The 136,992-nt window shown below is 56.7% G+C and overlaps 7 protein-coding genes and 1 non-coding gene across 9 annotated transcripts in view; all 8 read left to right on the top strand.

Moving 5' to 3' along the window:
* Positions 1–1,197, top strand: part of LOC123947228 (pyridoxal phosphatase) — a 7,470-nt gene extending 6,273 nt beyond the window's left edge. The window contains exon 2 of the mRNA XM_046013312.1: positions 1–1,197. This exon is cut by the window's left edge and continues 1,230 nt beyond it. The gene's annotated coding sequence lies outside the window, so the exon portion shown is untranslated.
* Positions 1,198–8,357: 7,160 nt separating this feature from the next.
* LGALS1 (galectin 1) lies at positions 8,358–11,662 on the top strand. The gene is made up of 4 exons (XM_046010672.1): positions 8,358–8,467; positions 9,751–9,830; positions 11,031–11,202; positions 11,463–11,662. Exons 1-4 carry the CDS (start codon positions 8,459–8,461, stop codon positions 11,607–11,609), a joined length of 408 nt encoding a protein of 135 aa, XP_045866628.1. The 5' UTR covers positions 8,358–8,458; the 3' UTR covers positions 11,610–11,662.
* A 6,596-nt stretch (positions 11,663–18,258) lies between these two features.
* Positions 18,259–24,974, top strand: NOL12 (nucleolar protein 12). Its single transcript, XM_046014028.1, has 6 exons — positions 18,259–18,389; positions 19,700–19,805; positions 20,129–20,177; positions 20,582–20,724; positions 22,404–22,501; positions 22,917–24,974. The coding sequence occupies exons 1-6, from the start codon at positions 18,307–18,309 to the stop codon at positions 23,080–23,082; spliced, it is 645 nt and encodes a 214-aa protein (XP_045869984.1). The 5' UTR covers positions 18,259–18,306; the 3' UTR covers positions 23,083–24,974.
* Positions 21,599–21,729, top strand: LOC123947824. The gene has a single exon (XR_006819854.1). It is a non-coding gene; the product is annotated as a small nucleolar RNA SNORA21 (small nucleolar RNA).
* An 8,212-nt stretch (positions 24,975–33,186) lies between the features above and the next one.
* On the top strand, positions 33,187–85,371 carry LOC123946966 (TRIO and F-actin binding protein). Of its 2 annotated transcripts, XM_046012872.1 has the most exons (23): positions 33,187–33,300; positions 37,788–37,927; positions 39,445–39,640; positions 40,607–40,775; positions 44,485–45,279; positions 45,424–47,038; positions 51,931–52,045; positions 52,750–53,925; positions 56,513–56,590; positions 58,699–58,836; positions 67,947–68,003; positions 70,564–70,632; positions 70,753–70,842; positions 71,193–71,302; positions 72,775–73,300; positions 73,918–74,028; positions 79,014–79,161; positions 80,804–80,906; positions 81,465–81,624; positions 81,692–81,805; positions 82,838–82,924; positions 83,729–83,892; positions 84,628–85,371. In XM_046012872.1, the coding sequence occupies exons 1-22, from the start codon at positions 33,187–33,189 to the stop codon at positions 83,888–83,890; spliced, it is 6,273 nt and encodes a 2,090-aa protein (XP_045868828.1). In that variant the 3' UTR covers positions 83,891–83,892; positions 84,628–85,371. The 2 variants fall into 2 exon arrangements, with proteins under 2 accessions (XP_045868828.1, XP_045868829.1); XM_046012873.1 differs by lacking the exons at positions 33,187–33,300; positions 37,788–37,927; positions 39,445–39,640; ... (5 more) ...; positions 56,513–56,590; positions 58,699–58,836 and adding an exon at positions 62,804–62,954.
* A 29,007-nt stretch (positions 85,372–114,378) lies between these two features.
* Positions 114,379–116,630, top strand: LOC123947640 (histone H1.0). The gene has a single exon (XM_046014031.1). The coding sequence runs from the start codon at positions 114,730–114,732 to the stop codon at positions 115,312–115,314; it is 585 nt and encodes a 194-aa protein (XP_045869987.1). The 5' UTR covers positions 114,379–114,729; the 3' UTR covers positions 115,315–116,630.
* Positions 116,631–117,151: 521 nt separating this feature from the next.
* On the top strand, positions 117,152–123,149 carry GCAT (glycine C-acetyltransferase). The gene is made up of 9 exons (XM_046010552.1): positions 117,152–117,410; positions 118,902–119,032; positions 120,075–120,176; positions 120,620–120,766; positions 121,309–121,463; positions 121,594–121,676; positions 121,871–122,042; positions 122,449–122,570; positions 122,827–123,149. Exons 1-9 carry the CDS (start codon positions 117,215–117,217, stop codon positions 122,976–122,978), a joined length of 1,260 nt encoding a protein of 419 aa, XP_045866508.1. The 5' UTR covers positions 117,152–117,214; the 3' UTR covers positions 122,979–123,149.
* A 4,321-nt stretch (positions 123,150–127,470) lies between these two features.
* GALR3 (galanin receptor 3) lies at positions 127,471–129,177 on the top strand. The gene is made up of 2 exons (XM_046011777.1): positions 127,471–127,829; positions 128,424–129,177. The coding sequence occupies exons 1-2, from the start codon at positions 127,471–127,473 to the stop codon at positions 129,175–129,177; spliced, it is 1,113 nt and encodes a 370-aa protein (XP_045867733.1).
* Positions 129,178–136,992: the final 7,815 nt, after the last annotated feature.

The raw sequence follows: 136,992 nt of genomic DNA, 5'->3' as shown, positions 1-136,992 counted from the left end.
TCCCTCCCTTTGCCGTCCGTGTTTGCTGTGCCACCTGCCCCCCGTGCCCACCCCCCTATTTATTTATTTGTTTGTTTATTATCGTGTGCCAGTGATGGCGGGAGTGGAGGCTGGACCTTCCCGCCGCTTCCACGCCTGTAACCCGTCCTCCCGTACTTAATAAAGGGCGAGCGGAATGTCTGTGTGGGCTCCTGGGTGTGTGGGCAGCATGGCGGGAGGAGGACCCCCTGCCCACGCCCAGTCTGCACAGACCTGGCCCAGTGCTCCCTTCCCCTGTGGGAAACGACCCACCGCAGGCCCAGAGCATTTTCTGTGTGTGGTACTTACTGCCCTAACCCCATGGCGCTCTGGGCCTCATGGGGGCTTTAGATACCAATGTGTTTCAGGCCTTCAGAAGACAGCGAGCTTGTCTTACTCGGCTCATTTTACCACTTGGGGAAGGAGGATTAGAAATGGCGGCATTAGGGGGCTCCTGGGAGGCTCAGTCAGTTAAGGGGTCCATGATCTAGGCTCCGGTCTTGATCTCAGGGTCGTGAGTTCAAGCCCTGCTACTTAAATATGATGAGGATACTCTAGGAATGTGGGGTTAACTTACACAGTGGCACGCATCTAGAAAGCGGTGATCTCCTGAGGCAGGATTTGAACTGGAGTGGCCTGATCCATGGGAGGGCTGCTCCCACTCTGCCTAGACTGAAGGGGAATGATTCTGGAAATGTTTCCCTCACTTTTAAAGAAGTCTCTGGATGGAGGAAGGAAGCATTCTTCTGGGCTTTGGGTGTGAAAGCTGTTGCAGCCATTCTGTGATCATGAGGCCAACTCCACATACTTATCCCCTCACGCCTCCACTTCAGGTGGCAGAATAAGAAGATGGGAAGAGCTCGTTGGGGACCAAAACTTTTTTTATTCTTTTATAAGATTTTATTTTTAAGGAATCTCTACACCCGATATGGAGCTCCAACTCACAACCCCAAGGGCAAGAGTCACATGCTTTACCCACCGAGCCAGCCAGCGGCCCTTCCCCAACTTTTAATTCTGAAAACTTCAAACGGGTAGAAAAAGTGCAAGAACAGGGCGCCTGGGTGGCTCAGTGGTTTAGGCCGCTGCCTTCGGCTCAGGTCATGATCTCAGCGTCCTGGGATCGAGTCCCACATCGGGCTCTCTGCTCGGCAGGGAGCCTGCTTCCCTCTCTCTCTCTCTGACTGCCTCTCTGCCCACTTGTGATCTCTCTCTGTCAAATAAATAAATAAATAAAATCTTAAAAAAAAAAAAGTGCAAGAACAGCAGCACACCCATATGCCCTTTCCCCGGATTCCCAGTTAATATTTCAGGAAGCCGATGACACCAATCCACAAAAGGAAATAACTCCTTCCCACTCTACTCCCTGGTTTCAATAGTTTTCCTGGTTTTGCCATCCCCGCTATTGACTCGCCTCTTGGTGACCAAAGGCCTTAGAGGGAATTTCTATTAACTGCATACTTTTTTTTTCCTATGGAGGTAGCTTTGAGGCTAGGGACTGAAATGCAGATTCATTGAAATCAGCTTGGTCCCGCACCAGCGTCCCGCCCAGCACTCTCTTGATTTCATTTTAGCTACTATGGATAACCATGACCAGGGGATGATCTATGTGGCTCTTTTTCACATTTCCTCACATGTACACCAAGTGGGGAGTCAGAGCCATCTCTAAATTCCATTGTCAGCACCGATGCCACGCGGCTCTGCGGCCACCCGGGAATCAGAGGTTCCCTGCCCTGCCTTTCTCTTCCCAAACCACATGTTTCCATGAGCCTGGGCAGTTCTAGCAAATCCCACTCTTCTGACACCAACTAAAATGGAAAACTTTCTTCTACCCACAGAACCCTTCTGCCACCAAAGGTGTGGGTTTTCTGCCCCACGCAAGTCTGTAGTTTTAGGCAGACCCCAGCTACACGTCCTAGAATTCAATTCAACTCCGGCACTAAGTCAAGTTCATGCAGGCCCCCCAGCTTAAAGGTTCAATCCCACAAGACTCCCTGCCCACCCCCCTTCAGATGCCACCCCTAAGTCCCCAGGCATCACTTGTGCCTCTGACCAACTAGCTATAAATTGGAGATTCCCAAAGCCCCCCCAGATTCGGTCATTTGCTGTAACAGCTCAGGAAACTCAGGGAAACATTTGTGTTTACTGGTTTATTATGTGGCAAATGATATAGTAGGATACAGATGAAGAGCTGAATGCAGAGACGCATCGGGCAAGTTCCAGAAGGGTTCCAAGTGCAGGAATATCTGTCCCCATGGAGTTAGGGTATGTCGCCCTCCCAGCATGGACATGGGTCCACCAGCCCAGAAGCTCCAAACCCTATAGCTTAGGGATTTTTTTTAATGGAGCCTTCATCACATCGACATGATCACTCACAGCTCAATCTTCAGCCTCTGCTCATCATCAGAGCCACTGAATTAACAGCTGTGGAGGGGCGCCTGGGTGGCTCAGTGGGTTAAAGCCTCTGCCTTCAGCTCAGGTCATGATCCCAGGGTCATAGGATCGAGCCCCACATTGGGGCTCTCTGCTCAACAGGGAGCCTGCTTCCTCCTCTCTCTCTGCCTGCTTCTTTGCCTACTTGTGATCTCTGTCAAATAAACAGCCGTGGACCTCCTCCTTCCAGATTTGTTCATTTTAAAGCAATTTCCTTTGCATTTTCTGTGGCTCGCTGCCAAAAACTCTCCTGATATGCAGGCCCCGGGCACCTTATAGAAAACAGTAAAATGCACCCACTTCCCGGAAAATCCCACTTTAAATATATGTGGGCCTTTTTGGCTGTACAGTTTCAAAGTATTTTTCGGTGTTTATTTTTTTATTTTATTTATTTTTTAAAGTAGGCTCCACGCCCAACAAGGAGCCCAACACAGGGCTTGAACTCACAACCCTGAGATTGAGACCTGAGCTGAGCTCAAGAGCCACTCACTTAACCGACTGAGCCACCCAGGCACCCCTATATGTTTGTTTTAGACATTATGTGACTTGGGGGATCTAAGGTAGGCGTGTCCAACCTCTAGGAAGTCTTGGACACACTTTGGAAATAAGAAAATTCAACCCTGGAGAACCAGTCTCAAATGTCTCCACTTTTATGATGAGCAGGGTTTAAGTCTGAGCACCGTAAATGCTGATTGGCTTCAGCTTTGCAGTTTTAGCCTTTTGGAGCCAATGTTGTTGTTTTTTTTTTCTTCAGGTCTCAAATATTTTACAAGCTCTCAAAAAGCTCTCAGCTTCCCGTGAGTCTATAATTATGTCAAAAGAAAAACATGAAAAAAATTAAGCGACTCCTGCCAGAGCCCTAGTGGGCTGATGAATGGCAGGACCCCACCCAGACCTTGTATGAGAGAAGGGGTGGCTCCCCAAAGATGAGTGAGGGTCTGTAATCAGAAGGGAAACAGACAGCAGGTGGAAGGCAAAAGAATGCCCCTGTGTTTGGGGAGACGGCTGTCTGGGCAGGAGAACAGCACAGCAAAGGCTGGGAGGTAAAAACGGACACTCAAGGTAAGTGGGGGTTGGAAGAGCCCCTGAGGTTGGGGGCCATCTCCGGGCCCCCCATGCCAGTTCTTTCTATACTTCATGGAGCAAGTGGGAAAAAAAAAATTTTTTTTTTGAGGTCCAGATATCCCAGGACGACAGTGTTGTTCTTACCTTGGCTCAGCAGATGGAAAGCAGGTCAGCCCTGGCTCCCTGGATGACCCTGGCCAAGTGGCCAGCCTCTTAAGGGTGGTTTCTGCATCATTAAATGAGGGAGCGAGTCAGTTGCAGAATCTCCGGGGTTCCTTCCCGCTCTGACTTGTAGGGTTCTGGAGCTGGCTCTGATCACCCCCACCATCCCCGGCTGGGCCAGTCAGGTTGGCTGAGGGGTGTGGATGGTATTTCCGTGGGCCTGGCAGCCCTCCCAGCCACTGCCCGCTGGAGGAGGAGGCACAGCCTTCCTGTGGGCAGGGCAGGCAGGAGTGGGCAGGCTGGGAAGGGCCGTGCTGGCCTGGGTCCCCTGTCCAGGGGTACAGAGCTCACGTCTCAGCACAGCGGCCAAAGTCCAGCCTGTAGTTTGGAGGAATTCCAGAGAGTTCTCTGTCTCCGCTGCAGGGCAACGAGGGAGGAGGAGAGTCCCAGGACGGGGGTACTCTTGGCCTTGGGGGAGCACAAGAGAGGACAAATGCCGAGCCCCCCCCCCCACATCACCTCTGTAATCCAACCGTTAGTGAATGGTAGTGTTGCCACTTTCTGGTCCTGGAAATAGGTTCAAAGAGCTCAAGGACCTTGGCCACCGTCACAGCCAGGCAGCCCCCAAATTAGGACTTGCCTTCCCTTCTGATTCACTTCAGGTTCATTTCAGGGCCCAGAGCAGCTTCTCTCTGCAGTCCATTCCAGTCGACAGGCACAAGGCCCAGGGTGGCGGTGGCGGGGGGAGGCATAGATGGAAAGAGGTAATGTTTGAAAGCAAGGAGATAAGGTGCCCATTAATCCGCACAGGGCCTGGCAGATTAAGTGGGTGCCACCTCTAAGAGGCCCTGAGGACTGGGTGGGGGTGGGGTACACACGGGTCCCCTTGTCACCCAGGAAAACCATGGTCCCTGTTACAGGAGACACAGGAAGCTTGGGAGACTCGCTGCCCCAGAGTAGGCAGGAGGGGACTGTCGGGGTTGAGGTAGCAAGGTGTGAAAGGGAGACCTCCCAGCAGTGTGGACCCCAGGAAGGTAAGCTCAGCCTAGGAGAAGAGACAAGAGGGAAGCCAAACCCTTCTGAGACTGTGGGGAAAAAAAAAACATCACTGTTTAGTTCAACAGCCATGAATTTCACCCTGGACTAGCTCTGTGCCGGGGAGCAGGGTTTCACCTCCCCAAGTTTACAGACAGGGAGGCCACTTTGGGAACGGCGTGGCAAGGCTAGGACCCGAATCCAACTCTCGGGACTCCCCAAGGGGCCTTTTCAGAGGCCTATTCATGCCCCGGCACCCCTCGACTGGCCCGCAGCCAGCCGAAACTGCCCATCGTCCAGCAGCGCGCACCCTGACACTGGGCCCATCCTCCAGGTTGGGGGAAGCATGGGAGCAGCTCCCGAGGCCCTGAGAGCTCACGCCTGGACCTGGACCGGAGCAGCCTGCCAGCCCCACGTCACGGCAGCTGGGCTAGGACCGTGCCCACACCACCTCCGCTCCTCGGTCAGAACTCCCCAGATGCCCACATTCCCTGATTCAGGCAGAGAATGCCTGTGGCACTTGGAGGGGAAACACAGAGGAAAAGCAGCCAAGCAGCTCGGCTCCATGCACCCCTCCCTGCGTTGAGGTTGAGGGGAGGCCCCAGAGGAAAAAATGAAAGAGCTGGGCTTGGTTTCTGAGGCTTGGTCTTGGAGGAGGGATGAGAGCCTGCCTCAAGGCCCAGGGCGCTCCCCACCATCTCCTCCTGTGCCAGGGTGGGGATTAGTCATCTGTGGGAGGGTGGGGGGGTGGGGGTGGGGGGCAGGGGAGAGGACAGCGGAGGACCTGGCTTCCAGATGTGAGTCCCTCCTGGTCGACATCTTCCTCCCTCTTCAGTGCTGGCAGTTTCAGGAGGGAGACAGCAATGTGCAGAAAGTGGTCCTGGTGACGAGTCTCCTAGTAAGTGCCCCACCTTGCCCAGTGCTCCCCACACCCCTCTCTCCTAGTTCCTGGCTATGAGGCAAGCACCCCTCTAACCCACCCACCCTCAATTCTGTTGCTCCGGTGATCTTCCCCCCAGCCCATGTCTGCTCTCAGTACTCACCTGCCCTACAACCTTCCATGGCTGCCGCTTCCTGACGGCGCACGGGAGAAGAATGAGGCACAAACAAGTCAGGTACGAGAGAGGGGGGCGCCTGGGTAGCTCAGTGGGTTAAAGCCTCTGCCTTCAGCTCAGGTCATGATCCCGGGGTCCTGGGATCGAGCCCTGCATCGGGCTCTCTGCTTGGTGGGGAGCATGCTTCCCTTCTTCTCTTTCTGCCTGCCTCTGCTTACTTGTGATCTCTGTCTGTCAAATGAACAAATAAATAATCTAAAGAGAGAGAGAGGGAGCAGGGGGGAACAGGAGAAAAGACTGTCGCCCCGAACAACTCCTCAGTCCCGTATTTATTAGACATAGACAGTAATCCACAAAGGAGCCAAAGAAGGCTGTACATTAATCATCTGCCTTGTAGATAAACAAGAAGGAAGGCAAAATATACCTGGCCAGGCAGCGTAAAGTTTATATTTGAGCAACACATTCAGAGGGAGCATCTGATTAGCCGCAGGTGCTCTAACGGAAAAAGGAAGCCGGTGGCGTTCCGCCCTGAGCGGGTCGAGCATCCCCAGTCATTCAGCTTCAAGGATGGATACTGTCCTCTCCCCCAAAAGGCCTGTTGCCTGTCCATGGTTTTCTTAAGGCCATATCTAAACATGCTCGTAAGTAGTATAATTTCTCATGGGTCATCTTGGGGTCCGTTATCAAAGGAACGAGACTGAGACAAAGTGAAAGTTATGCAAAGCCTTATTCTATGCCAAGCATTAGAAGATAGACTGACCGGCCAGGGGAATGAGACTGAGACAAAGTGAAAGTTACGTAGAGCTTTATTCTATGCCAAGCATTAGAAGATAGACTGACTGGCCAGAGCCGCCTCCGAAGAGAGCGACCCCTTCCCAATCTCACAGGCTGGTTTTATAGGGCATAACCGCAGACCCAAGGTACGTGGCTTCTATAGTTAAGGCGTTTACTCCTGGAATCGATACCCAGAACCATACCAGAAACTCCTAGGGTGTTTATTCCCAGAATGAAGTCCATGGATATAAACAACAATATGGCTTCCTAGGCAATATGGAGTTGCTCTGGCTAAGCAGGCCCTAATAGTTAAACAGGTTTTAATATTAAATTGGCCCTAACAGGTCCTATTTTAAGTAATACATTATTCTGAGGGACAGTTACACATGGCTCCTCAGCACCCTCCATGAAAACAATGGCCCAGCCCCTGGAACGAGGCCCTTCCTGTTCCAGATGCTGTCAGCCTCCCATCTCGTGCCCCGACTTCCCCAGCATACCCAAAACTCCAGCCATGCCCAGATGCTCCCTGTTCCCCGGACATGCGCTTTCTCAAGTCTGAGCCTTTGCTCATGCTGGAATGCCAGCCGTCCTTCTTCACTCATCCTTCAAGACCCACCTCTGGGGCATCTGGGTGGCTCAGTTGGTTGAGTGTCGGACTTCAGCTCTGATCCATGATCCCAGGGTCCTGGGACAGAGCCCCGTGTGGGGTTCCCTGCTCAGCGGGGAGTCTGCTTCTGCCTCTCCCCCTGCCCCGCCCCCACTCAGTCCCCCTCACCCTATAAATAAATAAAAATTTAAAAAACAAACAAACAAACAAATAAAAACACAAAGGTCCCCAGTCTGGACAGTCTCCCTTGCACCACGGGGCTTGCTCATGACTTGCCTTAGAACCAGCATCATGCTACTCAGTCAGCCAGGTCCTGCCCCAGCGCTGGGCTACCTAAGAGTGGGGACCAGGTGTGGGGTTCCTCTTTGAATCCTTACAGACTAGCTCAGGGCAGGCACATAGTAGAGACCCAGTAAAATATCTGCTAAATGAACAGAGAAGGGAAAGGCCGGGCCTAGCCTTGGAGAGAGAGATGTGAAGAAGAGTGGAAGGGAAGGGGGCAAGAGCCAGAACCCCAAGCCCTCCTGGCCTGGCCCACCCCGGGCCCCCTCTCAGGCCTGACTGAGGCCTGACGCTGTCAGGCAGGAGCCCTTGGAGGCTCCGCAGCAGGCCCCTCAGGAGGGCTGAGGCATGAAGCCTGAGGCCTGGCACCCGGCCCAGGCTTTCTTTAGCGCTAAATGAGGAGCGCCAGCAGCAGCCACAATCCCAGCTTCCGGGGAGGCCCGGGTGGGGCCAGGACCTTGTGGTTCAAGGTCCTGGGCCCTCTGCAGAGGTCTGCAGTGCAGGCCACGCCCTGGTCCCTGCAGGGAGCAGCCAGATGAACCTCAGTTCTAATCCCCTGAGGGACTCTGGATCCCCTCAACCATCTTCTCTGGGTGGCCCCTGAGCTCGGTCTGCTGGCCCTAGGCCTCCTTCCCGCCAACTCTTGTGCCTAACTCATTCTCAAACTATTTTCCACTGGCTCCCCCCACCCCCAATCCCTGCCACAGCACAATTTTTTTGGTGGGGGTGGGGAGGGATGAAGGGGAATGGGAGGTGGAGTGGACCCTGGGGAGTGGTTAAGGAAGACGGGGGTTTGCCACTCTGATTGGTCACCTCTGCTCCAGAAAGGCTTCAAAATTCCATTGACCCCGCCTCCAGTGGGCTCCCTTCCCTGTCCTGCGTTATAATTGGCTGGGCTTCTAGGGGGCGGGACTTACCGGAGCCCGGTCCCGTTAAAAGGGTGGGAGCGGCCCAGGAGCCCATCTCTCCTTGAGTCTTGAGACAGCTGGTGCGGCAGGTATTCCTTGGGCGCATCCTCTGGTCCTCAGTCATGGCTTGTGTGAGTGTGGGGATCCCGCCCCAATGCACAGGGATGGCGTGGGGGCAGACAGCTGGGGGAGAGTGGGGGTAGATGAAGATCTGGGTTTTAGTCCCTGGGGTGTGGCTTGGAACAAGTGCCTTCTCTTTGCTGTGCCTCAGCAAAGAGACGCTGGCCGCGTCTGTAAAATGGGGGTGGGTGCCATGGCCCCTAAAGGCCCTCTCTGGCTTCAGAATTATCTGAGTTCCTCCGGGGTCTGACAGCACAGTTATTTCCGCCAAGGTTTGACATTCTGCAGCTCTCCGATACCGGGAGAGAGAAGGGTGTGGCAAACTGGTGGGGTGTTGACTTTGATGACACCCAGCCTGCTGTCCCTTCCCCCCTCCTTCACCCCAGAGAGGATCCTGTCCCTTCCCCCCCTGCAGCTGTCCCCAGTCACTGGGCCAGGGCAGAGTCATCCTCTGCTCTAGAGAGCTCTGAAAAGTCGCCAAGATTTGAGACCGGCTGCCCGAGAGGGCGCCTGCTTGGGTTAGTGGGTGGAGGGTGGTTCTGTGCAGGGTAGTCAGGTGGGGGCTGGGTAATTCCCATCCCCCTCCACACACACATTCCCCATGCCTGCAGATGGGGTGCGAAGGGGAAGAGAAGGAGGCTAGAAGCTTCTGCAGGCCCCGAGGAAAGGGGTTCAAGTTTCTGGCAGAAGGAACCGCTCACAGCGGTTATGCCTGTGCGATCAATCTTGCTATTGCTGAGCTGGCCAGGCTGCTGAGTCTGGCCGTTGGCCACTCACTCTTCCTTCTGCACAGGGGCCTGGCTGCGCCCCTTAGGGGTCTCCTCTCCAGCCCCTGCGCCTCTCTGTAGGGAGGGGCTTGAAGGGAATGGTGGGGGATCTCCCAGCCCCGGGATCCTCCTCTCCAGCAGAGGGACCGACCCAGGTGCCTTTCTTTGCCACCGAGTTGCAGTGTCACTCACTGAGTCCGATTCTCTCCATCCATCTATTAAATGAAGGGATGCAACATATCATCTCACCCCCCAAGCCTCTCTGAATCTAAAATCCCCAAGCTGAATGGCAAAAATTTCTACATCTTGCCTTCCACAACCTCGGTAGTGGTAACAGACAGGAAATGGATCCGGTTGGGAGCAGGGACTTATCCGGGACCACACGGAGAAAGAGAGTCTAGAACTTGCTCCAGATTCCCCAGGCTTTCCGCGGGCAGGGCCAGAGGATCCAGGGCGGGCACGCCCCCCGCCCCTCCCCCTCCCGCACTGTGTCCTCTAACCCCGCTGGGTGGGTCTCCTCGTTGCAGGGTCTGACCGCCAGCAACCTGAATCTCAAACCTGGGCAGTGCCTCAGAGTGCAGGGCGAGGTGGCCCCCGAAGCCAAGAGGTGAGGGGATGAAGGTTGGGGTGGCAGGGCGCAGGGGCCCGAGCTGCGGAGCCGGGCGGAGCCGGGCGGAGCGGGCCCCGCTCTGGGAGGGGCGTGGAGTCCCCCGTCAGACTGCCCAGGCCAGGCCACCGGCTGGGGGACTCACGGAGCCGGGAGACTCTGGTTCTGGCCCTGCCGCCTCCTGGCTGTGTGACAGAGGCCCCGCCCCTCCCTCCCGCGTCGAGGGGGTTAACGGCAGCCGAGTCCTCAGGGTGAGTCACTTCCTCCGCGCGGGGTCTGGATGCCCCCACTACAGTCCCCCCATCCCTCCCCGCTGGAGCCTCCTAAGCTAAACCAGCTGCGGCCTACCTTGCCTGCCCCGCCCCCACTGTGGGCGGGAGCCGAGGTCCCTGGGGGCCTGGGAGAGGGAATAGGGGCGCCTCTCCCCTGCTGGTCCTCGGAGGTCCTCTCCTCTCGGCCCCCGCCCTCTTCACTCACTCAGACTTTCACTCCTTCGGCCATTCTTCCAAGCTGTCTAGTCTCTCCGCAGCCATGTGACCTTGGACCAGTCCACCCACCGCACTGCGCTCCAGTCAGTTGTCAGTTCCCTGCTTGGGGAGGTGGTTGTGTGGATAAAGTGAGATGCTGGGTCCCTCGGTGACCATGACGCTGACCAGCTGATCTTAGAAAGAGCCGCACACGTCGTGTGCTTTATGCTTTTCATGCCTACCAAACCCTCCAAGAGACGTGCCGCTCTTCTCGCCACTTAGCAAATGCGTTTTGGATGATGATGATGATGATGATGGGTTTGCTCGCCCCGTGGATGTAGAGCGCCTACCGTGTGCCATCCTGCTGGGCACCAGGAGCACAGAGATACACAAGGCAGACAGGACACGTGTCCTCCCAGAGGTCACCTTGCGGAGGAGGTGCTGTCGGTCCGTGACCAGAGGGACACAAAGTCACATCTGTGAGAGTCTGGGCTTGGCCCTCAGCACAGCCAGACCCTTAGCGATCCCTCCTGGGCAGCCCCCATGAGGCAGATGAGGAGACTGAGGCCCAGAGAAGGGCGGGGACTTGCTCAAGGTCACACAGCCAGGAGGCGGCAGGGCCAGACCTAGAGCCTCCCACTCAGTGAGCCCTCCAGCTGGTGGCCTGGACTGGGCAGTCCGAGGGGGGACTGCAGTCGGCTGCGAAGGTCTCAGTGCCCCCTGCTCCCCGCAGCTTCGCCCTGAACCTGGGCAAAGATGGCGACAACCTGTGCCTGCACTTCAACCCCCGCTTCGAAGCGCACGGGGACGTCAACACCATCGTGTGTAACAGCAGAAGTGAAGGGTCCTGGGGCGAGGAGCTTCGAGAGTCTAACTTCCCCTTCCTGCGTGGGAGCCCCATGGAGGTGGGCTGGGGCCTGGGGCCGGGGGCAAGGGGTGGCTGGTAGAGCGAGCCTTAGCAGCTGGAGACCTAGGTCCCACCCTGCCCTCCCTCCCATCCCCTGTCCCCTCTCTCCCCTCCCCTGCTGTGATCAGGCCAGTGAGCACCAGCCCCTCTCCCAGGGAGCCTGTGTCCTGGGACCTGCAGGCCAGCTGCGACTGCAGAGCCCAGGCTCCTGCTTCAGGGCCCCTGCCACTCCATTCCCTGCCCTTCTCCGTCCTCCAGGTGTGCGTCTCCTTCGACAATGCCGACCTGACCATCAAGCTGCCGGATGGATACTCCTTCAAGTTCCCCAACCGCCTCAACCTGGAGGCCATCGAGTACCTGGCGGCCGATGGGGACATGAAGATTAAGTGTCTGGCCTTTGACTAAGGGTAGCCAGGACGTGGCCCCTAATAAAGGCAGCTGCCTCTGCTCCATCTGGACCAGCCTCTTGTGTGTGTGTTGTGGGGGGGAGGGGCGGGGGTGGGAGGGGAGGTTGCCACCAACTCCCCCAGGCTCCCCCTTCCTTCCCTTCCATTTGCTTCGTCAGTGCACACTGCCTGAGTGCCAGGGCTACACAGGGAACTCAGTGCATGGGAGGGAGCTGGGGACTGATGAAAGAAACCCAGTCATAGCCCTCCCGAAGGCTCCCAACCCAGGGAGCCCCAGCACACAGTAGGTACCTCTTCTGAGTACGAAATCAGGGGGAAAGAGGCAAGGAGGGACTGATAGGTGCCATGGCAGCTGGCTGCACAGAGGGAGGTGGAGGGAAGAATCATGAGCTCCTCAGTGGCTTTCAGGAGCTAGAAAGAGACAGGGTTCAGAGCTTGCATGGCCTGATGCGTGTTAACTGACCTCTCTGAACCTTGGTTTATGTACCTATACAAGGCAGGGGTGAGAGCACGTAGCCTATCAGAGGGCTGTCGAGAAGATTACAGGAGACCTGAGAAGCAATTCAAGTTCAATGCCCGGCACAGGGCAGATGCCCGATGGACGATGGACGTTGGCTTCCTGTCCCTGCTGCATTAGCACACGAGATGTTATCGATGTGGTTTTGGAATATAAGTGAGGTTGGGCGGGGTGGGGCACGGGGAGCTGGCTGCCAAGAAAGAATTCTAGAGATGTATTTGATGTGAAAAGCAAGGTCTGGTGAGCAGAAAGAGATGCCCTGGGGTCGTGAGGCACGGCCCATGATATCCTTTCAAGTTGGGAGGGAGTTAGGGATAGTGTAAGTCTCTAAGGAATTTTGGAAGTGAGGTTTCCAGGACCTTGAGGGGGCTAGCTCTTGTTGGCAAAAGGTCACTTATTACCATCGAATAAAGTCTTAGTCATGAGACCCTTCAGATGTATATCAGTGGGCCATATTCTTGGGGATGATTGTCAACATGTATCTTGTGGAAGGAAGTTAGAGATAAAGGAAGCTTCCAAAGGAATTTTTATATGTTAAAGTAGACTTACAGGATCCTGGGGGTGGGATGTGTGTCAGGGGTCAGGCTAGGATTGCCTTTTGCCTTTAGCAAAGTTTTAACATTGAAGCAGTTGAGTCCCTGGAGGAATGTCACTCCGCCTATTTCAAGGACTTGCCAATGGGCTGTAGTTAGTAAGGAATTTTTTTTTAAAGATTTTATTTATTTGACAGAGATCACAAGTAGACAGGCAGGCAGGGTGGGGGGGGGGGAAGCAGGCTCCCTGCTGAGCAGAGAGCCCGATGATGTGATGATGTGGGGCCCGATCCCAGGACCCTGAGACCATGACCTGAGCCAAAGGCAGAGGCTTTAACCCACTGAGGCACCCAGGCACCCCAGTAGTAAGGAAATTTAAAAATTTTTCTTCTGCCTTTGTTCCCCACATCAAAGAGGTCCTACAAAATAACGCTAAAGGGAACCTACAAGATATTGCTAAAGAGGCCTTGCCGTGGTCAGGTTAAGGTTGTTTACCCCTCTACAAAGGTTTTAACACTAAGATAATTAAGATTAAGTAGGGAGCGTCCTGGAGGAATGTCACAGGAGTCCGACCCAGGAGTGGGAGTGGGGGGGGAAGGTTGTAGATTGTCAGCTGGTGCGTCTTCAGCCAGCCTTCTGCTCCCTCACCATGATCAGCCCAGTTTGAAGGGAAGGAAAACTGCTCTGCAGGACGGTATGACTCCCTGGTCTGCACCGGCCCCGCTGAGCGCTGCGGGGTGGCCTAGGCCGCCCAGCTTTGTGGTTCCAGGCCACATGCCACCACGCTGGAGCCCAAGGGCGACCAGGTCTGGAAGCTGCTGGTTCTGGGACCATGGGCAGAACCCTCATCCCGACACTGGGAGAAGGGCTCAGGCAATGACGCTGGCTCAACTCCAGGCCCATTTTTCAGCCCCCCCCCCCGCCCCCCCTGCCCAGAAGTTTGTTCATTTGTTTATAATCGCTGCACCCAACCTGGGGCTTGAACTCATGACCCCAAGATCCAGAGTCACATGTTCTGTGGACTAAGCCAGCTGGGCACCCCTGTTGGCCAGGTTCTGTATAGGAGGAACTGGGGCGTGGGGTGTGGGGGGGACATGCCAACCCCCCCGCCCTGCAAAGAACTGGGTTGAGGCAGGCAGTCTCCGTGCTCCCAGAGGTCCCTTTCGTGCAGAGCAGAGGAGTTCAGGGAACCTCAGTCGGCCTGGGAGGAGGTCTCCAGGAGCCCCTCCTCTCTTGGTTTCCAAAGAGGACATGGCTTCCAAGACCCACCAGGTTCTACTCCCCCAGATGGCGTTGATTACTATTTTATTAAATATTTTTATTTATTTATTTGACAGAGAGAGAAACAAGAGAGGGAACACGAGCAGGGGCAGAGGGAGAGGGAGAAGCAGGCTCCCTGAGGAGCAAAGAGCGACACGGGGCTCGATCCCCGGACCCTGGGATCATGACCTGAGCCAAAGGCAGATGCTCAACAACCCATCCACCCAGGCGCCCCAGCGGGCAATGTTTAACCCAGCCCATCGTACTCACTTGTCCTAAGTGACGGGATCTGAGCTGAGGGCCAGACAACCCTGCAGACTGACCATCCCTGGCTCCTTTTGCTTCCTGCTCCCTGTTCTAGGGCCCCTACCTCCCTGGGAAGCAGTGCCTAGACCTGAGCCAATGTTCAGGATGACTTAGTATGAAAACCTCCCACAGGCTCCCCCCCAAACCCCAGGGCACTGTCACCTGAGTTGTGGTGGAGGGTGGGAGCCTGGTCAATTTCGGTCTCCAGGTGAGCCAGCTCTAGGTGGGACCTAGTGTGGGAACCCAGGGTGGTGCTCCTCTACCCCCCAGCCTTACTTTCCTCATCTGTAAAATGGGGGTCATTATTTGCACCTGGGCCCTTCTGGGTGGAGAATCCCCATCTCAGTGGGAAGCATATTTCTAGAGGAGAGCCCAGGAGGATGGAGTGTACATGCTGGGAGCTGCCAGGAGCCACGGGCAATCTCCAGGTTCTCCCAGGGCCGCCCAGAGAGAAACGGCTTTGGAAGTCTGGCTGTGACGGAGCGCCCTCTGCTGGACGTCGGAGAAAGTGTCTCTTGGACCGCCTTTCTCGGATCCTCTTGGTTCAGCGCCACAGATTCTGGATAGACCCGCTGAACTCCCACAATACCCCGGGACTGGGAGGGACTACAACCCAGCAGAGGAAAGTCCTGGGGCAGATAAGAAAGGAAACCACTGCATGTGGGCTCGGAGTCAAACAATCTTGTGTTCAAACCCCAGCTCCATCCCTGTGTGCCCCTGGATCAGTTACTAGATCTCTCTGAACCTCAGTTGCCTCATCATCACGTTGCAGGAATATTCTTATCTACCCCATGGGGCTGTTGCAAGGATTAGCTGAGATAAGGTGGAGAAATGCCTAGTTCCTGGCACACAGTAGTGATGTAGGAAAGACGGTAGAGTTTGAAGCCAACGGACAAGAAAGAATTCTTGAGACGTCTTTAGTGCAAAAAAAAAGGTGTGTTTTTTTTTTTTAAAGATTTTACTTATTTATTTGACAGACAGAGATCACAAGTAGACAGAAGGCAGGCAGAGAGAGAAGAGGAAGCAGGCTCCCCGCTGAGCAGAGAGCCCAAAGCAGGGTTCGATCCCAGGACCCTGGTATCATGACCTGAGCTGAAGACAGAGGTTTAACCCACTGAGCCACCCAGGTGCCCCCAAAAAGGTGGTTTTATTAAAGCATGGCAGAAAGAGCTGCACTGGGGTCATAAAAAGTGGCCCATTATATACTTTCTAGTTGGAAGGGGGTTAGGGAAAGCTTAAGTCTCTAAGCAACTTGGAAGCAAGGTTTCCAGGACCTTGAGGGAGCTAGCTATTATTAGGAAAAGGTCATTTTACTGTCTAGTAAAACCTTAGTCATGAGACCCTTCAGATGTATACTGGTGGGCCATATGCTTGGGGATGATTGCCAACACATATCTTGGGGGCTGAGAGATAAATTTCTAAAGGAATTTTTATGTGTTAAAGTAGACTTATAGGTGGGGGAGGGGGGTTGGGCTAAGATTTTGCCCTTAGCAAAGTATTAACATTGAGTCCCTAGGGAACTGTCACTCTGCCTGTTCCAAGGACTTGTCAATGGGCTGTACCTAGTCAGCAAATTTAGTAATTTTTTTCTTGTGCCTTTATTTCCCACACCAAGTAGGTGCTCAATAAACAAAAAAGTGATTCGAGGTGAAACCAATCCAAAGAATTATTATTAAGATTTATTAATTTATTTGAGAGAGATGCCCACGTGCCCAAGTGGGGTGAGGGGCAGAGAGCCAGGGACAGAAGCAGACTCCTGCCTGAGCAGGGACCTGACCAAGGGCTCAACTGGGGCGCCCTCTCATGACCCTGAGATCATGACCTGAGCCCAAACCAAGAGTCAGACACTTGACAGACTGAGCCACCCAGGAGCCCCCAAAGAGTGGTGGGTGTTTCAGACCACGAGCTGCAGTGTTTTTCTGGAGTCTGGAGTCTGGGTGTGGTCCCAGTCCCTTGGCTCCTCTCCTGGGGCAAGGGGATCTGAAATCCCCTGGGAAGTGTGAAGCAACGGTCCCTGCCTGAGGTGGACGCCTTCACGCTGCACTGGGCGGGGGCTTTTGCACAGGGGGCCTCCCGGAGCGCTCTGCAACCCCCACCCCCGGGGGGCAGACAGGCAGTGAGGGCTAGGTGGGCTACAAGGGCCAACCAACCGCCCAGAGCTCCCCGCTCTCCCTAGCCTGGAAGCTCAGCGAAGGCAGCAGCCAGGGAATGGCTCCCTACACCACTTACCTACCGGGCGACTTCCCTGCCTGAGGCTCCCTTTCCTCCCCTCTATAATGGGGTCGGAAGCAGCACCAAGAGGGCCAGCTGGCTGTCTTGGGGCAGCACGACACTCTTGATCTCGGGATGGTAAGTTCAAGCCCCTCGTTGGGTGTAGAGATAACTCAAAAAAAAGTCTAAAACTAAAGAAAGAGGGCCGCCTGGGGGGCTCAGTCGGTTAAGCGTCTGCCTTCCGCCCAGGTCATGATCTCAGGGTCCTAGGATGGAGCCCTCCATGGGACTCCCTGTTCAGCGGGGAGCCTGCTTCTCCCTCTCCCTCTGCCCCTCTCCCAGCTCCTGCTTGCACACTCCCTCTTTCTTTCTTGCTCACTCTTTCTCAAATAACTAAATAAATAAATAAATACCTTTAAATAAAATAAAAAGAGAGAGGAAGGAAGGGAAGGTACAAGCACCAACCTCACAGGGCCCTTGTGAGGATTCACTGGAATAATCCACAGGAGACCCTGAGAACATTCCTCAGCACAGGAGGAGACAGACCAGCCCTGTAACCCCTGATAAGTTGCCTCCATTCTCTGAGAGAACAGGTAGGTCCCTTCTCTGGGTGCTTAGCACACAGTAGGTGCTTAATACATGTATGCTTACTTATCTCTGGGCTCCAGTCACTTGTCCAAGAAGGGGGGGGGGCTGGGCTTTAAGAGTCTGATATTCCTCAGATATCCCTAATCTCAGCCCGTTCTGGGGTCACCTCCTCTGATGGCGCTCCGGCAGCCTCCTGGGCTCCCCGCGGGAGAGGTACCATCCCCAACGCTGTAATGATCGCCAGCCCTGCCAGACTGGCCAGTCCTTCAAGGCGAGGGCAGCCGTCCCTCTGCAGCGCCGCTGCAGGGATGAAAATTGAGAGTGGGGCGTTCAGGCATAGGATCCCAGTTACTAAGATTCCCCTTCAGGTGGTGTTTTACTGAATGCCTTCACACAACCGTGCTCATCTTCCGTAAAGGTTGTGTTATTATGACACCCCCATGCCATACCTGGGGAAACGGAGGCACAGAGTGGGGAGAATGACTTGTGTAGCAAACACAAGTGTGGATTGTGTTACTTACACGCAATGTTACACAGCTCACGTGTCCTCCTCATCGTGGTTCTCACAATGTGGTCTGTGGGCCAGCAGTACCAACATCCCCTGAGAACTTGTTAGCGTTGCAGATTACGGGGTTCACTGCAGACCCGCCGAATCAGAAACTCTAGGGTGGGGCCGAGCGGTCTGGGTTTCAGCAAGCCCTCCAGGGGATCCTGATAAACGCCAAAGTTTGAAAACCATTGCCTTGCACAACCCTACCAAAGTCACTATAATTATCCCTATTTTACAAATAGGGTAATTGTGGCCAAGCGAAGGCAATCGGTGTAGAACCACAGCTGTAATTGGGGGTACCAGGATTCTAATCCAGGCAGTGTGGCGCCAGAAATGGGTTCTTGGAGACCACTAACGATTTGACATCAGAATCAGAAGTACGATCAGCAATATTTGGCCACTTGCTAATAACTCCGTATTGAGCGGCTACTGCTTGCCCAGGCACCGTGCTAAACTCTGGAACGTCTCTTTCACCGTTGCTGGTCGAGGAGAGGTACTGGGGTTAGGAATCACCGGGGCGGGGGGGGGGGGGGTGGGGGGTGGTGTAGGTATCTGATTGTTACACTCAGAAGGCAAGCACCTGGAGGCGGGCTCCGCGGCCCCTTTAAAAGGCGGAGCCTGAGCAACGGAACTGAGGAGCGTAAGTGCGAGACGTGCCCGAGAGGCTAAGAACGAGACACCCGGAAGTGTCTGAGGGTGCTGGAACTGCGCCGCCGAAGGCCTCGCCGCTATGGGCCGCAACAAGAAGAAGAAGCGAGATGGCGACGACCGGCGGCCGCGGCTCGTTCTCAGCTTTGATGAAGAGAAGCGGCGGTGAGTGCCAGGGCTGGAGCGGATTTCCTTGGGGCCGCCGGCTGGGGCGGGCAGCTGATGCTCACGCAGAGGTCCCTTCCGGCCCCGCCCTCGCGGCGTGGCCCGGCTCCCCTCCGACATCCCCCTCCCCTGCGGAATGGAAGCGGCCGCGCTCGGCCCCCGCACCCGGGGGATGGAATCGCCCGCCCCGCCCTCCCTTCGCTCGCTCCGCGCCCGGGCTGGCGGGGCTCCTGCGGTGTGCGCAGCGAGAGGGCGGGTATGGGGACCCGGAGCTGAGGCTTCGACGTCCGGGGCCCAGCCCGGCGGCCCCCCACGCGGTAGACTCAGCTGTTGTTGATGAATGAGGAGGGAGTGAGATGAGTGTGGCTTAAGTTGATTTATGCCCTCATCAGAGTGTCCTGAGTTCCTTCGATGTGTGGGTGCCGGATCTCAGGACCCCGAGCTGCACCCCTAAGCCTCAGCGTCCGGTCCATCAGATGTTTCCCGCTCAGAGCGCCACTTTGCCATGTGGTAGTGGGTCAGCGAAAAGCCTAGTGTTGAAACTTTTTCCGGAAACTTTGGAAATGGGGCAGCCAGCACTAGAGAGATGAGAAGGAGCCCAGATCAGATAGGGGAGGAGAATGCGGGGAGAGGGGGCACCCACCGGCCCTACAGATGGGTCGGGGCAGGGCAGGTGTCCTGGGGAAATGGGGTGCCAGTCCAGTGGAAAGTTTGTGGACGTCTGGGTGAGGGTGTCCTTAAGAGCCTACTAGAAGTGGCTAATTCCTTGACTGGGTCAAGGAATCTGGCAACCTAGAAGCGGCCCCACCTGTCCTGCCCACGTGCCTGGCCCTGTTACCTGAGGCCGAGAGCTCTGGAGGAAGGTGGGTGGAAAAGGCAGCATCTCCCTCTTTCTCCTAACCTTACAGTCTCTATGACTTTCGGTAAATAGCCTAGCTTCTCTGTGCCTCAGTGTCCCCACCCGTAAAATGGGGATCGGTACCTACCGCATAGATTGTTGTGAGGAATACATGAGGTAACACATACACTTTTTAAAAATCTATTTGAGAGAGAGAGCGAGCACACAGAAGCGGCATGGGTGGGGGCGAGGACGAGCAGAAGGAGAGAGAGAAGCCGACTCCTCCTGATGCGGGACTCGATCCCAGGACCCTGGGACCTTGACCTGCCCAAAGGCAGACGCTTAACCAACCGAGGCCTCCAGGTGCCCCTGTGTACGTTTTTGTAGCGGTACGGTATTAGTGGTTTTTCTCTTCCTGGCATGAGCCTTTCCTTGTGTCTCCTCCTGACTCTTCCATGCCTCTCTCCTGCAGGGAGTACCTGACTGGCTTCCATAAGAGGAAGGTAGAGCGGAAGAAGGCAGCCATTGAGGAGATCAAGCATCGGCTCAAGGAGGAGCAAAAGAAGCTCCGGGAGGAGGTGCAAAGGGCGGAGAAGGGTGCGGGAAGGGGGGTAGGGAGGGAAAGAGAGTGTGTGTGTATAAAATGTGACTCTTAAGGGATTTACATCCTTGGATGGCCTTAATAGGGGCGTCTGCAGGAATGAGGGAAGGCATGGGGAGCAGTCTGTACAGGTAGAATCATGGTGGGCCCTGGTGGGGAAGGTTGAGGATGGAATCTTCTGGTGTTTCACCAGGAGTCAGTCATTCATGGTCTCACTCACCCTGGAGACGAACAGCGCTCCGGCCTGGGGTTGGCAGGAGAGGCCATACTCAACTGTGTTCCCTTCCCTTTTGGTTTCAGCGGCATCAGGAATACTTGAAGATGCTGGCAGAGAGAGAGGAGGCTCTGGGTAAGTCCTGTCTTGGCCCTGACCTTGGGTGTCAGGCCAAGAGGCCTAAGCTTATTTATCCTTTGGTGGGTGGAAGCGGAGAGATGTGGGGGCTGGTCAGAAGCTAACTTCCCTAGCTCTAGGGGTCTTGGTGGTGAGGCAAGGGCCAGGGGTGGTCTTCAGTGACCTCTAAAAGTGAGTGGATCAGACACAGGGAGGACCTGTGTCTGAGGTCTCCCCGGAGCATCACGGGGGGGAGTGGAATTGTTTACATTTATCTGCGGGCCGGACTCTGGAGCCGGTGACTTCTTGGACAGTCTCCCATAGAGGAGAGGGGCCACTGCACTCTAGGGCCGGGCAGGGGGTGAGAGTCTGGTTATGTGCGCTCTGAGGCTGAGACCCGGTTCTGTGCCCACCTTGCGCAGAGGAGGCAGATGAACTGGACAGGCTGGTGACAGCAAAGACGGAGTCGGTGCAGTATGACCACCCCAACCACACGGTCACCGTGACCACCATCAGCGACCTAGACCTCTCGGGCGCCCGGCTGCTGGGACTGCCTCCACCGGAGGTGGGTATAGCTTCCAGCCCTAGGGAAGACGGGTCCCAGGTGCAGACGGGCCTGTCGGGGGTGCTGAGTGCTGCCCCCTATTACGGGGATTCCAGTGCGAGGGGCTCTTTCCCTCCTGGGCCCTCTTTCCGGCCTGGACAAAATCCCCGACCTTGGGGCTTGTCGAAGCCGGTTCCGTGACGCAGCAGCTGTGGGCACGTGGGCAGGTGTCTTCGCCAGCAAGTTGGGAGGGGGTGTGGTGGGGGAGTCCTGGCTGATGGCACCTGTCCCATGGGATTGCTGAGAGTGTAAAAGTGGTTCATCCAAGGGAAGCGCCAGCGATAGTGGTGTGTGGTGGTCACTCCATGCGCGGGCACAGCAGTAACACGGCCCGGCCATGCGCACGAGCCCGGAGTTTGCAAGCTGTGAGTGGGGAGGTACTCGCAGATTGCAACCAACATTTAATTATTTGTTTAAAGATTTTATTTATTTATTTGACAGACAGAAATCACAAGTAGGCAGAGAGGCAGGCAGAGAGAGAGAGGGAGGAAGCAGGCTTCCCGCCGAGCAGAGAGCCGGATGCAGGGCTCCATCCCAGGACCCTGAGATCATGACCTGAGTCGAAGGCAGAGGCTTTAACCCACTGAGCCACCCAGGCGCCCCTGCAACCAACATTTAAAAAAGAAAAAAGGGTCCCCCTTTTATTTATTTATTTTTTGAGATTTTATTTATTTATTTGATAGGGAGAAACACAGCAGGCAGAGTGGGAGAGGGAGAAGCAGGCTTCCTGGCAAGCAGGGAGCCCAATGTGGGGCTCAATCCCCAGACCCTGGGATCACGACCTGAGCTGAAGGCAGACGCTTAACTGACTATGCCACCCAGGTGCCCCAGGATCCCCTTTTTAAAAGCACTCGGTGGGCCCTGACTCGGGAGCCACCGAGCCTTCCAGAAAGGGCACAGGAAAGCACTGCTTTCAGGTGAAGCAGCAGCGTGTTGTGTTGTTTTGCTTGAGTTGGTGTGACCCGGTGTTCCCCCTCGGTGGCGGGGACAAGCTGCTGGGGAGCTGCTGGGGCGCATGAGCGAGGGAGAGGCTTTGGAAGCGCGAGGGAAATGTTAACATGGTCAGCACCGCCTAATAAGCTCTCAAAACAGCGACAACAAAAACAAAATTAAAAGGTCTTAAAAGTTAAAAAGAAAAAAGGAAAGCAATAGAGCAGAATGTCACTAAAAGAATCAAAAAGCCTCCCAGTGAAGTACCATCTCTCGAAACGGTTGTTTCTCTCGGAGCAGCGTCCGTCTGGGTGGGACGGGCATTTCAGTCCCTGTCCATCCCCAGTCCACGGCAAGGCACGTCTCCTGTCACGGAGGAGCCTGGAACCAGTGCTTCTGGCGTCCCTACCGCGCTCCCGCTCCTTCTCTATCTCATGCTCATTCTTCTGAGTCCTCCCGGCCTCCGCCTGCAGCGGACGTGTGGACGCTCACAGCTGGAGGAAGAGGGGCACGAGGCTGGGAAACTCGGCTCCTCCTGCGTCATCTCTGCTGCAGGGCTGTGCGTGCCTTGTCCACCGTGGCCTTCTCCGAGCCCTGAGCCGGGCCTCCAGGCAGCAGGCCGGGCCCCTCCCCGGCAGAGCCGGGACAGCTGGTGTCAGGCCCCGCGATCTGCCGCTCTGTGTGACAGTCCTTGTTCTCTGCTTCTTTAGCAAGGGACTGGCCACAGGCCCGAGGAAGAGGTGTCCTCCACGGAAAAGCCGACCAGAGCCTTACCCCGGAAATCCAGAGATCCCCTCCTGTCCCAGCGGTGAGCCCTGGCCTGTCCTCCCCTAGGCTACTGCCCCTTCGTGACTGACAGTGGATGGGGCCGGAGGAACCACCTCTGGCTGGCCTGTGGCTGGTGGCATGGGGCAGCGACTCTGCTCTGCCTGTCTAGTGTCCCTCCTCCCTATTCCCCATCCCTGCTCCCCAACAGTGGCCATCCCTGGGTGCCCTTAGTGCCTGTGGTAAGGGCCCTTTTTATGAGCCAAGGAACTGGCAGGCCGTCTGGGATCAGAGCAGCTGCCTTTGGCATGGATTTGGTACTCCTGGCATTCAAGGCCCGTACTGACTTTCTCCGTGAGTCAGGCAGTCCGTGCTCCCCCAGCCCAACCTTCCACGCACGCCCCTGTCTCCACAGAGTAAATGCACCCCAGCCTCACCAGCCTTGCACCCTCCTACAGGATCTCCGCTCTCACCGCATCACTGCACGCACACAGCCGCAAAAAGACCAAGAGGAAACGTCCCCGACGGGCCCCGGACTCCACCAAGAAGCCCCCAAGTGCCACCCGTACGAGCAAGACCCAGCGCCGCCGGCTGACAGGCACGGCCCGGCACAGCGCAGAGTGAGCCCCGAGAACCAGGCTGTGCCCAGCCCGGGCTGAAAGCTTGGCTTTCCCAGGAACCCAGCCCCGAGGGAGTGACTCTGCGGCCCAGGCCTGGGAGGCCAGCACCTGTGGCCTGGAGCTGGGACTCGGGGAGGGGGCAGGCAGCTGAGAGGTGGCTCCCGGTGGGAGGAGCCTTCAGAACCGAATCGGGGTCATCTTCCCACCTGTGTCCCCACGGAGCCCTCATCAGATTTCTGAAACTGAGCGCGCTCGTGGTCTGTTTGTCCTTGACCCTGACGCCACATGCCAGGGCCCAGCTTCTGAGGCGGATGAAAGGGTCAGGTGCTCCACCCTCTCGGTCCAGCAGTGTCCATGTGGGTGTGAGAAAGTGGTAGAATCCAGTCACCTCGCCAGTGGGAGAAGCCACTGCTGGGCCAGGGGCGGGGCGCCGTGCCAGACTCCGCCCATCACTGGACAGACTCTGGGTCTGTCCCTTCCTGGCCTCGCTGGTCTCAGCCGGAACTGAAGTGGTGGGAGCAGGTGCGTTCCAGGAGCATTCCCCACCCAACTCGGGACCAGTGAGAGACGGGGAAGGTGACAGGAGAAGCAACAAGTCCCACCTGGCCCCGGGGTGGCAGCGGGGGTGCGGGTGCTGGCAGGAGGGGAGCTGAAGTCCCAAGCAGGTCTTTCTGCTCAGCCCAGGGAGGGCTGCCGTCAGGGAGGCTCAGGAACAGGGGCTCCGTAGGCTGTGTCTCAGGGGGACTGGCACTCTCCCGTGTCACCATCCAGACCCGCTGTCTGGTGCCTGCGCGAACGCCACACCTGGACATGGGAACGCCAAGCTCGGGCTTAATGGGTGGGAGGCGCTGTGACCTGGTCCTTTGGCCGGCTCTTCCTGCTAGCCTCTCTGTTCTTCGGGTGGGGCGACTCGCTCTGCTGGGCTGCATCCATCCTGGGCAGAGGGTGGGGCCTGCTAGCAAGCTCTCCCGGTGCTTCTGGTGCTCAACCCTGGGCAGGGAGTGTGAGCCTTGCCCTCGCCCACCCCCACCGGGAGCAGAACACATCCTGGGCCTAAGGGATTACACAGGGGTGGGCATGGCTTTGAATCCTCACTCTGTCACTTGGCCTCCGTGTGGGCACTTTGCTGTGCTGACCTCTCTGGGCATATCCCCACATGTAAGAAGTCAAGACACCCCCCCCCCCCCGAGGCTGACAGGAGCCCTGAGCACGAGCCATCTCCCGCAGCCCCTGGCATCCCGCAGGAGCACCTGCGGCGTGCGCGCGCCCGGCCTCTGCTGGCCCCTGTGGTGGCTGACCCACGTCTCTTCTCCTGTCCCCAGTGCCACAGGGTCACTTACCATTTAGATCTACACGTTGTGATGTTTACAAGTATTAAATTCTCATTCGCTTTCTTCTGTGTGCACCGTCAGTTCTCACAGCAGACCAAGGAGACTGAGTCAGTGATTTTGTCCATCTTGGGATCGGAGGTGGTGGAATCAGAACCCCCTGGAGGACTTGCCTTTTCTCCCCGGAGCCCCTCTCTCCGTGCTCCACACAGGATTCTTTCCTTGCCGCTCTCCCATCTGGTGGGCCTCCTGGCCTTGGGGCTTCTAGGAGCAGTGTAAAGAAGGATTCAGTTTAGCTGTATACAATAAAAAACAAATTTTAAAAAAACAACTGGCTTATATAAGAGGTTAACAGGGAGATAACTAGCCTGGAGCCGGGGGCATGGGAGCTTGGGGGGCTGGGACGGCAGGCTTTTAGCTCTTTGTTTTGTGCCATTTTCAACCCATGGCTTCCACCTCATGGTCCAAGATGGCTGCTTGAGCTCCAGCCATCATACTTGCCTTTCAGCCAGCAGGAAGGAGGAAGGGTTGAAGAACATGTCCCTTCTTTTAAGAACATTTGACGCTTGTCTTGTGCCATTGGTTGGGCAGAAGGCAAAGACAAGGGGTAGGAGGAAGAGGGAGCTCCTGGCTGTGGGGAAGGCTGGGTCCTGTGGTTCGTTCTGGGGACCCATGTTCCCAAATAAGAATTGAGGGTTGTGTGGGGCGCCTGGGTGGCTCTGGTCATGATCCCCTGAGTCCTGGGATGGAGCCCTGGGAAATCTGCTTCCTCTCCCTCTGCCCTTCCATGCTGCCCGTGCTCTTTCTCTCACTGGCACTCTATCTCTCTCTGTCTCGCAAATAAAAATCTTGGGACAAGCAGCAGAGGCTCCCACAGAAGCCAGATATATAAGGAAAGGACTGTCATGACCCAGCTGTACGGACCCAAAGCCACAGCAGACACTTGCTTTTCTGTTCTTTGGTTACTGCGGTGAACTTCCCCGATGCTACCAGAAGGAGCCCAGCCTCTCAGTGCAGTATAGGAAAGACCCTCCCGGGTAGGATGTATTTTCGGGCGGCTGAGCCCTCCGCAAGGGGGATGAGTGGGCAACCTGCTGGCCCTGCCCGCCTGGGCCCGGAGCTGTAGAGAAGAGGGTTCCATGCCAGGGAAGCTGAGCCTTTCCTCCTCTCCGAAGTCCCCCGGACCTCAGAGGCTGAGAGCCCCCAGGTTTGAACTGTCGACCTCAGTGGCTCTGGCCTGGGGTTCCCAGTTCGTCCTGAGCTGGAGACCTCCCTGTCTGTTCTATTGTGAGCGGCACCAGCATGACAAAAGTCCTCCAAGTCTTGAGTTGACACCTTGCAGATGTCAGAGTTGCCCCTTAGATGTTCACAGTCTGCTCACGCCTTTCTCGCTCTGCCTGTGAGCCACCTCCTCAGAGAAGCCTTCCCTGATCCCTCCTCCAGCCCTGGGAATCTGTCCCCACCCGCTCCCAACATGGGCTCCAGTGACACTGTGTTTCCTTCTTGTAAACACTGAACACATCGTCACCCGCTTATGTCTGTCCCCACTAGCAGACCATGAGCCTTCTGAGAAGTTGGGTCTCTCTGAAGTTGCTGCGTCTGCCCCTGGCACAGGGCCCGGCTCCCCATAGGTCCTGAGCCAGTCCTGCCTGAGTGACATGGGACCCAATCCCCCACCCCACAGGGGCTCCCAATAACGCTTGGAATAATCTGTTCTAGAATTTTCTTGACCGCACTGCCATGTTTGCCTGTCTGCAAGCTTCTGAATCTGTTTTTCTTTTTGTTTTTCCCCTTCCCTTCACCACATCCATCTCTCCTGTGCGAACTTCGCCCTCTCCCTTGCACCCTAGTTAGCACGATTGCCAAATAACAACCAAAAGAGAGCAGATGGGAAAGGAATTTATCAAGCACTTCTCACGTGCCGGTCACGTTACTAACTCAGAAGCATGGCAAAGTGGAAATTAACTCCATTTGATAGGTGAGAAAACTGAGTCTCCACTTACATAATGTCTGAAGTTATCTGTCACAGCTAATAAGACATGGTCCTTGCATCCCAAAGAGGGACAGACACATGGACGTCCCTCTGGAGGTCAGGAGTTCAACAGTGTCAGAGAGCAGGCTTCCTTACAGTCCAGAGGCAGAGAGGAAGGCATCCAAGAAGGCTTCCGAGAGGAGGTGATCCTTGATCTGAATCTTGAAAGATGATCTGGGTTGGCCAGGCAGCTGAGGGAGGGGATGGGTGGATAAAGGGCCCTGGTGAGTAAAGGTGGGGAGTGGTCAGAGGGGAAGCAGCTGTAGAGGCCCATGGGCCCCAGACCCTGAAAGGCCTCAAACTTGAGCTGAGGACATAGACCCTTATCCTGTGGGCAGTAGGAGCCCTTGAGGTGGGGCTGGGGAGTCACCAGGGGCAAGTCAGGGTCAGTGATTGATTTAGAGAGATCTCCCTGGTTTCAGTGTGGAGGCTCCAAGACCGTGTTGTCGTTATTCCGGAAGAGGCTGGGAGGCCCTCCTTTCATGCAGGCAGCCATTCACTCTCTCACCACGCATTTATTGAGCGCCTCTGAAGTCCCAGTCACTGGGGTACATTGATGAGCAAGAAAGGGTGGTCCCTGCCCTCCAGCGATTTACATTTCATGAGCTGTAGCTGTAGGGACTCAGTGGAGGAAAGAGGATAATGGTAGCATTTATTGAGCACTTACTGTATACCAACCACTCTTTTTTTTTTTTTTAGGATTTTATTTATTTGTTGCGGGGGTGGGGGAGAGAGAACGCACACAAGCAAGCAGGTGGCAGTCAGAGGCAGAGAGAGAAGCAGGCTCCCCGTTGAGCAAGGAGCCTAATGCAGGACTCCATCCCAGGACCCTGGGATCATGACCTGAGCCGAAGGCAGCAGCTTAACCGACTGAGCCAACCAAGCATCCCATTATACCAGCCACTCTTTACAGGGTTTAACTCACTGAATTCTCAAGGTAACCCCACAGGCTGGGCAATTCCATTAAGCCCATTTTGCAGGTGAGGTATATAGAGGTAGCCCCCTCAGGAAGCAGGTCACTCCCTAGATACAGACATTAATACTGCCTGACTGGCGGAGCAAGCTGAGTCTTACCTTTGAGGGGCGCCCTCACAAGGTCCAGAATGGGAAAGACACTCCAGGAGCCATGTGGGTCCTGCACAGGATCTCTGCTCAGTGCAGTGAGACCTTACCTAACGCTGGGGAAGCCAGGGAGGGCTTCCTGGAGGGCGTGCCATTTAAGTTATCACTAAGGGAATGAAAAATCTGTGATTTACCATTTCAGAGACACTGCATAGGATAGAATGCCTGAACATTAGTTTGGTTTGACTCGGAGTATTTAAAAACAGCTTGATTAGGGGTGCCTGGGTGGCTAAGTCCATTGAGCATCTGCCTTCGGCTCAGATCATGATCCCGGGGTCCTGGGATTGAGCCCCACCTCCGGCTGCCTGCTCAGTGGAGAGTCTGCTTCTCCCTCTCCCTCTGCCCCTTCCCCTACTCATGTTCTCTCTCTCTCCATCTCTCCTCAAATATATTAATAAAATCTTTAAAAAAAAGAAGAAGAGGGGTGCCTGGGTGGCTCAGTGGGTTAAAGCCTCTGCTTTTGACTCAGGTCATGATCCCAGGGTCCTGGGATCGAGCCCCGCATCGGGCTCTCTGCTCAGCGGGGAGACTGCTTCCTCCCTCCCCCCACCGCCTGCCCCTCTGCCTACTTGTGATCTCTGTCAAATAAATAATAAAATTTTAAAAAGAAGAAGAAGATTTCTGCGGAAGGGAACAATTCTGAACGTTTACCCAATTTTTTGAGGTGAAAACCAAAACCAAAATAGGTTGACTTCGCCGATTTCATGTGGAAGTTCGGGTTTCTGGCTTCTTCAGTAAAAGCAGGCTTGGCTGCACCCGATCACCCCTTCCCAGGGTCGCCATGGACTGGAGTCAGCCCTGGTGAGCCTGTGGGACACTCGGGCCTTCCTGCTTCTGCTCCGGCATGTCTACCTGGCCCGCACACAGCGCGGGATCCTCCGCCAGGCCTGTGGACAGGGTGGGCTGGGAGGAAACTGAGGTCAGAAGGGTGGAGTGGGGCCAGAAGCATCCACTTCGTGGTTCAGCCACGACCATCCTGCCCGCGAATCCTGGCCACGGGGAAGAGCATGAGAAAAGGTGGAGGTGAGCAGGCGCAGACCCTGCAGGGAGCAGAAGGCGGGTAGTGTCACCAGAATAAATGGTGACAAGGGTGACCTGCGCTGCCCTGGCTGCCTTGCGTCCTTAACCCTGAGTCATCTGAGCCACCCCACAGGACTCCGGGAGTGTGTTTTTTAGACCAGGCTCTGTCAACAAGTAACTGAGCGGCTTTGGGCAACTTGCTTCGGCCTGAGTTTCACTGCTACACGATGTGGATGGTGAGGGCCATCCTTCTCATCGCAGGGAGGTGTTGGGAGAAACCCGACTGTGTATGCAGAGAGGCCGGCTTTGCCCCCTTGGGAAAAGGAGGGACTGTTATCCTCAACCACTCTTAGAACCACTGTCTCCCCACCCCCAAGAGGGCGACCTCTTCCAACAGTCCCCAGAGCTCCCTGGCCCCCTCCTCCTTCCTCCTTCCAGTCATCTCTCCTCCAATCTGCTGGCTACTGCCCACCTGCCTGCTGTCCCCTCCTGCCCTCAGGGCCTAGCCAGGCGGCTCCAGAGCTAGGGACAGCCCTCAGGACAACCCCTGTTTTGCCCCTTGACTTTTCCCTTCTCCCCTCCCCCTCCCCAGCCTCACCACTCTGTCCCCCTCCGCCAGACTGTTTATCCCGCTGGGGCCGGCAGCCTCACTCCCTCTCCCCCAGGGCTTTGTCGGATGTCACCATCTCAGCGATGCCTTCCCTGCCCACCTTATTTCAAGTGTAATACCCTCCCCACACCAGCCACTCCCACCCCCCTTCCTGGCTTCATTGTTCTCCTTAGCACCTCTCACCAGCCTTCATACTCCATATCTTGCTTATTTATCTTGTTTGGCATCGGGGCACCTGAGCGGCTCAGTGGGTTGAGTTCCTGACTCTTGATCTCGGCTCAGGCCCTGATCTCAGTGTCGTGGGATGGAGCCCCGAGAAGAGCCCCACATTGTACTGGGCTCCCTGCTCAGCGGGGAGTCTGCTTGGGATTCTCTCTCTCCCTCAGCCCCTCTCCCCCTCCCTCTCTCTAATAAATATATAAATAAATCTTTATCTTGTTTGGGGTCTGTTTGTCTCCGCTAGAATGTAAGCACTAAGGAATCACGAGATTCAATCTTTTGTTCACTAAGTATCCTCAGTACACAACTAAGTAGGGGCTCCGTAAGTATTCAATGAATTGAACCGTCAGGAGGGCCACCCTGTGTTAGCTCTAGGTTTTACTGATTGGTGGGGGCGAGAGGGTGGGGGGATGTGGCTAAAGTGCCCCAGCCATGTCCTGACCCTCAAACTCAAACCAAATGTCTAACCCACACCAGGCTCAGAGAGGTCAAGTAACTTTCTCAAGATCACACAGCCAAGAAGTGCTACATCCAGATGCCAAACCTCGGTCTCACTACTTCCTGTTTTGCTCACGGTAACTGGGACCAAGCTAAAAGCTCATTATCCTTACTACTAAACTGAGTCTCCACGCATTCCATCCTGGGCCAGGATGACCTGTTCAGGGGTTATCTCTTCTACTGGTCAGTGGGGTTCTCATCTCAGGAGGCACAGTTTATCCATGTTGCCATCTCCCCAGTGCCCAGCAGATATACGTGTGAGGGGCACCTGGGTGGCTCAGTGGGTTAAGTCTCTGCCTTCGGCTCGGGTCACGATCTCAGGATCCTGGGATGGAGCCCCGCATCAGGCTCTCTGCTCAGCAGGGAGCCTGCTTTCCCCTCTCTCTTTGCCTCTCTGCCTATTGTGGTCTCTGTCAAATAAATAAATAAAATCTTAAAAAATTTTAAAAATTAAAAAAAAGATATATGTGTGAAAGTCTGAGTGAATTAGTGAATGAAGATGTTCTGTGGGGCTAGTGGAGTCAGACACACCAGGGTTTTAGTCTTGGCTCTGCCTCGTACTAGCTGCGTGACCCTGGCAAGTTAATTGTCCTTAGTTGCTGTGAAATGAAGATCTTGGTACTTAACTCTTTGGGTTACTGTATCCTAATGAATGTGAAGACTTTGGAACAGGGGCCAGTACATAGTACAGAATAAATGTTATCTTAAAAAGGGGGCAGGGGTGCCTGGGTGGCTCAGTGGGTTAAGCCTCTGCCTTCGGCTCAGGTCATGATCTCAGAGTCCTGGGATCGAGCCCCACATCGGGCTCTCTGCTCGGCGGGGAGCCTGCTTCCTCCTCTCTCTCTGCCTGCCTCTCTGCCTACTAGTGATCTCTGTCTGTCAAATAAATAAATAAAATCTTAAAAAGAAAAGGGGGGCAGATTTAAAACAAAACAAAAAAAAGAGAGAGAGAGAGAGAGTTGTGCATTTTGTGAGTGAGTTCTTCATCAGTGGAAGCGAGCGAATGGAGGCTAAAACCCCTGGGCATTTCGTTTCATCCCGACAGGTTCTACTTACTACTCTTCCCATTTTACAGATAGGAAAACTGAGGCACAGAGACTTTAAGTCTCTAGCCCAACATCTGGAGTAAGGCCAGTCCAGGGAACTGTATCGAGAGTGCACCGGCGGGGAAGAGATCAGAGGGAGCCAGGCCCATCAGTGCCAGCTCTCTAAAGGGTCCCCCTGGGAGCCCTGACCCAGCAGCGGCTCAGGCTAGACGTGCGGCGGGTCCCGCGCTCAGAGGCGTCTGGGCGCCGCCCGCCTCCGCCCCGCCCTTTGCCCTCGGGTTGCCCAATCCCGCAGCCTTTATGTAAATGAGGCGCCTAGATCGAGCCTATGGAAGAGCGGCAGGGGAGTGGTCTTCGTCCACCTCCCGGGCAACGTTCTGATTCATTGTTAAAATAGAAGCTGTGACCCCCAGCACCCCACCCCGGCCCCCGCTGTGCGTGGAAACCGGAGCAGAGGTCAGTAGTACTGCGCGGTGGAAAGGGGGTACGGGGGCGGGGAGAAGACGCTACTGGGGTAAGGTAGAGGGGCGAGGCATACGGAGAGGGACTGGGTGACCCGCTGGAGAGGTCCAGGAGTCCATTCTCCGGGTGGGGCATGAGTGTCCGCCGAAGGTTTTTCATTGTTACAGCCACACCTAATGTGCATTTTAGAGGATTCTGCCAACTGGTTGGGGATAAGGAGGAGGAGGAAGCCAGAGCAGTGAGGGGCACGTGAAATAGAGCTCCCAACAGCCCCCAGGGAAATGAGCCGCCCTCTCTGTCTCAGGCGATGGTCCTTTATGTGGTCAGAGCAGGAAAGAACCGCCCAAGCTGGGCGGGACCGGTGCGCTCCCCCTTCCACCGCTGGGGCAGGGTCGTCGCGGGGAGATGATGGCCCAGGGAGGATTGAAGGGCCAGTGGGTACCCCTCTCACACACACACACACACACACACACACACTGGCTCCTGCCACCTCCCCAGGTCTGATGGTGGAGAAGCCGGGAACCTTCGCCCTGGCTGCCCCAGGGGAGGATGTGAAATTCCGCAGGTCTCAGCTGAGATTGGCCACCAAGGCCTTATGTCCTCGTATGCTTTGGAGGAAACTCACCAGGTGAGGACTGGTGTGTGGGCAGATGACCTGGGGGGCACCGCAGGGTGCTTGGGGTTTGGGAATATGGGTTCCTCTTCTGTGCCACTCGCCTCCTGGGGCTCTCTGTGAGCAAGGAAGGTATCTTCAAGTCACTCTTTTATTGGGGTCTACCCCTTCTTCCGCCATCCCAGGACATGCCCCTGGAGCCCTCAGTGGCCTCACCCAGACGGGAGGGCCCCGTGCTCAAGTCAGAGCACTGGGGCTTCTTTTGGGCTAAACCGTGCTGCCTCCTTGCTGTGTGACCTGAGGTGGTTCACTTTTGACCATGACTTTGTCCTCAACTCTGAAAATACCTGCTGGCCTTTTGCTTCACTCCCAGCATTGCCCAAGAAACCTGTGTGAACTGGCGGTGTGTTCCAGTGCCCCTCATTTCCACCTCCGAGAGGGTGGGGGGAACACAGACCTGGGTTGGAATCTAGATCAGCCCCTGGGACCTAGAGCAAGGTGTGGACCCTCGGTGAGCCTTAGTTGTTCATCTGAAATTGGCATTGACTTTATCTACACTGTGGGGTAACTGTGAGGCCAGGGTCCCCAAACTTTGGGGTGCATTACATCGCCTGGGAAACTTGTTGTAAATGCACAACCCCAGGCCTCACCTCCAAGAGATTCTCACTGGGTGGCTCTGGGGAGGGAATTGGGAATATGTTTTTATTTTTATTTTATTTTTTCTAAGTAATCTGTTTCCCCAACGTGGGGCTCAAACTCACAACCCCCAGATCAAGAGTCGCATGCTCCACCGACTGAGCCCGCCAGGAGCTCTAGGAGCGAGCATTTTGTGAGCAGCTCAGCTGAGTCTAATGCAGTGTCCTTGGAACACACCTGAGCAGCACTGCAGTGATGACTAGAAATCTCCGGGCAAGTGCTTGGCAGAGTGCCTGGTGCATAGTAGGTGCTCAATGAGGGTTGACCGAGTGATTGAATGAACAGCTACATGAATGGATGGATAACCTTATTTCCTTAGTCCTTATCTGTCTGGGGGCAGCTAAGGCTGGGTTCTGGGGGCGCTGCCAGCCAATCACCTGGGCCTTGCCCTCTCCCCCCGTCCCGTTCTTCCCAGGTCCCCCCATAGGATCGCAGGAGCTACTTAAGCCTGACTTAACCAATATGCAGGAAGACACTGGGAATGCCCCGCGTGAACACTCCGAGGCCAACGTGCTTGCCCAGAGCTGCTGTCAAAGCTGCTTCCACCCCGAGGAGGCCCACAGACCAAGGCAGGAGGTAGGCCAGCTTTCCTGAGTGGTTGTGGTGGTCTGGGATGGGGGTGTCTGTGACAGGCTATGCCTGGTGGGCCACTAACTTGTCGCCGAACACAGACACTGAACCGAGAGCTTCTGCCCTCTGTACGATGAGCTGGTGAGACCACGTCGTGTTTCCCAAGTGCAAGTCATTCTCCTCCTGCTTTTGCGATTTTTTGCCATGGCAAAAAATGTAATCTAGTACTTATTTTATTATTCTTTTTTTAAAGATTTTATTTTTATTTATTTATTTGAGGGAGAGAGAGAATGAAGAGAGAGAGAGCATGAAAGGGCAAAGGTCAGAGGGAGAAGTAGACTCACTGCTGAGCAGGGAGCCTGCTGTGGGACTCGATCTCAGGACTCCGGGATCATGACCTGAGCTGAAGACCGTCGTTTAACCAACTGAGTCACCCAGGCGCCCCTTATTTCATTACCCTTAAAATAAACACCACTCCCTTTTTTTTTTTTAAGATTTTATCTATTTATTTGACAGAGACTACAAGTAGGCAGAGAGGCAGGCAGAGAGAGAGGAAGGGAAGCAGGCTCCCCAGTGAGCAGGGAGCCCAACGCTGGGCTCGATCCCAGAACCCTGGGATCATGACCTGAGCTGAAGGCAGAGGTTTTAACACACTGAGCCACCCACGCGCCCCAATAAACACCCTTTTTAAAAAAAATTATACTAAAACAAAACTTTATGTCATCACCACAAATAGGAGACTAGGAGCATATCCTTTATATAGAAGGTGAAAATGGAAGAAAGAAAAGGAAGAAAATCAGAAATGTCATTAAATTCTAACTAGAGAGTGTTGTCAGCTGAAGGCTTTCAGCCTGAGTCTTGCTGTCTTTCTTTATTTTTTTTTTAATATTTATTTATTTATTTGACAGACAGAGATCACAAGTAGGCAAAGAGGCAGGCAGAGAGAGAAAGAGGAGGAAGCAGGCTCCCTGCTAAGCAGAGAGCCCGATTTGGGGCTCCATCCCAGGACCCTGGGATCATGACCTGAGCCGAAGGCAGAAGCTTTAACCCACTGAGCCATCCAGGCGCCCTGTTGTCTGTCTTTAAAAAGAGAGATTGGGGGCACCTGGGTGGCTCAGTGGGTTAAGCAACTGCCTTCAGCTCGGGTCATGGTCCGGGAGTCCTAGAATCGAGTCCCTCATCGGGCTCGCAGTTCCACGGGTAGTCTGCTTCTCCTCTGACCTTCTCATCTCTCATGCTCTCTCTTACTGTCTCTCTCTCAAATAAATAAATAAAATCTTAAAAAAAAATAAAAAGAGAGATTGGTACGTGTTAGGGAGGCATTAAAGGTACCCCAGCATCTACGGGAGACTTTGTCCCTAGAGGTACTGAAAGAGTGAAAGGGGAGCTTTTTCTCACTTTGCCATCCTCGTGGTCTTATGCCAAGCCCCGCTGTGTGTAAACCCAGAACTCCTGGTACAGAAGCTACGAGAAGCATGGGAGTGTGAGTCTTCATGGACCCCTTCAAGCCTGACACCCCCCCCATGGCTCCCTCATTCCCAGAGGGTCCTGAGGCTCCTCCTGAGCCTGGCAGGCAGCTCCCGCAGGGCGTTAGGCTCCAAGAGGCGGCGTTCGTAAGGAAGTTCCTGTTAGCTTCAGAGCCAGGCAAGCCAAAGTCCCAGTCCTAGGTTTGCCATTTACCAGCCGTGTGACCTGGTTCTTACTGTCTCTGGCTTCCCTCTCCTACCAGGGGAAGTGGGGCAACAGAGCCTTCTCACTGTGGCACCGTTTAGTCCAAGGACATGCGGCTAATTCAATACACGTTAGTTTTCTCTCTTCCTCCTTCCCGACCCAAAAAATAAACCTGGGAGAGAATTTTCTACACGTCCTGATCCCTCCAAGAATAGCTCTCTCCCCTCAGTGCCAAGTTCAGAGAAACATGCCCCGCCAGTCCGTCTCTGACGCCCGTGCCCTTCTGCAGCGGGTGGGGAGACGCCAAGTGTGGAACTGGGAGAAACTTGGATTCAGACAGGTCTGTCTGTCCGGGCTGAGACTTTAGGCCAGCTCGTGTGTTCGCACATAAGGACCAGGCGCCTAAAATGTACCAGGCATTATGCCAACAGGAATGTGCAGACCCGTGGGCCCAGGTCCTAGGGCAGCCCTCTCCCTGAGGCTTTCTCTAGCTCCCCTAGGAGTCTGGGTGCTGGATGCCTCCCTTCTCTGCTCTCAGCTGAGCCTCCCCCAGGCCAGGGTGGGAGTGGTTATCCCTGGAAATCAGGAAGCCTGGACTAGACCACAGACAGGATCTGTAGAGGGAGGACCAGCTAGGTGGGAGGGTCCTGCTGTCTGCCAGGCACCACACATCCCTTTTCAATGTATTTATTCTTTTTTTTTAAAGATTTATTTATTAATTTGAGAGAGAGCGAGAGAGAGAGCATGAGCTGGGGGAGGGGCAGAGAGGGAGAGAGAGAATTCCAAGCAGACTCCCCACTGAGCAGGTAGCCCGACAAGGGGCTTGTCATAGGGTTCTTCTAGGGGTTCAATCCCAGGACCCTGAGATCATAACCTGAGCCCAAACCAAGAGGTGGATATGCTCAACGGATCGAACCACCCAGGAGCCCTTTCACTGTATTTATTCTTAAATGTATTTAACATTCTATTGATTTAACACTAATAAAATTCTATTTAATGTCTTCACATTATTTATTATATTGGAGATGTGCAGACCAGGCACTGTTCTCCGTCCTTTACAAATACTGACCCATTTAATCCTCCTGACATCCCTAGGAGGTGGCCGTTCTTATCATTCCAGTTTTGGAAATGAGAAAACCAGGCTCAGAGAGGGAAACCACCCGGCTGAGGTCACCCAGCTGGGAACTGGAGGCGCCAGGATTGGGCCCGATGTCTGTCTGAGGCCAGAGCCCGTGCTGACCCGCCAGACGGGAAATCAGAGCCAGGGACTGGCGACGGGGCCCGCTCAGGCAGGCAATGGGCAGCGATGGGGGCTGTGCGTGGAAGCAGGGAGGAGGTGCCGTGACAGGCCGGGGATCCTGCTTGGGCCCAGCTGGGCCGGACCCCTTGGTGGTACCCAACCAGCTGCTTCCTCGCTCATGTGGCAAGGTCCCCAGGGCGGCCAAGGCGCCAGGCTGGGCTGTGGATCTGACACCTCCCACTGTCGAGTTGTGATCAGAATCTGCCTCCAGGGCAGGGGGCGAAACTGAACCCTCACGGGCCTCCTCTGGCTTGGACGGCCTTGCAGACACCCTGGGCCGACTCCTTGGCACCGTCCAGGGGTCCGCTCACAGGGGCTTTCTCGGAACTCGGGGCGCCGGTGCCCACCCTGCCCTGTGGCCGGGCTGTAGCCTCAGCCCTGAGCGCTGAGCTCCGGGGTCCCTGGGGAGCCCGCGCCCAGGCTGCCCCCCCCCCCACGCCGGGCTCTCAGGTGAGCGGCGGGGATCATGTTCCTTCGGTTTCATGTCCCGCATTGTTCTTGGCTGGGCCCCGGCTTATGAAAGAGTAATGAGGGGCCCCTGCTCGCAGTCGGCCCCCTCTAAGGTTTCCGCTGCCTCGGCTGCTGCCGCCACGGCCCGGAGTCGGGGCCTGGGAGGGCGGCAGCGTGGGGGCCTGAGCCGGAGCCCCCCGGGGACGAGGGTGCTGACAGCCGCCAGCCGCCACCGCCGGAGCCCGCCGCCCAGGTAACCTGAGAGGAGGCGGGGTGCAGGGTGCCTCGGCCACCGGCTCCCACCACCAGGGAGGGCCCGCCACCCCGGCGACGTGGGGAGGAATGGGGGGGCCCTCCCGCAGGCGAGCTGCCGCCGTTCCCCCCGGGTGAGCCCAGCAGGTGCCTCTGCAGGTGTGGCCTGGCCAAGGGCGGGCAGGGGAGAGAAGGGCCACCGACTCAGGGCCCCACCTCCACCCCCAGGTCCTGGACCCTCCTGCCCTGAGCCCCCTGTGTCCCCCGCATCCCCTGGAGCAGGGCCAACCTCCCCTTCTGAGGTCTTACTTTCCCGTCCCCTCAGACTTCCGCTTTCTCCCTCAGACCCTTTCCTGAGCTCTCCAGGTGGGCTTTGCCCCTCCTCCTCATGCTCTGCCCTTGACCTTGTCTTCCAGATGCAGAAGACCCGTTTGGGCCCCTTTGTTTCCTTCACACCCTCTGGCACACACGCACATGCACCGACACACATGTAGAAATAAGCTCACGTGCATTAGCATGCTCCCCCGCCGCCTTGCAGACACAGGCACTTGTGCACGTTTGCACACCCACAGGCCTTTCTACGCACACCTACCTGTACACACACGTGTGCTTGCACACACTCTGTGCCTCTGCTAGCCCCTGGCTTGGGTCCCCAGAGGTGCTGCCGGCCTGATGGGCAGCTCTCCTTGAGAAGCCTGAGATCCCAGGAAGAGATGCCCCGACACTCTTCTCCGTGGCCTGCTGGGGGGAGGGGCTCCGCAGGGGGAGGGGAACCCCCACGTGGGCCAGGAGCTGCCTCCTCTCTCCAACTCTGCCCCAGGAGCCGGGGAGCCCTCCCAGTGCTGAACCGCCTTACTGTGACCTGCCTCGCCGCCCACCTGCCTCTGAGGACCCTCCCCGTTCCTCAACCTCCGGCTGCCCATCGGTGGTGGGCCCGGGCCTTGGGCCAGGACTGCAGAGGTAGGTAGAGCCACAGGGCTTGGGGAGGGGCTCCCTAGAGGAGGATGCCCTCAACCATGTCACCCTTCACCCTTTCGCAATGGTGGCAGCCGCGGGCATGGGTCACATGGGTGGGTCATGCAGCCTGGGAATGGGCCGGCGGTGGGCATGGTCCTCAGGTCCTAGCCGAGTTTGCTCCAGGGAATGGAGCAGCCCAGCACCCACCCTTCAGGGGGCAAGACCCCTGGCCTGCTCACATTTCCTGGTTCCTTTGGTACAGCTTTAAAAGATCAAACAGGTGGGCCCCTGACCGCGAGGTGCTCTGGGCTCTGGGATTCCCTCCACTCCAGGCCTGAGCTGAGCTGAAGTCAGGGTGCCTTGGGAGGGCATGGCCGAGGGCCCAGAAACCTGGGTTCCAGCCTCAGCTCCATGCCTGATAACCTAAGGGAATGTCATTCCCTCCTTGATGCCTCAGTTTCCCTGTTTAACAAATAAGAGGAATAGAATCAAATCAGCTTTGCTTTGAACATGTATGCCTCACAGACAAGTATTACTTAAAAAAAAAACGAAACCAGCTCTGCTATCGAGTATGTTTCAGAAAGTCCAGGATAAACGAATTTGAATATCTTTCTTGCAAGACTTGTCAGAACCTTTAGTTTGCTAACAGGCCTTGTGCTTTTGGGTAGAGAGGTAGAAGTGTGCCATACGTCCCAAACTCATCTGACCACAGACCTCTTTTTGAGGGCCGTCATTCCTTTCCATCTTGTAGGTTGACCCGTGGGTCACTCTTTGGGGACATTGCCATCTGTAAGCCTACCTGGGCCTGTGGCCATCCTGACTGCCTTCTCTAAAGCAGGGCTTTCTCTACCACTCCCTCCCTTGGCATCCAGACTGGTGACCCTGTCATTACCCCTGGAGCTCTGCTATCTCCCGAAGCCCCCCTTCAGCCCAATATACCTGTCATCTCACTTTTTTTTTTTTAAATATTTTATTTATTTGACAGAGAGAAATCACAACTAGGCAGAGAGGCAGGCAGAGAGAGAGGAGGAAGCAGGCTCCCCGTGGAGCAGAGAGCCCAATGCGGGGCTTGATCCCAGGACCCTGAGGTCATGACCTGAGCTGAAGGCAGAGGCTTTAACCCACTGAGCCACCCAGGCGCCCCTGTCATCTCACTTTTACTGAGCTTGGGGGGAGGGGGGGTCCCACTCCTGCTCCAGTGATAGAGGATTGGCTCTGGGATCACAGGCATGGTTCACCATGCGGCTCTCCCCCTTCCTAGCTCTGTGATCTTGGCCAGTCCCTGGAGCTCTCTGAGCCTCAGTGTCTTCATCTGTAAAATGGGCGCCATGACACATATTTCAAAGGGACACTGTTACAACTGAATGAGGCCATCCGTATGAAGAGCCCAGCACAGCGAGGCCCGAGTGTTTGCTCCCTCCTTTGGTCTACTGTGGTGTGTGTATGCCTGGCTGGGGGTATTGGTCCCTAATTCCCATGACTTTTTGGGGAAGAAGTCATAGGTCTGTCTCTTCTCCCAGGGGTCCGTCAGCAGGGTCCTCAGCAGAGGTCCCCACCGCCGCTTCCGGGAGCCAGAGCCAGGAATTGGAGGCAGGACCCTCTCTGGAGGGTCTGGCCTCCTGCCTGGGTGGCAGCTTTGACGAACGCCTTGACTCTGGCACCAGCTCCAACCCTGACCACGACACCCCTGATGATACCAGCGACTCGTCCTCCGTGGTGAGCTGGGGAGGGCAAGGTCGCCCCTCCATGCCAGCCCTGGGGCCAGACAATCCTCTTACACCAGGGAACTGGGCCATGGCCCTTGGAGACTTAGCCGTCTCCTCGGGCCGCCTGGACCAACTGCCTGGGAGGGGCAGGGGTCTCGTCCATGAAAAGACGGAAGGAGTTTCAATGGGCAGGGAGATCCGGGTCAATCACCAATGGGGTCAGTGTGTCAAATACAGCAGGCCGGGATGTTGGGCGTGCTGTTCAGAGCAAGGACTGGTTCTGGGCTTTGTCCTGGCCACACACCTCTGAGCTCCATGACCAGCCCTGGCATAGATCCCTGGGGGACAGAGGAGAGGGAGCAGGCTGGGGGAGCCTAGGCTGGGGGCTATTTGGCTGGGAGAAGAGAAGACTCGGGAACTTCCTGGGGTATTCGCCCCTCCAAGGGCTGTCGCAGGGCAGGAGAGGCAGGTTATCTGTGAGACCTCCGAGGGAAAGTGATGGGATGGCAGGCGTGGGCTCGAGAAGGCTCACCACCTGCTTTGAGGTAGAGACTTTCATGGCCCCATTCCAGGGCAAGAAAACTGAGGCTCAGGGAAGGGAAGCAACCTACCCGAGGCCATGTGTCTGGGAAGCAGAGGAGCAAGGCTTTGAACCCACTTCTGTGTGCGCCCTGGTGATGTCTCTGGGGATGCCTTTCTACCACAGGGAGTCTAAATGCCCTGGGTTCAAGTCCCCTCCCGCCTAAACTGTTTCCCAGTTGCGTGACTTTGGGCAAGTTCTTAGCTCTGACGTACATGCCTGCCTCGCGGGTTGATGGAAGATTAGCTCAGTTCAGCTAAGAGCCCCTTGGGGTCCTGAGTATACAGCAGGTGCTCTTCAGTGTCAAAGCCTTTCCCTTTATCTACCTATCTCCTGCTGGGAGCGCAGGTCCTAGGGGCTCCAAACATTCTTTCTCCTCCCTTCCCCCTCCCGCAGGACTGGGACACTGTTGGAAAGCAGGAGGAGGCCCCCAGCTGGGACGAGCTCACCGTGATGATCCCGAGGAAGCCCCAGGAAGGGCCAAGAGCTGACAGTGCCCGAAGGGCTCCATCTCTCCTCACCCGGTCTCCCGTGGGAGGGGATACTGCAGGCCAGAGAAAAGAAGGTGAGTCCTGGCTAGGCCATCTTGGTCACTGTGACCACAGGTGTGGTGATGGCCTGGGGCCTGGCCATCTGGGTCCCCCATCACTTCTTACTTTGGTGGCCTGAGTAACAACAGTACAGTCCCCATGTAATTATGGAGCAGCCACAGTGTGCCATGTGACCTGCTTTAAATACATCATCTCACAGCTGGTTGGTTAGGATCAGGTTGCAATTGACAGAAATCAACGGAACATAAATGGAATGACTCACAGAAGTAAAAATAATTAGGCGGCTGTGACTTCAGGTATGGCTGGATCCAGGTGTTCAAATAGTATGAGAAATCGGGTCTCTGCTGTGTTTTCTTCTGCTTTGGCTCCATTCTCAGCCAGACCTTCCCCTGGTTGTGGCATGCTGAGCCCCGCAGGACCAGGCCATATCGTACCTACAGATCAGCTCCCAGGAAAGAGGGTACAGTCTTCCCAATAGGGTTTTCCCTGGGACCCAGCGTGGGTCCTGTGCCCAACCTGGTGATCAGAGATGGGGTCAGGCCCCAGCGCACACCTCATGGCCCGAGAGTGGGGGAGGAGATTGCCTACAGGAAATCAGGGGGATTGTTTGCAGAGAAAAGGAAAAGGCCACTGGGCGGGCCAAGCCCCCCGATGCCCATGACCCCAGTGAGCATCTCATAACGTGAGCCCGGTATGGGTGATGGGAGCATGTGGAACATGGGAGTCCGGGGGAGAGAGAAGGCTGATGTAGGGGGGGGCACCCACACTCTGACCCTCCCTCCAAACCTGTTTTTCCTGCTGTCTATTCCATGTCACCACCATTCTGACGACTTAGGCCCCAAATCTTGTGTTCTCCCGATTTCTCTTTTTCTTCACCTTTGTCTTCAATCCGCAGTTCTGGTTAGCTTCACCTGCAGAGGACACCTCAAATCTTTTTTGCCATCTTTGCCCCTTTTGCCATCTGTACAAGTACTCCCTGGCCAAGCCACCAGCGCCCCTGCTGGATTGTCACCAGAGTCCCCTCCAAGCCTCTGGGTTCCGCCCAGCCCTCTCGGTCAATTCCCCACAGCAGTTGGAGCCACCTTTAAAAACATGAGGGGCACCTGGGGGGCTCAAACGGTTATGTATCTGAGTTTTGATTTCTGCTCAGGTCATGTTCTCAGGGTCGTGAGATCGAGTCCTGCATTGGGCTCTGTGCCGAGTATGGAGCCTGCCTGAGGTTCTCTCTCTCCCTCTGCGCCTTCCCCACTCACATGCCTGTGTGCTCCCTCTCTCTCTACCTCTAAAAAAACAAACAAAAGCATGAATCAGATCTTATCACTGCCCCACCCCACTGCCTGGCCCTCTCAGGCCCTGGGGAGAGGGTGCGTGGGAAGAAGTAAGATCACAGAGGAAAGAGGGAGCCAAATGTCTCCCTGGAGTGAGAGCGGCTAATAGGCAGTTGGGATTTTGTATGAAATACCTGCTTTCTTGCTTGTCATGCAGGGCAGTGTTGGGAGAGAGGGGGACCGTCACTCTGAGCCCTGCTTGATCAAAGGCAGCCTCGGAAGGACAGGCTACACAGAGCCCCGCCAGCCAGCGGGGGGACAGGACATCGTGCCCCAGGACATCTGTAGAGCCTGCCCTATGTGCACATAGGGGCACTGTGGGACAGAAGTCAGATCCTGGGGGGGCTGGGCTGAAAGGGATGCTCGAGATGGGTGGGCAAGGAAGAAGCGGCGGGGGGATGGTGACCCAGCGGAGAGGCCCTGGGAGTTGTGGGAGCCCAGCTCAGCCAGTCCTGCCTCAAAGGGCGAGGCAGGCACTACAGGAGGATGGAGTCTTTCCAGAGTGCTCAGCACTTCCTCAGCGGAGGAGACACAGTGGAAAACTAGAAGGCGGAGCTCCTCCCCGGATGGAGCAGGGATGACGGTGGGGTGGCCAGAGCCTCACCAGCCATGGGGAATCCCTGGATTTTCTTCGAAATGCAGCTGGGAGGCCCTGATGTTTTTGCCATCTTTGATTTAGAGATAATTTTGGATTTATAGCAGAGTGGCGAAGAGTCGAGAGAGTTTCCATGATACCCTTTGCCCAGTTCGCCTCATGTTGACATCTTACAAAAGCAAAGTCCAGCTATCAAAATTAAGAAATTAACATTGATAGAGCACCACTGTCTAAACTATAGACTTTATGTGGGTTTGCCCATCTTTCCCACTAATGCCCCTCTGTGGTCCTGAGCTCCCATCCAGGACCCCCACTGCGTGGACACACCGTGCCTCCCAGTCTCCTCCGGTCTGATAGCTTTCTGGCCCTTCCTTGTAAGCAGGGTGATCTAGCCGGGTTTGCTTTTGGAAAGGATCTCCCTTAACGGGACGATGACCCAGGGCCCTCAGAGCTACCATCTAGGCAAGGGATACGGGTGGTTGATGGGGTTGGGGGGGGGTGCTGGGGGAACAGGATTTGGAACAACATGGGGCATCGGTTCATCAGGCAACAACGAGAACTTGAAGTGCTGCTCTGTGCTTGGTCCTGCTTCCTTGCTAGGTGCTGGAAATTCAGACTTCAGGGACGGCAGCTTAGAAAGTTGAGAGGAAGCAGAGCTTTCCAAGCAGGAGGGGAGGCCATCTTAAGCATGGCCTTTATTTTATTTTTTAAGATTTTATTTACTTACCCAAGGGAGAGAGAGAGTGTGAGAGAGCTAGCCCAAGCTGAGAGGGTGGGGGGGGAGGGTAGAGGGAAGGGGAGAGACAAACTCCTCGCTAAGCAGGGACCCAACACGGGGCTTGATCCCAGGACCCCGAGATCATGATCTGAGCCGAACGCAGATGCTTAACCCACTGAGCCCTCCGGGCGCCCCTTAAGCAAGACCTTTAATGAAAGCAGTCATGGCTCCTTCTGGAGGAGGCCACCGTACTCTTTACTCCTCTCCTGAAGCTCTGGCCCAGGGACATGCACACAGCTGGGGGCCACCCCATGCTGGGTGACCAAAGGCTGAGGGGGCTGGAGGGGGACTGAGGTCGTGGTGGTCCGTCCCTGGGGATGGGAGTTGTGAAGGGCTCCCTGTTGAGGGCAGTTGCAGTAAGCTCTCCGACCAGGGCTGCTTACACTGTAATATGCTTGCAAATCACCAGGGAATTTTATTAAAATGTGGATTCTGCGCAGTGCTCCCAGGGGTGGGGCCCGAGAGTCTGTGTTTCTAGCAAACTCCCAGGTGAGGCCCGCATTGCAGGTTCACAAAAGCCCATCCCAGGCTCATGGCAGCCCCGAGAGCCTCTGAGCCAGGAGCTGTCTGGGTTTAAGGAATGGGAGCTTTCTAGAGCTATCACACATAATGGAGCCTCATTAGAAGAGATATGGGGGGCTTCTCAGAACCCCTTTGCAGGAAGGAGGATAGGGAAAGGGAAGTTGCTAGGTAGCTGCCGCCAGACCCACCTCTCCCGCTCTTGGGTCACGTGGGTGATTGTCCGAACCGCCCCGGGGACCCCCCCGTTTATGTGCCCTTCCAGCTCTGGGAGCCTACCTCCCAGTGACCAGTCAGGCGGGGTTTCCATCTCCAGTTCTGAGCCTCAGCTTGAGAGAGGCCTTGGAGCTTTCTCCGATCGAACTCACTCCAAGGGGTGGAGTCCCTTGGTCTGGACAGTGGATCCTCTAAGAAGGGGCTCTGGGCTCTGCCTTCCTCATCCGTCCCAGGGGTCGTGTGTGAGGCTCCTCCCCGTACCTTGAACCAGCCTCTCCTCTCTCCAGACCCCTGCGGTGGGAGCCGAAGTGCTGGACAGCACTGGGCAAAGCTGCGGGGAGAAAGTGGGCACTTCGTGGAGCGGCACCGGTCGGCGCTAACCCAGGCTTCCCGCGCGACACTGCCAGGCGGACCTCGCGGTGCCACCCCCCAGGCTTCCTCTCTTCATCGTTCTGCCCAGAAGGACGCTGCCCAGACTGCTTCCACACAGGTCGATACCCCCCGAGCCTGCTCTCCCACACATATCGCCCAACGGGACAAGCCCAGGACCTCATCCACCCAACAGGACAAGCCCAGGACCGCCTTCACGCAGCACGACACCCCCAGAGCCTCCTCTCCCTCAAGAATTGCCCAACAGGATGACCCCAGAACCTCCTCCGTCCAACGAAGCAACCCTCGAGTTTCCTCTCCCACCAGAACCACCAGACAAGACAACTCTAGAACCTCTTCTGTCCAACAGGACAGCACTCAGACTTCTTTTCCCACGTGTACTCCTCAGAGGGACAATCCCAGAGGCTCCTCTCCCAACAGAAGCACCCAACGGGACAACTCCCGGGCACCCTGTCCCCAGCGGGACAATCCCAGAGGCTCTTCTCCCAACAGAACGACCCCGAGGGACAGCTCCCGGGCACCCTGTCCCCAGCGGGACAATCCCAGAGGCTCCTCTCCCAACAGAAGCACCCAACGGGACAACTCCCGGGCACCCTGTCCCCAGCGGGACAATCCCAGAGGCTCTTCTCCCAACAGAACGACCCCGAGGGACAGCTCCCGGGCACCCTGTCCCCAGCGGGACAATCCCAGAGGCTCTTCTCCCAACAGAACGACCCCGAGGGACAGCTCCTGGGCACCCTGTCCCCAGCGGGACAATCCCAGAGGTTCCTCTCCCAACAGAACGACCCCGAGGGGCAGCTCCCGGGCACCCTGTCCCCAGCGGGACAATCCCAAAGGCTCCTCTCCCAACAGAAGCACTCCAAGGGACAACTCCCGGGCGCCCTGTCCCCAGCGGGACAATCCCAGAGGCTCCTCTCCCAACAGAACAACCCCGCGGGACAGCTCCCGGGCATCCTGTCCCCAGCGGGACAATCCCAGAGGCTCCTCTCCCAACAGAATGACCCCGCGAGACAACCCCAAAGCTTCTTGTATTCAACAGAACAACCCTAGGACCTCTTATAGTCAAGGAGACAATCCACAGTCTTCCTCTCAGCGGGACAACCCTGGAACGTCCTCCCCTCGATGCTGCACAAAACGGGACCACCCTGGACGGTCATCTCCCCACCGCTCCGCTCAACGGAACAATCCCAGGAATTCTTCTCCCCATCGTACCAACAAAGACATTCCCTGGGCCTCCTTTCCCCTCCGCCCAACCCAGAGCGAAGGCCCCCGAACCTCTTCCCCATCTCGCTCCAAGCAAAGTGAGGTTCCCTGGGCCTCCATCGCCCTTCGGCCAACCCAAGGGGATAGGCCTCCTCAGACCTCCTCTCCCACTAGGCCAGCTCAGCGCGACCCACCTCTCTCCTCCTCCGGATCTGCCCAGCACAGCTCGCCATCTCAGGCTGCACCCTCCTTCCATAACCCGGGCCCCCACAGTGCCTCCCGGACCTCTTCACCTCTGTACCCAGCTACCCGCGGGGCACCCCAGACCTCTTCGGAGCTCTCCCAGCCTCCATGCTCGGTCTGTATTGGGCATCGGGACGCCCCTCGAGCTTCTTCACCTCCTCGCTACTTGCAACATGACCCTTTCCCCTTCTTCCCAGACCCCCATGCACCTGAGAGTGAATTGCCCCACCACAACCCCCCCTACATACCTCCAGCCGTGTGCATTGGACACCGTGATGCCCCCCGGGCTTCCTCACCCCCCCGCCACACCCAGTTTGACCCCTTCCCCTTCCTCCCAGACACATCTGATACTGAGACTCAGTCCACCCAGCACGACCCTCCTCAGTTCCCCCCACCTGTGTGTATTGGGTACCGGGATGCACCCCGGGCCTCCTCTCCACCACGCCAGCCCCCAGAGCCCTTCCTGTTATTCCAGGATCTTCCCAGGGCCAGCACGGAGAGCCTCGTCCCCTCCACAGACTCTCTGCACGAGCCCCCCCACATGCCCACCCCCGTGTGCATCGGGCACCGGGATGCGCCCTCTTTCTCATCCCCACCACGCCAGGCCCCTGAGCCCTCCCTCTTCTTTCAGGATCTCCCAGGGACTAGTATGGAGAGCCTGGCCCCCTCCACTGACTCTCTGCATGGCTCCCCAGTGCTGCCTCCCCAAGTGTGCATCGGGCACCGGGATGCACCCCGAGCCTCTTCCCCACCCCGCCATCCCCCCAGTGACCTAGCACTCCTGGCACCATCACCTCCGCCAGGCAGCTCAGGGGGCTCCCGGGGCTCAGCAGCCCCTGGGGAGACCAGGCACAACCTGGAGAGGGAGGAGTACACCATGCTGGCCGATCTGCCCCCGCCCAGGAGGCTGGCGCAGAGGGAGCCAGGGCCCCAGGGCAGCAACGGCAGCCGCACCCGCAGCCCTGGCCGGGTGGAGGTGGAGCGCCTCTTCGGGCAAGAGCGCAGGTGAGCTCAGGGTGGGACCAGCCAGGTGGGCTGGGGAAGAGGCTCGGTGGCAGGACAGGTGGAAGCTTCACAGGCTTAGGTTGGCAGATGGAAAGGGTTCAGACCCCCACCCTGCCACTGACTGGCTGTGGGACCTCGGGCAAGTCATGTCATCTCTGTTTCCACATTTTAGGAGGTTTTTTTGGACAGCTGAGTGATACTGTGTCTGTAGCCTAGTGGTTAAGAGCCAAGGCCAGGGTCAGGTGGACTGAGTTCAAATCCTGGGTCAAACCCACTCCCCAAACTATGTGACCTTGTGAAGTGATTTAACCTCCCCGAGCCTCAGTTTCCTCATCTGTAAAATGGGGAGAATCTTAGTACAGTAATTTCAATAAGGTTAAACTCTCAAACCCTTTCTTTGATCCAGAATCACATGTTTATTTTTTTTTTCTTTCTTACATGAGGGAAAAGAAAGAACTTGTGATTTTTTTCTGCTAAAAAAAATTTTTTTTTAATTCTTTTTTTTTTTTTTCTGCTTTAACCAAGAAAACTCATGGGTCGCCTTGAACTTCAGAAAACAGAGATGTCAGTTTAAAATGAATGGCCAAAGCCACATATTTTAAATAAGAGAACTCCCAGAATTACAAATTTTGTAGAAGTTACATGTCACTTTCGTGGGACATGGCAACAGTGTCAGAAGTCCTTTCCGTGTATCCCGCATTGTCCTTGGTCAGCAGGGATGCACAGGTGGTTTCTGACCCAGAGCGTTGGCTTTGGCGCAGCTGTAGGGAGGGAAAACATTTTCTCCCGATCTGGCTGAGATTCCTTTCTCTAGCAGCTGCAGCGTCAAGAGTTTTCAAGAACCGGGGCTGGAATTCCATAAGTTAAAATTAAGAGAACCCAAAAAAGGAGGTCTGGAAGTCTCAAAACTTAAGGTGTATAATTCAGTGCATTCTAGTGTATTGACTGAGACAGAGTTGTGTAGCCACGCAAAACCTCCTTTGAGAACTTCCCACCACCCCAGGAGCGGGTCATATTTTGCATGGCAGAATTTTTCTTTGTTTTCCTTGGGGCAGTGTTTTCTCTTCGATTGGAATCTAGTAGAGCAACCTTACCTCTGATTCTTCCAATTTCCTTCTCCAGTAAGTTTTTTCCATGTACTACTACCCAGGTGACAACCTGTGGGGTCTCCATCATTAATGTAATTCTCTCTTTGGCCTTAAAAAAAACCCACACATAAGCACACATTTAAAAAAATTTTTTTTAATTAATATATACTGTGTTATTTGCTTCGGGGGTACAGGTCTGTGAATCATCAGGCTTACACAATTCACAGCACTCACCACAGCACACACCTCCCCTCCCCAATGTCCCTCCCCAATGTCCATCCCCCAGCCACCCTCTCCCTACCGCCCCGCCTCCAGCGACCCTCAGTTTGTTTCCTGAGATTAAGAGTCTCTTATAGTTTGTCTCCCTCCCTTGTTCCATCTTCTTTCATTTTTTCCCTCCCTGCCATGACCCTCCGCCCTGCCTCTCAAATTCCTCATATCAGAGAGATCATATGATAATTGTCTTTCTCTGATTGACTTCCTTCGCTTAGCACAATACCCTCTCATTCCATGCACATCGTTGCAAATGGCAAGATTTCGTGTTGGTTTTTTTTTAAGATTTTGTTTATTTATTTGTCAGAGAGAGAGCGCGCGAGTGAGCGAGCACAGGCAGACAGAGAGGCAAGCAGAGTCAGAGGGAGAAGCAGGCTCCCTGCAGAGCGAGGATGACCCGAGCCGAAGGCAGCTGTTTAACCAACTGAGCCACCCAGGCGTCCCAAGATTTCGTGGTTTTTTTGATGGCTACGTAGTATTCCATTGTAGATATCTACCACATCTTCTTTATCCATTCATCTGTTGATGGACATCTGGGTTCTTTCCATAGTTTGGCTGTCACGCACACACACACACATTTTAATTGTTTTAGGGCAGCTTTAGGTTCATAGCAAAACTGTCGAAAGTACAGAGATTTCCCATTCAGCCCCTGTCTCACCTATACACGCAGCCTCTCCCCGCCCAATCCCAACTACAACAGCCCCCACCAGAGTGGAGCGTTTGTTATAAACCCTGAACTTACATTGACAGTCAGTATTACCCACAGTCCATACTTTACAGCAGGACTCCCTTCTGACGGGGCACATTCTGTGCGTTTGGACAAACGTATAATGACATGTATCCACTGTTACGCTGTTACACAGAATATTGAACTGCCCTAAAAAGCCCCATTTCTTTGGTCTTTTTATGATTACTATTTTTGCTCCAATATCAATTTGCTTACCTTCCATTTTATCTGATAATTCAGCAGGGACACGAAAGGTCTTTAAACCACAGTTATATTTTCTTCTCCTTTTTTTTTTCTTATGGGGATAACTTTGAGAGAGAGAAAGCATTTATAATAGAAGTCAGAAATATGTTTATAATCTTGTTAACCGCTTAATTATTTTTCCATAGATACTTCTATTCATTTTATTTTACTCTTTTTAAAGTGGTTTACCTTTTTAAAGCTTTATGGCGGTATAATTGATAGACAAGAAAAATTGCATATATTTCATGTCTACGTTTTGGTGAAGTAAACTATCTACTTTTTAACCAAGGTTTTATAACTCTACTGAGGACTTAAAGTTTTTTTCCTCTTGTATGGCACTTTTGCCAAATAGAAAAACATTTGCTGTCTGAAGATGGAATTTTATTTTATTTTTTTTAAAGATTTTTTATTTATTTATTTGACAGAGAGAGATCACAAGTAGGCAGAGAGGCAGGCAGAGAGAGAGAGAGAGAGAGAGAGAGAGAGGGAAGCAGGCTCCCTGCTGAGCAGAGAGCCCGATGCGGGACTCGATCCCAGGACCCTGAGATCATGACCTGAGCCGAAGGCAGCGGCTTAACCCACTGAGCCACCCAGGCACCCTGAAGATGGAATTTTAAAACCTGTTTAAATATCTGTAAGGGACTGATTGAAAGTTTTGAGTGGGTGGCTAGAGGACCATGCTTTTATGTTCTCCCATATATTCATTCAACATGTGTTTATTGAGCATCTACTCTGTCTAAGCATTGCCTAACTGAGCCTGGAAAATTTCTCTTAACGGGCTATCATATTAAAGCATTAGGCGTTTTGGCTTGATGGCTTCATTTTTCTCCCCTAGATGCCTTTGGAATCCCTTATCTTAGCATCATATAAATACTTTGTAATCTCTTGAATTTAAAACAGAGCCTTCATGGAATTTGCTAGACTTGATGCCTCTTGTTCTTTAATACCCCCTCTAAGTAGAGTAGAGCCCATCCAAACCTCTAGAGGAAACATGTTTCCTTTGCCACACCAACACTGAGGAACAGGCAGCCCGAGGGGACGGGCTTCTCCTTCGGCTTCTCAGAATGTTCTTGAATCCTTTCTTCCTATTTCTCGATTCCACATGGGGGAAACTTCTCAGAAGGGACGAGGGTCGGGCAAGCTGGAGTTTATACGGCGAGTGCTTCCACTCGAAAGCTCACCCATTCTCCTGTCCGCCCTGCACCGAGTAGTTTCTCTATTCTCCGCCCGAACCGAGTCATATTTGGGGCTTTCGCTTTGTGGAGCCTCCAACACCCGGTTCTGGGGAAAACTCCCTCTGAGGCCTCAGATCTCTCAGAGCAAGGTCTCCTGGTCTCAGATAGATTAAAAATGGAAGCCGATCAGGAAGCACTCAAACACAGAAGTCCTAACTCCGGGGGAGAGAAATTTGGTTTCTTGTGAGTCTACTGCTCAGAACTCAAAACAAAAACTTGACTTACTTTATGTGTATGATGTTTTAAAAAAAATATTCTATTTATTTCCTTATGTGAGATCGAGAGTGAGCAAGCATGAGCAGGGGGAGATACAGAGGGAGAGGGGGAAGCGGACTCCCCGCTGAGCGCAGAGCCTGACACGGGGCTCCATCCCAGGACCCCGAGATCATGACCTGAGCTGAAGGCAAATGCTTAACCCACTGAGCCACCCTGGTGCCCCTATGGGTCTGATTCACGGCTACCCATTAAGCAAGGCAATGAACTGGAACGAGGGACTTTTACAGCTTAGACATTGGTTGTGGCAACAATGGCTGGAGTCCAGGCGTCTTAGAAGTGACATTTGCATGGACGGTTTACGTTGGCCTTTCCGGGAATGTAGAGGATGTTTCTTCCTTCTGATCTTGCTCAGAGCTCTTTTATGGGCAGCCACGGTGGCCTGGGACATTCAAGGCTGAGTGCTAGAGCACTCTTAGTTAGGGAGCGGGAGGAAAGGCGGGCCTGGGAAATCCCAAACTCACCATGTGGACAGGAAAAGGGCAGTAAGAACGGGATATGGGGGCACATAACTCTCTACATCTCCCCTCCCACCTCGTGGGGTGCATGAGACAAACTGGGAAGGTCAAGGGCTTGGCACCTGGAACATAGGAAGTGCTCAGTTAGTGTTTGCTGTGACGATAATGTGTGCACAGTGCCTGGCACACAGTAGATGCTCAATAAATCTTAATTCCCACAAGGTCCAGTCTAAACTGGGTGAGTGGTGGGCTGCTCGTGGGGTGGTGGTCAGAAACAGGAAGTATTAAGTGAGACAGGAGGCAGTCAAGGCCAAGGCTAAGCCCCCCCCCACACGCACACCTGTACTTAAACTTTTCCCCATTTCATCGCCCTCCAAGGTAGATAGATTAGAGCAGTCGACCATCCTCATTTTTCAGAAGGGGAAACTGAGAACCTGAGAGGATCATCCCTTACTTGGGGCCCTTTGATGTGGTCATGGCGGGGCTCCCCAGTCTCCCACATCAACTCCCATTGGGGGCGGGAGTAGAGGAGCAGGGATGCTGGGAGTGGGACAGCCCCAAGGTCCCTCAGAGGGGCGGCTGCATTTGCTCATAGGAAGTCCGCGGCACCGGGGGCCTTCCAGGCCCGGGACGAGGGGCGGTCGCAGCGGCCCAGCCAAGGTCAGAACCAACTTCACCGAAGACAGTCCAGCCCTGCCCTCAGCAGGGAGGTGAGCACTGCCAGTCTGCCCCCGGGGCCCCTGCACCCCTGAGACATGGGCCACTGCTTCTCCCCTCCTCCAGGGACCAGGCAGGGGTCTTGGGAGGGGAGGTCCTTTATGAAAGGGTCAGAGTTCCCATCACGGGCATCCAGCTTCCCCTTCTCCCAAAGAGCCAGCAGCTCTTGGCAAAACTGAGAAGGACCCCACATTAGTCCTTTGAAGATGGCCCTTCTGTGTCGTCACCTTCCTTCCTTGGGCACCTGCTACGTTGAGTCGTTTTCAGGGAAAGCTCTGGATGCGTCATCCCGGCTTTAAAGGCTTTCTCTTCCAAGGTGGCAAGTCGTATTTTTAAAGAAACTCTTAGAGAGCAAGGCCAACCCAGTGGAGTGGGGTATTGGCGGTGAAAGTTCTGGAACCTGATAGCGCAGGTCGGAATCAGTATCTTGGCCTGGGGGTGCGGGGGAGCAGGAAAGTAAGCACTTTCTGAAAGTGAGGAGACTGGGTGAAAGGAAAGATCTGACCCCCCTCCCTCCCCCCCCAGGGAGGGAAATCAGGAATCAGGGACCCTAGGTGCTTTGTGACCTGCTGTCCTCCAGGCTGCTGCAAAGATACAGACTGCCTCTCCTCAGGCCTGGTGAGGACCAGTCTGTCCTAGAGAGAGGCCGCCCGGTCAGGGTCCTGGAGTCTCACCAAGCCCCTCACCTCATCCTCAGGTAACCAAGCCCCTTGCAAAGCAGACAGAACCGGCCCGGCGGAGCCAAGCAGAGCCCTCTCGTCCCAGGAGCCCCGAAAGGCGACCTGAAGGGGACCGGCGGCTCCCGGGGACCTCGCTGCCCCCAAGGACATCAGCCAGGACCCCTGAGAGGGAGCGTCGGACAGAGAGACCTCTGGAAAGTGGCCGGGCAGGCCCAAGACAGCCTCTGGGGGGGTGGCGGAGTCAGGAGGGGCCTCCAGGAACCCAGGGCCCTCACAGACGTCTGGAGAGAGGGTGTAGCAGCTGGCAGGAGGGCCCAGGCCTGGGGGGTTGGCAAGGACTTGGGGACCCCAGCCGGGGGCTTGCCAGAGCTCCAGAGGGAACTTGGAGGGGCCCTCTCAGGGAGTCCGAGGAGAGCTGGGAGCAGCAGGGTAGCCCCACCGGCCACAGGGGGCAGGCAGAGGCCTGGGAGGAGCCCCCCAGGAATGGGGTGCGGGAGGCCCCCGACAGGCCAGCTCTCAGAGGCTGGGCCAGCCTGCAGGAGCTTCCCGGTGCTCACCAGACTACGAGCCCCCCAGAGAACTCCAGGGTAGGCTCAGCAGAGTTCTTGAAATCCCAGAGGCCTGAGATACCCACTACCACGGGCTGGGGGGCTGAGGGAACGTGCCCACACCTGCGCAGTCCTGAGAGGCCATCCGAGCTCGACTGGAAGGACCTTGTGGGCCTTCTCGGGGCACCCAGAGAGGGGGCCTGGAGCCGTATAGAGGAGTCGATGCTCACCTCCCACCTTCCCAGGTTGGACTGGGAAGGCCTCCTGGAGCTTCTACAGGCCCAGCTGCCCCGCAAGGACCCAGCTGGATACTGGGGTCCCCTGGCCCCGGCTTCCGGGGGTCCCCCGGCCCCGGCTTCAGGGCCAGAGGTGGGTTCCCCAGGCACAAATGGCACCCCGGAGCTAGAGCGACAGGGCCAGCCTGATGGCTGGGAGGAGTCCGCCCTGGTCAATGGACAGAGCCAGAGCGCTGGGCAGTGTCCCGGGAGCTCCGCCCAGTCGCCCAGCCCTGCCTGCACCTCCACCCAGTGGCCAAAGACCAGAGTGACCAGAGGACCAGAGACCTCACCTATGGCTGGTCTGGAGGAGATGGGCCAGCTGGGGAGCAGGAGCCCTGCAGAGGGTCCCGGCTTGCCAGAGTGGGAGGTAAGTTCGTCTCCTGTGCAAGGGGCAGCCTGACAGTGTGCCCCACCCAGACAAGTATCCTTCGAAAGGTCTCCCTCCGGCTCCCGCACACCCTCCGAGGCTCAGCCCTAACCCTCCCTCCCGACCAGCACTTTCCCAGCCCCGAAACTGGGCAGCAGTGATAACGACCCACACTCTTTGATGACCGGCATTTACTACCAGCTAAGCCCGGGTCTGAATGTTTTCTGGATATTTTCCTCATTTAATCTCCATAGCAACCTGATGAGAAAGGCACCGTGTATTCACAGATCAGGAACCTGAGGCCTAGCACACAGCTAGTGAGGGCTGGGGCAGGCCACGCAAGGCAAGCAAAGTGCTCTGCCCAGGGCACGCCCCTTTCCATGCTGCCCAGGCCCTGCTTCCTGTGGCTTCTGGTGGCTCCTACCTGACCCTGGCTGGGACCGCAACCAGTGTGGTCAAGTCCTCTCCCCCACTGCCCTATTCGAAGTTCCTCAAAGTCCAGACAGCTTCACTTAGCCCTTTCTGGCCCCTACAGCTCCTCTTAGGCACAGAGAAGAGGTTGTGCAAATGCTCGTTGGGTTGAGCTGGGAGCTAAGCCCGGCGGTTTAAATGAGGGCACGTGTGCAAGGTAGGCCCAGAGGCTGGCACAGAGTAGGAGCTCACTAGGTCCCTTCCCTGCCTCCTTCGCCCCAGCGCCAGGGTCACAGGGTCAGGGACCCTCTGCCGTTGCCCGGAGCCTCTACCTGAAGATGGTGGCCGGGGAGGGTCCCGGAGGCCAGAGCGGGGCCTCAGCTCCCTGGAAACGCAGTACATGCTTCGGGACACCGAGCTTCTCTTGCCCTGTAAAATGGGACCAGCTGCTTCCCATCTAGCCTCCGCAGGGGTGATATGGAGGCTTCTGCCCCATCACCCAAACTCCCTCACTTCCTTGATGTCCCGCCCCACGCTGCCTCCTTCCTGGACAACAGGGGAGGGTTCACGCTGTATGGGGTTCTGGGCCTGGTGCTTCACACCCTATGCCTCGTATGCCTCGGCCTGAGAGAAGGCTTGGCCTCGTCCGGCATTTACCGGGAGTCATACATGTATCAGTTGTCCCCAGTGTCCAAAGCCCCAGTTTTTAACTGCCATGTTGTAAATCCTCTGAGCACAGGGCCCACCTGGGAGCCCCTTCCCCTGTATTTTTCTGAGGCTTTTATCTGCTGGCTCTCCAATCAACTCAGTGCATGGACAAAAGAGTTGCAGGGATGAACCAGCTTGGTCCTGCTGTCTTGGCCAGAGGGGGTTCGGGGAATTTGGAACCCCCACCCCAAGAAGCTGTCAGGCTAATCAGGGAGGCCGATGGACCCCAGGCAGCTCGGGGAGGAGGGTTGATTGGTCGCAGTGGATGCTGGGACACGGCTGCCTGGCCCGCTCTACTGGAAAGATCCTTCCCCTGCATTTGCTCAGTGGTGAGGCCGTGGGAAGTTAGCCATGGCCTCCAGGGAGGGCGGGAGCAACAGGTGTTTAAGGGCATTTCACGAATGACACCGCAGAGGTATTTACCAGGTTGCTGGGGTGCCATTTGGTCCCCCTCTATGCAAATCCTTGGCCTGACTTCCCCCTGGCCTTCCTTCCACTCTCTCTTTGTGGAGCTGGTGGCAGAGCTCTGCAGGAGCATCTCCCTACCTTTGCCCGGGCTTTCCCCATTGCTTAGAATGCTCTTCCCTTCCCTCTTCAGTCACCAAATACTCGTTCATTGTTCAAGTCTTAGACCGGGTGCATTGCTCTGTGATACCTTCCCTGAGTACTCACCCCGCCTCTACGTTGGTAATGCTTTCCTTCTAGGCTCAGTCGTTCTGCTCCCCTCCATCTGGCCACACGCAGTTGTCATTTCCCCCATAAGAAAGACGGGCTGCATGGGGGCAGGAGCTGCGTCTACTTTATCTCTGCCCTTCTGGCCCCTGGCCCAGGACATGACACAAATCATCGATGGATGATCGATCAGTGAATCCATGAACCTTGAGTGCATGCAAGAAATAAATGGAGGGTGGGTGGGTCATGGGTAGATGACGGGTGAATGGTGGGCAGTGGTTGTGTAAGTGGGTGATGGACAGATAAATAGGTGAATATACTACATGAGAAAGGGCTGTTGGGTGGAAAGTTAGGTGGGTGTTGGTGGAACAGGTAATGGGAGTTGGATAGATGCTGTTGCTTAGATGACAGATGGGATGATGAACTGATGGAGGGATGAATATGAGTAGAAAATAGATGGATGGATGGTGTGTGGAAGGGTCAATGTGGCATATGGATGATGGGCAATGAAGGAATGCTGGAGGATGATGGATGGTTGGATGTTGGATGGGTTGAGAAAGGCTACATGGATGGAGGATGGATGGATGAGTAGGGTGATGGATGTTGAATAGGTTAGTGAGTAGATAATATATAGGAGTAGACTTTGGCTGGTTGGATGGATTATACATGGGTCTATGGATGTTGGATGCTAGATGGTGTTGGATGGATGGATGACGAATGGATGGATAAGAAGGTGGATACATGGATGGAGCCTGGGGAATAAGCTGGGTTAAGCTGTGTTCTTTCTTATCTCCAGTTCCAATCAGAGGAGCCCGAGGAGTCAGAACCAAGCAAAGGCCAAGACTGGCTGACCGACCAGAAGCATGCAGACTCGGTAGTTGGGTCATGGGTGTGGGCTCACAGGGAGGTGAAGGGAAGGGAAATCAGGTTGGAGGGGGGCTGAGGTCCTCTGATGAGCTCTGGGAATGTCCAGACCAGGGTTGGCTCCGCCATGGGGTCATCTGTGTGCCTGGTAGGGCCTTGAGAGGAGGGGCTCCAGAGGCACTGGGCTGCAGAGCCACCTTTGAGCCTGAGGACCTGGGCAGGTAAATGATCCTGGGGTCAGAAGCCCAGGGCTCTGCTTTTGACTTGCAAGGATCCCCTGAAAAGTCACTCCCCTTTTCTGGGCAAATGGCAGTTTGACCTCCAGAACCTTCTGGTTCTGGAGAGCTAGCCAGGCAGGGAGAAGGGGTAGAGATTCCACGATTTGGAGCCAGAGAACCACTGAAGAGGGCTGAGGAGGTGCTGCTGTCCACTGAGCCTGGATGGTCTCCAGGGCCCGGGGCCGTTGGGAGAGATGTGTGCAGGGGGCGGGACGCAGAGAGCCTGCCGGGAGGCCTGGCAGGCGGCTGGAGCCCATCACTGCGCCCCGCCCCTCCCACAACCTGCCAAACAGACTGTTCTCATCACCCTCGGCCTCCAGAGAGGTGAGGTCAGAGCGGACAGCCTGGAGCAGCGGGAGGCAGGGAGAAGGAGACAGGCTGCTTGGGGCTGTGCTTTCCTCATCCTGCCCTTGTTGCGCTGTTTCCTCACTGCCGCCGGAGAAGCCGATTGGTGGTGGTGGGAGAGGAGGGGAGGTATCTGTCTGGCAGCCTGGAAGCCCCCCCCCCCCCCCCCCCCCCCCCGTCTGGCCCTGGCGCTCATCAGAGCTGGGCGGGGGTGGATTCTGTCCCTCCCCGTGCAGATGAGGGAAAGAGTCATCCCAGGTCACAACAGCAAGGCAGAGGCTGACCTCCAGCTAGAACCCGGAGCTCGGGACCCCCATCCTGCAGTCCTTTTGCTGCCTGGACGCTGATTCCTGGTTCTGCCCCGATTCCTCACATGGCCTCCCCCAGTGGCAGCAAGATTTTCATGGCTTGGTGGCCCGTCTCCCCGTCTGTGACACGGGAGGGGACAGAGGACTGGTCACTAAAGGCGCTTCTAGCTCTCACAGGGGCTCTGGCAACTTTGCTCTTCCTCTTTCTGGGTTATTTCTTCATACTTCCTGGGGCCAGAGTTTGGTGAACAAGGGAGAGATAGCCATCTAGGGGTCCCTCGCTAATCTCCACCAACGTGGAAACCTCTCAGTATAGCCCCAGGCAACCAGGTCTGGACAGAGCTGATGCCTGTCTTGTTTGCTCGCTCGTTCATTCATTCATCCATCCATTTATTCATTCATCCACGTACACTTAGCCAGCACCTTCTGTATGCCTGGGTGTGGGTCAGGAGCAAACTGGATGCATGGAGCTCCTGGTCCAGTGGCCAGGGCTGTGCCGGAGGAATGTGGTGGCAAGGTGGGGGAGCAGTCCCTCCCCCAAAGCCATCCTGGGCCCGTGCTCTGATGCTTTGGGTCCCATTCCAGATGATCTCTTGATTCTGAAAAGTGGGGACACCTGGACTCTGTCCTTCCTCTCTGCCAGTAAGTTGCTAGGGAACTTTGGGCAAATGTCTCTGCGTTGCTGGGGCCTGTCTCCCCAAGGATGTCTGCAAAGGGGCCGCATCTGGGGGGGCCCGCCAGGGGTGGTTGCAAAAGTCTGTGACTCATTCCTTTCATGGGGGGGAGAGGAAGGCAGATGGCGGGGGGCGGGGGGACTTGTGTGACCTTTTGGTGCCAGACCAGTTGTTGCCGTGGGGAAGATGGACCCGGAGTTCCCACGTCTTTAGGTATTTCAAGAGAAGCTGGAACTACGCAATTATATGTTAATCTCCTGATTCTTTAACATTGGAACATAACACAAAATAATCTGAAACCCTGTGCAGGCTGAACACGCGGCAGGGGTCTGCACGCCCCTCCTACTGGACAGCGGTGGTCTGACTTTAGGGTGGGGAAGGGCATGTGTCCCAAGGCGCTGAGCCCCAAGAACCCTGGGCATGGCAGAATAGGCAGGGGAGACTGTAGTCAGGGACCCGCCCCCCCATCCCACCAAAAGGACCTGGGGGCCAACACTGGACCCTGTTTGACAGGCAGACAAGAGGCCAGCGGAGGGCAAGGCTGGGAGCCCACTCAAGGGCCGACTGGTGACCTCATGGCGGATGCCCGGGGACCGTCCCACGCTGTTCAATCCGTTCCTGCTGTCTCTGGGGGTCCTCAGGTGGCAAAGGGTAGGCTGGCTCCAGTGGGGTGGGAGGGATGAGGGTGGGAGAGAGTGGGAGGGGAGGAAGGACGTTGGCATCAAGAGAGGGAGAGTGGGGGGAGGGGGGATGGGGGGCTCCCACGCGAGCAAGGAGAGATGGAAGCGGAGTCCTAAGGGCCCCGTGGTCTCTGCAAGTGACTGGGATTTGCCACCTCCTGGACAGGACTGGGGCTGTTTTCGGTTTTCGGGGTGAGGCGGGATTGAACACAGGGCCGAAAGCTCCCAGTCAGCACCTCGGCCAAGGAGAGCCAGGCTGGGGGAGGAAGGGAGAGAGGGATAGCCTGCGGGGGGCTCTGGGATTGCAAAGTGTGTCTCAGACCTGCGCCCGAGCCTGTTTCACAAACATCTGGCATTACGTAAGCTACCCGCTGCCCTGAGAGGCCTGTAAACACTCAGGCCTCTGGTTCAGGGTTTCCTCAAGGGCGGGGAGGGGAGGCAGCTGTGACCCACTCCCTCCTGCCCCCTTCACAGCAGAGACCAGCGGCCTGGCCTCCCCAGGGGCCACTGGCTGGCTCGAGGGCTCTCTCTTCTCTTAGTGACAGGCCGACTCTTGTACTCTCGTTGGCTCCGGGTCTGGCACTAGGCTGGGCACATTAGGGACAGGACACCCATTTTGCAGATGATGGCATGGAGGCTCACGGAGGTGAGCTGACTGGCTGGCGTTGCATTGCTAGGGCTTCGAGGAGCCAGTTTCTTGCTGATTTTCCTCCTTCCTAGATGAGAGGATGCTTGCCGCGAACCGCCCCAAGCCTCAGTGGCCACATCTGCATAATGGGGGAAAGTCGATAGCAACTCTCAGGACTGCAGAGAGAGCTCAGGGAGATCGGGATGCACAGAGATGGGGTGGGGGGTGGGTGTGTCCAAACATTACCTTTCCCAGCCACTGCACGATTTCCTCTATGCGGCTTTTGGTGATCAGACAAACATGTTAGCCGGGCACGGTGGGACCTTCAAGCCCTGGGCGGGATGATAACCAGCGTGTATTGGGCGCCTCTGTGCTCAGCTCTGTGTCCCGTACGTGACATGCCGTGGTCATGCCTGATCGCGTGGAATCCTCAGCAGGCACGCTAAGTACGGTGCACACTGTCTGCTTTACAGATAAGAACATGAAGCTCGGTGAGGAGAGAGACCGTTTGTTCTAGGTCACACGGGGCCAGAGCTGAGATTTGGACCCTGCTCGCCTTGACCACGGAGCCCTCCCATCTCCGTGCCTCCCGGTCTCCTCCCAGCTGCTTGCAGCCCTGAGAATCTTCACAGATTTTCCCCATTACACAGATGTGGCTATGGAGGCTCATGAGTTGGCAGCCGTTTTCTCATCTGGGAGGGAGAAAAGTCAGGAGCGATGGGATGGAACTGCCAGCAGGGCCTCCCAGATAGTTCCTTAGAGCGGCTTCAAACATCTCGGGTTGGAGAGTGAAATCGGTCCCAGGTCAAGAGCCAGGAAGCCCAGGCTTGAGTTCTGTTTCTGTCCCTAATGCGTATGGCTCTGAGCCATCATCACCCTCTCTGAGCCTCATGGTGTTATCCTCAATGGAGTCACAGTTGGAGATGGATAACCCTGCAGTTTTGGTGGTGGCCCTGGGTCCCCAGGTCTGTGCCATCTCCGTCTGAACCAGGACAGGCTGTGGCAAGGGAGTCATTCCTTCGTTTGTGCATGCCTTCATCGGACCTATGTTTACTGAGGACCTACTGTGGGCTGAGGCCCTGGGCTGGTCTCCAAGATAGAGACAAAACCACTCTTGTCTCTGCCCACGAGAAGCTCAGTGTGATGAGGACACTGACACGGAACTGGTAAGAACACAGCGTGGTCATCCCTTTAGTCGGATATACAGACTAACAGGGAACACCGGACCGGGAGAGTCTCTGTGCTGGAGGCACTTTAGCTTCCTTTGGACTGAGACCTGGAGGGTGAGGAGGCCTTTTCCGAGCAAACAAACATTTGGAGAGACGGAAGGAAGGGGCGGGAGAGAGAGGGAGAGTGTATGTGTGTGTTGGGGCACAGAGGACAGGAAGAGAAGCGTTCCAGACCCAGTGGGGGAATGCGTTGTGTAGTCCCATCCGAGGTACAAAGGACCTGACTTATGAGAATTCCCAGTGGCTCCATGTTCTGTGTCCCTGACACGTACAGTGTGTGTGTATAATAATGGAAGACAACAGGCAGGGGTCCGATTATGACGGATGCTGACTGCCTGGCATAAGAAGGCAGAACTGACCTACTAGCACGGGGAGGTGTTGAACTTGGAGCAGGGAAGTGATCTGACAATCGCTGGGTTGAGGGTACTATAAGAGCAGTCCCAGAGGCCAGGAAAGCAGCAAGGAGGCTGGTGCTTTCAGGGGCCACTGGGCCAGAGCGCTGGTGGCTGGGGAGGTCTTCTGTTTATTCATTCACTCTACCAAGGACCAAATGCCTGAGTCGGGTACAGGGGTAGAGTGGGAAGACGCAGCATGTGGAGGCAGGAAGGTGTGTCTAAAGGAAGATAGGCTGGTTTTTGGCCTCATTCCTCAGGGTGGAGGAGAGGCACCCAGTGGGAAATGCAGGGAAAAGCTTCAGCTCCCTGAGCCTCTGTTTCTTTATCTGTGAAATGGGGAGAGTGATTAGAGTTTTGCGGGTTTTAAAAAGATTTTATTTATTTATTTGACAGAGAGAAACACAGCGAGAGAGGGAACACAGGCAGGGGGTGTGGGAGAGGGAGAAGCAGGCTTCCCGCAGAGCAGGGAGGCTGATGCAGGGCTCGATCCCAGAACCCGGGGATCAACCTGAGCCCAAGGCAGATGCTTAACGACTGAGCCTCCCAGGCACCCCGAGAGTAAGTACAGTCATGACAGCAGTAATTTTTGAACTCCAAACTGAGATGGCAGAAAATTGAAACGGCAATTATTCCAAGTTCTCCTGCACCCCGCCCCCAAACGTTAGCTAACTAGGAATAGAGGGGTTGTTCCAGGTGTTTTACTTAAATTAACACTTAATCCTTACAGGAACATCACGACATAAGAGCATTATTCCCTTTTACAGAGGGTGAAGTTGAGGCCCAGAGAGGCCAAGTACCCTGCTGAAGGTAACACAGGGTTTGAATCACAATTCAACAAATTCCACCGAAGTCTTTCTTTCCTCGGCCGCAAGGCTCAGAGGAGCTCCTGCAGGCAAAAGGCCTCTTACAACCTGCCAAGTGCTGGGAATGTGAGAAACCGGTGTAGCCCACACCCAAGAACCCAAAACCGGGTTCTTAAGCCCAGAAAGACCCGCTTGGGAGGAGGAGCCATTTGGGGAATGCCCTACCGTTCCAGGACTCGCTTTGTGCTTAGATTACGCGCTTGGGAATCCCGTCTCTTTCTGCTGTGACCTTGGGCAAGTCGGCCCACCTCTCTGAGCCTGTCTTTTCTCTTTATGGGGACAGGGACAACTCCCTGTCAGGTCTGTGGTGAGGCCGAAACTAGGTGACACAGGTAACGAGCGCGGCTGGGCGAGGGACCCGGGGAGCTGTTAGGACTGGGTGCACTGCCCACGTCTCCGTCAAACCGAGGCGCCGAGCCCTTAGTGGACCCATCGCTCCGTCCGGCGGCTCGCGGGAGCCATAGCAGGACGACTGGGTGCCACACCCGGCTGCCCCCGCCCAGCACTCCCGCGCCGGGGCCGGGCCGAGTCACCTGCACGTAGAGCCCTTCCTTCCTCCCAGCGCGCCGGCGGCCTGAGCCCGGCCCTCGGCTCCATCCGCCCCCATCCGCCCGCCCAGACCGCCCTCGCGCGCCCGTCCCGTCGCGGCAGGCCCCGCCCCCGGGCCTGCCCGCGCTCCCATTGGTCCGCCCGCGGCCCCCGCCGCTGTTTGTCCTGGCTTTCCCGCCGCCCATTGGCCCTCCCGGGTCCTCCCAGGAAGTTTGAAAAAAAAAAAAAAAAAAAGTTTTATGGGCGGATGGAAGGGGCCGGGGCAGCGCCGGGGAAGGGAAGGGCCGGAGGAGCGGCGGCGGGCGGCCGAGAGGGGCGGCGGCGGCGGCGGCGGCGGCGGGATTCCCGCGCTGCTGGGCCCGGCCTGAGAGCCCTTCCCACCTTCCTGCCTCCTGCTCCCGCCGCCCCGGGGCGCCGCCATGACGGTGAGTGCCCCCGCGGGGCAGCCCCTCTGCGCCCCAGGCCGGGCGGAGAGCTACGGCCCGAGCCAGAGCCGAGCCGTTCCCCTCCTGGGTACCCCCTTCATTTCCCGGAGGCGAGAGGAGGTCTCGGCCGGAAGACAGGGCGACCCCAGCAGCACAGGCCGGCCGGCCGGCCTGCCTCAACTAACCCCCAATCTCTTCCTCACCTTTCCGGGCGAGGAGCCAGGGCGGCCCCGACGCAGTGGGAACTCCCTGTCCTGGGCAGCCCCTTCCGACCCCCCACCCCCCGCCGCCCCACCGCAACTTTAGCGGGACCAATCGCGGGCAGTTTGGGATGGCCCTTTCCCACCTCCCCTCCAGCTCCCTTGCATTCTCCCGAACTGCCGGACCCGTAGGGACTCCTAGGGCTCCAGGCAGTGGGAGGGAACGAGGATGGGCCTGGTTTGGGTCTGGGTTCTCGTCCGGGGCTGGAGAGAGGCGCTCCCTGGCTGGAATGGGTCGTGCAGAGCCATTTGAGGGCTGGGAGGGCTGCCTACCCTCGTGGGCGCTGGCCCGAGGTTGGGTGGGTGAGAAGGGGCCGCCCCTTTGCGCCCTGTCCGGGAGCCCATGCTGGGATTTTTGAAGGGGCGCTGGGGCCTTGGGTGGGGCAAGCCCACGAGCGACGTGGGGGACACGATGGCAGAGATTCGCCTTTCTCTTGGGGATGGACATTACCCAAGTCACTACCTGTACCTTAATGATCACATTGGGCCTCACAGCCGAGGTCACCATTATTACCATTTCACATTTGGGTAAATTGAGGCATGGGGGGTGGTGAGTTGCCCTGGGTTACCCTGAGCGTAAAGGAGGGAGTAGCCTCTTTCCAGGTCAGCCTGGCCCCTTGACCGTGATATTCTGGAAGGGAGGGGCGGGGCTGCTTTTGGTTTCTGGCTAGCGCCTTAGGGAGCCTCTGACAGCCTGGACGGGTGGGGTGATGGAGTGGAGCTGGGTGTGTTTGCGCATGCGCACGTCCCCTTTCCTCGGCTAGTGGAGACCCTGACAAGAAGTGGGCTGGGCTGCTGGGGGTTGGCCCTAAGGGCCCCTGCCCCCGTGAGTGTGATGACCTGGCCTCTGCTTGGGCTTCCTCGGCCTCCGCACATCCTGCCACCTCCCGGCTGGCTCTTCCTGTAGTCAGCAGCCTCCCTTTGGTCAGTGAGCAGAGAGGGATGTAGGGGGAGGCGCTGAGTCAGTATCCTGACCACCCACCCTCAGGCCCCCAGGTCCCGAGGAGGGTGTTTGCATTGCCTACTGGGTGCCTGCCAGACCCTGAAGTGGGTGCTTTCACGTTACCAGAGTTGATCCTTTAAGGTCGATGATTTTAACTTCCCATCTAACAGATGAGAACACTGAGGTGTAAAGAGGGGAAGTAACCTGCCCAGGTGACATAACTGGGCCCTGGCTGAGCCAGTATTTGTAGCTAGATCGCCCCAGTTTTCTCTCTGGGGCTAGATAGAAATGTACTGTTGTCTTTCATGGGGAAGCACATGGTGAGCGGCGGTGAGGCTGCTCCAGGCCGCCTGTGGGGGGTACTTGGAGGAGGGACAGCATATCCCTGCGGTGGGAGGGGCTTCCAAAGGAAGATACCCTCCTGTGATTGGAGGATTTTGTCAGATGGAAATAGACTAGGGGGAAGGAAGAGTGTAGAAAAACACCTTGGTTGTGTTTGGGGAAAGGTGAGAACATAGAAAAGGGGCCTCAAAAGGAGGGCTTCGAAGGCCTGGAGAAGCAGATTGGGCTGATCAGGGGCACTGGGGAGCCAAGAAAAGTTTCGGAGCAGAGAGATGGCTCACGATCTCTGCTGACAGCGTTTGCTGGGTTCTTCACGGCTGCCTTCATGCCTGAGCCTGCCCCAGCCTGTGTCCCTCCTGTGTCTTCTTCACACCCTTTCCCTCTCTCCTGACCCCCAGCCCTGAGCTCAGAGATCTGTAGGGAGCGAGTGGTAAAGTTGCCGTGAATGGATAAAGCCAGGCCTGGACTCCAGATCTGCCGCACCTCCTTTAGCCTTCGCCCAGTGCAGCCCTGCCCTTGGAGCCTCCTGCCTTAGCCACTGCCTGGCATCAAATTATAAACCTGTCCACTTGTTTATTGTCTGTCTGTTTCCTGAGTTCCTTGGAGCCTCCTGCCTTGGAGCCTTGGAGCCTCCTGCCTTAGCCACTGCCTGGCATCAAATTATAAACCTGTCCACTTGTTTATTGTCTTTCTGTTTCCTGAGTTCCACCAAGGCAGGGGCCACATCTCCCCTTCGCAGCTGATTTCCTGGCCTCAAACAGTGCCCCGTGCTTTAAAAACAAAAACAAAACAAAAAACCTAAAAACTGTTTTTCAACAAACATTCCCTTAGCCTGGAGGGTGACCAGGCATGTTCCTAACGGTGAGTTGCTCCTATTCTAGCCTGTGAGGGATAAGTGAATGGCTTCGAGACCATCACAAACACAGCAGAGGCTGCAGAAGGGCACTTTCTGGCATGGTGTGTGGTGTGTACCGGGAAAGGGGCCTCGGAGTTGGCAGTTAAGCTGGGTCTTAAGGCACGAGTAGGGGTTTGCCTGGTCCCCGGTGGAGGAGGAAGCCTGGTATTTCAGCAGAGGACGTGGGCTGGTGTGGAGGGCCTGGAGTCCTGATGTGTTGCCGATCAGAGAGCCTATGTGGTGAGGATATAAAGATGGGGTTCCTTGCGCAAGTGGGATGCCAGGCTGGAAGGGTGAGCTGAAGCTTGTGTGCCGTCAGGCAGCTAGACCTCGTTTTGCAGCCCCCTGGAGGTCTGAAGCAGACTTGTGACACTTAGGCCTTTTTGAGGGGGTCTGCCCGCCAAGCATGTGCTTAGAGGGGGCCGTTTCAGTGATCCAGGCAGGTGGGAGGCTGTGCTGACCTGTGGCCGTGGCCATGACCCAGAGGAGGAGAGAGCTGGTCGGTACCCCTGAAGGGAGAAAGGGCAGGTGAGCTTCCTCAGGTGGAGGAAGGGTGGCTGGGCCCTAGAGGCCAGGACAGCAGGAGAGGTCTAGGCTCGCAGACCTTTTGACCCTGGACAGGGGTTTCCAGGTTACTGCAGGACCTTCCCTGTCAGCGGATTTAAAATCTCATGTTGGCAGCCTCCTCCCCGCTAAGGTCAGTGTGCCTTCTAGCACCCGGGATGATGAGCAGCTTCCAGAAGGTCACTCAGTTCTCCATGTGTAGCTCATTCAGCCCTCTCACAAAGCTTGGGGGAGCGCAGGACCTGTACCCCCAACATTTGCTGCATTAGATAGCCGGGGGTCAGGGAGGAGATGTGATGTCCACCCCGTCCTCTGCTTTCCAGGCAGCCCTTGGGGTCCCAGCCTGTCATTCTAGTTGGGGAGCCCTTGCTCTCTCCTGGAAGCCTATGGCCAACCTCCCAACCCTGGCCCAGTCTGATGGGCTGGGTCGTCCACTCGTCCCTTCCCAGGAGCTTTCCCCTGGACCAGCACAGGGGTTTAGACCAAGAAGGTAAAGGAGGGTAATTATTCAGCAGGCTTTTGCTGACACCCAGTCACAGCATGCCAGCCTTGGGGTCACTGGAGGTCCCCATCTGAATGGAGGTCACCCAGGTGATTTGGTGGCCCCGAGTGTAGCTGCCAGTCTTTGGTCTTAGTTTGGGACTGTCCTAAGCAGCCTCTGGCACTTTCGGGGAGCAGGGTAAGGGCAGATGAAGAGAGACAGGACGAACACAGCCCCAGGGTTTCCCAGCTCTGAGAGCAGAGCCCGGGTCCCCTCCCTCAGACAGGTAGGCGGGGAGGGGCCGGCATGCACGGGTGGGGATGCTGGCCTGCGGAGATCCAGGGGCTCTGGCCCCACAGCCCGGGCTCTGGATGGCTCTGGATGGCTCTGGATGTCCAGGCTGCTGACACAAGCCCCTCATGGGCCACTTCCTCCACCTGCAGAAGAGGAGAATGGGGAGGAAGGCGGGTCGGGGAGGTAGCCAAGTCAGGTGGCTCCGGTTTCCAGCTGCTGTCTCCGCTGCCCACCCCACTGAGCCGTGCTGCAGGCTCCTTCCACGCAACCAGACACCTTGGCCTGGTGAGGCCATGATGCCGGTGCTGATAGGTGGGCTCAGGGCCATGGCAACAGGTGGCCGCCTCCTTCCCGCCCTGCAGCCTGGCCCGCCCCACTCTCCGCCCTGCCAGTGAGCAGAGGCTGACACTCTGCTGAGGGGACCAGGACTTAGACGCGAGAAGTCTGCGCCTGGGCCAGGAGGGTCTGGTGGCTGGAGCCCATTAGATGGGCGTGGCCAGAGAAGATGTCTGGATGAGTGGCTGCTTCATCTAGGCCCTGGGGAGTGGGGGAGGGGGTATCTAGCCCACAGTCCTCTGTGGAACATGCTGCAGCTGGGAGCCCCCAGACCCCGGGCCTGCGCCCCGCTGGGCAGCACCCACCAGGTGGGGCTTGTCAGGACTGAGGTGCCACCTTCCTGGTCCTTCCAGAGATCTGGAGGGCACCAGAGGATCTCTGACCCTAGCCTGGGCCTGACTCCCATCTTTCAGGGTCTCCAGGAGGCATGGAAAGGGCAGGGCTGGTCGGAGGGTCAGTGAGTGGGGACATGAAGGCGTTTTCCTGGTGGGCCTCCCGACCTCTTCAGTGAGAGCAGCTGGACATTTGGCCTGGGCGTGCTGGTCCAGGCTGTTCTCAGCGCTCTCTGGCGTCTGTATAGGCAGAGCCGTTCTGGCCCCTGTCTCTCACTGGTGAGGAGGTAGGCTGGTGGAGGCGGGGCACCTGGACATCTACGGTGGATGTCACCCTGCCTGCCCTCTTGGCTCTCAGAGACTGTTGGGGAAAGGGGCCAGGTCTGCCTCAGTGGCTGGGAGCCTGCCTGGATTTGGGGGTTACCTGGGCCCTTAGCCCCCCCACCTCCTGGTCTCTCTGCGGGGCAAGATGGGTGTCCGCTCCTCCCCAGTCCTGGTTGGCTCTCCACCAGGCCTAAATCACCTGCCTGCTCATCTTCCCACAGCCCGATCTGCTCAACTTCAAGAAGGGATGGATGTCGATCTTGGACGAACCCGGAGAGGTAGGAGGGCTGCAGCGAGAGTGGAGAGGGTGGCCTGAGCAGCTTCAGGGCCCCAGCAGGTCCCTGGGGGCAGCCCGGCAGGCTGAGCTGCTTCCATGGGTTGTCAAGGCTTCTGGATAGCCTGGCCTCTGAGTGGAGGGGGCCCAGGGGGCCCAGAATGGGCACCATGAGGGCAGGGGTTTTTCGTGCAGTCCCAGAGGGCCTTGGGCTGGGGGTGTGGGAAGGCAGAGGCTACGGTCATCTCAGCCTGCCAGAACAGTCCACAGGCATACAGGGCCTCAGGATTAGAGACCTCCTAGCCCCTCATCCCCTGCACCCCATCCCCTCGTGTCACTGAGAGGCCCTGGGCCCTCTCCCCTCTTGATGACGCTGGCTGGGTCTGGGGTGGAAGGGCTCCAAGAGATCAGCTGTCCTGAGACTGCGGATTCCCAAGGACTCAGCCCTGCAGGAGCCTCTCCCTCCCGGCAGAAGTGGGCCTCAGAGGACCAGCCTGGGGCTCCAGTGGTCAAGCCAGAGCTTCCTCTGGCCTCAGGAACCACATCTGTGGAATGGGCATGACGGACAGTGACGATTTTTTCCAGGGTGGGACAACAGGGTCGGGGAGGTCGAGACATGTAGGGTCCCTGCCAGAGCTCAGCCAGTAATCCTTCCCTTTGTCTAATGCGTCCATCCTTAGAACGAGGAGGGACAGTGGCCTCTCGCTGGCTCTGCCCTTTCAGCTGCCAGGCTGGATGGAGTCTGGGAGCTGGAGCTGGCGTCCTGCCCACTCAGCCTGGGAGGGGACGGCTCCCCGCCCCTGTCCTGCATGCGCCCATGGCTCGGCCTGCATGCAGCCCGCATGCCTGGGAGGGCTCAGAGCCAAAGGGAATCTCATTGTGTTTCCTACCCACATGTTTTATTCCCTCCAGCCCACAGCCTTCCGTTCCTGCTGCCTGCTCGCCGGTTGGCGGGTGGCCGTGCTCCAGGCTCACACAAGGCCTGGCACCCTGCCAGTGACCCTTCCCAGCCTCCCCACCCAGGGTCTCTGGAGGGCAGAGATGATGGGCTCCACCCAGAACTGGCCGCTACTCATCTTCTTTTGCAGAGTTTTGGAATGTCCAAGCTGGAAGGGCCCTGGGAGTTCAGCCAGCTCAGCCCCTGGGTACACAGACAGGGGACAGGCCCACATCTGAGCTTCCAGCTCTCTGTGCCTAGTAGCCCCTGCAGTAGAGCCAGGCCGAGAACTTGGGCTGCCTAAGGCCACGGAACTCCATCTGGCTCCTATCTCAGCTATCGTAAATTAGGCCAAATTAGTCAGGGGCCAAAGAGACGATTTGGCACAGAAGCCCTGCCGTGCTTTGTAGAGGGGCAGTTGAGGTCCTGAGTGGCAACTCAGGCCATTCCTAGGACAGTCCCCAGTAACCTAGTGCTTGACCCTGTGCTAAGTGCCACGAGAGACATACAAGGAAGGGATAGATACTTCTAACCTCACAAGAAGGCTTAGGGGACTTCTTATTAGTCCTGCTTGACAAGCCAAGAAGAATGAAGCTCAGAGCGGTCAAGATACCTGATCAAAGACACACAGCTAGCAAGGGATAAAATAATTGTAACCTAGGTCTCTTGGATGCTAAACCCTATTTCTTAGGAAAGGCTGTGTGCAAAGAAGTCGAAAGTGTCATTCTGGCACATCCTTGAAAACTTGCCATCTTCTTAAGGAAAGAACACTAAGTATTTAGACTAACATGGATAGAGTTTGTGGGTGTGGAGGAGCCCCTGGAGGGCCGAGGACTGGGTGGCATGTGCTGACCCTGGGAGTGGGTGGACCTCGACTGGCATTCCAGCCAATGGCCGGAAGCCCAGGAGTGGGCTATGCTTGGCATATGTAATATCGAGCTGTTCTGGCGCCCCTCCCCTGCCCTCCGGGGCCTGCTGGCCTCACCCCGCTGGAGCAGACAGGCACTGCAGAAAGGGGCCCAAGTCATAAATGTGCAGAGAGTATCCACTCATAAGCTGAACACGTGTGTAACCGACACCCGGCTCAGCGAGCAGAAGAGGACCCACGTTCAGACACCCCCCCCCCCCAGGCTACCTTCCATCCACTCTGGGACACTTGTCCTTGGCTACTGAGGTGACCTAGAGGGGCCTAGGGGAAGAGACATGCAAAGTTCTGCTCCCTGACTTGCCAGGCGAATGACCTTACACAGGTCACAGCCCCTTCCTCGTCAGCACTGGAGGGATTGCGTGTAGGAACCATGGTGATCTCGATGGAGAGGGTCAGGAGGGCCACAGGACTGTCAGTCCATCAGAGAAGGGCTCCCAGAAGGAAAGGGAAGGTGTTGGCACTGAGGAAAAGCCAACCCATTTCACAGATGCTGCCCCTGGAGGGGCCACGCTTCAGATCTGGAGTTTCTGCCTCCGCTCTGTCCCCTGCCCCCACCCCGGGCCATCAGCAGGGCAGAAGAGGTTGCCATCAACCTAGCAGCACCCAGGACAGCTGCAGAATGGTGCCCAGACCCCCGTTTTGTCGTCCCCCACCCCCGCAGCCCCTCTCCCCTCACTTACTGCCCCCTCTTCTTCGCAGTGGAAGAAGCACTGGTTTGTGCTGACGGATTCCAGCCTTAAGTACTACCGGGACTCCACCGCCGAGGAGGTGAGACCGAGTGAGGGGGTTCTCAGGTCAGGTGCTGGGGGGCCCTGGAAGGGGATCGGGGCAGGGGACCTGGGCGGGGGCAGTGGAAGCCGTGGACCATCGTGGGCCTCCCTGTGGCAGGCCGATGAGCCGGATGGCGAGATCGACCTGCGCTCCTGTACCGACGTCACCGAGTACGCCGTGCAACGCAACTATGGCTTCCAGATCCACGTGAGCCACGTGCAGCTGGGGTGGCAAGGAGGTGGCGGTGGGCGGGCTTCGTGACCGGCTCCTGCCACCCGCTGTCCCGGAGGCCCTGTCCTCAGAGCCAGTCAGAAGCTCTGCTGCCAACTCCTGGCGTGACTGGGGAGGCCCCAGAGATCACGGGTGGTGGGGGAGGCCGGGATGTTGGGGAGATCCGGGAGCCCCCGGTGGAGGGAACTTTGGCACCCCCGGCTCCTCCCTGGGTGCAGGACCTCAGGTTCCGTCCTGCAGGGAAAGGGCCACCCTCCCTGGGGCGTGCAGGGGTGGGGGGGCAGGGCTGGCCATGTGGCAAACCTGCCCGCGGGGTGGACTTGCAGACCAAGGACGCCGTCTACACCTTGTCGGCCATGACCTCGGGTATCCGGCGAAACTGGATCGAGGCTCTGAGGAAGACTGTACGACCCACCACGGCCCCGGATGTCACCAAGTATGTGCCAGGCCGGCCTGGGACCTGGAGGGAGGCACCCACCCCTGCGTCCCTGAGTGGGGTTCTGGCACCCAGCCGAGGGCCCCGTGGCTGTACCTCCGGGGCCTCAGTTTCTCCATCGACAGAATGGAGAGAGGCAGTGAGGGTTGTTGGCACTTACCCGAAAATACTTGGAAGATCTGAGGTTTGCCTGCCGTCCCGTTATGGTCCCCACATCCTGAAAGGAGGGGAGGGGACCTTGACTCTTTGGAGAAGATACCAGTGAGTCAAAGGCCCCTGTGAGGTAGACGACTGTCTGGGAGCCGTAGAAGCCATGTCTAAGCCTGTGCTGGGGGAGAGCGTGTGGTTAGGTCGTCTGGGTGAGGTGCTCACCCCGCCCGAGGTCGCCGTGCTGGGGGGTAGGGGGGCTGGGCGGCTGGGAGAGCCCCACACAGTATAAACGCTCGCCGCCCGCAGGGGGCTGGGAACCACAGCAGTTGGACGGCACAAGTGGCGTGTGGTGGGGGGGACCCAAGTCTGAGCACCCCTCCTGGGCCAAACTTTAGCTGTTCAGCCCCAGGCCAGTGACTTCCTTGTCTGAGGGTCCGATTTCTCATCTGTCGTGCCGAGCGTGACGTCGTTTTCGTGGGAGGGATGTGCACGGAAGCCCCCTGTGGACTCTGGGGTCTTCGTGGCTGGACTTTCAGTTCGTCTGTAGGCCCAGTGGCTCTAACAAAGAAGACCCCCCCCCCCAACACACACAGAGACAAAAATAAGGGAGAGCTTGCTTTCTTTCTCCAGAACAATCCAGAGGTGCATGATCCAGACCTGGTGGGGCAGCTCTGCGGCCCTCAGCTCACACCTTTGTGTCTGGCTCGGTTCTCACGGAGTCCCAGCCTGGAGTCCAGCCAGGGCATGGCCTGTCCTTTAAAGGGAACCACACCCCTGGCCAGAATGTAGTCATGGGGCCCCGCAGCTGCAAAGGGTGCTGGGGGCGGGGTGTCGTTTCTGGCTGGCTCACTTATGTACCCCGCTGTTACTAATGGAGCAAGGGGAGGCCTGCCGCAGTTGGCGCTCCGGTCACCGCCACCGTCCAGCTCTTCACCACCGTTCACCTCATCTTCCCTATTCTCCCATGAGCCCCTGGGGCCTTAAACCACACTTCTGGTGACAGTGCTGTGACCAGCACTGGCCAAGGGCTCTGGATGCTTTGCACGCTTGCCCTCCCCCGGGGCCTCGCGTCCGTCCTGCAAGCGGCTTTGTCGGCCCGTGTTACAGATGAGGTCCCTGGGGGCCCAAGAGGGAACCCAGCTCTCCTGGTGCTTCTGCTGCTAAATGTGGGCCCTAGAATGGTTGCCAGGGTCTGTTAGTGATGAAGCCCAGGTCCTAACCTCTAGATGGGGGTCCGGCCCCAGCCAGGGGGGCAGCGGGGACTGCGCAAGTGCTTGACCCTTCACTCCATCCTCCTGACAAGGCTCTGCTGGCCCCCCCAGGCTCTCAGACTGCAACAAGGAGAACACACTGCACGGCTACAGCACCCAGAAGGGCTCCCAGAAGGCGGGAGAGCAGCGGGGGGGCTCTGAGGTCATCAGTCGGGGTGGCCCGCGGAAGGCGGATGGGCAGCGGCAAGCCCTGGACTACGTGGAGCTGTCCCCGCTGACGCAGGGCACCCCGCAGCGGGTCCGCGGCCTGGCCCGCACGCTCGACCGCCCGGCCAAGCAGGAGGAGCTGGAGCGGGACCTGGCCCAGCGCTCTGAGGAGCGACGCAAGTGGTTTGAGGCCACGGACGGCCGGCCCCCGGAGACCGCAGCTGGCGAGGGGCCGCGCCGGGGTCTGGGTGCCCCGCTGACTGAGGACCAGCAGAGCCGGCTCAGTGAAGAGATTGAGAAGAAGTGGCAGGAGCTGGAGAAGCTGCCCCTGCGGGAGAACAAGCGGGTGCCTCTCACCGCCCTGCTCAACCAGAGCCGCGGGGACCGCCGGGGGCCCCCAGGTGACAGCCATGAGGCCCTGGAGAAGGAGGTAGGCATGATCACTGGCCTCCGGGAGCCCCCTCACACCACCAGCGCCCCACCTATGCCTGCGGTCACACTGGCATTTATCTGGCATACCAAGTGATGGGGAGCTCAACCCTGATTCGCTGAGACCGCAGACTCTTAGGAACTGCAGTCTTCTTTGCTGGACCTCCATGTTTCTTGTTTTGGGGCATTTTTTCCTTTTTCATTTTGTCCTCAGCAACCATAGAGAAAGGAAGAGGAAGAGACCACTTATTAAGCACCTTCTGTATACCTCCTCCTCGGCCTCTTTTACCTGTATTGGCTCCCTGAGCAGTCTCAGGGTCCCAGAGGGTAGACCTCATCACAGTTGTACTGCTGGGAAACTGAGGCTCAGGGACCACCTCCTATGTAATGCGATCAGTGTCTGTGACCACAGTGTCCTGCTCTCAGCCCTGTTTAGTCTTTCTCTGGAACAAAGTTCTCCTGGGTCACTGACCTGGCCATCCAGGAAACAGCTGAAATGTCCCCTTTGCCTGCATTTCCACCACCGGCTGCTTCCCCTGCTCGAACCCAGGGCTCCTCACTACCTCCCAGCACCCCTTTCCCAGCTTCCCACTGACCACCGCCCCCATCCCCTTGTAGGTCCAGTCTCTTCGTGCCCAGCTGGAGGCATGGCGTCTTCAGGGAGAGGTTCCACAGGGTGCACCCAGGTCCCAGGAAGATGGCCACATCCCCCCGGGCTACATCTCGCAGGTGAGGCTGAGGGGCTGTTCGGTGGGGGCTGCGGGCAGGCTTCTGGTTGCCTAGCTTTCGGAGAACAGCCAGTGTTCTGGGAGTGTTTTGACACCCTTGGGTGTCATTTGACCTGCAATGTCTCATTAAAAGTACCCGGCGGGTAGACATGACCACTGTGCCCATTTTACAGACAAGCCACTGAGCTTATGGGACTTGCCTGAGGTCAGCTGAGCTGCAGAGGTCAGAGGTGGGATGTGAGTTCGTTTCCGGCTGACTGCAGAGCCCGTGTGTGAGCTCTCCGTGACACTCTGCACTTGGACCCCTTCTCCCACACCACCCAGGAAGGAGACCCAGTGGGGAGTGGGATCCACAACGGGCAGGCCTCGATGGTCGCTGCCTCAGGCCAGAGAGATCCCACTTGTGCCTGCCAGGCCAAGACCCTGTAGCAGGTGGCCTGCGGGATGTGGGACCCTCCGGTAGCCCCCAGGGGACACTTGGTCTGCCTAGGACAAGTGGTTCTCAGCTGGGCTGATTTTGTTCGTCTGGGGACGTTTGGCCATGGCTTACTATGAATTTTACTGATACAAAGGATATTTAGGATACAGTATATAAATACAAAATACATCCCTTTCCTTGTGAATTCCATATATAGCGAACTGACTCGTGTCAGGATACTTTTCGCTGGTTTTCCCGAAGGCTTGTATCGTCAGCTAACCGGCAAACGAGGATTGTTCTAACGTGAACGTTGGTTGACAGGTGTTTTCGTGTCATTGAGTAAAACGAGAAGACATATGTTGGAACTTTACTTGGTCAATGTCACGATTACCTTCTTGGCCGAACTGGATAATAGTTTTTCTTTTGAGAAAATTCCATTCAGGAGTGTGTTCTCAGGTCTGTGTTCTAGTTCCAGTGTGATGGTTAAAAATTCGGCAGACATGAGAGTTTAATCTGCAATATTAGCATTTTCTCAGCCCTTGCTAAAGTCTAGACAATCACAAAACAATAAACCAATCCCTGATTTGTGATGTTTCCCAACTTCCATGGTGTAAATAACTCCCGCTGTGGCTGCTGTCCCCGAACACCGAATTGGGAAGAGATTATGTGCCCAGAATCATAGAGCATTTCCACCAGACAAGACGCAGAAGATGTAAATAAACCTGAGAGCACAGGCGCACCCCGCTGGCTCCGTCCGTGGAGCGCGGGACTCCTGATCTCCGGGTCCCTGAGTCCCAGCCCCAACGTTGGGTGTAGAGATCACTTAAAAATAAAATCTTAAAAACAAACAAACAAACAAACAAACAAAAAAACCTCAAGAGCATAGACAATAATAAAATGCAGTGAAATAATTAAGAAGTGATGAATTTTGAGTATCACCTTTGTTTTCCGTGTAGTTAATTATAAGTTTATATAATTTAATTTTTAAAACGGCTTCGCTTAACAACTGTGTGACAGAGTTGTGAAGACTAGACCGTCGGTTGCCTCCCATCAGCACACCGTTGCCTGAAGTAGAAGAGACTGCTGGGGGCCTGGGCTCTGAGCGCGGGGCCTTCTAGAAGTTTCAGGGTTGGAGGTGGCTGTGAGGAGCGGTTTTGGGGTGGGGGCACGGGCTGGGGCAGAAGTTGCAGGGCTGGTCCGTGTCTGCAGTGAAGACGTCCGGCAAGCCAAGGAGTTGGGATCTCATTCCGCAGACCTGAGGGGGTTTGGGGTCTGACAATGATATCAGGAAAGTGGTGTTGGCGTGGAGGGGGGTTTGGGAGGGGGCAAGGGCGATGTCAGGGGCTAGGATGGGGGCTGAGGGAGGGAGGGCAAGGAAGACAGTGGGGAGCCTCCAGGGGCCCTGAGGCTGGGCCGCTGTGCAAGGCCAGGGAGCCCCCATGGGGCTGAGTGGTGGGTGGAGCGTTCAGCTGAAGGGAGACCAGGGTTGAGGGGAGTTGGGACCTGGCTGGGGGAGGGGGGCTAGCTTTGGGGGTCACCTGATGTGGAGAGGGGAGTGGAGCAGGGTAGGCGGGAGGGACCAGGGTTGTCAAAGGCTCCCTTGAAGCCAGAGGAAGGAGTGGGTGGCGCTTCTTCAGGCTGGGTGAGGCCCCACATGCCCCTGGTGCCGCAGGCAGCAGGGACACCCCTCAGAGACCCCCACCCAGAGGGCTTTGAAGTATACTCGGAGCCCCTGGACGCCCCAGGAGCTGCCTTTCTGGGTGGTTCCATTCACAGCCATCGTTATCTGGCATCAGAGCAGACTTGTCTGTTTTACTGTTGGAACCTGATTTCCTTTGGGAAAAGATTTCTCAGTTAAATGAAGTTTGGAGAGCACTGCTTTGATTGCTCAGCTTATGGGTGGGGAAACTGAGGCATAGAAGGTGAGACCTTCAAGCTAGAGACAGACCTGTGTCTGCAGTCCAGGCTTCCTGGTCCCCAGGGGGCACACAAAGGGCTGTCAGCCATTTCATCCCGTTAGGTTGGGATGGGCAGGGGTGCAAATGGAATTGGGGGGTGCAGGTGAGAAGGGAGTGATAAGAAAACAGAGCCAAAGACGGGTAGAGGAGGGGCCCCAGAGGTGGGGGCGCCAGAGAAGAGGAGCTGAGCCATCTCTACCCGCTCCGACCCGGGAGGAGGTGGCTGGGGATTCAGGGGACCCTGGAGAAGTGACAACTGGGGAGGGATTCGGCATCTGATATCTTCGTCTGGGTGGTCTTTCAGCTTGTGGAGCTGACCACATCGGACAGTAACTGGGGTGGGGGTGGGGTTCTGGGGCTTCACCGGCCGGGGCTCCTATGTCTCTTCTGGCCCCCTCCACCGGCTTCCTGCAGAGTAACTGGCATTTCTTTGTCTACTTGGGTCCCTATCAGAGGTGGCCGCTGGACACCTTGGGCCCTCCAAAGGTAGATCAGAGAGAGCCGCACTGGGCCTTCTAGGAGCCCCTCCTTCCTCATGGACTGGTTCCTGCCTCTGGACCCCCTGTTAGCTGCCAGGTCGGCCTGCGTCATCTGGCCCATCTCTGTAGGTGGGCTTATCTTAGGGACCCTCATGAGTTGGTCTTATGGGCCTGTGTTATAGAAGAGGACATTGGGGAAGGGGCTCATTCAGGTTCACTCTGGTACAGCGAGGATCAGGACCCGGTGTGTGAAACTCCAAAGCCATGTTCCCTTGTTCTGACTGGAGGGGGACAGGCGTTACCTGCCCCCACTCAGAACACCGGGCCCGTCCCCCAGGCCGGTCCTTGTAGCCCCCAGTGCAGCTGCTGGAGAGGTGGGGGTCAGTCTCTCCCACACCGCGAGGTACACCGTGGCATGGAATATATTCTCTTATCTGTCTCTCGGCTTCGGTTTCCTCCAGGGCTCTTCCCCTTTCCTTCTTAGTGCTCTTAAATTTCGTTACATAAAAAATATGTTTACGTCTTCAAAAATTCAGTCCAATCAAAAGGTTAGAAATGACCACGGGGGCTCTGCTTCCCCCGCCTGCCCTGCCCCCTCCACGGGTCACCTTGCTCACCACTGGAGCACATCCGGGATTTCCTGTTGCTGCTGGAACAGATCACTGCAGCTTAAATGACAAGGTTGTATCTTGTCGTGGACTTGAAGGGGCAGCTCAACCGGGGTCGCGCTGGGCTCAAATCCTTTCCGCGGGCTCTGGGTGGGACCCGCCTCCTCGCCTTTTCCAGCAGCTTCTGACCCCCTGCATTCCTGGTCTCCTGGCCCCATCTGCAAAGCCCGCAGTGGAGAGTCCGGCGCCTTTACTTCCCATCACTGACCTCGCGTGGTCACTTTTCCCTCTCTGCCCTCCTGCTTCCACTTCTGCATCCGAGGCCCCGTGACTCCTCCGGCCCAGGATAAATCCACGATGGTCTCCCCATTTTAAGGTCAGCTGATTAGCAACCTCAGTTCCCAGCTTCCACATAAGGTAACACATTCAGAGGTTCTAGGGAGTAGAACGTGGGCGCCCCTGGGCACCCCTACTCGACCCCCACAGCGTCCCCCATACCCTCCGCTGTGTTTGACACGTGTGGACTGGGATGCGTGCCTCTGTGTTGTTTCGGCGAATGGGATCACACAGTACGTGTTGTCAGAGACAAGCTTGAGTCACCTAACTTTTGGGACACCTTTGCACAGCCGTCCACGTGGGCAGCTCTGCCCTTCCCCATCTGCCCAGGGGCCTTTGTAGGGTTTGATCCCATCATTTATTTAAGGGCTCCCTTGCTAGGTGTCGTTTCTGGTTTTCATCTCTTACCAGCCTTCCCGTAGGGAATACCCCTGGCCGAGAATCTTTGTACACGTGTGACTTTCTTTGCGGTCAGCGGGGGATTACTAAAAATGTGGTGACAGCACCCAACTGCCCCCTCGCCGCACTCCACCCACCCGTCGCAGGCGACTCTCCGAAGCAGTGCGTACGTCGGTTTTTTAAACGCTTGCCAACCTTGTCTACAGGCCTGTTCTGTGATGTCATCAGTTTCAGCTCACTCAGCACCTGCCACCCGTTAGGCTCTGGTCCGGACCCTGCGGGGCTCTGAGCTGGATCAGGTTTTCCTTGTCTTTGGAGAATGTATAGTCTGGCGGAGCCAGGGCAGAGGCTGTTCAGAGACAGAGCAGGGAGGACATTAAGCTGGACTGCGGGCCAAGTCCATTACCCTGGAAGAGAAAGTTGCAGAAGAACGTTCCAGGCGGAGGCCTTAGCCTGAGCCAAAGCTCAGAGCTGTGACCATGCCACGAATGATTTCTCCTAACTGGAGTTCCTTGGTGGGGAAAGGCCTGGCCTGAGGCCACGAGGGTCAGACACAGGAGCAGGGATTTGACCCCGTGGGACAGGAGCCCTCGAAGGGCTGGGAGGAGAGTGACAGGATGAGGTTTGTGGATTCTAGAGCCAAGGGCAGGTGTGGTAGGTGGGGCCCGGCTCCAGAGAGGAGAGGTGGAGAGGACTGGCCCGGGGCGGGCATGACCCTGAGGCTGGGGAACAGCCACCATCCTGGCAGTGGGGGCAGCCCTGGGACCCAGCTGGACTCCCACCCGCAGGAAGCGTGCGAGCGCAGCCTGGCCGAGATGGAGTCCTCGCACCAGCAGGTCATGGTGGAGCTGCAGCGGCATCATGAGCGCGAGCTACAGCGGCTGCAGCAGGAGAAGGAGTGGCTCCTGGCTGAGGAGACCGCGGCCACGGCCTCGGGTGAGGACCCCGGGCCCCACCAGCCTCCCGCTGCGGGTCGGCGCTGAAATCAGGGAGGTCTTTAAATAAGGCAGCGGGAGTCTAGTGCCCCAGAACTGGCCTCTGCTTCTACATGAGAAGAGGAAACTGAGGCAGTATAAAGCCCCCTGAACCCCCATGTCCTCCTGGGTTGTAGCTCCCTCTTCCTCAGGGGCCCTCAGCCACTGGGGATCTCACCCTAAGGCGCACACCCACACTGGGCGCCAACTCCATGCCCAGGTGCACACCGTTTGCTGGGGTACAGACTGCTCAGCGGCGGCCCTGGGAGCGGGGAGGGCAGGAGCAAAGCTGTGAGCTGTTGCTAAGCCGCATTCCCCACACAAGCACCCCTAGCTCTTTGTGGTGCCTGATGGAGGGGCCCCCATTTCACAGATGAGGAAACGGGGGCTCAGAGAGGTTAGTGATTTGTCTCCCCGATGGCATAGCTTGGAGATGGCAGAGCGGAAGTTAGAGCTCAAAGCACCCTGACTGCAGAGCCGGGCCCTGGACCCCACCCTCTGCTCTCCCAAGCCAGAAACAGGAACACCCAAGATGTTGGACATCTCCCTCCCTCCCTGTGTTCCCTGAATACCTCCCGTGTGGGTCTGGCACATTCCAGGAACTCCCGTGGGGTTTCCAGAATCATGGCAGTGATGAGAGAAGTCCCTTGATCTAGAACTTTCCACCTGCCAGTACTGAGCCACGTGCTTCATGCACTCAGGCCCACGGCCCCTCATCCCAAACCCTGGAGCCAGTGTGTTCTGCGTTTTAGGGAGATAACCTAGTACAACCATGAGATATCCTTCTCAGCAGAGTCTGGGCTCTTCTGTGAACTCTAGTGTGAAGGTTTTACCGAGAAACTTCTCAGAGTCCTGCTTAAGTGGGCTGCAAATGACCACAGATGGCCTTGCATCTGTTCAGGTCAGGGTTTGCCACTGAAAGAGTTATGAAAACCTTCCAGTGTTCTGAGCCTTTGGATTTTAGAATTATGGATAAGATTATGGATGAGGGCTTGTTTAATCCTCCCAGCCACCCTGTGTGAGTGTGAAAACACTTGGTCCTTGGTTGCTGGCAGTCTGGAAAATAAGCCAGCGGGAGCTCTCTGCTCATCTACTCTGGGCCAGGCTCTCTGCTCATCTACTCTGGGCACAGCTTCCAGTAATCCACAAGAGAAGGTGCTGTTGTTCTCCCCGTTTTCCAACAAAGGACCCGAGGCACGGGGGGGTTAAGTCCCCTGTGAAAAGTTGCATGCATTTGTACCAGCTGCAGTCCTTGTGCTGAGTACGATCAGTGGGCTGGGCCAGAGAGCTCGGCCCAGGCTCTGCAGGGCTGGTGGGCTGTGTGGGGTCCCACCCGGACGTCGGTGACAAGAGGTTCCAATGGTCAGATACTGAGGTGTCTCCCCAGGGCTGTCCCACCCCAGCAGACCATGACTGGTATCCTCCCTTAATAGACAGGTTCAGAGAGGTCGAGCAACTTCCCCAAAGCCACTCAGTGCCTGATACAGGCCCACTCAGTGCTCTTTGGCCCTATCTGCATGGTCCGCATAGGGGCTTGGAGGAGGTGGAGCTTAATGCTGCTGACCCCTCCCCAAGCTCCCCCCATGCCCTTGCCCTGCTTCTAGCCATCGAAGCCATGAAGAAGGCCTACCAGGAGGAGCTAAGCCGGGAACTGAGCAAGACACGGAGTCTCCAGCAGGGCCCCGATGGCCTTCGCAAGCAGCACCAGTAAGATGGCACCCGGACTCCAGGGTCTGCGGGCTGGACCTCGTTCTGAGCTAGGGGCTGCCCACCCTGGTGTCGATGAGGCAGGAACCTATGCTGAGGTCCCTTGACAGATGACATGGCATTTTGCCCCCAGCTGAGACTCCCGATCCAGTCACCTGGCCCAGGGAACAGCGGCAGGGGGCCCTCAGCCAGACCCCCATGCCGGTCCCCTGAGATAGTTCCTTAGGCCCCCTTGTTAGGCCCCTTCGTGTCCAGCTGGTCTCAGCCTCTGTGGCTTCTGGTTCGTGTCCCCTAGAGCTGGGCTGCAGTACCACCCTCGACCAGTAGGTGTCCCCACTGCAGAGGACGGTTCTGGACTGTTAAGGCTGCAGAGGCCTTTGAGGCTTAACCCCTACCTCGTGGAGGGGGCACCTGCTGCCCAGCGAGCCTGTCACCAGTTCCCAGTCCCGCGGCGGGCTGAAGGCAAAACCAGAGCGGGAACGTGGAGTCTGGAGCGGCTTTGCGTCTCTCCTGAGCTGAGTCCCGCGCCGTCTGTGCCCTCCTCTGCCCCCGGGACAGGTCCGATGTGGCGGCGCTGAAGCGGGAGCTGCAGGTGCTGTCGGAGCAGTACTCGCAGAAGTGCCTGGAGATCGGGGCCCTGACGCGGCAGGCTGAGGAGCGGGAGCACACGCTGCGACGCTGCCAGCAGGAGGGCCAGGAGCTGCTGCGCCACAACCAGGTGAGCCCGGCCCGTGGTGGGGGGTGCGGTGGCCGTCCTCCCTGCGCTGACCGCCCGTGCCTCTCAGGAGCTGCACGCCCGCCTGTCGGAGGAGATCGACCGGCTGCGCGGCTTCATTGCCTCGCAGGGCACCGGGGACAGCTGTGGGCGCGGCAGCGAGCGGAGCTCTTGTGAGCTGGAGGTGAGCCTACCCCCGTGCCAGGCGGCCTGGCTGCTTCTCAGCCTGCAGCAGGGAACGGCATGGCCCCGCCAGCCCAGGCCCCAGGGAGGAGAAGCCACTGCAGCTGGGATGGCCACCTGTGACAAAACCCTACCGCCAGAGTCCAGCCCTGCCATCCGGGGCCTGCCACCTAGCTGCTGGGTGGCCGTGGCAAGTCGCCCCACCAGTCAGAGCCCCCGGAGCCACCTTGCTGCTGGGTGACCGTGGCAAGTCACCCCACCATTTGGAGCTCCAGGAGCTCATCTGTAAAAGGAAGCTAGCATCCCTCTTACTGGGAGAAGTTGTAGTGAGAAAATGTGTGTGATCCCAGGATCCCCTAGTATTTTATTTTATTTTGCTTTATCTTATGAAAATTTATTTATGGCTTTACTCTGTGTCTGGAACGTCTGGAAGGCCTTCATATCTGTTAACTCACTGAATCTTTGTGACAGTCGTATGAGGTAGATATTGTCACTGCCCTGTTTACAGATGAGGGCACCGAGACGTGAAGAGGTCAGGTGCCCTGCCGCATCTCTCACAGCTAGTCAGGACAGGAATTGGGATTTGAACCTGGCAGTCTGGCTTCGGCATCAAAGCTTTTAAGCCTCCCCAGCCCTGGCCGAACCTGTCTCTGACTTGGTCAAGTCAGAATAGCAAGCCCTGCCCCTTGGGGCTTGGGGAGGGGTTAATGAAGTATTTCGTAGGGAGGCCTGCCCTCTCTGGCTCCCTGGGGGGCTACAGTATGGTCACCCTCTTTGCCCTCAAGTTGAGGGCGGGGTGCTGTGCTAGGACAGCAGCAGAAGTGATCCTGAGACACCCACTTGCTAGTATGGACAGAGGTGAGACAGCAAGGAGAAATCAGAGAGGGCTTCCTGGAAGAGCCTGGCCCTGGGGTGTGGTGTGTCTTGGTGCACAACTCCTTGGTTGGGAGTTACATTCTGGGGGTCTGAAGCAGAGAGAAGCCAGCCCTCAGGGTGCTGTGGCCCTGGGTCAGCCCGGTCCCCATGACCCTAGGTGTTGCTGCGAGTGAAGGAGAACGAGCTCCAGTACCTGAAGAAGGAGGTACAGTGTCTTCGGGACGAGCTGCAGATGCTCCAGAAGGTAGGGTCTGACTCAGAGCTGGTGGACAGGAGCCCTCCGGACCCGCCTCAGTGCCCCATCCCGATAGCACCCGCTCTGCCGGCTGGCCTTCTCCCCTCTCATTCATGGCTCTCCTGGTGTCTCTCCCTCATACATGTCCTTGTCCCTATTTATAGACAAGGACGCTGAGGCTAAGAAAGGGTGAGCGACTTGCCCATGGCCACAGTTGGCTTTATTTAGTCAGCAGATACTTAACTGAGCACCTACTGTGAGCCAGGCACCATGCTCGGTGCTGGGGAGACAGCTGTGAGTGAAAAAGACCCAAGGCCCTGTGCAGGGGCGCCCTCACTCCAGTGGGGAGTGAGCCGTGCAGCGGGCAGTGGGGAGGGCCAGGATTTGGGCCCAGGGCTATGAGACTGTAGCCCGCCCCCCTGTGGACACAGGGCTGTGTCCCTGTGGGTTTGGCACCCCCCGGGTGTTGGTGGCTCCGGGAGGTTGTGTGAGTCACACTCACAGAAGGGGCCCCAGCCCCAGGCCAGGCTGACCAGGTTCACACCTTGGCCACTCATTGCCATGTGGTCTTAAACAAAAGCTTCCCCTCCCTGAGCCTTAGCTCCCATCTTGAGGGTCGACAGTGATGCTGAACACCGTCACTGGGCCACGCCAGGAGGGTGCACCCGGGCCGGGGGAGCTGCCAAGGGAGCACCTGGAGGAACCAGGCCACCGGGGCATGGAGGAGCCTGGAGGCTGGGGGCACTGTGGGCGGGGGCCGGGTAGGCAGGAAGGGGGCCTCCGTGCCTTCATGGGCCTTGGACGCCCTCCCAGGACAAGCGCTTCACCTCGGGAAAGTACCAGGATGTGTACGTGGAGCTGAACCACATCAAGACGCGGTCGGAGCGGGAGATCGAGCAGCTGAAGGAGCACCTGCGCCTCGCCATGGCTGCGCTGCAGGAGAAGGAATCCGTGCGCAACAGCCTGGCTGAGTAGAGGTGAGTGCTAAGGGGAGGGGAGAGGAGGGGTGAGGCTGGGCCGAGCTGGGGGGAGGCCTGGTGGGGCAGTGGGTCCAGAGCGGGGAGCTCAAGGCTCACCCACACCTGACTCGCGGCGCCACCTCCCCTGGGACTCTCCCTTGCTGTGGCCTCGGTTTCCCTCTCTGTAAGCAGGGACCGTGACGCTAGCCGCAGGGAGCCGGGGGCTGGGATGTGGACCTGGGCGTGTTTCTTCAGAGGGGGGCAGTTCCAGGGCCCAACCGTGGCCATGTGCCCCACCTCCCACCACAGCAGGCACTTAGCGCGCAGTCTGCCGAGCCCGTACCCCTCGTCAGGGCACCCCCGGGGACCCCAGCAAATGTGGCTTGCCGGCCTCACCTTCCAAGCTGGCCGCATGGCCCGTGTCACTGATCAATGACGGCGTTCCTTCCACGGAGTTCCACGCCGCTGATGTCACGGTCGGGGCTGGGCCCCCCAGAGACTTAGTCTCACAGCTATCCTTGATGTCCCAGGCTTCAGAGCGTTCTTACACTGCCTCTCCTGATGCCACATCCGCCACCGGGAGCTTCTGCTTTCGGATCGACCCCTGTGGACTTCCTGAGGCAGTCGGGAGAGGCTGCCCTGGGGGCCAGGCTCGGGAGGGAGAAACCCAGAGGAGCAGGAGCGGGTCTGGCCCAGCCTTCCGGGCCACCGTGCTCGGCCGGAGCCTGCAGCTCCCCAACTCTTGTCTTCCAGGTCCTGGTGGCCCAGCCGCACCAGCAGACCCTCCCCCGGTCTGAGGGGACCAAGTCAGTCGCCCTCCTTCCTGCTGGATGGAAGTCAGAAGCCAAGCTTTCTCGCCACCCTCTGTGGGCCGCACATGCACTCATACCCACCACACACACACACACACACACACACACACACACACACACGCACGCACACGCACACACACATACACACACACTCTGCGTATCTGAGCGCGCCCCTCGCACTGGGTCTTACCTTGCACCTTCTTCAGGATTTTATATGTGAAGAGATTGTTATATAGATTCTCCCCCCCCCTTTTTTTTTCCAAAACACGTTATACTTTGAGAAAAGCAATTCCTGGAGGCCATGTGCCTCCACCGCCGGCCCGCCCTCCGGCTCTAGCTGCCTGCTCGGGCTTCTGGGCCCGTGGGCCTGCCCCAGGGGCCTAGCAGACGCCCAGCAGCGGTCGTGGCAGGGTGGACTCTGGTTGGAGAGGCGGGGAGCCCGCCGCCCTCTTCCTACCCTACCTCCCACTAACTACTTCCTGCCCTGAGGCGCCCCACACTGTGGGACTCTGGACAGAGGGACAGACGGGCAGAGGGAGCCGGCAGCTGTCCGTAAGGCCTCACCTCCTTGTCTGGGCGGGGGCGGGGGGGGGGTGGTGCTGGACAGGGAACTGCCTGAGCCACCCCATGAAGGCTTCTCTCCTGCTCCATGAGCCTTCTTAACTTAATAAAATGTTCCCGCGGCTCTGGTGTCCAGGCTGGCTGGGGCAGGGCGGGTTATGAAGGCGGGGGGCGGGGGGGGCTCACCACCCATGCCCCCCCTCCAGCACTCCACCCTTCCTGAAGGGAGGCGTGGGAGCTCCCAGGGCGGAGGCAAGAATCGAGTTTGTCCTCTCCGCGTGGACCAGCAGTCACAGCCAGGTCACCGGGGAGCTGGTTAGAAATACCAGGTCCGGACCCCGCGGTGATTCATGTGCATCTCCACATCTGAGAAGGCCCGGGGTGGGCCCTGGGGCCCAGGCCTCAGAGAGAGGTCTGGAACCAAAGCTCTGCCCCTGATGACCTTGGGTAAGCCACGCCCCCTCTCTAAGCCTTCATTTGCTTCCCCGTCACATGGGTGCATTTCGGGGGCCCCTGTCCTATATTGAGGCTGTGCTCAGAGGTCACAGCCAGCCCTGGGCCCGGTTGTGAGCCCTGGCAAGCCCAGGCCAGGTGGTGCGATCTACAGGGCTGTGGCCAAGATGGGATGACGAGTGACCCGGCCCCGCCTGCCCCCCACAGCCTTTCCTGGTAGTCCAGGCTGGGCCCTGGGGGAGTTGATCAAGGTCTGGCCATGCCGCCACCGAGGCCACAGACACAGGTTGGGTCCCACCCTCTGTGGGGTCCCAGAGGCTGGAGGCACCCCGAGAAGACCCCGACCCAAGCTGGGGGTAGAAGAGGGCTTCGGGAGGTGACTTTGAGATAGTTCTTTTCCAGATAGAAAAATCCGGGAGGGCATTTCAAATGGGGGAACAGCATGAGCAAATGCCCTATGAACATCCCCGGCGTGTTCAGGGAAAGACTGCAGGGGAGCAACTGTGTAGGCCATGGGGAAAATGTACCCCTCCCCTGGCCAGTGATGGGTTTATGAATGGGCCTGCGGGGTGGTTCCAGGCACTGAGATGCTGGGGGAAGCCTTGAGTGGGGGTGGAGGGCTGGAGGGGGTCATCTGGGAAGTGTTCCTTGCTCTTACAAGAAAGGGAGTCTCTCCCAGCCTTTGGACCGTTTTGGGTGAAGTTCCCATGTTGCCACCATTCTGCCTTGTCAGTACGCTAAAAATGGCCAAGTAGAGGGGCGCCTGGGGGGCTCGGTCAGTTGAGTGTCCGTCTTGATTTCGGCTCAGGTCATGATACTGACCCCTGCATCGGGCTCTGCGCTCAGGGTGGGAATCTGCTGACGACTCTCTCTCCCTCTCCTGGCTCTACCCCCACTCCCGAATGCTCTCGAACTCTCTGAAATCTTAAAAAAAATAAATTTAAAAAATGGCCAAGTAGAAGGAAGGCAGGACCAGAACCCTGAACCTTGAAGTCACCCGGGCTTGGCAATAACCCCCTGTCTTGATGAGATAAGGAGGATCCCTGAGCCACTCGGAGAGGGGACATCTGCCACTGACCACCCCAGGATCCAGACAGTTGAACCCAGGGCCCTGCCCATCCTCGCCACGCTCTGTTGCCTCCCACCAGCCCTCCTGACACCCCTCGGCTTCCATCCTCTGCCTCAGCCCCACTCGGGCTTCCCGCTCCCCCACACTTCCTGGGCTGTGGCCACATCCCACCCACCCGCTCCTCAGTGGCTGGGACAAGCTAAAACATCAGACCAACATGGGGAAAGGCATTCCACCTCAGTCATTTAAAAACAGTGGCCCAGCAGTCCCTCCACTAGAGCAACGACACGGGGTCGGCCATATGGAGTGTCAGCCAGGGTGTGGAGAACCGGAATTTTCCCGCACTGCCGGCGGGGGTGGTCTGACAGCTGCGGGAGCCTGGCGGTCCCTTCAGGAAGGGCCACAGACATCCACCCACCCTGTGACCTGGCATTTCTGCCCCACAGATGCCCCCGAGAGAAAGGAGCACTTGAGTCTGCGAAGCAACTCATACAATGATACTCCTATCAGCTTCGCAGTAGCCCCGGTTGGAGAACCAGGCAAACGTCCGAATGAATGAGTAGACTGTGGGATAGTCCTCCCTCAGGATACTACACGGTAATAGAAAAGAACACAAAATACAGGGATGAATCTTCCAGATCATGTTGAGGAGAAGAAACCAGACACACAGGAGCACGTGCTGTCGATTGCATTTGTGTGAAATTCAAGAACAGGCAAAACGGTCACTGTGGTGATGGGCATCAGAACAGTGGGGACCTCTGGGCCCAGGCAGGGGAAGACATGAGCTGGCAGTGAGCACAAGGGACATTTCTGGGGTGCCAGGAATGTTCTAGATCTGGGTGGTGGTCACAGGGGCATAGATACATGTAAAGTGTCCCCTGCCTTCTGCTCAGGTCATATGTATGAGTAACAGTTCATGCATTTGACTGTGTGTGACTCATGTCTCAGTGGAAAAAACCCCAGTGACCTGTCACACAGGGGATTTGGGCCAAACCATGTGGTGAGGCTGCAGGTGTGGTCTCCGGCAGCCAGGCTCGTGCTGCAGGTAGGGCAGAGGCAGAGGTACTAGACAAACCTGCCCTTCCAACCCCAACTGCTGCCTCCAGTGGGCTGCAGGAACCTCACTGAGTCACATACCTCTCTGGGCTTTGTTTCCCCATCTGTTAAATGGGGACAATAATGTCTACCCTGGAGGGCTGTTCTGGTACTAAATTACCCACTGTTTCAATGATCTATTGTGGTTTAACCATTACTATAGACTTCATGGCTTAGAACAAGCTTTTTCATGATCACTCGTGGTCCTGTGATGGACTGGGCTCAACCGGGCAGTTCTCATGGTGTCTTTGCAGCTGTGTCCAGCGGTGGCTGGGCCGGGGTCATTTGAAGCCTTCTTTGGGTTGGACATCCAAGATGGCTTCTTCCCTCATAGGTCTACAGCCTCAGCTGGGTGGCTGGGACAGCTGGTGGGGTAGGGGAGCACTGGACAGCTCTCGCCCTTTCTCCGCGTGGCCACTTCACGTGGCTAGCTTGGGCTTCCTCACAGCATGGCAGCCTCGGGGGCAGTCTGCAGTCTGATTTCTTACATGGTAGTTGACTTTCCTGAAAGAGAGTTTCGAGAGACCTGGGTGCAATCTACAAACTTCTTACGACTGAGGCTTGGAAGTGTTCTGGTATCACTTCTGTCACATTAGCCAAAAACAAGTCACAGTGGGGCACCTGCATGGCTCAGTCAGTTAAGTGGCTGCCTTCTGCTCTGGTCATGATCCCAGAGTCCTGGGATCGAATCCCACCTCGGGCTCCCTGCTCAGCAGGGAGTCTGCTTCTCCTTTTCCTGCTCCCCCTGGTTGTGCTCTCTCTGTCAAATAAATAAAATAAAACAAAACAAAGTTAAATTAAATTTTAAAAGTCACAGGGCCAGCCCGGATTCAAGGTGAGAGGACAGCACCGGGGCATGAATGCTGGCAGTGGTCCATTGGGCTCCATCTTTCCCCCCTCCCGCTTCTCCCTGTCCCTCTCCATCTTCCACTTCTCGGTCTCCGTAGAGTTTTGTTCTTCCGCGCCGCCCTGTAATTCTGGAGTTCCCTGGGATCTGTCTCCAGTTCTCCTGCTGTCTTCTACCTGTTCTCCTGGGACAACCTTGACTGCAGTTCTCGGATGAGCGCATCCTTGCCTCTTGTGTCTCCAGCCCAGATCTTTCGCAGGAACGCCAGACCTGAGTAGCTTCAGTCTCAAGGCCCCTGTCAAGGCTTTTTCTTCCCTCCAACCCGCTGCTCTATGGTTAGTTACAAGGAGCCACAGTCAGCACAGAGGATGCACCAGACCCCACCTGAGAGGTCAGGGGAGGCTTCTTGGAGAGGGGGTGCTGGAGCTGAGCCGGAACTATCGAGGCTAGGAGGGCAGAGAGCATGTTCCAGGTCAGGAGAAAGCATATTCAAAGGCACTTAGGAAAGTAAAGAGCATTCAGGGTCAGGACGGGTGGGTTTGGCTAGAAGGATGCATAGAGGGATCCAAAATGAACCCAGAGGGGCAGGCCAGGGCTCGAATCTGATCTGCAAAGACAGTGGGGACCAGGGGTCCTCTGCTCTAACTTGATTCTTAACCCAGTGGAGAGCCACAGGGGGGATTTAGGTGGGCAGATTTAGACCTCAGGACAGAGGTCTGGGCGAAGATGGGGGTGTGGGTTCCCTCCGCATCCGGAGGGTAGCGAAGGCTGCGGTTTGGCCGAGGGGGTGGTACGTAGCATGGGGCAGCGCGGAGGACGGGCGAGGAGGACTCCCGGGGCGAGCAGAAGCTAGGTCCACAGCAGCCAGAGGACACAAATGCTTCCAGGACTGAGTGGCCAGCAGGGGCTGGAAGTCAAGGCCCACAAAGAGGCCACGGAATTTTGTCGGGCCAGGGAAGGTGGGAAGCTGTGTGGGCTACAGGGTGCTGTCAGGGAGGACAGAGTTTTGTCACTTCCTTGACGCCAATGAGTCAGACCCTGCCTCCCTTTATGGAGCTCCAGTCACCCAGCCACACCCCATTCGGGGCCCTGCGACCCCCACCCACACTCAGCCCCAAAGACATGCCACTGCTCTGACGGGACAATGTCACCACACAGTGGCCCCCTCCGGAAGCACTACTCCTTCTTCTCCCAACCGCCCCTGCTTGAGCCTGAACTCCCCTCCCTCCTCCGGAGGCAGGAGCGAGATCTCAGTCCGCGTCCCCATCCATCGGCAGCCAGGCTCCATTGCCCCCTCGCTCCCAGTGCTGCCACATCTGGCAAGTTCCATAACTTTTCTGTGCCCGCTCCATGCTTTTCTGTGCCATCCTGTAAGTTGGGGATCGTAGTGCAAACCTCCCAGAACTGTGCGAAGATCCGAAATGAGCTAATACGGGGACAGGGCCTCGTAGCCCAGGACAGAGGGTGCCCAGTGCTCTCATGTGCTGGTGGTCACCGTTACGGGGGTTCAGGAGGAGTCACCGAAACAATGGGAAAATGCAGGGCCCAGGGCCTGGAACACAGTGGGTATTTGAGAGACGGCAGCTATTATGTTATGGTTATTGGTCAGAAGCCAGCTGGATGCCCCCGCCCTTCCCAGGAGGTCTGGCTAAACTTGGTCCAAACCTCAATTCCAAGGCCCGTGAGAATCCAGACCTCTGCCTTCCGTTTTGGCCGGTTTCCACCTGTCGCTTTTCAGGGTTTCCTGAGACTTCCTTACTCTCAGGGTGAGATGTGTTACCGGTACAAGGCCAGACCCTTCAGTGCAAAAAAATCCTCTCGAAGGGTGTCCTATTAAGAAACTCAAAACAGCTCGCCTTGCGCCACCTCGACCCCTGGCAGGTGGGGGGCCGCAGGTGGTCTGGGGGGAACCCAGCCTGGCCAGTGCCTGGGTAGTGCCTGAAGCTTCCTCTGCGCTGAGCCCCTGCCCCTCGCTCTTGGAAGCAGCTGCTTGTCCTCATTCATCCCCTTCCCTGGTCCCCAGCCTCTGGTTCTTCCCTTCTGTCCAACCTGCACCTCACAGCATGGTCTTCCTAAAACAGGGAGCCGGCTGACTGCTGTTTCCCTCCACGAAGGCCTCCCCAGTCCCCTCCAGTCTTGGCACAGGAGCGCCTCAACCTGCCCCAGCACCTCTCTCTGCCCCTTTGGGCTCCAGGCTTCCCCATGAAGCCGGCCCCCTCTCCCGAGGATTCCCAGCCGTGCACTCAGCTGTCCTCACTGCTCTCCTCCACACATGCCTGCCCACTCCCCGCCCCTCCCCTGGTAGAGTCCGGACTCAGATTCGTCATCATCTGCCACCTCTGGGAAGCCCTCCCAGAGGCTCCCACAGCTTCACTTAATACGTTCTTTCTGCATGACTCTCCCAGACTGTGAGACCCCCCAGGCCAGGGTCCAGCTCTGATTCTCTTTGGTTTCCCCAGGGCCCTGCACAGAGCACACGGAGTCTCGGCTGGATGTGTGTGTGTTGACTGACGGACTGACCGATGGATCAGAAGCAAGTGTCTACCCGGCCGGGCGCCCTCTAGACCAGGCACAGCCATGGCCTTGACCTCCCCGGCATGCCAAGTGGCGACGGGCTGGGTCTCATCATAAACCAACTGGGCAGCCTGGCAGCCAGCCTGAGGGGCCGGGAGCCGATGGCGGCTTCTGGTACCTCAAAGGGCTGGGGCGGAACTCTGAGTCATCCCTGTCATCCCAGCGTCCCGTCTGGACTTTACGAGGGCCCCCGGAGGGCTCGAGGGGCCGGCTCTGACAGAGCTCCTGCCGTGAGCAAACACTCTGGACGGCATCCCTGTTCCTGCCCACGGTAACACTTTGAAGTACCCACTGCTGTCCCCATTTTATAGGGAAACTGAGGCTCAGAAAGGGGACATGACTCATCAAGGTCAGCAGTTCCGTGGTTCACCTCTTGGCACATCTGTCTCCAGCCCCCAAATCTCCTGCCTCACACGGTCCCCCCAACAGTGATAACAGCTGCCTCTGGTGGAGCCCCGGCTGTGTGTCCGGCCCTGTAACAGACATTTGCCTTCATGATCGCTTTTCATCTCCAGAACGGCCCAGCGAGACACGACTGTCCCCACTTTACAGTGCAGGGGGCAGGGACTCAGAGCAGCAAAACGAGTCACCGGGTCACAGAGCTGGTCGGGTCTGTGGGTCTCGCAGCACGGGGTTGGGGGCTTCCTGATCTGCCCGAGGTCTTCTCCTTGGAGACTGCCCAGACCCCTGAGATTTTGGGTCCCCTGCTTGGGTATAGGTGTGGGGAAAGGTCTGGGTGCGCCTCTGCTGGGCTGACTTGGATGACTATCCTAGAAGAGCTGAGCAAGAGCTTTGTCCCACGGAGGCCAGGAAGGCTGGAGGCCCCCCGGCAAGGGCAGGGTGGTGTTCCCACGGTGGCCCCGTCATTGGCTGGCCCTCACGCCCTCGCCATCCTGCGGCTCTGGACTCACTCTAGGTGCCATGGAGGGTGCCAAGGCTCCTGCAGGGTTGCCCTCTATCCCTTCCCCCTCCTCTCCCACGCCAGGCCTGCCCAGCTTGGGGTGTGGGGGTGGAGTGTGACTAGATACAGCCCGTTGCCTTCTCCAAGCTCCCTTGCTGCTCCTTAAGGCCAGTGGCCATTTTGGGGGCTCCATCCCCTCTACCAGCGCCAGACCAGAAGCCTACCTCCCAAAGATGGTCCCCGGGCCTGAGTCCTGGCCCGATCCCCTGCTGGCCCTGGGCCCTGAGTCAAGGCCTCTCCAGAGCGCGGCCCTGCCTGCAGAGTGGGGCAGCCGGCTGTGCTGACCAAGCGAGACCGAACGGAGGGCGCCCCTCACCAGCAGGGTGACGCAGGGGTACTGGGGGCCAGGGGGGGAGGGCAGCTAGCTGTGATCCTCTGCCCCTACCCCGGCGGGTCTTCATGCTGTCCCGCATCCTTAGGGAGACAGGGGGCAGGTTCCTCCAGGCCCAGGCCCGGGGTCCCCCAGGACTCGGGCCCCAACGTCGTGCCCTCTGTCACCCCTCCCCTCACTCGTTCAGTGACCATCTGTGTCCACACGAGAACACGCAGTAGCGCGCTGGAAGGAGGCAGTGTTCTAAGTAAACTCACCACCACATGCGCCACGCGGTAACGAGCCCGTGAGGAGACTCTCAGATGCCGACCCGGCGAGATCTCCAAGATGAACCGTGAGGGAAACAAAGTCAGGTGCCCAGCAGCTGTGGGGTGCGGCACTATGGGTGTGAGAAGGGAAAGACGGAGGCGCAGGTGGGCATATGTGTTTCTATACGTTTAAAACCTCTCGGGGGCTGGGGGGGTACACACACACACACACACACACAGGGCGAGCAAACCCACCAGGAAGGGGGCCCCAGACATATAGGAGACTGGCACAGCAGTGGCCTCAGGGGGTGGGGGAGCAGAGGGACAAAGAGGGAGGGACCCTTATTTCGAGATGATCCACTTTCATAGATCCTGAATTGTTGCTGGGGGGCATGCAACACCTACTCCAAAATCAGTAGAAGTTGGGGCGCCTTGGTGGCTCAGCCGGCTAAGCATTCGTCTCACAGCTCAGGTCATGATCTTGGCTGTGGGATCGAGCCCCCCACCCCACCCCCGTTGGGCTCTGTGCTCTGCGGGCATCTGCTTGAGATTCTTGCTCTCCCTCTGCCCCTCTCCCCTGGGCTCCTGCTTTCTCTCTCTTTCTCATGTAAATAAATCTTTTCTTTTTAAGATTTTATTTATTTATTTGACAGACAGAGGTCACAAGTAGGCAGAGAGGAGGAAGCAGGCTCCCCGCTGAGAGGCAGGGCTCGATCCAAGGACCCTGGGATCATGACTTGAGCCAAAGGCAGAGGCTTTAACCCACTGAGCCAGCCAGATGCCCCTAAATAAATCTTTAAATGAGTAAACGTTTAAAAAAAAATAATGAAATAGCCCCAAAGGGAGCGCGGTATGGAGTAGACAGAGCTGGAGCCTGGTTCTGCGTGTCCCTGCTCCCGTCACTGAGACTTTGAGATCCTGTTTCCTGCGGACGGGAGATGGGGTTGATGACTGGGACACGGGGAGGTCGGGAGGGCGCCACCCCTGCACCCACGGCTGCCACAGCCACCGCACCCACAGACTGGCCGCTGTTGTCATTACCGTGAACGTCATGGTCGGGCCTGTTCCTGGCACCCAGGTGACACAGATGTGAAGGGACACACCCTTACCCTGCTTGAGGACAATGGCACCAGGGACGGCCGATGACGCTCCCGACCCAGCTGGAGGAGCCAGGACAGGACGCAGGCAGAGGCCACACACCTGTGCCTGGTCTCCAGAGATAAGGAGGCGGGATCAGGGGACAGAAGGGAGGAAGTGCTTTCCGGGCTGGGGCGGGGAGGGGGAGAGGGGACAGGCTGGACCCACTTGCAGCCACACCACACAAGCAGAGTGGATGCGTGGTTGTGAGCACCTGTATGCACGTCCAGCCTGTCGCACACGTGGCCCTCGCACCGGCCTGCGGGGGCTCCGGGGGCTCGCAAGCAGGCTGCGCGTGGAGGGTGGGGCAGTGTGGGGTCCACACCATCCCGGGGGCTGGGGACAGACTTCAGCCAGCCTGTGTGACCGCAGGCAGGTCACTTAATCTCTCTGTGCCTCAGTTCCCTCCCCTGTAACGTGGGGATCCTAACAGTACCGACCTCACAGGGACGTCATGAGGTCTCCATGAGGCGGTTCCTCTACGGTTCACGGCTGTTCACTGGTCCGATTTCTAAGGCTCCTATTAACACATTTAAAGTACTTAATAAGATCATAGTATCACTACATTGTGTGTTCGTGTTTCATAGTATATGTTCACGTTCTCTTACGCACATGCCGTGTGCACGTGTATGTATTAGCTCTCCGCACAAAAGCCTCTACGCACCCCCCATGCATCTCACGCACACCCACATGCGTGAGTGTGTGCACACGTGCACACTCACTCCATCACACACATGCTGTCAGGCACACGCACATGCAGACACACACACACACATGTGCGTGTACACACGCACCCTCTCCACGTGCTCACGCCACCTCCGCCCTCTCTTGCCGAGCTTAATGTCCACGCAGAGCAGTGGGAGAGGTGGTCGCCTGTGTTTCCCCAGGCTGAGTCCAGCCAGTTCCCCAGGCTCCAGCTGCCTTCCCAGACCCGCTGAGAAGGGCGGACCCAGACTGATGCCAGGGACGGCATTTGAGACCTGCTGGGTCAGAGGCTGCTGCTCTGGATGGAGAGAAGGCTCCAGGATCCAACGGTGTGTTTTAGCCAAGGAGCCCCCGGAAGGCTAGCACAGGTGTCCCCGCACACAGCACAGCACCTGGTGCTGAGCAGGAGGCCTAGCTCGTGGCAAGAACTCTATGGAAAATAGAGTTGCCTTGGGATTGTCCATTTCATCTTCATCTTCCCTCCAGGGCTGTGAGTTTTGTGAAAATAGGGCTCATGCATGATTTGTCTTTGTCCCCAGAACCAGCTTCTGGCAAAGAGTGGTCATCAGTGAGTGGATTAGCTAGGGTATAGTTGATTATGAGAGGCAATGACAGTAAAAAAGAAAGATTTATTTTATGCAGAAAAGCCTGAAGGGAGGGCTCCCAGGCTGAGCCACAGTGTCTGGGATCCAGGCTCCTTCTATATTTACATCTAGGACCTAGACTCCATCATGCAAAGCCTCCCTTCTCAAATGCACCTCATGGTCCAAGATGGCTGCTCTAGTTCCATTCAACACATCTGCATCCCAGCCAGCAGATAGAAGTGAAGTGAAGGAGGGACAAAGGACTTAAGCCGGGTTTCTCTTAAGGAAGCTCTAGCACAACGCTTCCACTTACATTCCTTTGGCCAGAACTTGGGCACGTGGCCACTTCTAACTGCAAAGAAGCTGGGAAAGGCAGTAGCTGGGAAAGGCAGTCTCCACTTTAGGTGGCCGTGCATTGAGATAAACCTCCGAGGCTGTATCACTGTGCTCCGAGGGGGACACAGATCCTGGCGCCACCATTATCAGGATTTGCTAACTCAGCTGTCTGAGATGCAGAGGGCACCTGGGGAATTCTTTGTCAGGCTGGGGACACATCAACGGTAGTCAAAGAAGGAGGGAGCCTTAGTGGTAGCCCAGCACGTACGCCTGTGCACGGAGGGGCTGGCAGGGACTCTTGCTACCCAGAGCTCAGAGGAAGAGTGAGAAGGGCCAGGTAAGGGCGAAATGCATTCTGCTTAGGATCCAACATGTTTTGGTTCTGACTTTAGCACCTGTCACCTGTGTGCCCGGGGCTGGATCCCTTACCTTCTCTGAGCCTCCACTACAACATCTATACAACGGAAAGAATCATCTCTTCCTCAAAGCAGGGTCATGAAGATGCAGTACTGTCATGAACACAGGGCTCTTAGACCCTGAGGGGACCCACAGAAAATTCCCTTGGGGGGAGCAGAATGGGGCTCCCCAATCCGGCAGATCTTGGGGAACTGAGGTGGGGCTCAGGCTCAGCCACCAAAGGTCCTGGAGTTCTCAGAGTATAGCAGAAACCAACTTTTTGGCCACTTTTAATATAACTTAATATTATATATAATATAATTATATATAATATAATATATAATTATATAATATAACTTTACTCTAACTTTTATTATAGTCCCTGTGAGTTTAAAAAACTTATTTACTATACACGTGAGCTATGTGACTTTTTGAAAGTAAAGATGAGCAAATGAGCTAAAAGAAAAAAGAATCATTCAAAACCCACCACCTGGAGCTAAACGTTATTCATTTGTCAAATATCGTGTCAGTCTGTTTTATGACCCTGTGTATACATATAACTACTCACGCTTATACACTTCTTTCAAAGTATATACTTTTGACAGGATTTCACTACACACAGTCTACTTCAAAACCTTAAAATGAGGGTTACCTGGGGGGCGCAGTCAGTTAAGTGTCTGCCTTTGGCTCAAGTCAGGCTCCGGGAGCCCCAGGATGAAGCCCCCAGCCTTGGGTTCCCTGCTCAGCGGGGAGTCTGCTTCTCCCTCTCCCTCTGCCCCTCCACCCGCCTCCCCCGCTTGGTCTCTCTCTCTCTCAAATAAAGAAAATCTTAAAAGAAAAATATGCAGTGGTGGGTATCCTTGTACACAAATATCGTGTGAATTTCTCCTATTTCCATAGGTTAGGGTCCCGTACGTGGGTCTCTCCCCATGTTTGAAAACTTTTGGCCTCTCGGGCACCTGGGTGGCTCTGTGGGTTAAGCCTCTGCCTTCAACTCGGGTCATGATCTCAGGGTCCTGGGATCGAGCCCCACATCGGGATCTCTGCTCAGCGGGGAGCCTGCTCCCCCCCCCACTCTGCCTGCTTGTGATCTCCGTCTGTCAAATAAATAAATTTTAAAAAAAATATAAAAAATAAAATAAAATAAAAGTTTTGGCCTCTCAAACAAACTAATTTCAGAAATAAGAAATTTCTACATTTGAAAAAAATTAAGCAAAGCCATATGGAACAGAGCTCTGGATCAGCAGGAGAAATCCACCGCTCCCACACGGAACTGACATAAATCATAGCCAAACGGAAAGACACTCAACATGTCTGAGAGTCTCTACAGCCTTCTTGTGGGTAAACACGTCGTTTCTGTCCCGGAGTCTGAAATCCCAATAGTGAGGACAGCGGCAAACACTGACACCATGCTGACCGTGTCAGACACTCTTCTAAGTGACATATGGGATACACAGCATATGGTATGTATAATTTTTAAAAAGATTTTATTTATTTGACAGGCAGAAATCACAAGTAGGCAGAGAGGCAGCCAGAGAGAGAGGAGGAACCAGGCTCCCCGCTGAGCAGAGAGCCCGATGCGGGGCTCAGTCCCAGGACTCCGAGACCAAGACCTGAGCCAAAGGCAGAAGTTTTAACCCACTGAGCCACCCAGGCACCCCTATATATCATTTTGTATACAGAGAGATAGAGATAGATAGATAGGTCTATCTATCTCCATACATATACCATACACATTATGTTGTATACATACCCAGGTGCTCCTGTTTCTTTATTTTTAAAGATCTATTTATTTGAGAGAGAGAAAGACGGGGTATGCACGTGCACACGTGCGAGCCAGGGGTAGGGGAGGGGTGGAGGGAGAGAATCTCAAGCAGACTCCCTGCTGTGCGAGGAGCCCCTGTGGACCTCGATCTCACCACCCTGACATCATGACGCGAGCCAAAACCAAGAGTCGCACGCTTCACCGACTAAGCCACCCAGGCATCCAGCAAACCCTGAGTTTTTAAGAGAGCACATGGGCCCAGAGAGGGTTAGAAAACTACTTTGGAGGAGGGCGCCTGGGTGGCTCAGTTGTTAAGCATCTGACTTCCGCTCGGGTCATGATCCCAGGGTCCTGGGATCGAGCCCCGAATCGGGCTCCCTGCTAAGCGGGATCCTGCTTCTCCCTCTCCCACCCCCCGTGCTTGTGTTCTTGCTCTCGCTGTCTCTCTCTGTCACACAAATAAAATCTTAAAAAAATAAAAATTAAAAAGGAAAGCTACTTTGGGTACACAGCAGTTCCGGGGGTTTTGCCCACCCCGCTTGCCTTCCACAGGGTGTGAACCCCCTCAGTGCCCATGGGAAACTGGCCTACACCTTTCTTTTTTTTTTTTTTTAAAGATTTTATTTATTTATTTGACACAGACAGATCACAAGTAGGCAGAGAGGCAGGCAGAGAGAGAGAGGAGGAAGCAGGCTCCCTGCTCAGCAGGGAGCCCCATGGGGGGCTCGATCCCAGGACCCTGAGATCATGACCTGAGCAGAAGGCAGAGGCTTTAACCCACTGAGCCACTCAGGCGCCCCTGGCCTACACCTTTCTAAAGGAGCCCCGGTACCCCAAGCTTGCACCCACTCCTTCCTGCGAGCAGGGCTTTGCTTTCTATGAACACCTGCGGAGCGCGGTACCAGCGGCACCAGAGCCCTAAGTGGGCGTGGCCCTTGCTGGCTAGCCGCCAGGCCTGGTGCCTGGGCCTCCTTCCACCTGGGGCATCCCCACCTCAGCTCCAGATGCCTTGGGCCACTGGTGATGGTCAGGGCTCCAGTTCGTGGATCTGAGTGTGGTGCACGGGGTGGACAAACAGTATTTGCTTACCTGCCTACACTGCTTTCTGGCTGTAAGAGATCGTGATTCTAATATTTTACATTTTAAAATTCTAATATTAAGTAAGAATTCTAATATAAGGGAGTACAGATTTCCCAGCTTCCATAATTGGATTCTCTGGTATTCTTGGGATTCTAGGAGTCTTTGTCTTTTTCCCTCAAAAGCTGGGGTGAAGGAAGGCCATGGCTCCTTCCTCCAGGCAGTCAGGAAGTGGGCCTGCCTGGAGGACATTGAAACAGTGGGTGGCAGCTGGCTTGGGGCTCTCAGAGGAAAGGAGCCGTGACCCGTGTCTTTTGCCATCTTTTCCTGGAACCTCTGATCTTGTTTCGTGTGTTGCTTTCAGATGGCCGAGGCCCCCCAACCCAGGCCCCTCTCCTTATCTCCTCCTTCAGGCGGGCTCTTGCTCCTGAGAGGGGCCCCAAGGTCAAGCTCAGCTGACCACTTTGATAGCAGAGCACGTGTCCTGAGTTTGGGAAAACAGCTGGTGCCGATGTTGGTATTACAGTTTTTTGGGGAAAAAAAAAGAGAAACACAAATGGCCCCTCCATGGGTCCCTGGGCGTCATCAGCAGGCCCCGCACGCTGAGGGACAGAAGCAGGGCCTCCTCCAGGAGACCCCCACCACCACCACCTCCAGAGCCTTCCATGACCTTCTGGGCTGTGACTGCCCGGCCAAAGCTTGTCCGTGGTGGGAAAGGACACACACCCCGAGCACTAGGGAAGATGGAGGGGAAAGCCCAGCAACGAAATGGCCCCAGAGCTGGGCTAAGGCGGGGACTCCGGCAAGACCACGGGCAGAGCCACGATTGAGAGCCACTGTCCTTGACACAAGCCAGGTGGGAGTGCTGAGCTCTGGGACAGGGTTGAGGTTTGGCCTCATCCTGAGGCTGATGTGGGGGACAAGGGCTGGTTAGAAAGACGGCTCCAGGGGTCTGGAATGGGGCCCCGGGGTGGGGGAAGCAGCCCATGGCAGGAACCCCCAGAGAGGCCAGCAAAGTTTTTCCAGCCCCGAGGTGCTGCGGGATGGGGCTCTAAGGACCAGGGAGAGCAAGAGTGGGGAGGGGTGGCGACCTTCCTGGTACCCTGCCTCTCTCCCGCAGGTATAGGGCTGAGAACAGTTACTGCTGCTGGACTCGGCCTTGAACACTGGTCCTCCGTCTTACTCTGTGCATTTTCACCCTCCAGATGAGCCACAAGAAGAGGGCAACAAGCACTTCCCCATCCTTTGCCCCAGCTCGCCAACTGTCGCAAGTCTGTCCCCTTTGTTTCTCTCCTGTGGCTCTCTGTGGACACCTGTGCCCGCATTCATATGCATTGCGGACATCATGACCCTCTCTCTCAACCCTTCCGAGTTCATCTCCGACGTAAACAGCACTGGCCTGCGTCATCACCATCCGGGGCTCGTGTAGGAACTCGAACCCAGGTACTAGAGGCTCTAATACACAGCCCGCATTCAAATTTCCCCACCTGCTTCCACACTGGCACTTAGAATTGGTTCTTTTTAGAATGCAAGCTCCAGGGGCGCCTGGGGGGCTCAGCTGGTTAAGTGTCAGCCTTCGGCTCAGGTCACAGTCCCGGGGTCCTGGGATCAAGCCCCGAGTCAGGCTCCCTGCTTCTCCCTCTCCCCTGCTGATCACCCCAACCCCGCTTGTTCTCTCTCTCGCTCTGTCAAATAAATAATTGAAGTCTTTAAAAAAAAAAAAAATGTAAACTCCAGTCAAGGATCACGTGTTGTATGTCGTTGGCAGATTTCTTTGGTCTCCTTTAATCTGGAACATGCCTCCTGCCTTTTGCAGTCCTCTGTGACTTCACGTTTTTGGAGGCTCCAGGCCTGTCATTTTGGAAAATGTCCCTCGGTGTGGGTTTATCCAGGTCTCTTCTCATGATGAGGTCCAGGCTGAGTTTGAACAGGTTAAGGCTCCCGATTGCTAGTGGGAAGCTGTTATCCAGACATGTTGACTGGATGTCCATGCCTGTGACCTTGGCGGGGAGGGCACCCCTCTCTTGCACTGTCATCATTTCTAGAAGTCTTCGTGAATCCGAAAGGCGACATTGCTGTTGTTTACAGGTGCACATCTCTGCGTACGGACGGGGTCAAGGAGATGCTGGTATTTACTGGTCTATGAATGATGTTTAGGTCCTCTCTCCTATGGGGCGTTACCATTTTCCTCTTAAAGATTTGTAAACACTCGGGTGCCTGAGTGGCTCAGTTGGTTAAGTGTCTGCCTTCGACTCAGGTCAGGATCCTGGAGTCCTAGGATCGAGTCCAGCACTGAGCAACGAGCTCCATGGGCAGTCTGCTTCTCCTTCTGACCTCCCCTCTCATGCTCTTTCTCACTCTGTCTCTCTCTCAAATAAATAAATAAAATCTTAAAAAAAAAAAAAAGACTTGTAAGAACTCTTCTGTAGGCAACAGGTCGTTTCCATTCGTCTTGTTTCCTCTGGAAGGTTTTTTTCTATGTTATTTTTTGTCTTTTCATCGTATGTATGTTTTTGGACATTGTGAAGGTTCTGTTTTGATTATAAGATACGTGCTTATCGTTTGCCAAATTAAAACAATACAGAACTATCTTAAATCAGAAAAGTTAACAAAATAGAACTGTATAAAAGTAAAAACTAGGGGCGCCTGGCTGGCTCAGGGGGTTAAGCCTCTGTCTTCGGCTCAGGTCAGGATCTCAGGGTCCTGGGATCGAGCCCTGCATCGGGCTCTCTGCTCCTGGGGAGTCTGCTTCCCCTCCTCTCTCCTGCCTGCCTCTCTGCCTACTTGTGATCTCTCTCTGGGTGTCAAATAAATAAATAAAATCTTAAAAATAAACAAATAAAAACTAAGAGCCCATCATGACCCAGGTCCCCTTGTCAGAGGAAACAGTCCGTAATAATGTGAGGGAAAGCGCGTGCACCTCCTGGCTTGCTTGCCGGGCTTGGAGAACCACGCTGGTCCACGCTGCGAGGTTCGTTTTTTTTTTTTAAAGATTTTTTTTTTTTTTTATTTGACAGAGAGAGATGACAAGTAGGCAGAGAGATCACAAGTAGGCAGAGAGGCAGGCAGGGAGAGTGAGAGGGAAGCAGGCTCCCTGCCAAGCAGAGAGCCCGATGCGGGACTCGATCCCAGGACCCTGAGATCATGACCTGAGCCGAAGGCAGCAGCTTAAACCACTGAGCCACCCAGGCGTCCCGAGGTTCGTTTTTTTAACCCATCTCTCACGCACCAGCATGCGTTTATTGCTAAGAAGCGCAGTGCCTCCCTCTTGAGGTTTCTTCTAGAATAGTCTGAGAATCCCAGGGGATCACTCAGTCCAGAGACAAGTCTCACTTCCACGGTGCCCAGTCCTGCCTGCCCTTGCGCCCCAAGGTTACAGCCCTCTGGTTCATACCAGCGTCCGTCCTCGCTCTTGGAAGTGGGAATGACGCCAGGATGAGTGGGTCCGCTGTGGCTCCTGGCCCAAGCCACCCAGGGCGTCTCTCCCCACCCCCACCCCCATGAGGCGTTGTGAAATGCCCAGCCTCTGGCCCTGGGCTTCCGTCACCTGGCCACACCCCTTTTCCCACAAGCGAATTCCCTCTTTTGAGGCGTAAGTGTCCTCTCTGCCAGCTGCCGTTGGTCAGGACTGTCCCAATTCAGATGGTGGCTAATCTGACCCACTGACCTGCTCAAGGGAGAGCTTGGGGACCAGAGCTCACCCCTCCTGAGGCTCCCCTGGGCAGCGACAAATTTGCTGGCCCCGTTCCCAGATTAAGGGAGTTAAGAGCATGGGGCCAGACCCGCTTCCAGCAAGTTCCTTCCCCATCTGCCCAAGGAAGTGAGAACCAGAGCAGAAGACCCAATGCACCAGGACCAACGGATAGAGAGCCCTTAGTACAGCGCCTGGCACACAGAAATTCTCAATAAGCGTGAACTATTATTCTATGCCTGATATACATGGGAGCTCTCCAATTTCCCTGTTCTATAAAAATGAACACCCCCACACACACATTTTTCTTAGCTTGCTTTTCTCAAGTAGCAAGCACACCGTAACCACTTCCCGTGTCTGCATGGGGAGCCTCTGCTCCCGGGAGAGAGGTGCAGAGCCCTCCAAAGGATGGCGTCCACGCAGCAGATTAAACCATCTCTGTGAACTCAAAAGCCTCGGTCTTTTCCTTGGTGATGTCGCCCGTTGCATTACATCTTAGAAAGTTAAAGTTTGACTGCGAGGCTGTCACCTGCATTTTTTTATTTTTAATTTTTTAAGTAGGCTCCGTGGCCTGTGTGGGGCTTGAACTCACCACCCTGAGATTAAGGGTCTTATGCTCTGGGGCTCCCAAGTGGCTCAGTTGGTTAAGTTTGTGACTCTTTTTTTTTTTTAAGATTTTATTTATTTATTTGACAGACAGAGATCACAAGCAGGCAGAGAGGCAGGCAGAGAGAGAGGAGGAGGCAGGCTCCCCGCTGAGCAGAGAGCCCGATGTGGGGCTCAATCCCAGAACCCTGGGACCATGACCCAAGCTGAAGGCAGAGGCTTTAACCCGCTGAGCTACCCAGGCACCCCGAAGTTTGTGACTCTTGATGTCGGTTCGGGTCGTGATCTCAGGTCATGATCTCAGGGTTGTGTGACTGAGCCCCACATCGGGGATCTGCACTCAGCGTGGGTCTGCTTAAGAGTCTCTCCTTCTGTCCCTACCCTCCCGAAAGAAAGTGAAGAAAGGGAAGGGAAGGGAAGTTGCAGTTGCCATTGTTCTCCTCCTTTGGAAGAAGCCAGGGAGAGGTCAGCGTCCATGGCATGAAGAAGGACTAAGAGAGCTGTCCGTTAGGGCGGGAAAGGGGAAGGCTGGCCAAGCGAGGGTCCTAGTGTCAGAATCCCTGGCCACCACCATCTCAGGACCCATCCCACCCATCCTTGCTTCTGCTCCAGGAAACTGGGAGTCTTCCTGGTTCTTCCCTCTCCGCTAACAACAACCCCTTTAGCAAACCCTGCGGACTTGTTCTCCTAAATCGTTCTCACACGTGCTCCTTCTTTTCCCTTCCAGGCCCAGCTCTTTAGTTCAGTCCCTGCCCAGCTGAGATGGCCCCATAGGGCCTGGCCACCCTCACCCGGCCCTTCCCCAACCCACCATCCATGCTGCAGCCCATGGGAAGCAGCTGGCACGAGCTGGTACAGCGGAAGCTACCTCTATTACTACTCCTTCCTGTTGGCCCCAGGACACTTGCTGTAGAAAAGTCACCACAACATTGTCTGGAAAGCAAGACCCAAGAAACTGGAAACAACCCAACTCTCCGACCAGTACAGTAACGTATGAGTTTCTTGAGGCGGCTATAACAAATTACCCCAAATGTGGTGGCTTCAAACCACACAACTTGTTACCTCACAGTTCTGGAGGTCAGAAGTCCAGAGTGGGTCTCACTGGGCTTCAAGACAAGGTGTCAATAGGCGCCTGTTCCCTGGAGGCTCTCGGGGAAGAGTGTGGTGGTCGCCTTTCCCGGCTTCCAGAAGCCTCCAGGAACCAAGCCTCCAGGGGCAGCTCAGAGGACCCGTGGCTCACAGACGCCCTGTGTTCTGTCAGGATTGGACATTTGGAAGACGGGACAGGTGTAGGGGGTGGACAGACCTGAGTTCCTACCTGAACTTCTCCCTTTACAAATCAGTAATAATACCCATTATATAGGTTTTTGTGTGAGAGTTAAATGTGAGAGTGTGTGTATGTATGCACCTGAGATTCAATAGATGTTCATCTCTGGAAAAGAAAGAAAGGAGGAAGATGGAAGATGGGAGGGAGGAAGAAAAGAAAAAAAAAATTGTTCCAAACTCAGAGGGTTGTAGGCTCTTTCCATCTTAAAGGCTGCAATGACGGCTAATCCAGGCTAATTTCCATCTCAAGGTCAACAATCTTAACTCCATCTCCAACCTTACTTCCTCCTTGCTATGTCACAGAACCCATCCACAGGATCCAGGGATGAGGACAAGGATGTCTTCAGGAATATTCTATCACAGGAGAACAAACTGTGGCCTTTTCCTCTAGTGGAACAGATCACAGCCTGGGACAGATTCCCTGGGCAACTGATCTCACTGAACACCTAGGGTCCATTCCTTGCCAAAACCCCTGGTGAGGCCCTGTGAGGAGTCCCACGTCCCTGGTGAGGCCTGAGAAGGCCACCGGCAGTGTGACTCAGATGGTCAAATACAAGCAGGGGCAGTGGGACCCAAGCAGTGGGAGCACAAGCAGGGGACTGAGCAGGGAGCCTCAAGCTCCCAGGCCCCCGGTATCACAACCTGAGCCGAAGGCAGATGCTTAACGACTGAGCCACCAGGGCGCCCCTATTTATCAGCTTTTTAAAAAAATCTGTCATTGTTATGAATTCCTTTCTCATTCTAAATATAGTTTTTACTTAATATATTGTATTCTAATTTTATATATCTTTAAAAGCCCCCCCACCCCATGGTATACACTTCAGGCCCATACAACCAGAATATGCTCTGACCATAGGAGCAAAGATGAAGGAACCACGGGGACTTGCCCCGACAGGGATGACTTCAAAATACAGAATGAGAGAAGCAGGTCACAGACAAGAACGCTGCGGCGTGACCCCTTTGTATGCGGGCCCCAGCTGGGCGCGGCTAAGCTATAAAGTGTGTGGGGAATGCGTACATATATGGCAAAACTACAGAAACCAGAGAATTCAGGATAGAGGCACGGCAATGGGACCGAGGAGGGGAACAGAGGGGACTTCTCAGGGACTGGTAGGGTTGAGTAAGGGAACCTGAGAGATGAGACACACTTTTGTTTCCGTGTTACCTTTAGAATTGTGTACAGATGTTGCATACTCTCTTGCATGAATGATGCTCTTCATAATTTAAAATTGTGTTTTAAAATAACTGGATTGGGGGCGCCTGTGTGGCTCGGTTGGTTGGGAGTTTGCCTTCAGCTCAGGTCATGATCCCAGAGTCCCAGGATCGAGCCCCACGTCAGTCTCCCCGCTCAGTGGGGAGTCTGCTTCTCCCTCTGACCCTTCCCCTTCTCATGCTCTTTCTCTCTCAAATAAATAAAATATTAAAAAAAAAACTGGATTAACTCTTTAAAGACATTTAACATTTTAAGCTTAAAATTCTGCTGTGGCTTCTCAGTGCGCTTAGAACCAACCCATGCCCCTTGCTGTGGCCCAGATCCCAGGTGCTCCGGGGAACTGTCCCTCTCCAGCCACAGGGCCCTCTGGCCCTCCCCTGCACCTGCTCTGCGTAAACCGCGGTTCACCCCCTTTCACAGCCCCTGCTGTTTTTCTGCTTGGAGCTCAGCGCAATGCTAATCTGCAGTGGGTCAGTCCTGCCTCCCCCCCCCCCCCCACGGGACCCTGCTTCTTGAGAGGCCAAGCAATTGCTCTGTTCCGGCACCCTTTGGACCTCCCAGATTTCTGAAGGGCTTTAGTCTTGTGCGGGGACAAATGCGCCAGCAGGTGGCGGTCCCCTCACTCAGGAGGGCTGGCTGCTACACCCGGGAGGGCTGGGTCCCCTCCTGTCCACAAAGTTCTGGGGTAACTCATTGTGGGGGCACCTGCCGGAAATGGGCTTGGTGTCGCTTAGACTCTTTAAACTGAAAACCAACTGACTTTTGGGGGCACCAGAAATCTAACCGAGTCCAGCCCATGGGTTTTTACCAATGTCCCCTCCTTCCCCACCGGTCGCACTGCTGTGAGATGACTGGAGCACCCACCCTGCCCCGAGCTCTCTGCCCACATGAGGTTTCTCGGAAAACGGAACAGCCTGGCTGGGAGCTGGGCCACACCGGGAGCCACAGCAGGTGTGGAGGGATGTTGCTCCCATCCCTCACCCCTTGCACCCCGTAGGTGTGTGGGTAACCATGTATGAGGACCAACGGCTCCCCAAAGATGTCCAAGGCCTGCTGCCCACAAACCGAACGTGTTCTGCTGCAGTGCCAAAGGGGGAGTTGAACTGATCTTGAGTCGGAGATGAGCCTGGATTATCCCAGTGGCCCAGGGTCATCGCAGGGGTCCTTACATGGGGGACGAGGGCAGGGGAGGCATCAGAACCAGAGAGACAGCATCAGGAAGGAGACCTGACCCGCCATGGCTGGCTTTTGAGATGAAAAGAGCCCACAAGCCAAGGAATGCAGGCAGCCTCGGGAAGCCGGAGAAGACAAGAAGCAGGTGCCTCCCCCCCCCACAGCCCACAGCCTCTGAAGGAACACATACCTGCCCACTCCTTTGTGTTGTTTCAAACCACCCTCTATGAGGTCATTTGCTACTGTAGCAGCAGGAATTTATACCCTGGGCAACTTATTCTTTTCTTCCCTTTCCCCAGGGTAGAAGTGAGACGGGCCAGGCATCACTCTCTGACCTCATCTGGGGTGCAGCGGGACAAAATCTCCTCTACTCTTAAAAGAAGCGTGGATACACCCGTTTTCATAGCAGCGGTATTCACAACAGTCAAAAGGGGGAAGCAGTCCAAGAGTTCATCAGCGGATGAATGGATAAACAAAATGCGATACACACATACAATGGAATATTGTCCAGCCATCAATAATAATTATTATTCAAAAGGAAGGAAATTCGGACACAAGCTACAACATGGATAAACCTTGAGGACATGACACCGAGTGAAGTCAATCACAGAAAACAAAACGCTGTATGATTCCCCTCACACGCGGGGCCTGAAGGAGTCAAGTTCATAGTGACCGAAAGTAACACGGGGATGGCCAGGGGCTGGGGAAAGGGGGCAGGGAGTTGTTTAATGGGGACAGGGCTGTGATTTTGCAAGATGCAAAGTGCTCTGGAGGTCAGTTGCGTGATAGTGCGAATATACTTGACGCTATGGAATGCTTAGAAATGATTAAGATGGGGGCGCCTGGGTAGCTCAGTGGGTTAAGCCTCTGCCTTCAGCTCGGGTCATGATCTCAGGGTCCTAGGATTGAGCCCCGCATCACATCGGGCTCTCTGCTCAGCAGGGAGCTGCTTCCCCCTCTCTCTCTGCCTGCCTCTCTGCTTACCTGTGATCTCTGTCTGTCAAATAAATAAATAAAATCTTTTAAAAATAAATAAATAAAGGCAGGAGAAACGTGGAAAGTAGTGAGCATCACCTTAAACGAAGACAGATTTCTCAACAGGAAGAAATATCTGCGGACCCTTCCTTACCCATGTAATGTGGATAATCTGTTTCAAAGAAAGGGACGCATCATTTGTTCAATGAAATCATGTAAGGGCTCCCTGACTTAAGGACAATGATGATGAATCTATTCACTTGGTGAATTTCCCAGAGAAGGAAGGATGGCTGCCAGTGGTGTGAAAGGGCCCTTGTCCCCTGAGCCATCGGCCTGGCCCGAGGACCTCATCCATTGCTCATTTCCTTCAGGGTGTGCTCTTTAAAAAGAAGCAGCTGAGCAAAGTGGTAGGTTCTTGATGGCAGATATGCCTCCGTTTGAAATCGGCTCTCCCACTCACTGGCTGTGTGACTTTGGGCAGGTAACTTTACCTCTCTGTTTTGGTTTTCCCTGTCTGTACACTGGGGACAGCCACAGTCCACCCCTCAGCACTGCTAGAAAGGTTTAACGAGTCTAAAGTTAGGCCAGTGCTTGGCACATGCTGACAACGTGCTGGCCATCCCAGGGATAGGACTCACCTGAGCTCACACTGTGTTGGTTAATATCCTCTGGGCGGCTCTGGTAAGAAAACTCCTATATTCCGCTGGGGACCGACAGGACATGCGAGGCAGGATCCACCCCCCACCCCCAGCCAGGGAACGCCCGACCTCGCAGTCTTCTCTAACTGTATCACAGTTTGTCTGCCTTGGCGCTCTGGACATTGGGGCTGGATAATTCTTTGTTGGGGGCTAGGGGGCTGGGCTGTGCCTTGGGGGGCTTTAAAGGACAGGCATCCCTGGCCTCTATCCACTAGACACCAGACACCAGAAGCAGCCTCCCACTGGGACAATCAAAGCTGTCCAGACGTGGCCAAAAGTCCTTGGGGACACAAAATTGCCTCCATCTGAGAAGTACTGAGCTAAAGGGCAAAACAGGAGGCTGGGAAGTCAGCAAAGCCTCAGGGAGGAGACACTCCAGGGGCTGAGCCTTGAGCTTGGCTAAGATTTCCAGAGGAGTGGGGGGGGTCATCATTCTGCCCTGGCTCTCACCCCACCTCAGCATTTTTGGCTGCCTCCTCTTCTGCCTCCTGATCTCGGGGGCCGTGGACTTCTATCTCCACACGTCCCTGGAGAATAGCAGCTCTTTGTTGCAAACCCTTCCAGTCCCCCATCTCCAGAAGCAATCTCTCTCCTGGGTCCCTGACTCTTCATCCAGCTGCCTCCAGACACCTTCACCCAGAGCCCTTCCAGGCTCTTCAAGCCCAATGGGGCCAGAGTTGCCCTCTCCCCTACCCACCACAGTCCATATACTGGCACCCCTCTTGGTACCTGCTTGCTCGCCCTCATCCCTCTCTCCCAGAGACTTGGTGGGCTGACCTCTTAAATGTCATTGAAATCCAGCCCCTCCTCTCCATCCCCACAGCTGGCATTGCTGCCCCACACCTGTCTGATAGCACACGCCCCCTCCAGGCCACCATCACGCTGCAAAAATGCCAACCCTGGGGGCACCTGGTTGGCTCAGTGGTAGAGCTTGTGACCCTCGATCTCAGGGTCCCGAGTTCAAATCCCACATTGGTGTAGAGCTTGCTTACTTACTTGCATACACACATAACACAAATGCCAACCCCATCGTGTCACATGCACTCCTTCCCCTTGCACGAAAACACTCTATGCCCCCTCTGCCCAGCTGTGAGGCCTGGATCGCTCTTGGCTGGATGTCGGCTAGAGCCGCTAGGTCACTTCACTTCTGCCTGTCCAGTCACCTACGTGCCAGTGGCCACACCTCCACTCCAGTTGCTCCACCCACTTCCAGCGCCAACGCCCCTTTCCAGTGAAAATCCTGCTCCTCCTTCAAAGCCTGGCTCCTGCTTCCTCTGGGAAATCTTCCGGCGTTCCCCAGCCTCTTGCCAAGGTTCTTATTTCCTCTTTTCCTTGAAGGAACGATGTTTGAAAGCTGGGAGCCGAACCTGTGGCCCAAACGCCCTCCCGCCCTAGGCCCCCAGCCTTACCTGAGTCCCAGAGGGCTGGAAGGGCTCTGGTAGATTCTCCGGTCAACCATCTTCATTCTCCAGATGACGGGGACGTCCCTCCCATGGGGAAGATGACGGCCTCTGCGGCCCTGGCTGGTGGCATTGGAGAGGCTGGCCTCGCCTGCCCCCCCCCCCCCCAACTCTCTCCTTCCTCCCTGGCCTTCAGGACACCCCCCCTCCCCTGGTTTGACTTTCAACTCTCTGGCAATTCCTTCTTGGTCCCCTCTGCTGGTGCTTCCGCTTCACTCCCACCTCCTCCTGTCAGTGTCCCCAGGCCCGGTCCTTCTTGCAGTCAGCTGTCCCTCCGATCCCGTCCTTTAAATGCCAGTCCTTTAAATGCCCACTGTCTGCTGACAGATCCCAGACGCGCATCTGAGACCTCAGACTCTCTCCCTGTAGGGTCCTCCCATTCACCTGCTTTCTCCGCATCTCCACTCATCCATCTGGGAGACATTACCTGTCACCTGGGCCAAATTACCATTATCTCTCACCTGGATTATCAACCACCTCCTCACCCTGCTTCTGTCTTTGCCCTCTGCAGCCTCTTCACGCAGCAGTCAGAGTTAACCAGGTCTGACTATTGTCTGTGGGTCCCATCATGTCCTCCTCTACTCAAAACTCTCCCATGACTCCCATCTCATTCAAGTAAGAGCCAAAGTCCCACAAACCCCGTCTGACCTGTGCCTCCTTTACTTCCCCAGCCCTCACCTTTTTAAAATTCATCTCCTTCTGCTGTCCTTCTTAATTCAGCCACCTTGTATACTCCTGCCACAGGGCCTTTGCACCGGCTGTTCCCTTTGCTTGGAAGAATTTTTCTCCGAGAATAAGAATGCCTTCTTCCCTCACCTCCGTTGAATCTTTGCGCACATGTCAGCTTCTTAATGAGGCCTTCTCTGACCACCCTGTTCAAAATTGCCAACCACCTCCTCTTAGCACCGCCCTTCACCTCTCCCTTATCCTGTTCTAATTTTGTCTTTGCAATTATGGCCTTCCAACGCACTGTGTAATTGACTTCTTTATCTGCTCTATTGCTTATCTATCTTTTCAACTAGAATGTCAGCTCCAGAAGGGCAGGAATCTATCTCTTGTTCACAGCCATATCCCAGTGCCTACCCCAGTGCCTGGGATTTAAGGTTCTAAAGCCCGGAATGAGTGCATGTCTTGCAAGGTCTCCTGAGACCACAGGTGGTGCAGTGGGAGTCATTGGCTGCCACCCCCCTTCAGGCTGACCCACCTTGGACAAGTCGTTTAGTCATTTTAGACCTCCTCTTTGAAAAATGAAGATTTATGTGTGTACCAAGGGCTTAATAAAGGCTGGCACACGCAAACATACGGACATTAGAAAAACTTGACCCATGGCATTCTAATGCAATTTTCACTTTTCCGTACAGGATTTCATTCCACCCTCACAACAACCCCAGAGGTAGGTAGGACAGATGGCCTTTCACCCTTTTACAGGTGGAGACACGGAAGCCTTTTTTCACAGGTGGAAAAACAGCTGGGAGGCCTGGGCCCCTCCCCGTGTGACTGGACAGATGATGTCTGACCCTCCCCCCCCCCCCCCCCCCCGCCCCTCGCCGGGGGTGGTCAGGCCGCTCTGAGATTCAAGAGGGTCCTGGGTGGGAGGGGGATGGGAGAACCCTGCGAGGACTCGGCGCCAGGGGACTACATTTCCCAGGAGGAGTTGCCCGCAGCGCTGCGGCTCCCGGGTGTTTAAAGGGCTCGCGTAAAAGGCGCGGGTGGAAGGGTGGTTGGTTTCGCAGTCAGCCCGCGGGAAAACGGCTCCGCGCTTGGTGCGGACAGAGAGTGGTCCGCGGGGGTGCCGGGCTGGAGTCAAGAAACCCCCAGGCCCTGTAGTGTCAACCAGGGGAGGTGAGGCCAAGCCAATCTGGAGGCAGCCTTTCCTCATCTTGTCCCCTTGATCTCGGACTCTGCTCCCAACTCCCGGCCCCCTCCCTTCTCCTCCCAATTCACCCCAACTGGGGCAGGACGGGGAGGGGGGGGCGGGGGTTGGGGGTTGGGATAGTGAATCCCGCCGCGGGACTGGTCGTGGGCTGTCTGCCTGCGGGAAGCTCCCGTGACTCCGAGGCGACCCCTCCCTCCATTTCTGGCTTCAGTTCCGGGAGAGAATTTACAGGTTTCTGGGATGGGTAGGGATATGGGATGTGAGGACTACAAAATAAGGGAAGACCTAGGGGCACCCAGAGTTGAGCCTCAGTGCGCCCCCATAGCCATGCTTCCAAATCCCGCGGCTTCCACGGTAAAATGGGGGTGGGGGGAGCGGAGTGATCACGGTGGCTGCCTCCCCAGGCTGGAGGCACAAAGAATCAAGAAACGTGGAGAGCAAGCACTTTGCAAACTGTAAATAAAATTGTTTCATCATCGTGCCAAAGAATTCATCTAGTCCTTATTTTAAGATGCCCAGGGCCGTGGCGTGGGTGTGGGGTGTGTGTACCCATCTCGGACCCAGGGGTGACTATTAGGATGGCCTATTTTCCCCTCCAGATTTTAGTGGGAACCAGAATTATCTTTGTAAATAACTAAAATAAATCCACCAGAATGTTGTGTTTTCAAATCAGGAAACTTCGGGGTAACTGACATCATCCAAATAAGAACCTTGACCTTTTGAACTAACCTGGCCCTTGGTGGCTTCCCTTCCCTGCCTGTGCCACCAAGATAAGCCGGTGAGAAGGCATCAGAGAGCGAGTTTCAGGCCTCCCTCTCCCGCCACCCCCCCCCACCACCATTTGGATTAATCCATCCCTTGGTGTTTGTGGGGGAAACCTATTAATTTCCCAGGCCTCAGAGACTCCCCAAGTCCAGTAGGAGCCCTTCCCCCAACCGCACTACGACCCCCCATCCCCCACCTAAACCCTCCAACCATTCCCCCCTCCCCTCCCCAACAGCCAGTGTCTGCAAACAGCACCCGGACCATAACAGAGACACGTTCATCATTTTGACCAGCTATAAACCCCCACTCCCAGGGTATTGTTTAAATGAAGAGTGCCCCGCCTCTTTACTTAGGGAATAAAAGCGGGTTTGTTGTGGGAGGGGGTGCTTAGGGAGGGAGCATCCCAGAATCTCGACCCAGGGTCCCTGCCAAGCCGGCCCTGCACGTGATTAGGATGTGTTTCATAGACAAGGGGTCCCAGGAACTCTGGGGTCCCTTCTGCTGGCCTCTGGACCCCTAAAGTCCCTCGGAGGCCCTCAAGACTCCCTTCAGACGGTGACACCCCGTGTTCACTTCATCTATACCTGCCAAGCAGCACGGAAAGGAGGTATACGTTTTAACAAAGACATCGCATCCTCCCAGCAAAATGGCGGTGGTCCCGGCCACCGCTCCCTGAGCAACTGCACACTTTCCGAGGATTAGTCAGGACCCAAGTAATGCGACCCCCTCCTCCACCTCTCCCCCAGAGCCCCATTTTTCCAAGTTCCCAAAGCACTCAGGGCCTCTCTTCATCCCAGGGGCCCCCAGGACAAGTCTCTTGTTGGAGCCTTTGGGACAGCTCCTCCATTGCAGACCCCTCCCCCACTGACTTCAAGGGACCTTGGGAGGGTGACTTGACCCCCAGGCTGTGCCTCAGGTGTGGGGACAGCAAGGTTCAGCCTCTGAGACCCCCAAAACGCCCAGGCTGAGAGAGGCATAATGAATGAATTCCCGATTAGGATATATGGGCGATGTGGGGGGTATCTGGGGAAAGGAGAGGACTCGGGAGACCACTCCTCATTCCCTCGGGGGTCCCAGGCAGTAGTGGGGGTCTGGCCTCAGGAGAGAACCGCCACGCAGAGGTCAGGGGGCACGTTGGGGGAGAGCCGGCAGAGGAGGGGGAAGGGACAAAGTTTGAAAGTGCCCTTACAACTCTTCCAGGGAAAGTTTGCTTAGGGGCCCCAAGGACAGAGAAGAGGTAAGAGGTGCGGGGGGCCCAGTGGCGGGATGACCCCCGAGAGGTGACCGGACCCCGGGGGAGCGACCCCTCCCCCCTGTCCCGGCTCGGCCCGGCTGGGAGTCGCCTGGCTCTGGGCAGTGTGTGTTAGTTGGGGCCGCTTTCCAGCCGCTCTGCCGGGCTGGGGGGTCCCGCCGCGGGCCGGGAGCGGGCTCTCCGGTAGCCCCAGGGGGGAGCTTTGCTACGGGGGGTTCCCCGCACCCGGGCTCCCCGGCCCCGCAGAGCCAGCCCCCCGCAAAGGGGAAATGTGCAGGCGCACCAGCGGTCCTCGGCGCCGTTTGGGGCGCGTGGCGGGCGCGGGGGGCGGCGGCCCGGCCGGCGGGATGCCCGGCGGGGGAGCCCAGGGAGCCAGGCAGCCGTCCCGGGCGGCGGCGGGGAGCGGGAAGGCCGGGGCCGGGGGGAAAGGTCGGATTTGCTCGGCGGAAGAAACACAGATGGCGGCGGCGCGGCGCCATTCCGGGCCGGGAGCAGGCAGCCAGCAGCCCTGTCCTCACCGCGGTCCGCCCGCCGCCGCTAAATACCCGGATGCGCCGCCCGAGCGCCAGACGCGGAGCTGGGAAAGGGGAGGCAAAGGAGGCGGAGGCAGAGCCCGCGCTTGAGCCCGAGCCCGAGTCGGGCGCCGAGATCGAGCGACAGAGCGACAGAGCGGCGGGGCTGGGCCACGCAGAGGCAGCCTGGCGAGTCCTCCCGCGACCCGAGCCAGGTCCCTGAGAGCCGGGCCCCGGACTGGCCCGGGAGTCAGGAGGAGCGCCAGAGCAGATCCCGAGTAAGGCTTTCCTCGGCCTCCGACGAGGGCTGGCCCTTTTGAAGGCGCGTCCTCCAACAGCTGGACCAGACAGGCCACCATGACCGAGAACTCCACATCCACCCCTGCGGCCAAGCCCAAGCGGGCCAAGGCCTCCAAGAAGTCCACAGACCACCCCAAGTATTCAGACATGATCGTGGCTGCCATCCAGGCGGAGAAGAACCGCGCTGGCTCCTCGCGCCAGTCCATCCAGAAGTACATCAAGAGCCACTATAAGGTGGGTGAGAACGCCGACTCGCAGATCAAGTTGTCCATCAAGCGCCTGGTCACCACTGGGGTCCTCAAGCAGACCAAAGGGGTGGGTGCCTCAGGGTCCTTCCGGCTGGCCAAAAGCGACGAGCCCAAGAGGTCAGTGGCCTTCAAGAAGACGAAGAAGGAAGTCAAGAAGGTGGCCACGCCAAAGAAGGCGGCCAAGCCCAAGAAGGCTGCCTCCAAAGCCCCAAGCAAGAAGCCCAAAGCCACCCCAGTCAAGAAGGCCAAGAAGAAGCCGGCTGCCACGCCCAAGAAAACCAAAAAACCCAAGACTGTCAAGGCCAAGCCGGTCAAGGCATCCAAGCCTAAGAAGGCCAAACCAGTGAAGCCCAAAGCCAAGTCCAGTGCCAAGAGGGCCGGCAAGAAGAAGTGACGATGGGGCTTTTCTTGTGGACACTCCTGCCTGTCTCCTATTTTCTGTAAATACTTTGCTCTTTTTCTCCTCTCTTGCTCTTCATCTGCAGTCCTTTGCCCCTTATTTGGATGCCTCAGAAATTAGGGAATAATCCATTTTCCTTAACCAATCGTGCAAGGACAGCAACCACAAATCTCCTCGCTAATGATGAGAATGTACTTATATTTTGTTTCATTGACTCGTTCTTAATCTACTTAATGGGTTTCGGGACTTGGGTGGGTTTGTGTGTTTTGTTTGGTTGGATGGTTTGTTCATTAGGAAGGTAAAGAGGCAGGAGAGAATAGGCTAGGCCGCTGTTCGGACTAGAAGAGGGGGAGCCTGGAAATGGTAAGGTTTGTAGGAGTAGCTTTAAGGTGAGCCAGCCTTCTCTAGGTTGCACACTGCTTGTGAGAGTTCCAGAACTTTAGTGGGGAGAGGGGAGGGGTGGCAGCAGCTGGACGGCAAAGGGGGGGGGGACCCTCTCCAGGCTGACCCACCTTCCAATACTGAGCGGTGGGGGGTCCAAATGCAGTTTCCTTCTCACTGTTAAGAGTGCCCCTGTGGCCTCCCTATTGTCCTAGGGAAGAGAAGGGGGGGGTGTCCGAGTGACAGCTGGTCTGAGAAGCTGAGCGGCTTCTTTCAGTCAGCTGGAAACTAGCCATTGGGGGCTTTTTGTGGCTTCAGAAAGTCTCATGTTAAACGGGAGTGGAAACTTTGGGGGAAGGGTGGGGACTCAGTCAGCCAAGTGCCTCAGTGTGCCCTGTTAAAAGTTGGGTTTTTCCACACAATTGGATTGTATCATAGGAGGACTTCTTTCCTTTTCCCCTGGTTTTTGGTTCCTCCTGTGTAAGAAAGATTTGTGGTTTGGCCTGGTGGCCTGGTGGAGCTCCAGCCTTACCACCTGCCACTTAAAAACCTCCCGACCTCTTTACTTTTGAGTCTTTTATAAAAGTAGCCGTAGATGGGGGACAGGGGAGTGGGCGGGGAGTGGACAGTAAGACATACTTGCAGTTGATTTTGAATTGCTAAGTAGTTTCACAGAGCTAGGTCTGTGTGTATGTGTGTATATGTATATATACATATCTAGAGCTAGTACTTAACGTTTCACGCCCGGGAGCTGGGAGAAAAAAACCTGTACAGTCGTCTTTTTATTTTTAATAATATAGGAAAATACGCACTTGTGCGTGGTCCACCCCCCCTCCTTTTTTTTTTTTTTTTTTTAAACAAGTGTTATTTGTGCCGGGCAGAATTTGCTGTCTTTGTAATTTTCAAACTTTAAAATAAAGTTGAAAAATGAAACCTGAGCGGTGCATTTTTTTCCCCTTACTTTTAAGGCTGGAGGCAAATGCAGAGCAATCGGCTAGGCAAGCTGGGGTGAAATCCTGGGGGTGTTTGCACCTGCGAACGGGAGACGGTTCCAACAGTTGGACAGGAACCGGGAAACGGGACTGAAGAGTACAGAGCGTGCCTCAGCCCGCTTTTAGGGTCTTGCCTTTGGGGTCCAGGGTGCACCCCGTTTCCTTCCGGGCGCTGGGTGTGTAGGCAGGGGCTGGGAGTACGGTGGGGGGTCTGGTGGGCAGGGCCCGGGGGCTCCCCACTCTCCGCGGGGTGGCGTCCCCTTCCCCCACCGGGAGCGCCCCAGGCTCAATTTACACATCAATCCATTTCATCCCCAGTGGGTTGCGCCAGGCCCCTCCCACCCATCCCTGGCCCCGCCTCCCCATCCCTGGGCCCTCCTCCCCGCTCCTTTAATGGCCCTCACGCTCCGATTGGCCGCCGAGGCCCGGCCCCCGCTCACCCCCCAGGCCACGGGACAGCGACTCTTCCGCGACTCGCCGGACCCCTGGCTAGCGGGAGCGTTTGGGTGAAGGTGGGCACCATGTGGGCCGGCCGCGCGCTCCACGCCGCTCTCTCCGCGGCCCCCCGCAGCCGCCGCGCGCAGTCGGCGCTGACCCAGCTGCGTGGCGTCCTGGAGGAGGAGCTGGAAGCGATCCGCGGCGCTGGCACCTGGAAGAGCGAGAGGGTCATTACGTCCCGTCAGGGGCCGCGCATCCACGTGGACGGCGTCTCCGGAGGTAACTCCCCCCTTCCTGGGAGTCCTCGGACCCGGCCGGGTGTTCGCAGACCGTGGTTCCAGGCTGGAATGGAGGGCCGGGTGGCAGGGGGCCGGGGAGGGGGCAGTATCTGCTCTCGTAGCCGCCGGCACCTTTCCCAATCAGGCTGACTTGACGGCTTCCCAGGGTTCACTGGAACCTAGTTAAACCTGTTTCCACGGAGGGAGGTGATCTGCTGTTGAGTACCTTCTTGACTCAGGGTAGGGCTGGAGTGAGACTCGGTCCTGTGAGAGCGTGAGAGAAAAAGAGAGACAGCCAGCTGACTCCCACCTGGCTGCTTCAAGGAAGGGGGTGGGAAGGAGGCAAGGAGGAGCCCTACGTTTCTGGAGCTGCCGCCTGGAGCAGGTCTCCACTCCCTGCTGCACGTGGACTCCTGCGGACCTCCCAGCGTGGGAAGAATTAAACCCGTTGTACAGACAGAGAAGCTGAGGCTCAGAGATGTGGAATGGCTTGCCCAAAAACCCCTGCTAGGAGTGGGCAGAGCTGGGCTTTGGTCCAGGTTCTCCCTTATATTGAAGCTAGAAGGTCAGCCAGTGGGTCAGAAAAGCCAACTTGCCGGCCAGAGTCACAGCGAGAAGGAGGCGGCAGGCTGCTGCAGGAATCACACCATGAACTGACCCACTGGGCCTTCCTCATGTCTGTGTAACCAGTGGTCACCGCCTGACTTGTCTGTGCCAGGCCCCAGATGGTGCTGCTTATAAACAGGCTCCCAAACCTACTTTCTGCTCAGGAAATAGGCCTGGGGTCCTTGGTGCTGTTGTATTTATTTGTAAACCAAGGTGCCCCAAAAAAATCTCTGTCTCCCTCCCTACCCCCGCCTTGGGGAAGCTTGGAGTAGGTCAAAACATGGGAAATGAGGAGACACAGGTTCTCCTCATGCTTTTGCCCTTTGCAGGCCTCAGTTTCCCCCTCAGGTCAGCTGTGTTCACTTTGGGCTTTATAAGTCAGGAGTTGAGGTCTCAAGGAGACCCCCCACACCCACACACTTCGGACACGTGATTCTGTACCAGGCAGCAAAGTCAGCTGTGCAGAGTCTGAGGACCACACTGGGCACGTGAGCCTGCTCGCTTACCCACAAGGGAACCAGGGCCCACATGGGTGGTTGCTGGTGGTCTTCAGGGGCAGGAGAAGCCTGTGAGGTAGGGCTACGTTCCTCACTGGGTACAATGTGATTCAGAGCCAGAGTCTAAACTTCTTATCCTTCAAGGTACCACTCTGAGGGGCCTTTCCTGACCCTCCCTCTCCTGTACCTGTCGGATTGGGTCCCTCCCAGGGACCCCCTAGTTCCCCATCCTGGCCTCTGCCCCACAGTGGATCATACTGTGTGGTTGTTGCCTTGTCAAGGGCGGATCCAGGTTCGTTTCCTCTCTGAGTCCCCAGGGCCTGGCACAGACACCTTTCCAGGCCCTTTCTTGCCCTGAGCCGCTGTGTCCGTACCGTCCTCCACTTCAGGAATCCTTAACTTCTGTGCCAACAACTACCTGGGCCTGAGCAGCCACCCTGAGGTCATCCAGGCAGGTCTGCAGGCCCTGGAGGAGTTTGGAGCCGGCCTTAGCTCGACCCGCTTCATCTGTGGGACCCAGGTACACAGTGGCTGTTGTGGGGGGGGGGTTGGGGGGAGTGCCTTGTCCCCAGCGTTGGGCACTGACCCCAACTGCCTGCTTCCCACAGTCAGCAAGGCTGGTTTAGCCAGCTCAGCTCATCCAGGGCCCTGGGCCCACCCTTAGCCTAGAGCTATCCACCAGAAAGGCCAGCTCAGGCTTCTGTTGTGTTGCAAAAGAAACTTTCCAGTCTCCCCAAGCGTCCCTTTCCCCCACCTGCCTGCAGAACTGCTTAGAACAGTGCCTGGCACATAGTAGTGCTCCGTAAACATTGATTATTTTATTGTGTAAATGTTACAAAATAAACACCTAGATGGGAAACTTAGAGTGCTTACCGTGTATCAGGTACTGTATTAAGAACATTACAAATATTAACTCATTAATGCCCCTAACGGTCATAAGGGGTAGGGGATATTCTTGTCTCTTACAGAGATGAGGATGCTGAAGCCAGAGAAATTGGATGACTTCCTCTAGGGCACGCAGACTGTTGTGATAGGAGTTTAACCCAGATGGCTTGGCTCCTGACTGCTTGTGAGGATTACTACCCATCTTCTCAGAAAGGGGACGGTGAAATGAATGTCAGAAACAGGACTCCTAACCCCCAGCCAGGGCCCTTTCCAACAAAGCCCTCACCCTGACTGAACAGCTTTCAAATATAAGAATTTCAGGCCCAATAAAGCTACGTAATCCTTTTCCTTGCCATTACACAAGCAAAAAAGGCACTTAACTTTGATGTCAGAAAGACATCTTCCCTTGCCGTCATCCCCCATAATTCGTCATTCGACCTCCATTACAGACGAAGGTCCCACCAGGGAGGGGTATCTAGCGAGCCCCTGATCCCTCAGGGAGAACCATCTGCCAGGTTCCTATTGGCTCTGGGGGAACCCACGTGGTGAAGAAAGAAGGGAGAGGCCAAGGCTGCAGGCCCTCTGTGCTGAGTCTGTGACCTTCTAAGCCTCTGTCCCCAGGACTTGTTTCATGTGACCCCACAGGCATTAACACCTGTTTCACTCCGTTTCTTTAGAGCATCCACAAGGATCTAGAAGCAAAAATAGCCCGCTTCCATCAGCGGGAGGATGCCATCCTGTATCCTAGCTGTTTTGATGCCAACGCTGGCCTTTTTGAGGTTTGGGGGGCTGGGGGCGCGGGTGGGAGTGATGAGGACTGCTAGGCTATGGAGGAAGGCTTGGGAGTGAGCAGTGAGGGGAACCTGGCAGGGGGCCCTTTTCTTCTGGAGGCTAAGCTTGGGCCAAGTAGGCTGCTGCAGGAAGAATCCTGGGACCTGCAAGGGACCAGCTTCCAGGGCACTGGGGAGATAACCTACGTCAGTGGGAAGGTCGGAGTTAGCCGGGGCCGGGTGCTCCCCAAACATGTTCTCACAGGAGCTGGGCCCTGGTCCAGCCCAGGCCTGGAGCCCTGAGGACCCAGAGAGAGGCAGACAGGGGCTCCGTGCCTCCCTGCCCGGCAGAATGCCCTGGATGGCAGTGAAATTTTGACTCACGTAGACATGGGGAGGGAGAACCCCTAGGTGGATGGGCAGAAGCTCCACTCCAGCTGCTTTTCTCCCAGGCCCTGCTGACCCCACAGGATGCAGTCCTGTCAGACGAGCTGAACCACGCCTCCATCATTGATGGCATCCGTCTGTGCAAGGCCCATAAGTACCGCTACGACCACCTGGACATGGCTGACTTGGAGGCCAAGCTGCAGGAGGCCCAGGTGGGGCGAGGCCCAGGTGGGGATGAGGCCCAAGGGTGGCAGAGGCAAGAACCGGGCTTATCCTCAGCCTCGCCCCTGGTGAAAGAACTAAGGCTTGCAGGGACCCACTTTGCACTCCCAAAGAACATGAAAGTTTGAAACAGGATTTGAACCCAGATCCTTCTGTCCCAAGGCTTTCTTCCATTGTACGGAGCTGCCTTGACTTTTAGCCATCACCTTCCACGTGGCAGGCCCCGCTGGATAAAGATCCCGTAAAGGCAGGATGAGCTTCGGGATAGGAGTGGTCCCACCCCACCCTCCCTCTCGCAGGGGAGACTGAGCTGTTCTCACTGGCCAGGACTGCTCTGGAAGAGGTGGGCATGGTTCAGGGAGGCACAGATGAGCACCGGGATGTTCCGGCCCCGACACAGTAATGCTTACGTGCCGGCCTCCGTGCCAGACCCTGGGCAAGGTGAGCCCTTAGAGCCTTGAGCTGCGTAGAGAATGGGAAGATTGGCTCAGCTGGCAACACCAGCCATCACCTGTCCACGGCTTCCCTACAGAAGCATCGGCTGCGCCTGGTGGCCACTGATGGGGCCTTTTCCATGGATGGCGACATCGCCCCCCTGCGGGATATCTGCCACCTTGCCTCTCGATATGACGCCCTGGTCTTTGTGGATGAGTGTCACGCTACTGGCTTCCTGGGAGCCACTGGACGGTGGGAGCATGCATCTCCTTGGGTTGGGCTTCTGAGGATAGGTGGGAAAGCAGGAAGCCAGCCCTTCCCCTAACCCATGGTCCCTGGGCACTCAGGCAGCCGGTGGTAGCAGTGCTCGCTTCCCTTGCAGGGGCACGGATGAGCTGCTGGGTGTCACAGACCAGGTTACCATCATCAACTCCACGCTGGGGAAGGCACTGGGTGGAGCTTCAGGTACCTGCAGGGTCGTGCCCCTGGGGTCCCCTTATCCACAGGCAGGGCCCTGGAGAGGTCTCAGGGCAGGTGGGGAGGGGAGGCCTGGGACCGTACAGAAGAGGGCAGCGTGGACTGTCCTCCCCGGAGGGGTTCGGGGTAGGCTCTGGCACCTGGCCTCTGACTTCCACCCTCACCTCTGGCCTTGTCCTCAGGGGGCTACACGACAGGGCCCGAGCCCCTGGTGTCCCTGCTCCGGCAGCGCTCCCGGCCCTACCTCTTCTCCAACAGCCTGCCCCCTGCTGTCGTCGGCTGTGCCTCCAAGGCCCTGGACCTGCTTATGGAGAGCAACGCCATCGTCCAGACTATGGCAGCCAAGACCCAGCGGTGCGGTCCCTGGCAGGGGTGGGACAGGCTGGGGGTCGGGAGGCTGGTAGGGGCCTGCCCCCATGTGCCCGCCCTCTGCCCATACCATGCCTCCAGCAGATTGCACTGGGACTCAGCCCTTTTAACCAAGGGCTGCCTGCCCACCCACCTACCTCTTCTCTGTCCCCCTCTTCCTTCCATTTCCTGGTACATTTCTCCGTCAATGACCCTGTGTCTCCCCATCTTATATTATCCTGTCTTTTCACTCTTTGGTTTGGTCTGCTGGTTCCTCTGCCCAGCTCCCCACCTGCTTCTGGCTCTGTTGGTCCATCCTGCAGACTTGGGCACAGATCCCGGGCCCATCAGGAGTGGGTGTGAACCCTCCACAGTCCCCTGGCTACCTGTGACACCCAGCTTGTGCCCACAGTTTCCGCAGTCAGATGGAGGCTGCCGGCTTCACCATCCTGGGAGCCAATCATCCCATCTGCCCAGTGATGCTGGGTGATGCTCGGCTGGCCTCTTGCATGGCGGATGACATGCTAAAGAGAGGTGAGGAAGCCGGGACAAGGAGACCGGTTATGGGTCCTCAGAGAAAAGATGAGGGAGCCCCTGTACTATGCCCTCCCCCTACTACTCTCTCGAGACCAGCTGAAGATCTCAGGCCATGACTTATTGGCATGTGTGGGAGACCTTAGGCAATTCCCTTACCCTCTGTGACCCTCAGGGGAGTAGGAACCATGTGTCATGTCTCCCAAAGCGTGTGTGGCTTTGCTGAGCCCCAGGTTGACCCTTTCTACCTTACCAGGCATCTTCGTCATCGGGTTCAGCTATCCAGTGGTCCCCAAGGGCAAGGCCCGGATCCGGGTACAGATCTCAGCGGTGCACAGCGAGGAGGACATCGACCGCTGTGTGGAGGCCTTCGTGGAGGTGGGGCGGCTGCATGGGGCCCTACCCTGACGTGGATGGTGACCAGCAGAGCCAAGATCCCCCTCCCTCCACATTGACAAAAGGGCCCTTCGGTCAGCCCGGGCTAGAGGCTCTGAGCCCTGTCAAAGTCCTGGGGCTGGGCTGGGGCAAGGCCCATTCTTGTGGGTGAGAGTGTCAAGCAACAATGTGGAAACGGGCTGACATGTCAGTGTGCTTCGTTCTCTCTGGGCAGGCCCAGCCCTGTGACCAGTTGAAGAATCAGGTGGGCGCTGAGGCTCCTGAGTAGGTCTCAGAGCTGACCACCTACCCCAGGTTAAGATGAGACACAGGCCATGGGGATAATGTGGGTAGCCCCCCCCCCCATCGGATTCTGTGCTGCTGGAGAAGACAGCTACCAACCCTGCAGGCCCTTTTCCACCCCACCCACCCCGTTTGCTCTTCAGCCTCCGGAGAACACCTCATTTTCTGCCCCCCCCCTCCAAGGATGGTTTACAGCTGCCTAGATAAGGAGGGGCTGGGCACCCAAACCTGCCCCAAAGGAAAGAACGTGGGTCACTATTGGAAAGGCCCCTGACAGTTTGGAACCATGTATTCTAGCCCACTTTGGCCCCTGGGCAGGCCCCTTCCCTTCTGTGTGCCTCAGTTCCCTGCACTACCAAGAATAGATGGCACATGGGTAACTGGGCTCCTTCCATCCCTCTCGGTGCAAGGCCTACGGGCCTGCTGATCAGCCGCCAGGGGGCGCAGCGAGCTCAGGCTCCGGCTGCTATCGCCGCGCCCCGGCCAGAATCCAGGCCTCGGCCAGAATCCAGGCCTCGGCTAGCAAGGCTCTCCGTAGAGTTGATTTGCTGCTGCCAGGACTCCGTCCACATTTGTCCCCAGCAAGGGCTCGCTGCTCCCCTAGTGGACACCTTCCTGTAGTCGCTGTCCCTGGTCCTTGTCTCTATATTGCCGTCCTTACTCAGCCTTATTGGCACAGGGCGGGGCCCCAGGCGGGATAGGTTCTGACTCACGCGGTTCCAGCCTCATTGGGGTGTGGCCTTGGGAAGCTCGGACCTCGCTAGACGTAGGACAGGAAGGATGAAAACGCCCTTCGTCCACAACAGAGAACTAGGACCCCCTCTCCGTGTCCTCGAATCCCCAGCCCTGCCCTTAGCCTGGCTGTCGGGATGGACGGTCTGGGCCAGCTGCTGCGATCCTAACTGGGATTCTGGGAATCTTAGCTTGTGGTCGGGAGGAGCTTGAGGCTGGGGTCCAGGAGCTCCATGTGCTGGAGATGGCCACCCGGGCAAGAGGGCTGCTGTGGCCACAGCAGCAGCTGGGATCCTCGAGAGAGCCACAGCCACGCTGTAGTGGACCTGGCGCAGGCGCACCGTTGCAGCAGCGAGTGCCTATGGCCTGGCACCAGCCCCGCGCCCAGCCAGCAGCTTGATGTGTGTGATCTGCGTAGGCCGGCGGGTTACACGGGGTGGCCCCAAGCAGCCACCGGGCAATGCATTCCAGCAGTAGGTGTGGCGTGTCGGGCAGGGACAGAAAGCCGCGCCCAGGTCCACCCGGCAGTGGCTCAGAGCGCGCATCTGCTTGTCCTGCGGCTCCCGGGCGCCCCCCGGCGGCTGGCGTGGGCAGCTGCGTTGCCGCGATAGCGCGACCTGTCGTCTGTCCCCTCGCGGCTACGCCGCCGGCTCCCATCCGCAGAGGTACAGAAGGGCTGGTGGGAAGCACCCGCAGGCGCCGCGGGAACTCTGGGAGCACATGCTGCGGGTTGGACGCGTGCTGGTAGTGGCCCGACGGCCGTGGGTCAGCCGCACCTCCACCTCCAGAGACCGTTCCCACGGCTCACGGTCCACGTCCCCTGCGTCTGGCTCTGGGTTCAAGGCTTCGGCTTCCTGGAGCAAGAGAAGGAGGGGGCGCCAGGGACGTGCTGGGGCTCGGGCTTTGGCCTTGACAATGCAGTTTTTCCTGCCAGCCCCTCGCCAGCCTTCTGTAGTTGCCTCGGTCCTCCTGCTCTCCCTCCTTCCCTCTTTCTCCCTCTCCCACTCCCCCTGCTTGTGTTCCCGCTCTCACTGTGTCCCTGTCTAGTGAATAAATAAAATCTTTAAAAAAAAAAAAAAAAAACATGGGCGCCTGGGTGGCTCAGTGGGTTAAGCCGCTGCCTTCGGCTCAGGTCATGATCTCAGGGTCCTGGGATCAAGTCCCGCATCCGGCTCTCTGCTCTGCAGAGAGCCTGCTTCTCTCTCTCTCTCTCTGCCTGCCTCTCTGTCTACTTGTGATCTCTCTCTGTCAAATAAACAAATAAAATCTTTTTAAAAAAAAAGGTTTAAAAAAACAAAAAAACAAAAAACGAAAAAAAACCTCTGAGCGCACAGGAAAATCCCAGGGGTCTGGGAGATGCTAGTCCTAGAGTTTCTTCCCCAGGTCCTTGGGCCTTGAATGCAAGTCCTGGCTCTATCAGTATCCCAGTGTCCCCTCAAACTATTTTCTCTTCCCTTTCACGGACTTCCTATTAACATTCCCAGCTACTTCCCAGCTTCTAGAAAGAGCACAAGCCGTCCCTACCACCTCTTCTCTCAAACTCATTGCAGAATCTTTTGCCCCAGTACACTTGTCCAGTTTACAAACAATCTCACTGTTATGAAATCCAGGGTACCTCACCCCCCCCTTCCCATCCCTGACTAGTCTTTCTAACCCTCTGGAGGCATATGGTATGTGGCTCACTTCTTCAAGAGTTCCAGGCCAGAACCCCACGCTTGATTGAATCACACAGCCATTAACCAAGACAGACTAACCTCTGGCTTCTGCCGGCACAAGAGGCTCCTAACGGGTCAGTCATTAAATCACTCCCCTTCTGTCCATCCTTTTCACGCCAGGCCAAAATAAACCAATTACAAATTAAATGGGCAGATCGTGTCCCTGCTCTAAAACTTTCACTAGCTCTCCATTGCCCTCAGGCTAAAGCCAGACTCTTTGGATGGACCCAAACACCCTCCATCTCCAGCCAGACTGAGCCTCTGGAACAAGCTTAGGAAAGTTGACGGGCCCCAGGATTCTCAGGAACTGGGGGAGGAGTCCTGTCTGGTCTCCAGAAAAGAGACTCCTATTCCGGTTTCCTAGCCTGGGACACCCCATTCAAGATGAGAAACCTTTTCTGAGCTTGGATTAGAGCCCTGCTTGGGGCAGAGAGAGGGAAGACGGGGAGTGAATCATTAGGCTGGACGTGGGAGTGCCAAGAATGGGCTGGGCCCCGGGCATGGAGGGGTTAACTCCAAAGCGAATCTCGGGGAGGCGAGCAAGATCAATGGGTTACTTACTGTAGAAAGAGGCAGAAGCAACGCAGAGAGGCAGAAAAGAACCAGGCAGAAGAGCATGCCACCCGGGGGAAATCAGGGACCGAGGAGGAGGTGGCCGGTGGCTACTCCGGAGGGAGCGCCCAAGTCTGGCTCAGCGGAGGAGGTGCCTTAAAGGAGACGAGGGAGCAGCGGGAGGCAGACCTGCACCTACAGGGAGGTGCCAAGGGGTAGCCGCTGAGCCAAGAGGCAGCCTCAGTCTGGCCGGTTCACCCAGGACCAAGCAGGGCCCAGTGCCCAGAGTTGAGGTGGGTGTTGCCCATCCTGAGCCTCAGGGGGCTTGCCGCATGCTGGGGGTTGGGGGGGCGCAGATACCGCCTTTCTTCCCTCCACCCTGCCTCCCCCCCATGCCCTTAATGTGTCCCACCAACCCAGAGGTCCCAGGCAAGCAGGGGGATCCACATGTGGTAGCCAACAGGGCCGAGGGAGGGAGCAAGGGTGAGAATGGGCACAGCGTGCATAAATGTGCGTGCGCACACACACGCACACACACTTACTCGAATGGGGGTCCGAGGCCCCACCTGTTACAGGCTGTCAGCTGAGCGCTCCAGCCTGGGAGTCAGGGTGCCAGGCGGCAACAGCCCCAGGTCTGCCACTCAAAGTGTGAGAGTGGCCTCCCATGTCCCCTCTCTGAGCCTCAGTTTCCTCTTGTGCGAAAAGGGGGTCAGTGGCCTCTATGGTTTTCCCAGCTGTGCCACTGTGGGGCTTTCACTAAACCGGACTTCACGATGACTCAGGGATATCACCCGTGTTTTGCTGACTTTGACCCACGTCCCATTCTCCCCCTGAGCTTCCAGCCCCTGCGGAGAAGTAAGGTCTGTCTATCAGCAGCTTGGCTTGGGCTCACCCCTCCCCCACCTTCCTGGGTCCTCAGCCCTTTCTGCTGGGAGGTGTCCACCGCCTAATCCTTTCTCAGGGGGGTGTTCCCTAGGAAACTGAGAAACCCACCTCAGACCCGTGGGCAGTTGTGCCCGGCCTGCACAAGTGGATCTCAGGAAGAACTTGTGGCTATCGCCCTCCTCCCACCGCCATTCCCCAGGAGCTCCCCGCGCCCAGGAGACATGGCCAGGCCGAGGCCAGGGGGCCTGGATGGAGACCCTGGGGTCGTGTGACCAGAGCCGGGAGCTCCTGTCTGAGGACTCCAGCTTCTTTCCCTCAGGTGCCCATCGGATGGGAAGATGGCTGATGCGCAGAACATTTCGCTAGACACCCCAGGGAGCGTGGGGGCCGTGGTGGTACCCGTGGTGTTCGCCCTCATCTTCCTGCTGGGCACCGTGGGCAATGGGCTGGTGCTGGCCGTGCTGTTGCAGCCCAGCCCCAGGGCCTGGCAGGAGCCGGGCAGCACCACGGACCTGTTCATCCTCAACCTAGCGGTGGCCGACCTCTCCTTCATCCTGTGCTGCGTGCCCTTCCAGGCCGCCATCTACACGCTGGACGCCTGGCTCTTCGGGGCCCTCGTCTGCAAGGCTGTGCACCTGCTCATCTACCTCACCATGTACGCCAGCAGCTTCACACTGGCCGCCGTCTCCGTGGACAGGTGCGCTGGGCCCGGGACCTGGCTGGGTCTGGGCTGGGGAGGGAAGACCTGGACGGATTCCTTAGGAAGGAGAGCTTGGGGGACCAAAAAGGGAGAGGATGGCAGGGAGAGAAGGAACAGCTCTCCGGCCCCTACCAGTCTCTGCGCACCTGCAGAGCCTGCTCCAGGGGACCGTCCTGCCCCCCACCCCCAACTCCACCGTGAGCTTCCAGAAGACATCCGTGTGTCTTACATGCCCGCACAGAGGCTGGCACATAGTAGAGGCTCCGTAAGTGTGACATGAATGGCAAAAAGAACACATGAATGAATCTATCGGTTACTTTATTACCGCCCACACCCAGCCTAAGCTGTGGTCATACCTGTTTTCGCCGTTCCAAACTTGGGGTCCAATCCAGGCTTGGTGACCTTGGGCAAGTCTCTTCCCTCCGAGCCTCTATCCTGGCCTTGCTAGGAGGTGCCAGGCGCTGCTCCAAGTGCTGGGCGTGTTACTGCCCTCCGCTCTGGCTGCCACGGGGCGAGGCAGGTCGCGGGGTGCGGGGGGTGGGGGGCGCGGGGCCCTGCCGCCCGCCGCGCTGACCCGGCGCCCGCCCGCAGGTACCTGGCCGTGCGGCACCCGCTGCGCTCGCGGGCCCTCCGCACGCCGCGCCACGCCCGCGCCGCCGTGGGCCTCGTGTGGCTGCTGGCTGCGCTCTTCTCGGCGCCCTACCTCAGCTACTACGGCACCGTGCGCTACGGCGCGCTCGAGCTCTGCGTGCCCGCCTGGGAGGACGCGCGCCGGCGCGCCCTCGACTTGGCCACCTTCGCCGCCGGCTACCTGCTGCCCGTGGCCGTGGTGAGCCTGGCCTACGCGCGCACGCTGCGCTTCCTGTGGGCGGCCGTGGGCCCGGCGGGCGCGGCGATGGCCGAGGCCCGGCGCAGAGCCACGGGCCGCGCCGGGCGCGCCATGCTGGCGGTGGCCGCGCTCTACGCCCTCTGCTGGGGCCCGCACCACGCGCTCATCCTCTGCTTCTGGTTCGGCCGCTTCGCCTTCAGCCCGGCCACCTACGCCTGCCGCCTGGCCTCGCACTGCCTCGCCTACGCCAACTCCTGCCTCAACCCGCTCGTCTACGCGCTCGCCTCGCGCCACTTCCGCGCGCGCCTCCGCCGCCTGTGGCCCTGTGGCCGCCGCCACCGCCACCGCCACCGCCGCGCCCGGGCTCCCCCGGGTGCCCGTCGCCGCGTCCGCCCCGCCGCCGGGCCTCGCGGGAAGCTGCCGGCGGGCGGCTGCCGGGCGGGGGATCCGGGGGAAGGGCCCGCCCGCGCCTTAGAGGCTGGACGACGAGCCCCGTCTGCCCCGGGACCGGAATGAACCTCGTCCGCCTCCCCTCTGCGCGGGGGACCGTCTGTCTGCCATTCCGCTTCCCCCAGGGGATGGCGCCGGGCAGGAGTTCTCCGAGGCTAGGCGCACTGTTTGAGGGGCTCCAATCCGGTGGACGCCCCTGGGCCGTGAAATTGGGTCCCCCCATCCCGGCTAAGTGCAGGCTCCCCGGGCCCGACGACAGCCTCCAGACTCTGGCCATAGCCAGTCTGGCTCCAATTCAGTCAGCGGCCAGCCCTTGCTTCCTCCACCGCCCTTCCTCAAGCCCCTTTTCCCATCCAAAACGTTCCCTGGGTAATGTAACTCTAGCCGCTAATTCTGCAAATAGTTGTGAAGCATTCACTGTATATCTTATGCGGTGCTACACTCTTCAGTCTAATTAGCAAAGCAGCTTTGCAACGTAGATAGGATTAGTTCCATTCCTGCAGTTGGAGAAATCAAGAATCAGAAGGGGTTCGGGATTTGGGGCACCCGGGTGGCCGGGTCAATGGAGCGTGTGACTCTTGACCTCAGGGTTGTAGGTTCTGAGCCTGTTGGGTGTAGAGATTATTTAAAAATAAAATCTTTAAAAAAACAAACAAACAGAAAAAGTTCAGTGATTTGCCCAAGGTCACATAGATAGTGTCTGGCAGAAGTTGGTTGAAACCCACCGCAACTTAACTTTGTCTGCTCACTGGAACCGGCTTCTCCACCTCTGGGGCCTCTGTTCTCAGTTTCTGTGTTTTCCAAGGTTTTCTTTGGTCCTTCCTGATTCTGTATCGGCCCTCTCCCCCAAACCAGCAGCTCCCCACACTTGACTGGATGCTCTGGAAACCTCACAGAGCTCCCAGTCCCCTCCCTTAGGATAGTTCTGTTCAGCCACTCAGGCCCACGAGTCCTGATGGCCTTCCCCAGCCTTCCCCAGCCACCCGGTCCCAGGTCCACTGCCTGACCCAAATCCCCTGCATTATTCCTTCAGCCACTCGCTGCTCCAGGCTCAGGTGAGACACGGACCCACACTTGGGTCCCAGCCAGCAGCCCCGGCTTCCCCGTGGCCCCCTCCTTTCTGTCCATGCACACAGCAGGGTAGTCCGTGGCTGTGGCAACCTGCTAATTAACCAATAAATCAGTCTCAATGGTTGGAGAGCTACCCACTTCCCTCCCTCCCTCCCCCCACCCCACGCCAATAATATTTATTAGCTCAGGCTGAGGCCTGAGACCTTTCAGCCTCCTTGTCTCCCTGGCATACCTCCCAGCTGCTGGGCACCCTGGGAAGGCCCCTCCCGGACACTAGGCAGCTGCTGAGTCCGCCTCACTGCCTGCCACCTGCCGCAGACCCGGGGGTCAGAGTGTCAGTCACCCTTCACGGGGGGAGGCTGAGACCGGCTGTGCAAGTGACTGCTTTGAGAGCCCAGCGCAGGGGCCTGACCCTAGGTCCAGTGTTCTCTCTACTGCGTCTCTGCCAAGGTTCCCGCGACTGGCTCTGGCCACAACGGTGGGAGCGTTTCCCGGATGGCAGGCCACCCGCACGGCCTCTACCTCCGCATGGCGGTCACTCACGCCTGCACTGGCTCCCCAGTGCCTCGCAGACAAGAGATACTGCCCCCATTTTCACAAGTGGAAACTGAGGCTCCAGGACATGAGGTAGCCTGACCAGAACTGGGATCCTACCTGGGCCCGACGGAGGGCTCTCCTGGCAGGCTGGGCAGCATGGGAAAACATGAAGACCACCCGACAAAGTTCGCCACACCACACTGTTGAGTTCCTGCTAAGTAGAACAGGGAGCGGCATCTCCTTGGGCCAGCCACCCTGCTGGGCTGCCTGCTGCTCCTTGGTCAGCTCTGCGAGCAGGGGCAGGCACCGGACTGGGAACATCGTCCATCCCAGACAGGCAAGAGACAGGATCACCTAGCCAGGGAGGGGCAGAGCCAGTACGAATCTGCATGAAACTCCAGGCCTCGGGTGAGTGGGGGGGGGCGGTCAGGGGGAACCCTCCACAGTGGCCTGGATCTCTGCTCCCCTGGCAGAGGAACAGTGGTAGAACCCAGGCCCCTGGCTGGACTCCAGGGCCTCCTACTTCCGAAGGGAGTCTCTCCGGCCCACTGGAGGCTCTGACTAATGGAGGACAGAAGAGCCCGGAGCAGAGCAGGACAGGACAGGTGTTTGATACACAAAGATGGAGATGACCCTTCCCTTCCTTCTTTCCTTTACCCGCCCCCCCCCCCCCACCAGGCGTCTGGGTGCCTGCCTTAAGCTATGCCATGAGGGAGCACAGAGAGGGTCTGAGTCTGACCTGGTCCCTGTCTTCCAGGAGCTCCTCTGTCTAGCTGGAGAGGAAAACACCAAGAGAAGGAAAGACAGCGCTGTGTGGTGAGGCCCGAACGGGAGAACACAGGGTTCTAAAAGGGCACAGAGGAGGAAACTCCTGCCTTCCTGGGCAATCCCAGCAGGAGTCCCGGAGGAGGTGGCAGTTCCTACAAAAGGCGAAAGGGGTCTGCCAGCTGGAGCAGCAGCCTGTGCCACCGCAGGGTACAGGCAGGAGCAATAGGGGGCTTGTGCAGTTGAAGCAAGCGGGGTGGGAGGAGACTGGGGAGGCCAGGAAGGTGGGTGCAGTGAGATCACGCGGCCTCCTGGGCCAGCTGGGGGAGCAGGCACCTCACCCTTCCGCAGGCAGTGATGCCACTAAAGGTTTTTAGGATGGGCCCCGTCACACGTGTAGCTGGGAAGCCCGCAGCCCGGCTACATGGAGGCTGGGCTGGAGACACCAGATCCAGAGGCGGCTCTATGAGCCTTTGGCCAGGAGGGCCACCGCCAAGGGCCTGGCCTGGGGCTGGGAAACTCTTTTGCCATGGATTTGGCAGGAAGACTGATGGCCTGCTGCTGGGCCTGGGCTCGGCCTCGGAGACCCCTGGGTCTGCTTCAGGCGCCTAATGAAATGCTTGGAAGAGCAGATGGTCGTAGTATTTTGGCTTGGAGAGGAATGTGAGTCCTGTAGGGCCCCAGGCAGGCACTGGGGGCTGGAGGAGAGGCCGAATGTGCTCTGGCCATCCTCCAAGGCCCATGAGAATCCACTCAACCTGAGCCCCCAGCAGGATCTCAGGCTGGGCCTGGGGACAGCCTGGGGATCCCAGCAGGAGTTGAATTGGAAGGAGGTCTGAATTCTGCAGCCCTCTCATCCTTCTGTTGGTGCAGACCGCTCGGGGAGGGGCCTGCATTGCTCACGACAGACGGAGCACTTACTAGGCACAGAGTTCTTCTGAAGGAGGAAAAGGCAGAAGCATGGGGGCTTGGAGGAGCCCAGAAGGCCCTAACCCAGCTTAGGCAGGCAAGGAAGACTTCCTGGAGGAGCTGGTGCCCAACCCAAGTCCTAAAGTGGGAGTCAGTCAGGGTAGATGGGGAAGGGAAGGATGGAAGGACATGGGCAGGCACAGGCCGCCTGGAGTCAGGCACAGCATGGTCCGCTGAGGATCTGCCACAGGTACAGAGGGGCCCCAGCAGGAAGTGAGGTGGGAGCAGTGGGGACAGTCTCAAAGGATTCTGTCAATCCTCTTTGAAACTGAGGCTGTGAATTGTCCTGAGAGCAACAGGGAGCCACTGAAATGTTGTAAACAGAAGAGTAAAGAGACTTCCCCTTTAGGGAACTTTCTGGTTGCCAGGCAGGCTTTCCTGGGGAGGAGGGCAGAACGAGACGGGGAGAGGCAGGGACACCCGTTAGGAGATTGGTGGGAGAATCTGGAGAGACCGAGATATCTAAGACGTCGATGGTGGGGATGTGAGGATAGACGGGACAACCACTTACAAGGTACACTCGTTGGAGCTTGGTGAGTAAATGTTGGGGGGTGTCCCAGCTGACATTCCAGACTTCTGGCCTGGGCTACTGGGGGTGACGGGGAGGCAATAATGGGGGCACATGTTTAAGGGGAACACGCTGAGACTGAGGGGTCTGGGGGGGCACAGTGGGGGGTGTCTACAGGGCACCTGCTCCACTCAGGCCTTGTGCTTTGGCCCTGGAATGTGTCTCCTCTGCTTTAGAACTTGGAGATGGAGAAATGGAGGCCCCAAGAGATTAAGTAACTTGCCCGAGAGATCACAGAGCTGGGTCTACCTCAGGTCTGTCTGATCTCTGTTCCACAGTCTTCAGGGAGAAGAGGCAGGAAGGAGTTGGTTGAAGCGGAGGGAGGAAGTTGAATGTGCAAAGGTGAGCCCCCCACCCCCCACCCAACTCACCACCCTGTGTAACAGCGGTCGGCGGGGCCGACACTCAGTCCTGGGCAGGGTGAGCGAGGGCCGGGCCCAGGCACAGCTGCTCAGCCCCTCACCCTGCTTCAGGCTGGCAGGAACGGCATCATCCATCAACTTCGAGGTATGTACCTGGGGATGAAAATACCAATTAACCACCCCGAGACTTCCTGTTAATGAACACCAGTTCCTCGGGCCTAACTCAGGGCTCATTTGAGAGCTGCCAGCCAGATCCAAGAAGGCACGAGGCCAGAGGAACAAGCTGTGCAGGGGCAGGAGGCGGGGGGGTGGGGGGGCATGGCTTCTGGCTTAAGTGGACAACACTCTGATTTACTGAGGCATCTGCTTGATGCCACGTGGTGGCTCAGGCTCTGTGCAGGAGTGATACAGGAGCAGGAGGCGGGGCGGTGTGCCGGGCACCAGCTCAGAGTTCCTGGGATGCTGGGGAGGGCGCCGGCCTGAGTGTCTGATGGGTGGATGCGCAGGGTGGACACAGAGCGGTCGGTGGCAGAGTGCAAAGGTCAGGGCACAGACTCTGAGCTCCTGGGGGGTCAAATTTGAACCCCGGCTCCCGCAGCTCATGTCCCTGGGCTCTCTGTGCCTCGGGAGCTTGCAGAACTGAGCTGTCAGAGCCAGGTCCCATTCGAGGCAAACCACCCTGGGTGGCTCCCCGGCTGCTGCCACGTGTTTGTGACATTGCCAGCAACGGCTCCAGTCTGGTCTCCAAAGCCCTCACAATGCAGCCCAAGAGGCATGACTTACTCACTTCTGCCCCTCCGGGCGAGCCGACTGCCAAGTCCTGCGGTGACTCGTGCCACCCTCCCAGGCTTTCAAAGTGGGAGAAAGTCACCAGGCTGGCATGGACCAGTCACAGGGACAAGCACTCTGGTCCCTCGGCTGGGGCTTTGGGAAGGACTCTTGCTTCCCTGAACCTGGTTTCTTATGTGGAAAGGCAGCTGATCATATCTCCCTGATGCGCAGAGGCCTCCGTGTGGGTTTGAGGGCCAGCCCCGGAGAGGCGGGGCTGTAGTTCCCTTTGGGACCCAGAACTGGGGGGAGCCTGGGACTTTGTTGGGATCATCTGGGCATCAGACCCGCTTCCCGATCCCCTCTAAGCCAGCCTTGGGCTCAGCATCTGAAGCGGTCTGGGAAGCAGGCAGCCCTGGTAGAGATAATGACTTCTCCTAGAGGGCCTTTTCCCTGGAGCTCATGGTGCCTGCTCTGGGTAAGAATGCACCTGACCTCTAGCGTGGAGGTGGACGGGGTTTCTGCCACCAGGGCAAATCTTCAGACCTCAGGACCTCTGCAGCCTCGTCCCTCCTCCCTCTCTGGCCAGCCTCTCACCCTCCTGGGCCCAGCAGTTTCCACAGTCTCCGGGACCCACAACCAGCTCCTGCCTGTCCTCCAGCCTCCAGGCCTGGCTCACGCTGTTCCCTCCACCTGCCCAGCTCTCCCACCACCACAGGCAGGCTTGTGATAGTGGAGGCAACCCCCCAAGATCAAGGGCCCCTCCAACCTCGCCAACGCAGACTGTCCTCTTTCTCTGACCTCTAGTGACCAGGTGCCTGCTTTGTCCACCAAGACCATGGTGTCATGTGCTTGGCAAGTAAAGGACAGGACCCTCCCCTCATGGGAACAGAGATGTTCACTCAGTAAGGTCCAGCACTTCCTACCAACTGTGCCCCAGGGACACTGGTGACCACTGGCACTTTGGAAACCTTGGCAGAGATCATGTCAGCCCTGGGCTGGGCCCCACACACCAGCTCGCTGACCTCAGGCGAGTTACTTTCCCTCTCTGAGCCTCAATTTTCTGCTTCCATAAAATAGCAGCGAAGTATGTTGGCGGCCTAACATTTTATTCCAAGCGCTGAAGCAAAGGACTCGAGAAAGGGCCTGCTGGCACCTAGTAGGAACTCAGCAAACGGGATCCCCCTCAGTTTTGGGAAACTCTGCTTCTGAGAAGGCTCTAACGTCAGGCATGGTGGGAACAGCGTGAGTTTGGGCGTGGACCCGCGCTCCAGCTCAGCTGCCCAGCTGGGTCACCCTGGCAAACCTACGTTTTCTCTGCTATCAAAAGCAGCAGTGAGGGGCGCCTGGGTGGCTCAGTGGGTTAAAGCCTCTGCCTTCAGCTCAGGTCATGGTCTCAAAGCCCTGGGATGGAGCCCCGCATCGGGCTCTCTGCTCAGCGTGGGGCCTGCTTCCTCCTCTCTCTCTCTCTCTGCCTGCCTCTCTGCCTACTTGTGATCTCTGTCTGCCAAATAAATAAATAAAATCTTTTAAAAATAAAAAATTACTATTAAAAAAAAAAAGCAGCAGTGAGCCTAGTGGTCTGGAAGGATGGTTGTGAGAACCTGTGACTATTCTCCTGTAAGCAGTCCCCACTGTTTGCCAGGGACTGTGTCCTTCTGTTCACGGCCACACTCCCACCAAGGGCATAGCTGGTGTCCCCTAAGTGTTTGTAAACTGAGATCTAAAACAAAGGACCCTGCCCAGAAGGTGAAATCAAAGGAGGTTGGATTTCTTCTTCTTCCTGCCAGCCCCACATCCTCCCCTTCTCCTGCTCCATCCACCCCCAAACTCAGTAACTCCCAGAGCAGCTAGGAACCGAATTAGCTCCTCTGTGGATAACCTTGAGGAGTTCTCCATCCTGCCCCTGCCCAGCTCAGCCAGCTTAGGGCCCACTTGTGTGCTTTCTGACTCACTCCAGTGTCTGGAGCAGACTTTAACGGGCTGGCTCTCCAGACAGATTTGGGGTGGCAGGCATTTCCTGGCTGGAAATGGGGTAAGACGGATTGGCTGGCTGCCTGGCTGTCTGGCAAGCGTTTGATGACTGGCTTACACGGCTGGGGTGGGGGGGAGAGTGGACAGTAGCTCCTTCCTTTGTCCCAGTGGCCCATTCTCATGGCGATGTGGTTCTAGGGTCCAGGAGTGGGTGGCACCATGGGATAGAGGACGTTGCAAGGATGTATCCTGCTTTCCAGGTGGGGCTGGCTTGGTCCAGGTCACGGACTTGTTAGGAGTTAGCCAGTGAGTCTCTGCGTCAGACTGTTCTAGAAACAGCTGCAGTCATCTCAGGGCAATTTCACAAAGTCCCAGCAGCCCCCACCTTCTCAGCTCTGTCCATGCAAAGCAGCCTGCCCGAGGTCATAACCCGTCTCAGAAATACCCAAGCTCAGAAGTACCAAGCGGTCCCCAGAGTGTCCTTGACCTTACCTATCTGCTACCAAAGCTCTGTAGCAAGAGTTTCTAACTTCTTCGGATCCTAGACCCTGCTGAGAGTGAAAGCTATGGTCACTTTTGTCAGAAACACATGTACACTCTTCACACAAGGTCCTGCACGGCTTCAGGCAGATCAAACCTCTCTGAGGGTGCATTCATTGAACCCCTGAGACCTGAGGTTGAGAAACTGCTTCACCTCTCCCCAGGGTGATCAGTCCCAGGAATATGGTTACGGGAGGCCCAGAGAAGCAGGCCGCAAGAGAAGGGGCCATCGCCTTTGAGGTCCATTCCCTCCCACCCCTACCTCGCCTTTGCCCTGACTTTCCTCTGCCCAGCCCCACCCCCAGGGCCACGGGCCAAGGGGCCTGT

The sequence above is a fragment of the Meles meles genome, chromosome 7, assembly GCF_922984935.1.
Source record: "Meles meles chromosome 7, mMelMel3.1 paternal haplotype, whole genome shotgun sequence".
NCBI classification, from domain to species: Eukaryota; Metazoa; Chordata; class Mammalia; order Carnivora; family Mustelidae; genus Meles; species Meles meles.
This window is presented reverse-complemented; position numbering and strand designations above follow the sequence as displayed.

Coding starts and splice junctions, on each gene's coding strand:
- LGALS1 (XM_046010672.1), top strand. Junction 9,831..11,030: donor GTGGCCCCCGAAGCCAAGAG/GTGAGGGGATGA, acceptor TGCTCCCCGCAG/CTTCGCCCTGAACCTGGGCA. Junction 11,203..11,462: donor TGCGTGGGAGCCCCATGGAG/GTGGGCTGGGGC, acceptor TCCGTCCTCCAG/GTGTGCGTCTCCTTCGACAA.
- NOL12 (XM_046014028.1), top strand. CDS start 18,307: ATGGGCCGCAACAAGAAGAAGAAGCGAGATGGCGACGACCGGCGGCCG. Junction 19,806..20,128: donor AAAAGAAGCTCCGGGAGGAG/GTGCAAAGGGCG, acceptor TTTTGGTTTCAG/CGGCATCAGGAATACTTGAA. Junction 20,725..22,403: donor TGGGACTGCCTCCACCGGAG/GTGGGTATAGCT, acceptor CTGCTTCTTTAG/CAAGGGACTGGCCACAGGCC.
- LOC123946966 (XM_046012872.1), top strand. CDS start 33,187: ATGCAGGAAGACACTGGGAATGCCCCGCGTGAACACTCCGAGGCCAAC. Junction 40,776..44,484: donor TGCAGGCCAGAGAAAAGAAG/GTGAGTCCTGGC, acceptor TCCTCTCTCCAG/ACCCCTGCGGTGGGAGCCGA. Junction 74,029..79,013: donor CCCCGGGCTACATCTCGCAG/GTGAGGCTGAGG, acceptor TCCCACCCGCAG/GAAGCGTGCGAGCGCAGCCT.
- LOC123947640 (XM_046014031.1), top strand. CDS start 114,730: ATGACCGAGAACTCCACATCCACCCCTGCGGCCAAGCCCAAGCGGGCC.
- GCAT (XM_046010552.1), top strand. CDS start 117,215: ATGTGGGCCGGCCGCGCGCTCCACGCCGCTCTCTCCGCGGCCCCCCGC. Junction 120,767..121,308: donor CCAAGCTGCAGGAGGCCCAG/GTGGGGCGAGGC, acceptor GCTTCCCTACAG/AAGCATCGGCTGCGCCTGGT. Junction 121,677..121,870: donor GGCACTGGGTGGAGCTTCAG/GTACCTGCAGGG, acceptor CCTTGTCCTCAG/GGGGCTACACGACAGGGCCC.
- GALR3 (XM_046011777.1), top strand. CDS start 127,471: ATGGCTGATGCGCAGAACATTTCGCTAGACACCCCAGGGAGCGTGGGG. Junction 127,830..128,423: donor GCCGCCGTCTCCGTGGACAG/GTGCGCTGGGCC, acceptor GCCCGCCCGCAG/GTACCTGGCCGTGCGGCACC.